This window comes from Sciurus carolinensis, chromosome 13, assembly GCF_902686445.1.
Source record: "Sciurus carolinensis chromosome 13, mSciCar1.2, whole genome shotgun sequence".
Taxonomy (NCBI): domain Eukaryota; kingdom Metazoa; phylum Chordata; class Mammalia; order Rodentia; family Sciuridae; genus Sciurus; species Sciurus carolinensis.
Genome location: NC_062225.1, coordinates 46,407,286 through 46,551,464, shown reverse-complemented (window position 1 = coordinate 46,551,464; position 144,179 = coordinate 46,407,286). Strand labels below are relative to the sequence as shown.

Genomic DNA, 144,179 nt, shown 5'->3' with positions numbered 1-144,179 from the left:
ACCATTTGCACTATGATGCTCTCATGCTCTCTGGTTCACTACACGCTCATGGCAATGGAGTCAGTCAATCATGATCTGAAAACTCTGAGACTCTAAGCCAAATAAAATTTTCGTCTTCCAAGCTGATTTTCCCAGGTATTTTGCCACAGTGACAGAAATTTGACTAATATAATACCAAATAGTAAATATTATTTACATTGTTTCAACTTGTATTCATTCTTGGGCTCTGAGAATCATAGTTTCAGTTCCATAGCAAACTTGTTTTCTGAAACAGCCAGTTCCAAAATCCCTCTGGGTATGCATATCTATATTCAATTACATGTTTATCCAGCTGATCATTACTTTGAAGGAAACTATAGTATTTTTGAGGCTCAACTGCTAAACTGGGACTACTTGAGAGTCTGAATCTTTAATACTAATGCAAGATTCCCAAATGCTACAAAAGTTGAAAAGCAGGGTTGCTTTTTAAGATACCTTTTGAGTTTATGGAAATGAATATACTATTCTGCAGTTGTGTTTAAACAGTAAAGGATGTTAGAATCGCTAATATTCTTTGGCATTACAAAAGATAAAAATGAGACTCAAAAAAGTGAAGGTGAAGGTCCAAAGTTATGTGGCTAGTTAAAAAAAATCATAACCATATCTCTTGTTTATTTTTCACCTTTGATGAATTTCCTTAAAAATATAATTATGTGAGGATTGCAATGTTGAGAGAGATTGCTAGCTCAATGTCAACTCATTGATCTGGTACAGATTCACAATGAATGTAATATACCATTACAAGAAGATCAGATTATGTTAGGTACTTTCATTTTAATTACTTGCAGAAAACATGCCTTATATTCCTTTTCATATATGAAGATGATTCAACAACTTTTTCTTTATATGTCTCTAAAAAGTTCTAAAAACAGATTTAATTTTCTCCCTGTCATCCTGCTTTATACAACTTGATTGTCAACGAACTAGAAGGTAAAGTGGTGTAATTCTTACCCCTTTGTGCCCCTGCCTGACCTCCTAAATAAAATCATATATGGTTTGAAATCAAGTTATAATCTACATAGATATCACCCTGTAATCTCCCTAGATGACTGAACACTTTGTCATTGCTTCATATGTTGGCTAACAACACAACAAAGCAGTCAGTGGTTGATTGAGTTATTTCAAGAGACAGGTAGTAAAATTTTAGCAAGCAAAAGAAAACTTAAAAGACAAATCACTCTGCAAAGAGAACTTAAACACAATGACAAAAACCTTCTTCACTCTGTAATTTTTAACATAAGCCTACTTGTAATTCTTTGGTTGGAATATTGACCTTCTACATTTTTGCAGAAAATTACTAGAATGTGAAAATAAAGAAATTAGCTTGAGATTGAACTGTAAAGAAAATAATGCAGCATGGAAACATGAATTAATGTAAAAGGTTTGCTTTAGAATTCATTTCTTAAATATTCATGTCCAAGTTTTTATTGTAAAACGTTCTATTTGCTATGCAAATTAGCACTTGCATTTGATAATTTCATTTTATAATTGTAATATGATTTTTCCTCTTTGAGTCTTAGTTTTCCCATCTATAAAATAGAGATGATAACAATACATACTTCACTGGAGTTTTGGGCAAAAAACAAACAGAAACAAAACCTATATATTGACAATATTTTTCAACTTTTACACTTGGTATATATTTATGATCATATTCCTATTAAGGATGGAATTTTATTATATGACATCTAGTTTCATTTTTAAGTCTCTAATTTCATTTTTAAGTCTCTAATTTATAATAATATCATCCAACACATACTTACCATTTCCTTAAAGGGCCAGTCCATGTTTTTCAGGCCAGTAAAATTCCTTTTCTCTCCCTCTTCCATCCCATCCCCTGTTGCTTGTTAATTATGATTCTGATCATTAGTCATCTTTACATCTCCCAGGAAGTGCCTGGCCCAATATGTGGCATTCAGTCAATGAATAATCTTACTGCATCCAAACCAGGAAAGCTAGACTTCTCCAGCTATGATTTTAAAGCACACTGTGAAGAGCCCATGTAAAATTCCACTCCAAAGAAAATTAGTGGGAAGATCAACTTAGTCACTTCTGCAATTGACAATTTTCATTAGTTTTCCAAAAATGAATAGAAGTAGACAACATCACTGAGTATGCATGGAATGGGTTAGTTCTTGCCAAATTTTCTCTCTGGACTCCTGAAAGTGTGACTTGGAACACAGATCTCAATTCTCCCTATGTATTAATCAAGTTTTTAAAAATAGAATAGGATTTTATTTTCTGTTCAGATAACCTTTTATTTCCTGCTAGTAATGTTTTAAGTTGAGGAAGGTTTTAAATTATCTAAATTGGATTTTTCAAGACAGGCTTAATTTTCATCTCTGGGCACCCACTCAAACCCCCTAAGTAAAAAGACGATAGTTACCATCTACTTTCTGCCTTATGGGGATCTCTGAGATAATCTTTGTGAAATATTTTGAGACTGTTAAAAGACACTCCAAATACAAACTGCTATGTTCTCTTCCTAAATCTCAGTGTACATCTGAAAAGTTAATATTTATTTTGTGTAGCCTTCTAGGAGATTGTATCATATCTGGCAAAAAAAATTTCAGTACCATGTTATCAACTCCACATGATCTTTTATTGAAGAAAAAGGAAAACATCTAAATTCATTGGAATATTGACTCTTTATCTGCAGTAGAGTGCAAATGTCTAAGATGCTCTCTCTGAAAGCATAATGGAGCATTAGGACCACACTCTTAGAATATAAAATCATTCCAAATAGATGTTCTCCTGGAAATGGTGTTCCTCTCTTAAAACTCCGAAGCCCCTCTGCTCATCATTGATATGGAGATCATACACTTTTCCCCTTTGGACCAGAAGGGAGAGCTTTCCAGGTACATTGTTATCCTAAAACAGATTAAAAAGGAAGTACAGGCAATGCCACCATCACCCATCCTGCTGCTCAATTTTGATATGAACATTTATGGTTTATGGTATCCATGCTTCTCAGTTTTCTAATAGCATACCTCAATATGCTTCCCTCTCTCAATTCTTTCCTCCAGAAACAAGTCTAACCTTTGAAACAACTTATGAGTATGCTTTCTTATGATTCAAAAACTCTGTCTGATACCTGTGCCTACATGTAACTTTCAAACATCTTACTCTGACATTCCACATTTTCCATGATATGACTGTAAGCTCTTTTCCCCAGTCATATCTCATGTCTCCCTATAATAACTAGTATTCCAGGTAAGCCATTTTATTCAATGCTATTTTAATTTGTTTAATTTTCCACTTCCCAGATTTTTGCTATTTCCCAGCCTCTGCTTTTCCTTTTGCCCATACACTCAAGACATATTCAAACTCAACCTTCTATAACCAGCTCTGGGTGGAAGCGACCTTCATATCTCTGGAAGTTCAGTCTTAGAATAACTACTACTGTTGATAATGATATTGTTTTTAAAGATGTCCTATATTTCTCATTATACTCAACACTCCAGAGGGCAGAGTTTGCAGATCAACCTTTCTTATCACCCTCATAGGACCACATGCTTCCATCTGCACTCAAATATTTATTTACTTAAAGATACCTAGTACCATTTATCATGCCACTATGGTTGCTTCTGCAGTCCCTGCAAGAGAAATTTCAAATGTTTGTTTCAGTCATCTTTTTTTGACTGTAAGAAATATCTGAAGTAAATGAGCATATAATGAGAAAAGGTATATTTTGCCTCACAGTTTTGGAGTTTTCAGTCATGATTTACAGGCCCTGATGCATTTGAAGCTGTGATAAGGCAGCATATCATGGTACAAAGAGCAAGGTAGAACAAAACAACTCACTTCATGACCAGGATTCAAGAGAGAGAGGAAGAAGAGGTCGTTGGGGTCTCTCTTTCTCCATCAAGAGCACACACACCCACAGGACTGGGTCCCACCTCTTAGTTTCCACAACCTTGTAATAGTGCCATGCTGGGGACCAATTCTTTAACACATGGGCCTTTTGGGGTACACTTATCCAGACCATAGCAATTCTTTTTTATTAACTTAATAAATTTTCAGAACTTCCTTCATTATTAATAATTACTTTCGCTATTATTTTTTTTAAGGAAGTAAACGAAGATCCAGGGGAAAATGAAGTGGGATAGACTTTTAATAGGTTTCTCTCACTTTAGGAACTTGTTCCACTAAGGTTTAGGCAAAGGTTTTGATAATAAAACATATGAAAACAAAGCTAAAATTGTTTGTGCCAAGCTAGTCTAGTTTATGAGACTAGAACCCTGATAACTCTTCAGATAATCAGAGTATGAAAAACGGCCAGAAATTAATCGTTTCATCAATAACATTTGGTCACACTTGATTGTATGCATATGCTGTATTTGCTGTCAAATTTGAATTTTGCTTCTGGTAATGAAAGAGATGGGTTCTTTGTTCATTACACTGCTCACAGTTCGTGTTTGTATGGTTAGCTGTAGGTCAATTGGAAGGGAGAATACGTTACAAATGTTTATCTGTCATTTGCTGAGGCATGTGCCTTTCCAAAATATCTGTTCCATTAGGAGCCCATATTCAGATTCAATTTCTGAGCCAATGCTGATCAAGGGGCTTAGAATAGAATTGCCTTTGATCTGTTCACTGGGCTGTGATTGCTAACTTGATAATATTTCCATGCCCCTTTTGTTGTCAGGATGTATCTCAGTCTACTTGGAACTTATTTCCATAGGGAGGAAGTTTAGATATGGATATGAGAAATGCAAACTAGAATATAGTACAAGATGTGCCAAGGGTATGAACAGGTGCTCTGTCCAGCAAGTTTAACAAAGGAATAGGATGCAAAGGAGTTCAGGGTGTGGAATCCAGAGTGAGTGCCAAGGGGTCTAGATCAAAGGTATAACCAAATGAAAAGAGCTGGGTTGGAGAGATCCAGAACTAGGGGAGTGGGAGAGGAGCCTCTGACGGTGAGACAGAAGAAATCTTGGGACTCAGGACATGTTCTTAGGTAAGCAAAGTGGCATGAAGCTTGGTAATTTTCAAATTTTCAAATTTAAATTTGCCAAGCTTGCTAATTTTAATATTCCTTTTAGTCTACTGCACAAGGTAGACATATATCAAATACAAGTAATTAATAATTTTGATACCTTTTATGAAGAAAGAAAACATGGAAGGCATCTCTGAGGAAGAATTACAGAAAAACAGGATTGAATTTGAGATATTATCCACCTACAGGAGAGAGTGCAAGCTTTGGGAAAAGAAATTACAGAAAGTCATAGGTGAATGGTGTGTTTGAGGAGTAGAGAGGTCCAGTGTCACTGGGGCAAAGAAGGAATAGAGGAGAGGGTGAGATAGGACTGGAGAGGTGAACAAGGGCCAGTAACACACACTGAAAATAAATTTTACATGAGAACAATCAGCACTTAACAGAATGGTTAATGTGTGTCAAGTACCACTCTAATGTATCCTGCAACATTATTTTGAAGTAGTACACACACACTCTCTTAATAAAACAAGTGTATAAGACAGGAGTTGTCACTGTTATCTTAGTTTCTAAGTATGAACATCTGAGACTCAGGTAACATAAATAACTTCCCCACTTGTACAGCTATAATGGAGTAGAACTAAAATTTATATCTGTACTGTATCACTATGCTCATAATCCTTAGGCAAGAATGCCTTTTTATCATTTTGTACAAGACACTAATGGTTTGAACTTAATTCTAAAAGCAATGGTAAAGCCACTGAGAGGTTTCAAGAGTAAAGTGGAACAAAGTTTGTGATAAAAAATATTTGCTGGTGGATGGAGAATGGGTCAGAGAATGATACAAATTAACAGGCAGTTGTTGGGAAGTAGAATACTCTGCTATCTAACACACCCTAAACTTTATTTATTGCCTAACTGGATAGGAGTTTTGAGATCAGCTGATCATTCTCCTAAACTATTTAATCCAGAAAGACACAGAATGCTAGTGCTTTTCCCCCAAGCTATAATTTTATGCTGCTGAACTTCTTAAAAAACTGTAGGCAGTTTAGAGAATTGACAAGTAATTCAATATTTTAATATTTCTTATTGCAGTCTGTGCTGTTGAGAGTAAAAATAAGGTCAATTTTATCAGGCATTCTCTTTTGAAATCAGGCATTTATGTGCCCACTTCAAACCTACTTTGACCTGAATTAACTCTTTGATATTGACCTAGGCTCAAGTGTTAAACAAACTTATATTCTTGAGTATAAATTCAGGAGGTCATAATGGTAACACTAAAAAAAAAACCACTTTCAATATGTTCTAGGTATGCAATTTTGAAAAACATCTAAACCATTTCTTCTTCTGTTTCTTCCATTTATTTAATCCACAAAGCTGTATCAATAAGCTGCTATGTATCCAGTGTTCTGTCCTAGGTACTGGGTATATAGTAATGAACATATTCTACCCTTATTCCCTAGAAGTTTGAAATATAATGGAGAAACAAATTGATGATGAGAATAGAAAATGGTGCAGTTACCATGAAAAACAGTTTGGTGATTTTTCAAAAAGTAAATTACAGATTTACCACATGACCCAAGAATTCTACTTTAAGATGTATATTCAAAAAAAATAAAAATTAAAATGTATACTATAGATTATTAAACTATAGCAATAAATACATACCAATAGCAGCACAATTTACAATAGCCAAGTTATGACACCATTCTAGGTGTCACATAGATGAAAAGGCAAAGAAAATGTGGTTTATATACACAAAGGAGTTTTACTTAGTCATAAATAGGATTGAAATTATATCATTTGTGGGTAATTGGATGGAAATGGAGAACATAATGCTAAGTGAAATAAACCTGACACAGAAAGTCAAAGTTTTTCTCTTATGCAGAAGTTACAGAGATAAAAGTGAATAAAAAGAGCATCACATGAAAATAGAAGGGAGAACAGTAGAATTGAGGAAAGAGGGAGAGGGAGGAAGAGAGAAAAGGGGAGGTACTAGAGAATAAAATTGACCAAATTATGCCATGTGCATTGTGCAAATATATGGAATTCACAATAAATTTAATTTTAATGTATAATTATAATGCACCAATAAAAATATTGAAAATAAAACATCTGTTTACACAAAAACATTGGTGTCAGAGAATGACAGGAATTAGCTGGTAACTGGTAGACTACTCTTTTATCTAAAACGCTATTAACCTTTTAACACCTAACTGGATAGGAGCTTTCCCATGTTCATTACAGCATTATTTCTAATATTGAAAGTGTGGAAACAACTCAATTGTTCATCAACTTATGAATATATGAATACATTATTATATAGACATACAGTAGTATATAATTCAGTCATAAAAATTTCAAGTACAAATACATATTATGACATTCATGAACCTTAAAATATCTTTAAAAAGCAAAACACAAGAGGTCATACATGATTGCATTTGTATGAAATGTTCAGGACAGGCAAATCTATAAAGACAAAATAAATTTATGGCTGCCATGGTCTATGGGGAATTGGAAAATAAAGAATTATTGCTTAACAAGTTTGAGGCTTGTTTGTGTGCATTATAAAATGTTCTAGTATTTTAATGGTGATGGCTCTACAGTGTGGATACACTTTATAAAACACTGAATGGTATACTTGAAAATGACTAAAATGATAAATTTTATGTGAGGTGAATTTTAACTCAAGAAAAAAATTTTTTAACTCTATCAAGGAAAGAAACAATAAACAAAAGAAGGAAATATATAATTATAATCAGTGTTAGGTACTATAATAAGATACAAACAGGACATGGCAAAAGAAAAAAAGAGAGAAAAAGATAATGGGCAAGTTTGTATCTTATTAATAAATAAATGACCCCACAAGGTCTCTCAGAAGAGAGATTATTTGAAGTTGCACCTGCAAGTATATGTCGGAACTATCTGGAAACAATTTATAAACTCCTTATTTTTCGTTTAACTGTGAAACCACAATGAGTTGGGAATAAAAATATGAGCTTTATTGCTGTTAAAATTTAAGTTGGAAGGTGACTTACCAAAGTCCAGAATTAACGATTTACCAAGATGCATGCAGCACTGGATACCTACAAACATCTCCTTGCAGGTAAAAAAATCTCCACCTCTGAGCTTAATGTGTGGTCCAGAGCTGAACACAACAGGTAGACAAATTCTAAAAAGAGAGAATAGAAAGACCTGAATCTTTATATGTGCTCCTGCTTCAAATTACCAGTTAGATTATACCCTTCCTCCCCTGAGGAAAGCCAGGAAATAGAAGGCCAGATTTACCCTATTATGGAGGTCCTACATCACTAAAATGAGAGAAGGAAAAAATGAGGTTGTCTAGTTAGAGATGAGAAATTCCTAAACATCAGGAAAGGCAAAGAATAAGATGAGAAAGTTTAACACACATCTATGTATTCAATCACCAGAAGTAGAAATCACTAGAGTGGAAGGACAGGTCAGAGAGATGGCAGATGAGAATGCTTTAGGTTGACGAAAGGCCCACAAATGATATATAGTATATAACAAAAAAATAAAAATAAAAATGAATCCACATCAAAACAGGACATGATGTCATACAATGTCAAATACAAAGAAAACATCTTAAAGTCACCTAGGATAAAGACAGATAATATTAACAGAAGAAAATGAGATTGAAATTAACTTGCCCAATAGCAAAAAAATGAAGTCAAAAGTCAAAGAAAATGCTTATCATTAAAAATATTGTTTTAAACTGCATATACTAGAAGAGAGAAGATAATAACCTCCATTTCCACTTTAAGAGTTAGAAAATGAAGAGCAAAATAAACACAAAGTGAGTAGAAAATAAGAGTGTAATAAAAATAAGATTTGAAATTAGAAAAGACAGTAGAAAAAAATTGACATATGTAGAATTATGTTCTTTGAAGATACCCATAAAATGGATAAAACTCTAGCAAGGCTAATCTAATGAAAAACAAATTTCCAATATCAGAAATTAAAAAAGGATACAGATCTTGCAGAGATCAGTAAGCTAAGAGACATTATGAATAGCTTTATACTAATAAGATAGAAGTAGACAAATTCCTTGGGGCACAAAAATTACCACAGGAGAAACAAGAGAAGTAGAAAATCTGGATTTCCCTATATCAATTAAATAATTGGACTTGTAATGGAATATAACTATATTTCCACAAAGGAAACACCAGGATTAGATAGTTTCACTGTGGATTCTATCAAACATTTACTAAAGATATTAATACTTTTATGCAAACATTTTTTCAGACAGAGTAGATGAAAGGAAAATATTCTACTATAATAGGAGTCCATTTAGCTGAAGAAATAAAATCCTTTTTATTTCCTTTATGATAAAACAAATTTCCTTTATGATAAAACAAAATTATAGGACAATATTCGCGATGAACATAGATGCAAAAATTCATAATAAAATTTCTGAATGTCTTTAAAAAGCTATAAAGGATTTTAAATATTTTAACCTTTAAGAAACTAGAAATGTTTAAGGAGATATATCTGTCTAACCTGATTTAAGCATCACAAAATGTAGGCATGTATTCAAACAATTTTTTTGTTTTATGATCAGTGAACAGTAAATTTGATACAGTGTATAAATGAAAATAAAGAAAAATCTTTAGGAAATTAAATCCATCAACATTAAAATGATAATAAATCATGACAAGAATGATTTATCCTAGGAGCACAAGTATATTTTAACATGCTGAGTCAGTCAATATAATTAATTAATATACTAATTGAAAATCATTTTCATAGATGCATACATTATTTGACAAAGTAAAATACTCATTTAAGGCAAAATTCCCAGTGGAAAGAACACATTTTCGAAATATACCCATGGCAAAAAAAAAAACCCTCTATTTTACACTGTATAAAAAAATGACTTCGAGATGAATCTGAGGCCTAAATGAAAGTGCCAAAATGAAAAAGTAACTATAAAAAATAAAATAGGGAATATCTATGCAACTTTTCAGTAGTTGTTTTCTTAGAGAAGAAATAAAACGAAATGTGATATTAAAGACTGAAAACACTGACTTCATCAAAGTAAAAAAAATTTGCTTATTAAAAGGCACCCTTCTTCCCAGATGCTGTGGAGCATGCCTATAATCCCAGTGACTCAAGAGGTTGAGACGGTAGGCCTGCAAGTTTGAGGCTAGCCTCAGCAATTTGGTGAGGTCCTGAGGAACTTAGCAAACCCTGTCTCAAAATAAAAAATGAAAAGTGCTGAGGATGTGCAGTTCAGTGGTTAGGTGCCATTGGGTTCAATCCCACTACAAAAAAACAAAAACAACAGGCACCATTTCTGAGAGCAAAACAGGGGGGTTACCAGAGGCTCATAAAGTAGGGGGATGGATGGGGTAGGTTGATTGATGGGTATTAAATTTCAGTTAGATAGAAGAAAAATGTTCTGGCATGCTATTACACAGAGGGGTGATATAGATACCAATTACGTATTGTATGTTCAAAAAGCAGAAAAAAAAATTTTGAATGTTTCCTCATAAAAACTGATTAATGGTTGAGGAGAGGTATATGCATACCCTTACACAATGTATATATGTATTGAAATATTACATGGTTCTCCATAAATATGTATAATTTTATTTGTCTATTAAAATATATAAAATGAAAGATGCACATTGTACAGAAATTAAACAGGTAAAACAAAGAAAAGGAGAATCTATTTATATAATATATATCTGGCAAAGGACTTCTATTCAAGAGACTTCAAAACCTTTACAACTTGATAAGCAGATATAATCCATTAAAATGAGAAAACTCTTAAATACTTCTCAAGATAAGTTACATGATTATCTAAAATGCACATGAAAAAGTACTAAACTTTATTTATTGTCATAGAAATACAAACCAAATTAAGATGTCACTGTAACTCAAAAATATGTCTGAAATAACAAGATTGCCAACAACCAAATGTTGTTAGGTCTTCAGAGCAACTAGAACTCTCCTGTACTTCTTTAGAAAATGCAAAATAGTATAACCATTTTGGAAAATAATTTGTCAGATTCTTTAGAGAAAAACACATTCTAATCATATGAACCAGTAATTCCACTTCTAGATATTAACCCCAAATGAGTGAAAGCCAACCCTGAAAAGCATTATACAAAGAGGTTTATAATAGTTCCATTCATAATAACTAAAAATAGGAGGCCATCTAATTCTATCAATAACAAGCAGCAGTGCATTTATACAATGGATGACTCCTCAGGATTAGAAAAGAATGAATGATTGATATGTGTATGCATCAAAAAATGTTGTGCTTAGTAGAAGAATCCAGACTAAAAAATGTTTTCATTGTCATGGAATTCTGAAATAGATAAATAACAAAACATACAGTAACAGCAATCAGGTTTGTAACTGATTGACAAGGGCCACAAGAAAATATTCTGATGATGAAAATAGACTGTTACCATATTATGCATTTGTCAAAACTAATTGAATAGCATACTTAAGACCTGAGCTTTTTACAATATGTAACTTACACTTCTGTTTAAAACTATAATATGTAAAAAAATAGCAAGATATTGGCATAAAACAGACACAAGGACCAATGGAATAGTAGACATAGAGACAAATCCACATAAAGATCACATTGGGGTCTGTGACAAAGGTACCAAACACATAAGTTGGAGAAAAGACAGACTTTTAAACGAGTGGTACTGGAACAAAAATGAAACTAGTTAACTGAAAGTGGATCAAAGACCTAGGTATTAGACCAGAATCTTTGCAACTGCTAGAATAAAACATAGGGATAACACCCCCAGGTTGAAGCACAGGAAATGATTTCCTCAATAAGACTCCTAAGGCTCAAGAAGTAAAACCAAGAATCAATAAGTGGAGTAACATCAAATTATTAAGCTTCTTTACAGCAAATGAAACAATTAAGAGCATGAAGTGAGGCTACAAAGAGAAAATCTTTGCCAGTTACTCTTCTGACAGAGGGTTAACATCCAGAATATAGAAAGAACTCAAGAAACATCTAAACAATCAATTCATCAATAAATGGGTCAATGAACTAAACAGGCATTTTTCAAAAGAAGAAATATAAATGACCAACAAATATTTGAAAAATGTTTAAGATCTTTATCAATCAGGGAAATGCAAGTTGAAACTTCACTGAGATTTCATTTTACTTCATTAGAATCAAGAATACAAATAACAGCAATAAGTGCTGGCAAGGATACAAGGGGAAAAGATGCATTCATACCTTGTTGGGATGGCAAATTAGTAAAACAACTACAGAAATCAGTATGGAGATTCCTCAAAAGACTAGGAATGGAACTGGCAGCACAATTCACAATAGTCAAGTCATAGAACCAGTCTAGATGCTGTAAACAGAAGACTGAATAGTGTTTTACTCAGCTGTAAAGAAGAATAATATAAGTAATTTGCTAATAAAGGAATGGAACTGGAAGGTAAAATGCTAAGTGAAATAAGCCAGACTCAAAAAAGTAAAGGGTCAAATGTTTCTTCTCATCTGTCGAAGTGAGAGAGAGAGAGAGAGAGAGAGAGAGAGAGAGAGAGAGAGAGAGAGAGAGAGAGAAGAGGAGAGGAGAGAGAGAGAAAAGGAATACATAAAAAGATGTCACAAAAATAAAAGCAGTAACTTAGAGGAAGGTGATCAGAAGGAGCAAGGAGGGGAAGGAAAGAGGAAATGCTGGAAAATTGACCAAATTATGCCATTTGCATGTATAAATATATCACAATGAATCCCACTTTATGTGTAATTATAATGTACTAATTAAGAAATAGAAGACTGGTAGAGAAAAGAGATCCAGGGAGGCAGGAGGGAAGAGAAAGGGGAAGTACTAAGGAATGAAATTAATTAAAGTAAATTATGTGTATGTACAAATATGTCACATTGAATTCCACTATTATGTGTAATTATAATGTACCAATAAAACATTAAAATGTAAAATACGTAATTTATGCTTACATTTGAAAGTAGATAGACACCGCTAATGTGGATGCCCCTGCAGCTGCCAGGAGGTCTTCTCTGGGGGGCAGGGTGCAGCTGCCCCTGAGGCCGCTGCCCCAGGTGCCCAGAGTTCTTTTCTCTGGGCACTGCTGTTGCTGTTGGCACTGTCTCAGTCCCCGTGCTCGGAGGTCTGCTGTCCTCAACGCTGCCTTGGACACCAGGCCGCCATCTACACTGAGTCACCACTGCTGCTACTGATGATACTGCTGCCATCAAAGTCACAGCTGCTCTCTGGAGGCCGCCTGGAGGTCTCCTCTCTGGGTGCTGCTGCAGCTGCAGCCACAGTCATTGCCACCGCCACCACTGCTACAGTCCCCCTACCTGCCACCAACAGCACCAACATCTGCAGCTGCTGACCCCCTGCCTGCTGCCACTCACTCTTGCTGCTACCACCTCCACCACTGCACAGAGTTCTGCTGCCAGGGAGACGCCAGGTTTGGTTGCACACCGGCACATCCATTTTGAGACACTAGCCAGAGCTTGCGGTTTGTTTGGGGTGTTTTTGGGTTGCTGCCACTGCCATCTTAGGGTGCAGTCACCACTGTCTTGGGACACTGGCCAGAACCTGGAGATTCAGTGTTAGGGTTTCTATGGGTTTGGCTGCAACTGGGGTCTTCCTCCTGGGAGTGTGGATTGCCACCATCTAGTTACTATCTCTTAGGATTGCTCATCCCTCATGGTCTCTCTCCAAATTACAGTGGCTTTAAGATCTTGGGATTGCAATGTGGCTGAACCCAGGACATCTGAGGCCCAGATTGGTGGGACAGTGACTGGGTCTGCCAGGTTTGGTCTGGGCCAGGCAGTCTTGTTGGAAGTCAGAGACAGGATTGAAATGATTTTAGATGCTGGCAGAGACAGTTTTCCACTGAGATTTATTTTATTTTTATTTTTTCCTTCTCTGACATCTTTATCCAACATATTTGGAATAGGGTGTTTTTTGTGCATCAGTTTGTTGAAGATGATGATATATGCATGGTGTTTTATAGTTCTGCTGTATATTCTGTATATTCTTATATTTTCAATATTTTTTTCTTCTCTTTATATATATATATATATATATATATATATATATATATATATATATTCTTCCCCTTGCTTGTCTGTCTTCCTAGATTCACTTTCTACCTTTTCTTCACCTAACAACCAATCTCTGTTGGTTGCTCTTCCACTCTGCCTGTGGATTTTTGCTTCTTGCTTCTCTCTTTCTCCTTCAGGAACACCATGTCCTGCATTGTTTTTGTTCTTTCTTTGTCCACTATTTGAAATTGTAAATTCATTTGGCAAATTTTCTGTTTTTATTGTGAACAGTAATTGAACTCATCATTGCTGTTCATAGTGAGAAGGCACTATATTGGGAGCTATTAGATTTGAGCTGTGTATGTTTGCACTACGTGCTGTTGATGTTAGTCTTCCTCATAAAAGTTGGATACTGGAAATCTTCAGTGACAATATAGATCTACAGGATAGAACTGGTTTTGCCTCAGATCCATACAACTAGAAGGGAAAACACATAAGCAATGTGAAAAAAACAAGGGAGCGAAATGCCACAAAAAATGAAGATGCTCCAATAAGAGAAGCCACTGACAACACAATAGAAAAAATGTCCAAGAAGGAGTTTAGAACGTACATAGTTAATCTGATCTGAGAGGTAAAGGATGGTATAAAGAATGAAGTCAAAGAGAAAATACAGGAAGTGAAAAATATCTTTAATAAAGAGTTTGAGATTGTGAAAATTAAAACAAGCAGAAATCCTTGAAATGAAGGAATCAATAAATCAAATTATAAATTCAATGGAAAACATCACCAACAGAATAGACCATTTGGAAGATAGAACCTCAGTGAAGACAAAATATTTAATATTGAAAATAAAGTTGCCCATGCAGAGAAGATGATAAGAATCCATAAACAGAACTTCCAAGAACGATGGGATAACATGAAAAGAACAAATTTAAGAGTTATCAGGATAGAAGGAGCAGAGATACAAACCAAAGGAATGCACAATCTTTTCAATGACATAATATCAGAAAATTTCCCAAACCTAAAGAATGAAATAGAAAATCAAATACAGGAGGTTTACAGGATCCCAAATGTACAAAACTATAGCAGACCCATACTAAGACACATAATAATGAAAATGACTAAAATACAGAATAAGGATGAAATCTTAAAGGCCATGAGAGAAAAAAGCAAATTATGTAAAGGAGAAAACCAATTCAGATCTCAACTTATTCCTCAACCCAGACCCCCAAAGCTGGGAGGTCATGGAACAACATATTTGAAGCTCTGAAAGAAAATGAATGCCAACCACAAATCTTTTATCCAGAAAAATTGTTTCAGATTTGAAGATGAAATAAAAACCTTCCATGATAAACAGAAGTTAATATAATTCAGTTAGAAAGCCTGCACTACAGAACATTATCGACAAAATATTCCATGAGGATTTCTTTTAGTTTCTCCCTTTGCTGGAGGAACTATACTAAGGGAATAGTCAAAAGAGAAACTAAATCAAATTAAAAGTTACAAACAAACCCAAATGACCATGAATACATGTCATATCTCAGTAATAATCTTGAATATTAATGGACTAACCTCATTAATCAAAAGACCTAGACTTGCAAATTGGATTAAAAAAGAAGGTCCAATATGCTACCTCCAAGAGACTCACTTCATAGGTAAAGACATCCACAGACTGAAGGTGAAAGGGTGGGAAAAAATCATATTGCTAGTACGGACTGCATAAACAAGCAGGGGTTTCCATCCTCATATCAGATAAGGTAGACTTCAAGCCAAGGTTAATGAGAAGGGACGAAGAAGGTCATTTCATTGTACTGAAGGAATTTATAAAGAAGGAAAACATAACGCTTGTAAATATTTATGCTCCAAACAATGGAGCATCTATGTATGTCAAACAAACCCTTCTCAATTTCAAGAATCAAATAGATCACAACACAATAATACTGGGAGACTTTAACACACCTTGCTCACTACTGGACAGATCTTCTAAACGAACAATAAAGAAAGAAATAGAACTAAATAATATAATCAATAATTCAGACTTAAAACACATATATAGATTATTTCATCCATCGATGAGAAAATACACTTTTTTCTTGGCAGCCCATGGATCCTTCTCTAAAATAGACCATATCTTATGCCACAAAACAACTCTGAATAAATACAAAAAACATGGAGATAATACCATGCATTCTATCACTTCATAATGGACTGAAATTAGAAATCAATTATAAAATAAAAAATAGAAGCTACTCTAACACATGGAGACTAAATAATATACTATTGAATGATGAATGGATAGTAGGAGAAATCAATGGTGAAATGAAAAAATAGAGGTAAATCAGAGTACCTTTAAAATATACCAAAATCTCTGGGACACTATAAAAGAAGTACTAAGAGAAAACTTCATTGCATTGAACACTATAAAGGAAGTACTAAGAGAAAACTTCATTGCATTGAGCACATTCATTAAAAGAATTAAAAGTCAACAAATAAATAACCTAATAGTACATCTCAAAACCCTAGAAAAAGAAGAACAAATCAACACCAAAACAGTAGAAGACAGGAAATGATTAAAATCACAGCTGAAATCAATGAAATTAAAACAAAACAATCAAAAAATTAACAAAGCAAAAAGTTGGTTCTTTGAAAAAAATCAACAAAATTGATAAACCCCTAGTCACACTAACAAAGAGAAAAAAAATGATAACTCAAATAACTAAAATACCTGATAAAAAAGAAAATATCACAATGGACACAACTGAAATACAGAAGATAAATGAAACTATTATGAAAATTTATACTCCAATAAAATAGAAAATATTGAAGACATTGACAAATTTCTAGAGACATATGAACTACATAAACTGAATCAGGAGGTCATATACAGGATTTAAACAGAACAATTTCAAGTAATGAAATAGAAAATGCCATTAAAAGCCTACCAATTAAGAAAAGCCCAGGACCAGATGGATTCTCAACTGAGTTCTACAAGACCTTCAAAGAAGAATTAACACCAATACTTCTCAAATTATTCCATAAAGTAGAAAATGAAGGAACCCTTCCAAACCTGTACTAGGAAGTCAGTATCACCCTGATACCAAAATCAGACAGACAAATCAAGGAAAGAAAACTTCAGACCAATATCCCTGATGAACATAGATGCAAAAATTCTCAATAAAATTCTGGCAACTTGCATACAAAAACATATTAAAAAGATAATGCCCCATGATCAAGTGTGATGTTCATCCCAGTGATGCAGGGTTGGTTCAACACACAGAAATTAATAAATGTAATTCATCATATCAATAGACTTAAAAATAAGAATCATATGATCATCTCAATAGATGCAGAAAATGTATTTGGCAAAATACAGCATCCCTTCATGTCCAAAACATTAGAAAAACTAGGGGTATTAGGAACACACCTCAACATCTTAAAAAGCATATATACTAAACCCAAGGCCAACATAATTGTAAACAGAGAAAAATTGAAAGCATTCCCTCCAAAACCTGCAACAAGACAAGAATACCCCCTTTCACCGCTTTTATTCAACACTGTCCTTTAAACGTTAGCCAGGACTATTAGAAGAAAGAAATTAAATGTATAAAACTAGTTGAAGAAGAACTCAAACTATCACTATATGCTGATCATATAATTTTATATTTGGAAGACCCAAAAAATTCCACCAAAAATCTTCTAGAATTAGTAAATGAATTCAGCAAAATATCAGGATATAAAATAAATGCCTATAAATCAAATGCATTCCTATGTATCAGTAATGAATCCACTGAAAGAGAAATAAAGAACATTACCCCATTCATAATCACCGCAAAAAAAAAAAAAAAAACTTGGGAATTAATCTAACAAAAGAGGTGAAAGACCTCTACAATGAAAACTACAGAACTATAAAAAAAAGAAACTGAAGAAGGCCTTAGAAGATGGAAAGATCTCCCATCCTCCTGGATAGGCAGAATTAATATTGTCAAAATGACTGTACTACAAAAGCATTATACAAATTTAATGCAATTCCTATTAAAATTCCAATGACTTTCTTCACAGGACTATAAAAAGCAATCATGAAATTCATTTGGAAAAATAAGAGATTCAGAATAGCCAAAACAATCCTTAGCAAGAAAGGTGAAGCAGGAGGCATCACAAACAAGACCTCAAACTATACTACAGAGCTATAGTAATTAAAAATGACATGGCATTGGCACCAAAATAGACATGTACACCAGTGGTACAGAATAGAAAACACAGAGATAAATCCACATAAACACAGGTATCTCATACTAGACAAAGGCGCCAAAAACATGCCCTGGAATAAAGAAAGCTTATTCAATAAATGGTGCTGGAAAAAATCAAAAGCCACATGTAACAAAATGAAATTCAACCCTACCTCTCACCCTGCACAAAACTCAACTCACTGTGGATCAAAGACTTAGGCACTAGAACACAAACCCTGCGACTACTAGAAGAAAAAGTAAGACCAAATCTTTACCATGTCGGCCTAGGACCCGACTTCCTTAACAAGACTCCTAACATGCAAGAAATAAAATCAAAAATCAATAAATGGGATGAACTCAAACTAAAAGACTTCTTCTCAGCAAAAGAAACAATAATGTGAAGAAAGATTCTTCAGAATGGGAGAAAATCTTTACCATATGCACCTCAGATAAAGTATTAGTCTCCAGGGTATATAAATAACTCAAAAAACTTAACACCATAAAAACAAATAACCCAATTAATAAATGGACTAAGGAACTGAACAGACACTTCACAGAAGATATACAACCGATCAAATACATGAAAAAATGTTCAACATCTCTAGCAATTAGAGAAATGCAAATCAAAACTACTCTAAGATTTCTTCTCACTCCAGTCAGAAGGGCAATAATCCAGAATACAAGCAAAATAAATATTGGCAAGGATGTTCATGCATTGCTGGTGGGAATGCAAATTGGTGCAACAATTATGGAAAGCAATATGGAGATTTCTCAGGAAACTTGGAATGGAACCACCATTTGACACAGTTATCCCACTCCTCAGTTCACATCCAAAGGACTTAAAATCAATATACTACACTGACACAATCACATCAATGTTTATAGTAGCCCAATTCACAATAGCTAAACTATGGAACCAATCTAGATGCCCTTCCCCAGATGAATGAATAAAGAAAATGTGGTATACATTATATATCATGGAATATTACTCAGTTTTAAAGAAGAATGAAATTTTGTCATTTTCTGGTAAATGGAAGGAGTTAAAGAATATCACGCTAAGTGAAATAAGTCAAACCCAAAAAACCAAAGGCCAATTGTGTTCTCTGATATGCAGAAACTAATTCACAATAAGGGAAGGGGGATAGGGAAGGTAGAGTTACATTTTATTAGGTAAAGGGGAGTTAAGGGAGGGGAAGGGGTATGGGAGAAGGAATAATAGTATAGTGAAACAGACATTATCACCTCATGTACACATATGACTGCATTACTGATAGGCTCTTGCAATATGTATAATCAGAAAAATGAGATATTATACTGTATGTATGATCTACCAAAATGTATAAATACATTCTACTGTCATGTACAACTAATTGGAACAAATATAATAAAATAAAAAATAAATTTAAATTAACATGTGAATTAACAATTTATATAAATTATAATATTTAACAAATATATATATAAGTGTGTATCAAAAATGCAAAATTCCCTTGTGTTCCATTAGTGGGAATGTGAAATGGTGCAGATGCTATGGAAAACAGTTTGTGGGGTGTTCTCAAACAATCATAAATAAAATCACCATGTGATCCAGCAATTTCACTTCAGGGTTTATACCCAAAAGAATTGAAAGCATGATCTCAATTTGTTGGAAAGATAGATTTGTATAAATGAGTTCATAACAGCATTTTTTACAACAACCAAAAGGTAGAAGTAATCCAAGTATCCATTGACAAATAAGTAGAGAATCAAAAATGTGGTGTTTACATACAGCATATTATTTTGCCATAGAAAGGAAATTCTGACATATGCTACAAGGATGAACTTTGAGGACATTATGCTAAGTGAAAAAAGCCTGGGACAAAGGACATATATTATATAATTCCCCTTGCATGAGCTATTTAAAATAGTAAATTTATAAACATATAAAAGTGGTAATTTTCAGGGCCTTTAGAGAATGGGGGGATAGGCAATTCTTTTTGAATAAGTAGAGAGTTTCAGGTTTGGAAGATGAAACATTTTTGGAGACTTGTTGCATAATAATGTGAATATACTTAACACTACCAATCTATACATTTAAAAATGGTGAAGATGGTAGATTTTATGTAATATATACTGCCACAATTTTTAATTTTTAATTATAAAAACTAGACAAATACACATACACGCACATATAATCAACAGTTACAAACAGCAGAATATTCCATGCCAGGTTTCAAGATGAGTTGGTGAAAGACAAAGGAGAAAAAATTTCTTCTTTTGATAAAAATATGAATAACACTGAACTATTATGGTTTGAAGTGAATGAAGCATAAAAGTTCTGAAGTTTGTTATTTTTCTGGTTAAAAATATTTTTGTCAGAAAATATTTGAATTTGATAAAGTTTTATTGTTCAAAAGAAAAATATTTTTTTCACTTTTTTATTGTAAACAAATGGGATACAACTTGTTTGTTTGTATATGAAGAAGAGGAATACCATTTGTGTAATCATACATTTACAAAGAGTAATGGTGTTTGATTCATTCTGTTATTTTTCTTCCTTCCCCCCACCCCTCCCACCTCTCTTTTCCCTCTATATAGTCCCTCCTTCCTCCATTCTTGCCTCCTTCCCACTCCCCATTACGTATCATCATCTGCTTAGCAGCGAGATCATTCGTCCATTGGTTTTTTGAGATTGGCTTATCTCACTTAGCAGGATATTCTCCAATTTTATCCATTTGCCTGCAAATGCCATAATTTTATTATTTTTGGGGGCTGAGTAATATTCCATTGTATATACATACCACAGTTTCCTTAACCATTCATCAATTGAAGGACATCTACGTTGGTTCCACAATCTGGCTATTGTGAATTGAGCAGCTATGAACATTGATGTGGCTATATCTCTGTAGTATGGTGATTTTAAGTCCTTTGGGTATAGGCCAAGGAGTGGGATAGCTGGGTCAAATGGTGGTTCCATTCCAAGTTTTCTAAGGAATCTCCGCAATGTATGAGTGTACCTTTATCCCCACATCCTCGCAAACACCTGTTGTTGCTAGTATTCTTGATAATTGCCATTCTAATTGGGGTGAGATGGAATCTTAGTGTACTTTTGATTTGCATTTCTCTTATTACTAGAGATGTTGAACATTTTTTCATATATCTTTTGATTGCTTGTAGATCTTCTTCTGTGAAGTGTCTGTTCATTTCCTTAGCCCATTTGTTGATTGGGTTATTTGTATTCTTCATGTAGAGTTTTTTGTGTTCTTTATATATTCTGGAAATTAGTGCTCTATCTGAAGTATGTGTGGCAAAGATTTTCTCCCACTCTGTAGGTTCTCTCTTCGCATTGCTGATAGTTTCCTTTGCTGAGAGAAAGCTTTTTAGTTTGAATCTATCCCAATTATTGATTCTTGCTTTTATTCTTGTGCTATGGGAGTCGTGTTAAGGAAGTCTGATTCTAAGCTGACATGTTGAAGATTTGGACCTAATTTTTCTTCTATAACATGCAGGGTCTCTGGGTCTGATTCCAAGGTCCTTGATCCGTTTTGAGTTGAGTTTTGTGCAGGGTGAGAGATAGTGGTTTAGTTTCATTCTGCTGCATATGGATTTCCAGTTTTCCCAGCACCATTTGTTGAAGAGGCTATCTTTTCTCCATTGCATGTTTTTGGTATCTTTGTCTAGGATGAGAAAACTGTATTTATTAGGGTTTGTGTCCGTGTCCTCTATTCTGTACCATTGATCTACCTGTGTATTTTGGTGCCAATACCATGCTGTTTTTGTTACTATTGCTTTGTAGAATAGTTGAAGTTCTGGTATTGCAATACCCCCTGCTTCACTCTTCTTGCTAAGAATTGCTTTAGCTATTCTGGTTTTCTTATTCTTCCAGATGAATTTCATGATTGCTTGCTCTGTTTCTGTGAGGCACATAATTGGGATTTTAATTGGAATTGCATTGAATCTGTAGAGCACTTTTGGTAGTATGGCCATTTTGACAATATCAGTTTGACCTATCCAAAAACATGGGAGATGTTTCCATCTTCTAAGGTTTTCTTTAATTTCTTTCTTTAGTGTTCAAGAAAAATATTAATTAATAAAATTTGCACATTTAAAAAAAAGAGAAATCTGATTGAGCCTAAAATGATTAAGATGAGGGAAAAAAACTAACAGGTGAAAAGCAAGAAGATAAATAATTTAAAACTAAAGTGGGAAAGAAAAAAAATCAAATAAAAATGATTTAAAAAGGAAAAGTATACAAGTCAGTTAAAATGAAGTCTAAAATAAACAAATTATGATAATAGAAAGAAATTCTTGTATACCTAATTTTGCTTCAAGCTCACCTCTGAGGACTTTACTTACATTAACTCATTCTATGCCTTTTAAATGCCTAATGATTTGAGTATTATTCTATTTTAATGATGGTTAAACTGAGTCTAGTTTTTTGTAACTTACCAGAATCTCTTAAAAGAAATCATAGAGAAACAAGTAACCTATCCAAGCTCACTTGGGCACTGAGCAGTGGAAGTGGCATTTGAACTCTGGTGATCTGTCCCCTCACTTTTGGTCTTAAATTCTAACCTACACTAGGTTGATTTTCAACCTTTAAGAGGAAAAAAACAAAACAAAACAAAACAAAAAAACCCTTAACTTAATGTTTCTAGAAAAATCATTTACAAAGAAGAAATAGAATAGGAAGCCTGAACTGTCCTATATGAATTAAATTGAATCCATAGTATAAAATAAAAATTAGCCCACATGTTTAACACTTGTCCCAAATAAGCTTTCGATTCAAAGACCATTTAATTTCATAGAAATTCTTCCAGAGAATTAATATGGGTAATACTACCTGACTTTTTCCTCAAAACAGAATTAACAATAATATCCATGCCTAATAAAAATGAAAGAATAATCCAGTAACAAATTGATGGGTCAGTATCACTGAGAAACATTGAGGTAAAAATACTAAATCAAATAGTAAAACCCAATCCAGTGTAAAAACAAATATATCATCAAGACCAAATCAAGTTTTATCATAAAATGTAAGAACAGGATAATATTAGAAAATCTATAAATTTTATTTAATATATTTGCATTTAGGGAAGCAAAATGTATAGTTATCTTAACAGATATGTATAAAGTATTTTTAAAAATTCTTAAAACTGTAAATAAATGTCTTTAATCTGATAAAGAATAACTTTATAAAACATAGAAGACATCTTAAAGTATGAAATATCTAAAATAAAATCCATTATATTTCAAATAAGACACAAGACTACCAACTATTATTATTTCCATTCAACACTGGGTATTCTACTGATCTAGCCAGGGAAGCAAGGAAAAGTAAAGTAAGTAAGTAAACAAATAAAAACAAATTATATTTCAAGGATGTACATGGAAAGATTAGAATTTTTGTTTTTTACAAACTACATTATTTTACAGAGAAATAATATGTTAGCATTAAATAAATAAGAGAAAATTCCAGTTGGGTAGCCATAAATTAACATAAAAATTCAATTCATGTGTGGTGTGGTGGCACACACCTATAATTCCAGTGGTGTGGGAGGCTGAGTCAGGAGTATCTAGAGTTCAAAGTCTGCCTTAGCAAAAGTGAGGCGCTAAGCAACTCAGTGAGACCCTGTTTCTAAATAAAATCCAAAATAGGATTGGGGCTGTGGTTCATGGGTGGAGTGCTCCTGAGTTCAATCCCTGGTATTTCTGCCAAAAAAAACACATCATCAACATGGGGGAAAAAATAACAATGGAGTCAAAGAAAATAATCTAGAATCAGACTCACAAGTATATGTAAACTTGGTAAAAGGAAAGACATTATAGACCAAAGTCAGGGGAAGGAGGATGATTTATTCATTATATGGTAGTGGGACATTGTTATCCTTGGAAATAAATAAAGTTCACTTCATTCTGTGTTCCATATGCAAACATTCATTCTTTATAAAGAATTAAATGTGAAAGTAAAATTTTAAAACATTTAGAAAAAAAATGACCATAAAATAACTTTCTGTCTTCTCTATGGGAAATAATATCTAATCAAGATGATACACAAAAAATAAATGATTAACTATGCTCAAGGACTCAACGATAACATAAGCCACAGAGTTGACTACATTAAAACTAGGTGCTTCTGTTTATCAAAATACAACATAATGAAAATATTTCATGAACTCTGAGAACACGTACAACATGAAAACCATTCATGAATATGTATAAAGAACTCCTACAAATCAATAAGGTAACCCAATAGAAAAATAAAATCATAGAGCAATAACTTTGAGAGAGGTACAGTGAATGGATAGTAAGTATGTACTTATTTTCATAGTTATCAGAAAAATGCAAATTAAAAACTAAATGAGAGACCATTTTACACTGACTAGATTGATTGGTAAAAATTACAAGGTCTGCTAATTTTTAATGAGGATATGGAAAATGTGTGTTCTCTTGTTCGGAACAGACCAGTCTACATATTGGCATAACGATTTCGAAAACATATTGGCCTTAGCTTGTAAAACTAGGTATGGGCATATCTTATAACACAGCAATTCCACTTGTTAGCTTATAGTTTTTGTAAACATCTATAAATCTGACCCTCAATAAGCAATGCATTTTACCTTGTGAACCCACAACACTCATACATATAAATATATATGTATGCTGGTACATGAAAATTTATCATAAAATCTTCTATATATTCTAATTGATACCATCCCAATTTCTTCTATTATTCTATTGTATTCTTCATTAAAAATACTTGTTTTATTATTTGTAACTACATTGACTTCTTTAGGCTATTATCCACAGGACTCATCCCACAGAGACTCATAAATGTGCATCAGTAGTAATAAAAAAAAAATCAAGGACATTCACTGAAGCAAGTATGAATATTATAGAAACAAAACTTTATAAATAACCTATATGTTTATTGACAGGGAATGAATAAATTGCTTTATATAATGAAATAAATTCTTCTGTACAAATGAACGAACCACTCCTATATATAATAAACTGTGTGAGTCGTAGGTGTAATTATATGAAATAAGTTATTTCAGATCAATACATACAGTATTATTTTGTTAAGTGTAAAAATGGCAAAATGAATAATATATAGTGGGTGGATAAATGCACTAAAGGTAAAAATATCTCTTAAAAATGAATATTTTGTCTCTGGTGGAGGTGGGACCCGGGCAGGAGCTGTGTTGATGGATTTAATTTGGGAATACATGAGGAATTTCCATAGTAATTTTAATCTTTTAGCTGCTAAGTTAGGATATGGAAGGCTAATATCCATTCTATGCTATATTATACACACACAGACTCAAGTTTCTTTGTATGTGTGTATGTATTACATTATACAAATTTTACACAATGAAACAGAAATTTCAAGTTGCCCATGGACTAGCAGAAGGCAGATAAATCCTTAAGAAAAATGTAAAGTAGTGCATTTTCTTCCTTTCTTAATTATTGGCTTAATTTGATGGTCAGAGTGGGTCAGCTATTGAAAATAACAGGCTGCTGCTCTCCTGGGAATGCCCTAAATCTATAAAACAATGAAGGAATATTCAATCTTCAGAGTATCTTGATTTCTTCCTACTTTATAATATTTCCTATAGAATGCCAACTCCAGAAGAAAATCTTGTCTTTTTTCTCTAGTGCTCTGAAATTCACTATATTTTACAATTAAAACATTTATTGGTTTTCAGTAACTCTTTGGGGGGTACTATTAGGCAGCTGGCAGATATTCTGTTAAGACTGACCTTTGCTTTCTTCTTAGCTATAGCTGAGTTGAGAACCTCTGGGTTATTAATTATTAGTAAAGATTTTGCATTTTGTCAGGCTCATCCTGTTCTCAAAAGCCTTTACTTTGGGAAATCAATTGTTCTCTCCTTTGAACTGTAACATTGGTATGATTAGGTAGGTTTTGTGAACATCTGTGAGGTATTTCATCTTAATAACCAACTGTGGTATTTTGAGAGCTGATGCTGTTAAGTGTGACATTTGAGGCTAATTCTCTTCCACTTCAATAAGTGATTCTTTTTTTTTGGGTATGAATTAGCAATGTAGTTCTACCTAAATGGTACCAAGTAAAGACGAAAATTAGCAATCTTCTAACTAATTCAATCTTTGTAGACAATCTGTAAAATCAAATAAGACCTACTTTTCTTGTAGAAATTAAATTTGTCTAACCTTGGGAATTCCCAAAACAGCTGTTACTTGGAATCAATGTGGATAATATAAAAAGCAGACTCTATTTGGATTATTTAGACCTTGAAACATCAAAGTCATCATTTAAATGTATATGCCACTTATTTTCCAAAGCAATTTTTTTCTTTATCTCATATGTTTCTTGAAGGAAATGTACTGATGATGCTAAAAAATGTTAGGTTAGTTTTCAGTATTATCCTTACAGAGACTAACATGATGGGACTATATTGTGAGGAAGATTTACCCTTGCAAGTAGTGCACTGTAATTTAAGACTATGTGCAGAACAATACAAAATTAATCCACATGAAAAAGTAATTAGCTTTTATTTTATCATCTGGCCAGGAATATGACTGGCTAACCTAACAAGTGATTATTTTTCCTCCTGAATCACATTTTCAATTCTAGGGATGATAAAATCTGGCCACAATTTTCAGATACTGCATCACATTTTTTTTAAAGCATTGCTAAAGACAACTGATTCACAATTTGACCTAAACTGGTTGTAGAAAACCCTAAAAATGCTACTACTTTTTTTTTTTTTAAATCCTACTCCTTGAAGCTATTCTTCTATTAAACTTTTGGAGAAAACAAATTACTTTTGTATAATGGTCGTTTAAATACAGAGTGACTGTTTAGGATGTATAATGCAGGAAAGAGAATACACTCAACCTAAAAATAAGAAAAATCCAATCCAGATAACCAATAAAATCATAACTTTCTTGAACATATCAGCCAACCAATGCTGCAGGGAGACTGACTACATTAAAATTTAAGGAAAGAGAGGCTTCTTCTTTGAGATAAAGGATGCAACATGGAAAAACAGGGTATAGAGCTTGAGAAGATGGAAAAACCATACTGTCGGGTAAGGAAGAATCAAATAGCATTGTTAATAAGTACAAAAGGCTGAGTGTAAACTGGAATAAGATAGAGAACTTCTAGAAGTTGCAGACAGTAGGGGAGTGCACATCAGCTAACATGACCTTCTTCATAGACCTTCTACAAATGTTTGTGAAAAGGCTGGGGACAAGGATAGAGAGCAGAAGGAAGCTCCATCCATGTTGCAGACCTGGGAGATGGGAGAGACCACCATTGCAGGAATGGCAGGATACTCTTAACTAGGGTTTGTTTTTCCTATACTAAACAAAAGAAAACAATCACTAGAAAACTTTAAGACTCTAGGGGAAGGCAAATAAAGCCGGTCACCCTAAGGTATGGATAAAAATCAGTTGCGACTAGAGGAAGGGAAAATGATGGATCATTACAATGGATCATTTGTATTGTGGCTGGGTCATGAAAGGAAGAATGTCTTCTAGTGTCTTCAAAGGGCACATTAAGGAAGTGGAAAAAAAAAAAAAAACAATCCATGGAATAGGGGAAAATATTTATAAATCATATGTCTAATGAGGGTCTACTCTCAAAAATGGTTAACAGACTATTTGAAACATTTCAACAGTTAAAATAAAAATAACTTAATTAAAAAGGGAAAAGAATTTGAATAGATATGTCTCTGAGTGAGATATACAAATGAACATAAACACATGAAATAATCCCTAAACATTGCCGTAAGGAACATGTAAATCAAAACTAGTTACTTCACATCCAGTAGGATAACCAAATTAAAGAATTTGGATCTAACGAGTATTGAAAAGGTATAGAAAAATTAGCCCGCTTACATTGCTGACAGAGATACAAAATAATGCAAATGCTTTGAGAAATGTTGAGCAGTGACTGTAGAGGAAATGACTGATCCAGCAATTTTATTTTTACCTAAATACCTCAAAGAAGTGAAAGCATGTATTCACGCAAATATTTTTATGGGAATGACCATAGAAGCATCATTTATAATATTTCAAAATGGAAACACCCCAAATGTTAATTGATTAATGGATATTCATTAATGATATCCATTATGGTATATTCATACAGTGGAATAATACTAGACAATAAAAGTTAATGATAAATGCTACAATATGTATGTACTGGAAACTATTTCCCAAAGTGAATAAAGTCAAACATAAAATGCCACATATTCGATTATTCTATTATAGGTAGAAATGTCCAGAAAGAACAACAACAACAACAACAACAAAAACAACAACAATGAAAACAAAACAAAACACAACCTTCCAAAAAAACTAAAAAAATACAGACAATAAAAGTAGACTTTTGGTTACCAGGGGATTGGAATAGAGGAGAATGAGGAGTGACTGTTAATGCATAAAATGTCTTACTTGAAGGTAATGAAAATATCATGAAATTAGATATTGGTAGTGACTATGCAACACTGTAAATATACTAAGAAACACTGAATTGTACATATAAAGATAAATTTTATGGTATAGGAATTATATGAAATAATTGAAATAAAATAAAATTCTCAATATCTACAAATGCTGAGAGAATTTACCATTAGTAGATCTTTACCAGAAGTCTTAAAAGCAGCTCTTTAGAAAGAATGTGATGCCATGGAGATGTAGAGTTAAAGAAAAAAAAAATAGAAAACAGTGACTCAGGAGTCTAAGGCAAAAGGATTGCAAGTTCAAAACCAGCCTCAGCAACTTAGCAAGGCCCTAGCAACTTAGCAAGACCCTGTCTCAAAACAAAAAATAAAAAGGGCTGGGATGTAGCTCAATGGTTATGTGTCCCAGGTTCAATCCCAAGTGCCAAAAAGGAAAAAAAAGAAAAAACACAAATAACCATTACTATGTTACTATATAACAGTTAATTCTAGTGTATTAGAACTTTCTTTTAAAATTGTTTCTATTCAAAAGATAGTTGAAAGGTGATTTCTGCTCCTTGCTAAAATAGAGTAACAGGGATTAGATTTACCTTCCTGCCTGAAAAAATACAAAATCAGTCAAACAATAGAAGAATTTTATAAAATGGTAGTTGAGAGACATTGTTTCAGGTAACTTGTCCCTAAAACAGGAAATGCTGATAGGAGGCCTTTCGTTGTCCCATCTACTCCTTGAAAGAATTTCCTGGCCGAAGGAGAGAAGAGGCATTCATGTGTACCTCAGCAGACTTCGAAGTTAAGAGTTTGAGGTGGTCCAAAGGACAGATTCCTTAAATCGGAGTACCAGAGAAGAAGGATCATCACAGAGAGACCTCAAGATTCACAGAATTCCCTTTGATTGTTTAGATAAGTACATGTATGTGAATATTCTTTCCAAGAATATGCAGAGGAATCACCTGGCCCTCATGCAAAACAGAAATAATGTCTGTTCTCCTAGCCAGACTCAAAAAATCCTCACCATTCAATAAGCATTTGGTAGAATTAACAGAAAGTTCTCAGTATTGCCTCATTAGTGATGACTAATTTTCCCTAGACTGAGCATGGGTACAGACTGCTTAACAAAACTAAAAAGCAAGACCCCAAATGATCAACCTCTTTTCAAGTATTAACTAAATCTCAAGAACAAAAGCACATTTATATGAAAAGAAAAATGTCCCAAAATAAGGAATGTAAAACCCAACATGTATGCCATGCAACAAAATCAGCATGAAAAGAAGCAAAAAATACAACCAATAATGATGAGGAAATGAATTGATTAAAACCAATCCAAGACTCATACCAAAATTAGAACTAGGAGACAAGGGCATTAAAGCACTTTTGTAAGCATAGTTAAAAACTAAAGTAGGGAAACACAAAATATTAAAAAGACCCAAAACTGAATTCTAGAGATAAGAAATAGAGTGTATGAAATAAACAATTCATTAAAAAGGATTAGTGATTGTTTGGACAGCACACGCACACAAAGATCGGTGAACTTGAGGATGTAGAAACAGAAAAAAAATGAAACACCAAAGTAAACTAGATTTAAAAAAAAATTGCACTAATGGTCTATTGGATAATTTAATGTGACTTGATTTTTGTATATTGGATTATCAAAAGGAAGGTGAGAATAATATCTTATAATTTTTCAAGTTTGATGTCAACTCTAAACCCATAGACCTAAGAAGCTCAAGAAGTCCCAGCCACAAGAAACACCAAGGAATCTACACCAAGGCAAATGTAGTGGTGAAGACAGTCTCAGATGCAACCAGAGATAAAGAGCATGGTGTGTAGAAAAGAGGAAAAAGGATGACTACAGAAAAATCATCAGAAACAGTGTCAGTGAGAATGACTACCGGCATTCTAAATTACTGAAAGATAAAACTGTCCACCTAGAATTTTATTCCTGTAAATGTCTTTCATTAAGAAAGGTGAAATAACTTTTGGACATACAAAGGAGGGAAAAAACTCATCACCATCAGATCTACACTAAGAAAATGGTTAAAGAAAGCTTCTCATTCATAAGGACAATGCTAAGAGACTAGAAAACAAACCACATGTTAGAAGAAATGATTTATATATTCATGTGTAATAAAAGTCTGTGGGTAGAATATATAAAGGACTCTCAACACTTGATTTTTAAAAATACAATTTAAAAAACGTGTAAAAGGCTTGAACTGAGACTTTACTTGAAAAGTATAAGGTTGGTAAATAAGCGAATTAAATGATACCTTCTCAACATCTTTAGCCATTAGGTAAATATGAATTAAAATCATAATGAGACACACTCACTAGAATGGCTTTAGAAAACAGACAAATGTGTTGAAGAGAATGCAGAGCAACTGGAACCCTCCTAATTTTTGTTGAAAATGAAAAATGATTCAGTTACTTGAAAAACCTGTTGTCAATATCTTTTCTAGTTAAGACATACATTTGCCATTGAACCTAATGGTCCCACTCCTTGGTGTTTGCCCAAGTGAAATGATAACATACATTTACAAGTAAATCTGTACATTATTGTAAGGTTTTATTTATAACATCCCCAAACTGGAAACAAGCCAATATTCTTGAATATATGAATGAATAAACAAAATGTAGTATATCCATGTGAGTGAATATTATTCAGGAATAAAAAGGAATGAATCATTCATATTTGTAAGAACTTCACTGAATCTCAAGTATGTGTTTCCTCAATGGAGAAAACACACACACTTTGTATACCATTTTTAAGACATCTTATGAAAGGTGAAACTAAAGGTACAGTAAGTACCAGGGATAAGGAATGGAGAAACATTGACTATAGTGAGGTTCTGGGGCTCTCAGATAGCTACATATTTTGTTGTTGTTGTTGTTGTTCTTGGTGTTTTTGTGATTGTATACATTTGAAGAAACCTCATAGAATTGTACACCAAATAGGGTGAAATTTACTCTGTGGAAGTTACACTGTAAGGAAATTACAATAACAATAAAGAATGGGAAAATTTAGGAAAACAAATGGGAAGCTGAATTGGAGAGCATTCTTCAAATGCTCACATACCCAGGAAACTGATCATTTATTAGGCACTTATGATTTGGAGGGATGATAAAATGTAAGCCAATATAAATTAAAGATACGTGTTAACTATTGAGAGAACCCCAAATGAATGTATTTCCACCTTTAAATAGCTCATAGTCTAATGAGGAAAACAATCATTTTCCCTGACAACTGTGGAATCATAATATGTGCTATGAAAAAGCTAACATAAAGTATTCTTGAATCCTGCAGTGCAATAAATTGTCAGACATAGAGGAAGGGGCAAAAGACTGCCTGGAAGAGACATCAGCAAGGTGGTCAGAGAAAGAAGAAAGAAACTTGAGAAGAAGGAAAGGGGTGTCTGTAAAACAAAATAAGTTTTCATTAATCTAAAATTTATGAAAAAATTAACACATTTATATTAGAACTCATACCATTGATGCCAATTTTTTCAAAAAAGAACTATGTAGATTTTCAGAGACTCTCCATTATCAGTTACTTGTATGTAATTATAGAAATATTCTTTGCTTCCACAAAAATGTTTATATGACTTTTTAAAAACAGTTATGTTAGCAAATTGTACACACTGTTTAAATCTGAATATTTAACCAAAATGTTATTTTCTAACTAACTATAATAGAATTTCATTATAGTTTCATTTGCATTTTCTCTATTTTCTTACTAACCATCTTAGGGTTTGTGATTATTATTGTTTCTCTTTATACCTTTGTAAAACATATTAAGACTTCTACTTCTTATGATGGTATGAGTTACCAATAATAAGAATGATATAGATATTTGTTTTTTCTCACCTACATTCCTTATCTTCCAGTCCAACATTTTTGTGGTGGGGGGGAGGTATGGGGGATTGAACTCAGGGGCACTGGACCACTGAGCCACATCCCCAGTCCTATTTTGTGTTTTATTTAGAGACAGGGTCTCACTGAGTTGCTTAGTGCCTCTCTTTTGCTGAGACTGGCTTTGAATTCTCCATCCTCCCATCTTAGCCCCCTGAGCTGCTGGGATTACAGGTGCAGGTCACTGTACCCCGCCAAATCCAACTTTAATAACATTTATACTTAGATATTCTTATTTGCCTCCCACACCTTCTATTTATTCAATGTCCTGGCTACAGGCTAGATAAAGGCTCTGTTACACTTCGTTTCTTTGGAGAAGACTCTCCTCTTTTCCCAAGTGGAAGGGGTGGGGATAAGCTGATACCTGAATGATAACCATCTTGGGTCAGAGTTACAGGAAGGAGCTAGGGATCTCCATACCCAGTGGGCTAGATATTTGCTTACCATCCCTCCCCATTTTTTTTAGCAAAGCACTTCTCCCTCTCCACTTTTTCTCCCTCACTGTGGAGCCTCTAGGCCAAATCCCAAACCTAATTCTCTGCCCATCCCTAGATTCTGAGAGTAATTAATATAATTAAATACTTTTAATTTGTACTTAGGCTATTGAGAATGACCTCTGTTGTTTATAACTAAGATCATGCTGCTATTGAAGAGAAAACACTTAAGTTGAAAAATAGCAATTAGTTTAAAACAAAAATGGAAGAGAAAGAGAAAGTACATAAAAAGAAAAAAAAAAAGCAGTTGCCTTGGGGGATGTTGGAAATGAATGAAGATAGCTTAGGCATTGATAATATCTCCAAAGATCAGGTCAATATTCTAGTCCTTCATTCCTTCTGTTCTTCCCCTCCCCCTCATTCCCCATACATAGTGACTAAAATGAAACTGTTGCTAGAATTTTCAGAAACACATAGGAACCATTTCAGAAAAGTAAACAATGGTTGCAAAGGTTCATGAATGGGCAGAGTTTGCTCAAAATATATCACTAAGGAAGAGATATCACCAATGAAGAGCAGAAAGAAGTTTAGAAAGCACTTTGCCTCATGGAATACAGGTTCTTTTCAACACCTTCCTTAACCCTTCCTAGTTTCATAAGTAGTGTTCATATCATGATGAGCATGCTTCTCTCTCAGTTTCAAAAAATAAGCAATATTCTTGAATAGTATTCCAAACATAACTGGTTACCCAAATCATCAATTCTGGTTCTAAATATATACATAGGATCAGAATCTCTAATCAGTAGAGTCTGGGAAGGTTTCCTTCCTTCCCTTCCTTCCCTTCCTTCCTTCCCTCCCTCCTCTCTCCCTCCCTCCCTCCCTCCCTTCCTTCCTTCTTTCCTTCCTTCCTTCTTTCCTTCCTTCCTTCCTTCCTTCCTTCCTTCCTTCCTTCCTTCCTTCCTTCCTTCCTTCCTTCCTTCCTTCCCTCTTTCTTTCTCTTTCTTTTTTTGTTGCTATTGTTTGAGTGATTGATTGCTGTTTTTCTTTTGAAGTCATAGATGGTTTGGTGATCAAAAAGATTTGAGAACTACTCATATAAACTTCAGTTCATAGAAATTATATATATGTTTCATAAACTAGAGTTTGGAAGAGGCTCCTCTTAGAAAAATAAGCAATTTATTTGTCCTATTTTTCAGGTAAAGAAGAGCTTAACAAGCTAGTTTGACTCAAATGATCACTAGAGATTAGTATTGTCATAGTTTTATTGATTTCTTTCTAAATTTTTATTACATAATTTTTCCAAATTAAAAATTAAAAAAAAAAGAAATACTGGAAGTGAAGTCAGTGAAGTGGATATAGGTATTATGTCAGGTATTTTCAAACTTTGGGAAAATAAATTACATCTTAAACATCGGCTTTCCTACTCTGTTAAATAAGAATACGGCCAGACATAATGGAACCATGAGAGCTTATGTGTGTATGTTGTGTGCACATGTGTGTGGCCAGTTTTAGTTGCACGGAAATCATGTACTGTTTCTTAGGTGATCATTTATTAAGTGGTAGGGTGACTAGTATCATGAAATACTTCTGCTTCTCAGCAACTTCACTGTAGGACAGATTGCCAGTGTGACACTGTTCATTATTTAATTAGTGTGGTGGAACAACTTTCAATTTCTTACAGTAAACTCATAAAATAACCTTGTTAATGTATCTGTCTTTATCAACTTATACGCACAATGGTAGTAACTTGATTTCTTCTAAGAAACATACCTTTGTTTCTAATGATCTTCATTCATTTGGTAAATATTTTATACTTACTGCAGCTCAAGCACTATTCTTGTATCTGAGGATGCAGTACTAAATAAAGAGGACCACGTCCCTGTTTTTGGAGGGTTCCACTCCTGTAGTTGAAAAGCTATATGATGAAAAACAATTCATCATGCTTCATGGCATCTGAGCTCGAATCTATTACAAGTATCTTAAATTTGGCCATTCACTTGCCTTCTTACTAATCTAACATTTCTGACATCAGAAAATGATTACACAATATTTTACTTTGGTTTTCTGTTTAGTACAGTATTGGATAAATAAAAAATATAGTTGGCATCTTTTCATTATTTTTAATGAATATTATTGGGATTCTAATGACAAACAGACTTCAAAGTAATGTTAAATGTCAGGGCAAATTCTGTGGAATTACTATGGGGAGAATACCAGGAGATTTGTTGCATATAAAATTTAGGTAGAATTCTTGTAGATGCTTACAACAATCAAAAATAAAACACAACTGACAGATTAAGTAGGAAAAAAAAGTCTTTGGTATCAGTCTTTCTTGACACTAAAGATGTATCATTTGTAGGGGGGAAAAAGTGAGAAAAAGAAACAAAGCTTGTTAGGAGCACTGCTTGAAATCATGGTAACAGGTGGAAAGATTTTCCAATCTCCAACTTTAAGTCCCTAGATCCAAAGTGAAAGGGAGAAAGGAGAGGTTCTGCAAAGGTCAGTATAGTCATGAAGGATCTTGCTGGAACAGGTTCATTGGAGCAGATCAATGCTGGTGGCACAAAGGAAAATCAGTCATAAAATGAGGCATGATTTAAAGTGCTTTGATTTTCAAATATAAGTAAATCAAGATTTAAAAAATGAAGATGGGGTTAGAAGAAATGGAAAGTCTAGAAGGAAAGCATAGAATTAGTCTTGATAGTCATGACTGTGGTATAGGAAGGAGGCTCTCAAAATAAATTTGACAGATATTGCTTCTGCTTTGTCTTTTTGAGCCCTTAACGCCTGGCTGGGGTGGAACTGTAATGGTAATTTCTAGCTTGGTAAGGTAGGGGCAAAAATGCTACTGAAGTCTGTTCAGTAATTAAGAGATGTTTATATACATGTGATTTAATATGACTTCTATCCTTAAAATGGAAGGAAAAAAAAGATCCAGAAAGTTTGTGGCTAGTAGATGATGTCACACCAAGTTAGTAGTAGAATCTGAGAAGATCTGACTCCCAGCCTAGTATAGTTACATACTCTCCTCTGAAAATCACTTGGCTCCTTATGAAGGATTCCACTTTCCATTATTTTCCAACTAAGGTCATAAACCATTGCAGTTCTGTTTTATTTTGACAAGACATGCTTAGAAAACAATATATGACTCATCCATACCCAGTGTGTGGCTGTACTTATTACAAAAGTAATTGTTCCATCTATATTAAAGTACTTATTAGCAAACTGCTAGAATCAAAGCAAATCTTATCCAATATGATTTGCATGTGGGATTTCTTATAATAGACATTTCCTAAACATAATTTTCAAGGCTGAAAAGCTAAACTCAAATAACCAACATGTTGAAATTATGAATCACCATCTTGATATCTCACCCTTGAGTCAGCAAAGAATTTTATGGCGATATTCACCAGGACCTGAAAATTAATACCAGTTTTGATTTCATTCTAAATTCAGGAGGAAACCAGTGGAATATTTTAATAAGGAGGTGAGGGGATGGTGTCATAAAGATAGGTTTTCATTTTTTAAAGATAACTCTGTCTATACGTTAAAAACTTACTAGAAGAGGGTAAAAGCAGACACAGAGAAACCAATTAAAAGTACTGGAGAATGAATTGGAGTAAATTATGTGCATATATGAATACATCATAAAGAACCCCACTATTATGTACAATCATCCTACACTAATGAAAACATAATAAAGAAGAACATTTGGCATATTTTACATTAACATGAGCTCTGAGAAGGAAAAACAAAGGCTGTTGCAGTATATGAGGAAGGAACGGCTATGGTTTTCATAAGGGTGGTAATTGTGAAAAAGGAAAGAAAAAAAAATATGGATTAAATTCTGGAGGAGGAGTTACCTGGACAGACAATTTGATTGGACACAAGGGAGAAAACCAAGTCCAGAGTGTTTCATGAATTTCCAACTCCATGGAAGGTGGTGGTCCCTGTTTTAGTCAGTTTTTTCACTGCTATGATTAAAGGACTCCACCCAGGAAAATTTTATTTAAGGACTCACAGTTTCAGAGGTTTCAATCCATAGACAGCAGGCTCCATTCCACAGGGCTTGAGGTGAGGCTTAAGCATCATGGCAGAAGAGTGTGGTGGAGGGAAGTGGCTCACATGATGATCAGGAAGCAGAAAGACAGGTTTCCACTTTCCAGAAACAAAACATAAACCCCAAAGCCACACTCCCAATTCCCACCTCCCCCAGCCACACCCTACCAGCATTCCGTTACCACTCAGTTAATCCCTATCAAGGAATTAATTTGCTGATTGGATTAGTGGCCAGGTCTTCAGGGGAGAGAAGGAGAGGTTCCATGGAGAAAAAACTTTGAACATTAAAAGAAGAGGGCTAAATCTGAGCTCTGATTTAGACTTAGATCAGGATACAAGTCTATGAAAACGATGGAGTGCATAGCGTTATCTAAGCCAAATAGAATATTTTAAAAGGGGAGTGTTTAGTAGTATTGAATACTGCTGAGGAAGTTAAGAAAAATAGACTGAAATGGTAGCTAGCTTTCTGTTCATGTTGCCTTGAGAGTTCAATAGACATTCAGAATGATCTGCTGTTCATGTCAAGGAGTTAAGGTGCTTTATTTTGCTGTGGCTTACATGACAGAGAGAAGATGCACCTTATTGTTCAGGATGATCTAAAATGTTATGAATTTTCTAGGGCAAATGTGGTAATACAACTAGTGACCCTGGCAAACAATTCCAAGGAAAAGACACTAAAATCTGGACTTGGAACTTCTGACTGGCATTGACACTAAATTAGATTTCTCCTGCTGTTTCTTTCTCAGCATGATTTGTCATGGCAACCAAGTTTAAATAGTTCTGCTAGGTGAACAGGTCAATACAATTATAGCCATTTGTCTTACTGCTCTTATTGGTCATATTAAGAAGACTATTTTTGTGTGGAAGTCTAATAAAGTTTGGCCAAACTATCATAGTTTCCATTCAAAACTTTTAAGTTATTCTGCAATTAAGAAATAAAATGAAATTTAAAACTGAATCAAAATGAGGGATAATAATTACTATAAACTAGGAATCAAATTTTAAACAAGAAACTATAAAGAATTTTAAATATAAGAATCTTATTATGTCCTGATAGAGAACAAAATGTTCTAGATTAAAAAACTTAAAAAATTAAATAGTGATTGCAAGTAAAATATGACTTTGTGAAGCTCAATAAATATTCATGTGCTTATGTTTGTTACTGAAGACTACAAATATATGATAATCATTAAGCTCAAAACAATTTTTTATGAAATATAGTATAGTAGTTTGTTGATGTTAATCTTGATGCTTAGAACCCAATTGAAGAAAAAATTCTGATGTAATAATATTTTGATTGACAGTATGACAGTGAGTGGTATTGCTATTTCTTTAAACAATGGAAGTACAAATCTACAAAATGACATATAAAAGCCGGTACAAAGTCATTTAATCCCATATGTACTGTTATGTGCCCAGTGAAGTCACCAATACTTTGCTATACAAGTATTAAATTGTTATTCTTTTTTTTTTTTTTTTTTTTTTTTTTTTTGTGGTGCTAGGGATTTGAATCCAGGGCATTGTGCTTGTGAGGCAAGCACTCTACCAACTGAGCTATATTCTCAGATCCTTTATCACTTCTTATAAGTCAAATGTTCTTTTGAAGTGAACAAGAAAATGTCAACATCAATGGCTTAATTTTAGGACTCATGAAAAATACAGGCTGAAATTTCAACCTTTAGAAATCACATTTTATGAGATCATTACAAAACTGAAAAAGAATTAAAGCCTAATTATTCATTAAATATTTACTACATGTAGTTCAGAGTTTGGTTTATGTTGATTTCCTAGAAAGATAAGACAAGTTCAGATTTATCTGAGGTCTGAGTTCCTGTTGATTGTGGATCATTTGTTCTGAGCATCATATGACCTTGAAGATTGTTTAACTGCTCCTCCAGCATTTATAACAAAATAAAATGGGACCACTCACTAGAGGAAGTAAGAAATTTGGCACTGTACTCTATTTTGGGCTAGTTAATCCCACTTGAGACAACAATGCTCTAAATTTGCTAAAGAACCAAACACTCGAGTCATAAAAGATGTTATTATTTTGAGAAATCTTATTATTCTGTTTTTGGAAGACTGGGAAGATAGCCAATTAGTCTCAATGATTCTTCTTCCATTTCACTGTATCCGATGATTTCAAATGGTACGATCAACACAAATAAAAACTTACATGGCAACAATGTAAGTTTTTCATTGTTTTCATTGTAAAGTCTGTCTCTCTCACACATGCACACTGTGACTTAAATTCATTGAACTAATTTATTCTACCACCGCTTTGGACTTATTGTCTCATTTTGACCATTTTGTTTCACGTGAAGAATAAATAAATATTAGAATCCTTGTAATTAATAATGTAATTATTGACAGAAGGGGGGAAACCTGGTACGTCTTCTATGTGTTCTTTAAATATTTCTGCATGGTATACAACTAGGCAATGCAGAATGAGGAACATAGACACCACAAATAATTGAACTGTGGCTTAATAAAATGAGGATACGCTAACTCACAAGGCAAGTTTGTACTATTAATTTTAATAATTGTATTTACATTATGAAACATGAATGTGAGGCTCTTGATAAGGGGAGATATGAAGGTAACTCTCTTTTTCCTTAATTACCTTTCAGTTTACATATTTCATACACCAGTTTTATATCACAGAGATGTTCTGAAATGGCTGGGGAACCATTATCTTTACATCTGGCTTGTATTTTTCCTTTCTGGAGTTCAGCACTTCACAGGGCTTTATGCTTTTGAATACTTTAAGAATCACATTAACATATGTTTTAATTTCAAACACAGGGACATTGGTAAAAAAGTTTGAAACTAAGAAAATAAAAAGTTCTCAGTTGCATGCCTGGAAGATGGGCAATCTTTATGACTACTCTGCTGGTGATGGACTCACAGAGTAAGTAATAGCATACTATCAGTTAGCAGTTGAGACTATGCCTCTGCTGTGTGATCCAGGAAATATACTATCAACAATAGATTTTAAACGTAGAACTAAACCAATAATTTGCCACATTATCATTATAATATAATTTCTTCTTACATTCAGATATCAATTTTTGAGTGGAAACTTTAATATTGAGATTAAATAAAAAATGTAAGAAATAGTTTGTAAACCTGTCTATCCATAAGAACATGTGGTACATATGTTAGTGTCATATGTATGTGTTCTGGTGGGAAAAAATTGCAATCACTCATGTGGAGTATGGATCAACAATTATACAATTTTGTACAAATCACTAGATTGTAATATCTCAGTCTATTCAGGCTGCTATAACAAAATGCCATAGACTGAGGTGCTCATAAACAACAAAAGTGTATTTCTAGGTTCACAGATGGTGCGTGCCTTCTTGCTGTGTCTTCACATGTTTGGAGAGACAAGGCAGCTCTCTGGGACCTCTTTTATAAAGCCACTAATTTCATCCATGAGGATTCTGCCCTTATGACCTGATCATCTCCCAAAAGATTCAATTTATTAATACCATCACCTTGAGGGTCAGGAGTTCAACATGTTAATTTGGAGGAATGCACAAAAACATTCAGACCATAGCCCTATAAATATAATTATAGGTAAACTATATGCATGTGTGTACATACTAAGACACCTACATATGTATCACAGGTAAAACAGATGGAAAAATAACCTTCCTCTTGATCATAGAATTTACATTATTGACCAAACTTTCTTTAAATCTTCTGTTAATGATCTTTCCACTAGATCAGTAAATAGCTTAAAAATAAGGGCTATGTATTCAGTTTTCAGTGATTTATAGAATGACATATTGTAAGCTTGTTTGAATAAATGAACAATGATATGCAAGTATTTATTTTCTCAGTATCATAAATGGATAATGAAAATTCCAATTTCATTGACTGTAATATGATATCACTATTCTATTTGTTCTCCCAAATCTAGTCTCCAACTCTCTCCCCTCTGTTTTATGTTCCAGGATGCTGAACTTCATGAACTATATCAGCAGGTTTGTTTTTATGCTAGCTTCAGGTCCAAACTGTTTTGTGGGGAACTCTTGTAGATTGTGAAAAGGAGGGGAGTGAGGTCAGGATACTTCTTACCTAACTTGCTTTAGTAGCTCTCTCCTTGGCTGTCTGAATTCCTAAGCGAAGATCATAGCTCTGCAGGGGACCATCACACAAAGCCAACTTTATCTGTCTACAGGATCCAGTAACAAGTTTCTATTCCTACCTCATCAGGTTTGAAAATGGCCATGGTGCCCAGCTCCCTGGACTCAGGACCTTGTGGACTCTTGATGTCTTGCTTAATCAGGTCTGCACTTTCTTAAACTGTTCCTTCACCCAGTGCACTTTAAGTTATTTGATCTGACTGTGCCTTGTCTTTCCACCCAGTTCTTTACCTGGTACGCTAATTTTAGGGAATACATTCTGAATACAAAAATGTTCTTGACACTGCCAAATCATGTTCATTTAATTTTTAAACTATTTAATGTTTTTCATGGAATTGTAATTTTTGTTTCAACTAGAGAGTGATATGTTTATAAAAACCAATTCCCTAATGGCATCTAAAAATCAAAGCTCTTTGACAATTTTCATATTAACTTAAAAAAGCAAATAATACTTAGTATTCAGTAGAACCACTACACTATGAAATGATGCTATTAAGCTTTTAATATGATTTTTCATTCTTGGATATACCTAATAAAAGTGTTTGAAATTAACAAGGTATGGTTTCCCCTGTTTTTCCTAGCTTGTGACAACTGTATTAGTTAGCTTTCCACTGCTACAACAAATACCTGTGATAAATTGACTTACAGAGGAAAAAGTTTATTTTGGTTCACAGTTTTAGATGTCTCAGTCCATAAGCAGTTGGCCTATTTGTTTGCGGGCCTTTGGTGAAGCAGCACATGGAGCAACAGATACATGAAGGAGTGTAGCTGTTCAACCTATGGCCAGGTAGAGAGAGAATGAGGAAGAGACCAGAGTCCCTCAGACCCCTTCAAGGGCATGCCTCCAATGACCCTAATCCTCCCGCTAGGTCTCTTTTTTTTGTGGGGGGGTACTTAGGATTGAACTCAGGGACACTCAACCATTGAGATGCATCTCCAGCTCTATTTGTATTTTATTTAGAGACAGAGTCTCATTGAATTGCATATTACCTTGCTTTTGCTGAGACTGGCTTTGGATTCTCAATCCTCCTGCCTCAGCCTCCCAAGCTGCTGGGATTAGAGGTGTGCACCACTTTGCCTGGTTGGTTTCAACTCCTAAAGGTTTTACTTCGTACAAGTAGCACCAAGCTGGGGACCAAGCCTTTAACAGGGGACCTTTAGGGAAATTCCAGATAAAAACTACAACAACATCCATGACCTTACTTCTTTCCTTCCTTCACAGTAGTTTCTGTGGTGTTTAGAACATGATAAACTTATTTTATGCTCAGGGACTCTGTACTTGAACAACCACCCTCCTCCAAGATCATCCTGTTCTTTACTCCTTCACATTACTCAGATCTCAACTCAAATGTCACCCTTACAGAGTAGTCCTTTTGTCTACCTAAAACATCCATCTAACACCTGCCACTCACTCTGTCATTAAACTGATTCATTCGCTCTAATCATTTTCACTGTCTAAAATATGTTACCTATGTATTTATTTATTACAAGTATGCATCCTGTTCTCACACAGGCTCTATGGGAACAAGGACTGAATTTATCTTCAAGAACTAGGCAGGACTATATGCCCACACAATACAAAATGCACACTGTCTTATGTGTACAATTTAGTGCCCGGAGTCTTACATTCAATTCCATAATCAATTTTAGAATATTTTATTACTCCAAAAAGAAACTCTGTACCCTAAGCCATTCCCTTACCCTCTACATTTCACCAAGTTCTGGGCAAACACTAATCTTCATGTACTTATAGATTTTCTTTTTCGGGACATTTCATATATATATATATATATATATATATATATATATATATATTTTATATGTGTATATATATATACACATATAATCATTCAATAGGCAGTCTTAGTTTTTCTGTGACTGGTTTCTTAATTTAACATGGTGTTTTCAAGATTTATACATGTTTTAGCATGCATCAGTACTTCATTCCTTTTATGACTAAATAATATTCCACTATATGGAGAGAACACATTTTTTATCATTTGTCAGTAGGACATTTTCCTCTTATTATAGAAAAGGCTGCATTGAACATTTGTGTACAAGGTTTAATGTGAACATATATTTCCATTTCTCTTGGAAATATCTATCTACATCTACTCTGTGTATGAGTATGCATTTGGGTATGCATATATATATATAATATGTGTGTGCATATATACATATATACATATATATATATATATATATGAATGAAATCATTGGATCATATGGTGGCTACATATTTAATTGTTTGAGGATCTGCCTACCCACTGTTTTTCAACATTACTACACCATTTTTTATTCCTAATATCTGGATATGAGGGGTCATAAATTTAGTATTTTAGGATGGCATGATTTCAAATGCTAGTAATACATTATAGTCAATTAAAAAATTGTCTTAAACTAAAATATTTTCCATTAATATGCACAGGTAATATATATTCTCACTGCCTCCTTTTTCTGATAATTATCATAAACTGCTTACATTAGAGATAACTTCTTTGAGTATTACAACAACCATGGCAACCTGAAAAAAATACTTTGCCCAAAATTTCAATGTTGATTGATTAAAATATGATAATAATTCATTAAAATGACCATAGAAAAACTTTATATATTATTTATTTTACACTCACCTTACTCTTATTCTAATCTATAGTATTTGGATAGAACTTGAGGCATATCAGAATTTTTATGCAATTGACTACTGCAGATTGCTCTATGATCTTATATTGAAGACAATTTCTCTAACCTAGTTGTCCCCTTTCTTCCCTCTATCCCAGACATCCTTATCTCTATTGAGATTTTTCTAGTTGTAGAAAAGACAATTAAAATATATAACAAATATATATGAACACGTTGGACCATGATCAGATTGGTGGGAAGGGAACATGCACTTGATCAGAGAGTGCTAGCAGTAATTGGAGAAGGAATAGTTCAGGCAGATGTTAGCATCTGCAGGATGCAGGAATAAGCTTGAAACACATAAGAGCAACAAGGTGGCAGGTATGGCTAGAAAGAGTGATAGGAGATGAAGTTATGGAGGTAATGAAGACTTTGGGAGCATTCTAAGCCAATTAATAATGCACCTAAGATTAGGAGAAACTCTTTACCACATGCATCTCAGATAAAGTATTAATCTCGAGGATACATAAAGAATACAAAAAACTTAACGAAACAATAAATAACCCAATCAGTAAATGGGCAAAGGAACTGAACAGACACTCACAGAAGAAGAAATACAATTGATTAACAAATATATAAAAAAATGTTCGAAATCTCTAGGAATTAGAGAAATGCAAATCAAACTACTCTAAGCTTTCATCTCACTCCAGTCAGAATGACAATCATCAAGAATACAGGCAACGATGAATGCTGGCAAGGATGTGGGGAAAAAGGCACACTCACACATTGCTGGTGAGATTGCAAATTGGTGCAACCACTCTGGAAAGCAATATGAAAATTCCTCAGAAAACTTGGAATGGAACCACCATTTGACACAGCTATCCCACTCCTCAGTTTATATACAAAGGACTTAAAATCAGCATACTATACTGACACAGCCACGTCAATGTTTATAGCAGCTCAATTCATGATTTAGACAAACTATGGAACCAACCTAGGTGCCCTTCAATAGATGAACAGGTAAAGAAAATGTGGTGTATACATTAGATGGAATATTTCTCAGCTTTAAAGAAGAATGAAATTATGGCATTTGCCGGTAAATGAATGGAACTGGAGAATATCATGCTAAGCAAAATAAGCCAATCCCAAAAAACCAAAAGTCAAATGCTTTCTCTGATATGTGGATGCTAATTCACAATAGGGGGGTGAGCACTAGGGAAGAATAGAGTTCCTTCAGATTAGTTCAAAGGCAATTAAGAAAGGGGAGGGGATATAGGGATAGTAAGAAGAGTAGAATGAAACAGACATTATTACATTTTGTATATGTATGACTGCATGACTGATGTGATTCTATACAATTGGTACAATCAGAAAAGTGAAAAATTATACCACATGTATGTATATCAAAGTGCATAAATGCATTCTACTGTCATGTATAACTAGTAAGAACAAAAAAAAAAATTTAAAAACTTTATGCATCTAGCCTGAATCTTGAGCAGCTTAGTTGCTATGTGGCACATGAACTCTAGTGAGAGCAAATGTGGAGGCAAGAGGCTGGTGAGACAATTGAAATTATGTGATTGAGAAAAGATGGCATTTTGAACTTGAGTATAGGCAATAGGTTAGTGAGAAGAATATATAGCCTAAGATGAGAGTGGACATTCAAAGATGGCCTACAGGTGGGTGGAATGCTATTGGTTTTCAGGGCCATGGCAAAATATAATAAAGAAAGACCAAAAGGAATCCAGATGCTTGAACTACTTTTTGAACAAAGAAAAAAGAATCATGGACAATTTTCCAGTTGTAAAAGTTATTCATAAATCTTAACTCTGTGGACACTTAATAAATGATGTCAGCTAATATCTAATGATTGTTTGTTTGGATCAAATCATTTTATTTTCAGATTTCCCTATATATTTTAATATTTTTCTGGAAGAATAATAGAACAGGCCTTCAGATTTAGCATTCTTTGTTAAGCAGGAACTCAGTAGAAATGCCATTTGTTCTCTTGTTATTGGTATTTCCGCAGTAGAAATTCAAACACCCTCTGTCAAGGTCAAAAATGTTCTAACACAGTGAGTTCAAGATGATGCAAAACTGTTTCATCATGTCTCAAAACTTAAATTAGTGTTCTGGAAATAGAATCGAATAGAAACAAAATAAAATGACTAGTGGTTTTAAAAAGTAGAAAACGTGTGCTGTTTGTATGACCATGTCTGTTTTTTCAATTCACATGACTTTTAACTCATCATTAAATTGTTAAATATTGAAACTCAAGACTAACACAAATTCCATTCATCATGAAGTATTTTATTGGAGAACTTTGCTTTTAATGAACTTAAGATGTAGAAAATCACGTGAAATCCAGAGCACTCTCCTTAAGCAATGTTGCTAAATATAACAGAAATAGTCTTTCTTGCTTCTGGACATTTCCAGAACTTGCTGCTGACTGCTGCATTATTTTGAAAGTTAAAAACTAGACCAAAGGTAGAAATAAACAAATATAAACTCTAAGAGTCAAGTTGTCCTGCCTTGAAGAGTTCAGATAAGAGAGGTCTGAGTTAACTGCCTTTTATTTAAAAGGAGGCCCAGGATTTCACATGGTTCCCCTCCTGAAGTACTTCCGATGTCCTTTTTCACATAATATCCCATATTCCATATGTGTTGCTTGCTGTATTGTGTTGCTTGTTGGGGGGATGGGGGTTGAAAAAATATATTCCAATGAACATTTGTTTTTTTTTTAATTGGAACACAGATATTGACATTCATTTAAAATTATGAGACCTCTAATTTTAAAAGGACTTACTGTCTAGCCCTTTACAGAACAAATTTGCTAACTTGTGATCTCTGCTAGACTCCAGGCTTCTCTGCTATGACTCTGGCAGTCAACAGCTTCTCCAGAGTATGGCGGTTGTGTCTGGACTTCACCCCAATGGAAGGTAAGAGTCCCTTACTAAGACCCTCAAGGATGTCTATGACTAAATACTGATATTTAACATAAATGTAAGAAGTAAGGAAGGACAGAAACTGGAAGATAATGTTTTCTGATTTGGATGTTGGCTGCATAGATGTATTCAATGGGTGAGAATTCACTGAACTGCGTAATTATAATTTATCACAATTATACCTATCATAAGTCAATAAATAGTAAAAATGAGGTATTAAGAACTTGTGCATTAGGTGAAGGATTATAGAACTAAAAGAAAAACAAGTTTAAAATAGGATTCTATTTTAACTTAATCATGGGCCATACCACTCTGAACTAGATGCCCCTATTATTTCTTTATTTAGAGGAAACTTTAAAAATTTGATATATTCAATAGATAAATGCTATTAATTATCACTTGGTCCTTAAAACTCTCCTTAGCCACACACAGGTCATGCATCCCTGACCAAAGGATCTCTCCTTATTTGGAGCCATGCTCCTCATTCCCTGCTTTTACCAAAGTATGGAAACAATGCTTTCACCCCAACCCCTACTCAAGCTCATAATAATCCCTACAACAATACAAGGATAGTCACAATCAAGTTCTCACTATTCTACAGAAAAAATTATCTCTTGGTTGTTCTAAATGTCCATTTCGGGGGGTTTTCAAGATGGCGGACTAGAGGGCGGCTGCATTTCACATTGCTCCAGGACGCAAGATTCAAAAGAGGAGATAGTGAGAGGCTTGGGACCAACTCAAAGCCGCCGGGTGAGTCTCTCCCATTGGGGAGGCGTCCCGGATGGGGTGGTAGCCCCGGGAATGAAGGGAACTTTGTGAAGTAGAGTTGCTCGGCGAGACGCCCCTCCCCCCACAGGAGCGGTAAACATGGACAACTGGGATCATCGTAGAGGAGGTGGCTCAGCACAGAGCTTGGACTCGGAGCAACCACTGGGGATCCGGGCGGCTGCCTGAGGAGGAGCTGCGTGGCGAGCTGTTTGGACTCAGAACGATCACTTCTGAACACCGGGGGGCTGCCTGGAGGAAGAGGAGAAGCGCAGCGGGTGGCTTGGTCTAGGAGTGACTGCATCAGAGCCACCGGCAGTTGCCAGAGGAGGAGGCGAGTGGTGAGTTGATTGGACTAAAAGCGACCGCTCATGAACACCAGTGGCCTGCCTGGAGGAGGAGCGCAGTGGGTCGCTTGGTCTAGGAGTGACTGCATCAGAGCCACAGGCGGTTGCCAGAGGAGGAGGCGAGTGGTGAGTTGATTGGACTAAAAGCGACCGCTCCTGAACACCAGTGGCCTGCCTGGAGGAGGAGCGCAGTGGGTCACTTGGTCTCAGAGCCACCGCTCCTGAACACCCGGGGGGCTACCCCGAGGAGGAGGAGGAACAGGGCGGGTCACTTGGACTCGGAGTGACTGCCTAGGGCTACGGGCGGTTGGCGGGAGGAGGAGACGCGAAGTGAGTTGCTTGGACTCCTAGTGACTGCGTCGGAAACCGGGCCACTGTTCAGAGGAGGAGGTGTGTGGCGGGTCTCTGGGTATCGGAGCTATTGTACGGGGCTCCAGGTGGCGGCTCAGAGGAGGGGCCGCATAGCCAGGCGATTAGGTGCAGAGCAGGGTCCCAGGAGCTAGGTGGCTTCTTGCTAGAAGAGCCACACAGAGACACGCCTAGGGGCAGAGCGAAGTTTCCAGGACTGCGGGCAGATTCTCTGGGAGAGGCAGCCTAAGGAGACTCGCCTGCGAAGGGTGAGGCTCCCAGGCCCAGGAGGTAGGTCCGGGCCCCTGGGAACGTTGCAGAGGAAGACAGCCCAGCCCAGGCGGTAGTTGTAGATTGAGGGGAACCTCTAGGAGGGCAACTGACCAGCCAGACGTCCCCACCGAGTGAGTCTTCCCTGCCAGGGGAAGTTTTCCCACAGGGACGGTAAACCAGAGACACAGGCACAAACAGGCCTTGCCTCAGCCTGCAGCCTAGTTCCCCATTGGATGACCATTGGTCAACAAGTGGAGGCACCTCTGCCCACTAGCAGGGAATATACGCCACCTGAGGGTCACCACCCCTAGAGAGGCAGCTTCTTCGTGCAGCTCCGCATTATCAACTTCCTCCAAGACTTCAGGCTACTGAAGGATAAGAGGGGATATACTTGCTTGTCTTCAGGGACATTATAAGTCGATAGAGGAAATCTGTAATATCTTAATGACCCACTGATTCCTGAACAATATGAGAAAACAAGGGAAGAAAATGTTCCAAACAAATCTAGGTGTTACATCAATAAAATGTAACATGACAGCATGGCAGAAGAAATGACAGAAAGGGAGTTCAGAATGTACATAATTAAAATGATCAGGGAAGCAAACGATGAGATGAAAGAGCAAATGCAGGCATTGAATGATCGCACCAATAGACAGTTAACAGAGCAAATTCAGGAAGCAAAAGATCATTTCAATAAAGAGTTAGAGATATTGAAAAACAACCAAACAGAAATCCTTGAAATGAAGGAAACAATAAACCAAATTAAGAACTCCATAGAAAGCATAACCAATAGGATAGAACACCTGGAAGACAGAACTTCAAATATTGAAGACAAAATATTTAATCTTGAAAACAAAGTTGAACAAACAGAGAAGATGGTAAGAACTCATGAACAGAATCTCCAAGAACTGTGGGATATCATGAAAAGACCAAATTTGAGAATTATTGGGATTGAGGAAGGCTTAGAGAAAGAAACCAAAGGAATGAACAATCTATTCAATGAAATAATATCAGAAAATTTCCCAAATCTGAAGAATGAAATGGAAAATCAAGTCCAAGAGGCTTATAGGACTCCAAATACACAAAATTACAACAGACCCACACTAAGGCACATTATAATGAAAATACCTAACATACAAAATAAACACAGAATTTTAAGGGTTGTGAGAGAAAAGAACCAAATTACATTCAGGGGGAAACCAATACGGATATCAGCAGATTTTTCAATCCAGACCCTAAAAGCTAGAAGGGCCTGGAACAACATTTTTCAAGCTCTGAAAGAAAATGGATGCCAACCAAGAATCTTATACCCAGCAAAACTTACCTTCAAATTTGACGATTTAATAAAATCATTCCATGATAAACAAAAGCTAAAAGAATTTACAAAAAGAAAGCCAGCATTACATAACATTCTCAGCAAAATATTTCATGAGGAAGAGATAAAAAACAAAGAAGCAAATCAGCAAAGGGAGGAATTATCCTAAAGGAACTGTCAAATAAAGGAGGAACCAAGATGTGTCAAAAATTTTAAATATGAACCAAATGACCGGGAATACAAATCATATCTCAATAATAACCCTGAATGTTAATGGCCTGAATTCATCAATCAAAAGACATAGACTGGCAGATTGGATTAAAAAGAAAGATCCAACAATATGTTGCCTGCAAGAGACTCACCTCATAGAAAGAGATACCCATAGACTAAAGGTGAAAGGATGGGGAAAAACATACCATGCATGTGGACTCAGCAAAAAAGCTGGAGTATCCATCCTCATTTCAGATAATGTGGACTTCAAGCCAATGTTAGTCAGAAGAGATAAAGAAGGACATTTCATACTGCTTAAGGGAAGCATAAATCAGCAAGATAGAACAATCATAAACATCTATGTCCCAAACAGTGGCTCATCCATGTATGTTGAACAAATCCTTCTCAATTTTAGAAACCAAATAGACCATAACACAATAACACTAGGTGATTTTAACATGCCTCTCTCACCACTGGACAGATCTTCCAAACAAAAATTGAACAAAGAAACTGTAGATCTCAATAACACAATCAATAATTTAGGCTTAACAGACATTTATAGAATATACCATCCAACCAAGAGCGAATACACTTTCTTCTCAGCAGCACATGGATCCTTCTCTAAAATAGACCGTATATTATGCCACAAAGCTAATGTCAGCAAATACAAGAAGATAGAGACACTACCTTGTATTCTATCAGATCATAATGAATTGAAGTTAGAAATAAATGAAAGAGTAAAAAACAGAAACTACTCCAACACCTGGAGATTAAACAATATGCTATTATATGATGAATGGATAACAGAAGATATTAGGAAGGAAATTAAAAAATTCTTAGAGGTAAATGAGAACAAAGAAACATCATATCAAAATCTCTGGGACACTATGAAAGCAGTACTTAGAGGAAGATTTATTTCATGGAGCGCATTTAATAAAAGAAGTAAAACTCAAAAAATGAATGACCTAACACTACAGCTCAAAGCCCCAGAAAAAGAAGACCAGACCAAGACCAAAAGTAGTAGAAGACAGGAAATAGTTAACTCAGAGCTGAAATCAACGAAATTGAAACAAAAGAAACAATACAAAAAATTGACAAAATAAATAGTTGGTTCTTCGAAAAAAATGAACAAAATTGATAAACCTTTAGCCACACTAACAAAGAGAAGACGAGAGAAAACCCAAATCACTAAAATTCGGAATGAACAAGGAAATATCACAACAGACACGACTGAAATACAAAACATAATTAGAAGTTATTTTGAAAATCTCTACTCCAACAAAATAGAAAATTTCGAAGACATCAACAGGTTTCTAGAGACATATGAATTGCCTAAACTGAACGAGGAGGACATACACAATTTAAATAGGCCAATTTCAAGTAATGAAATAGAAGAAGTCATCAAAAGCCTACCAACAAAGAAAAGTCCAGGACCAAATGGGGTCTCAGCCAAGTTCTACAAAACCTTTAAAGAAGAGCTCATTCCAATACTTCTCAATGTATTCCATAAAATAGAAGAGGAGGGAACCCTCCAAAACTCATTCTATGAAGCCAATATTACCCTGATACCTAAACCAGACAGAGACACATCGAGGAAAGAAAATTTCAGACCAATATCCTTAATGAACATCGACGCAAAAATTCTCAACAAAATTTTAGCAAATCACATACAAAAACATATTAAAAAGATAGTGCACCATGATCAAGTGGGTTTCATCCCAGGGATGCAAGGTTGGTTCAACATCCGGAAATCAATAAATGTAATTCACCATATCAATAGACTTAAAGTCAAGAATCACATGATTATTTCAATAGATGCAGAAAAAGCATTTGATAAAATACAGCACCCCTTCATGCTCAAAACACTAGAAAAAATAGGGATAGTGGGAACATTCCTTAACATTGTAAAGGCCATCTACGCTAAGCCCATGGCTAATATCATTCTAAATGGTGAAAAACTGAAAGCATTCCCTCTAAAAACTGGAACAAGGCAGGGATGCCCTCTTTCACCACTTCTATTCAATATTGTCCTTGAAACTCTAGCCAGAGCAATTAGACAGACCAAAGAAATTAAAGGGATACGAATAGGAAAAGAAGAACTAAAACTATCCCTATTTGCTGATGATATGATTATATACTTAGAGGAACCAGGAAATTCCACCAGAAAACTTTTAGACCTCACAAGTGAATTCAGTAAAGTAGCGGGATATAAGATCAATGCACATAAATCTAAGGCATTTTTATACATAAGCGATGAATCTTCAGAAAGAGAAATTAGGAAAACTACCCCATTCACAATAGCATCGAAAAAATAAAATACTTGGGAATCAATCTCACAAAAGAGGTGAAAGACCTCTACAATGAGAACTACAGAACACTAAAGAAAGAAATTCAAGAAAACCTTAGAAGATGGAAAGATCTCCCATGTTCTTGGATAGAAAGAATTAATATTGTCAAAAAGGCCATACTACCAAAAGTGCTATACAGATTCAATGCAATTCCAATTAAAATCCCAATGATGTACCTTACAGAAATAGAGCAAGAAATTATGAAATTCATCTGGAAGAATAAAAAACCCAGTATAGCTAAAGCAATCCTTGGCAGAAAGAGTGAAGCAGGGGGTATCACAATACCAGATCTTCAACTCTACTACAAAGCAATAGTAACAAAAACGGCATGGTATTGGTACCAAAATAGAAAGGTGGATCAATGGTACAGAATAGAGGACACGGACACAAACCCAAATAAATACAATTTTCTCATACTAGTCAAAGGGGCCAAAAATATACAATGGAGAATAGATAGCCTCTTCAACAAATGGTGCTGGGAGAATTGGAAATCCATATACAACAGAATGAAACTAAACTCATATCTCTCACCATGCCCGAAACTAAACTCAAAATGGATTAAGGATCTCGGAATCAGACCAGAGACCTTGCATCTTATAGAAGAAAAAGTAGGTTCAGAGCTTCAACATGTTGGCTTAGGACCAGACTTCCTCAACAGGACTCCCATAGCACAAGAAATAAAAGCAAGAATTAATAACTGGGATAGATTCAAACTAAACAGTTTTCTCTCAGCAAAGGAAACTATCAGCAATGTGAAGAAACAGCCTACAGAGTGCGAGAAAAATCTTTGCCAATCATACTTCAGATAGACCACTAATCCTCAGAATCTATAAAGAACTCAAAAAATTCTACACCAAGAATGTAAATAATCCAATCGACAAATGGGCTAAGGACATGAATAGACACTTCACAGAAGAAGATGTACAAGCAATCAACAAACATATGGAAAAATGTTCAACATCTCTAGTAATAAGAGAAATGCAAATCAAAACCACCCTAAGATTCCATCTCACCCCAATTAGAAAGGCGATTATCAAGAATACAAGAACAACAGGTGTTGGAGAGGATGTGGGGATAAAGGTACACTCATACATTGCTGGTGGGGCTGCAAATTAGTGCAGCCACTCTGGAAAGCAGTATGGCACTCCTTAGAAAACTTGGAATGGAACCACCATTTGACCCAGCTATCCCACTCCTTGGCCTATACCCAAAGGACTTAAAATCAGCATATTACAGAGATACAGCCACAACAATGTTCATAGCTGCTCAGTTCACAATAGCCAGATTGTGGAACCAACCTAGATGTCCTTCAATTGATGAATGGATAAAGAAACTGTGGTATATATATACAATGGAATATTACTCAGCCCTAAAGAATGATAAAATTATGGCATTTGCAGGCAAATGGATGAAACTGGAGAATATCATGCTAAGTGAGATAAGCCAATCTCAAAAAACCAAAGGAAGAATGATATCGCTAATAAGTGGATGATGACACATAATGGGGGGTGGGAGGGGTTAGTGTTGGGGTTGGAGTTGGGTTTAGGGAGGGGGGCAGGAATGGAGGAAGGAAGGACTGTATAGAGGGAGGGGAGGGGTGGGGGAGAAGGGGAAAAAATGGCAGAATGAATCAAACAGCATTACCCTATGTAAATTTATGATTACACAAATGGTATGCCTTTACGCCATGTACAGGCAGAGAAACAACATGTATCCCATTTGTTTACAATAAAAAAATAAATAAATAAAATAAATGTCCATTTTGAATATAAAATTGTCCTTTACCATGAAATACCCAAAAATATCTGTATAAGTGTCTCTCTTCCATCACAAATGAAAACTAAAAGGGTAATTTCATCTTCAAGATGCCTTCTCCTCCATGGCCTGAGCCGCTAAGGGCTAATAGATGCTAATAACTTCAACAGTTTCATTACCCAAAGTTCCCAGGTCTGAGATACCTCATCAAGTGAGTGCTAAGGCAAATTTAACAATCAACAACCTCATCTTTTTTAATGCAGTGCTTTCTTTATGTGAGGACCTATGCCTGAGTAGCTTTATCGAGAAGTTATTCTAGGCGGATACTTAGTCTAGGTACACTGCCCCAAACAGTCATCCACACATCTCCATGTGTGGGTGTAAATTTGTTACTTTAAAGCATACACACTGATGAAAACAACATTTGGCAACAATTCAAACTGAGACAGTTTTTAAGCTGCTAAGACTGTAAAACACAAACTGAAATTACTCTGACAAAGAAAGAAACAAAAATACTTTGGCAAACTCAAAATGATAATGGTTCATTGTGAGGTGGTTTCTTTAAGCACTCTTAGTTCACTCAAGCTTAATTCCATGGATCATGATCTTTCATTGCAATCGTTTCAGGCATCTCCCTCTCCCAGGCCCACCCCCGCATGTGCACGTGAGTTTTGAATCACCTGTTCTCTCATCAGTGTGCTTTACTTTCTATTCATCCTGGCTCTGTACTGGGAGTCCTGGCTTCATCTGGGGGGTTGAGGGTGCAGTCCTCCCTGGAATGCTATTTCCAGTATCTCTATTTCCTCTCACTTTAGTCCATACACCTGGGAATTACTCAGAGGCATGCGTGCCTCCTAGACCTAACGCTTGTCTCTACTCTCTGGGCTCAAATAATGTCTGTGTTTGTTTGGTTGATTTAAGGAAGTAAGGAAAGTGGGCATTTCTTCTTTAGTCTTCCTCAAAATCACCTCTAACAAATCTCTGAACTCTTGCTTTGGTAAATGAGTATTTTTCAAGGCAAGTTGTTAAGTAGAAATAATTCTGTTCAACCAATTTTACATTGATGGGTATGAGCCCCACAATCTGAAGAGCCTTTTTCAATTTGGAGGGATTTAGATTTTAAATATGGTGTGAAAGTTATATATAATCCCATAATTTAATAAGATTGCATTACTTGAATTCTTCCTCATTATTAGAACTTGTATTAGAGGTGGAATGAGGCTGTAATTCAAAGCATGCACACAACAATCTCCTCTCACAGTCTCATTGTGAGATGATAACTAGCCAGAATTTGAGTAGAAATTAAAGTGACCCACCATCCTGATTTTCTAGGACACAGTACTTTCAATAGTTAAACCAGGAGAGTCCTGACTGATCACTCTCCTGGAGGGACTGGTTTACTTTCTTGTAAACTTTTTTTAAAAAAGAGTTTCTAACATTTTTGTAAAAATATAATATCAAGGATGTTTTTAGCATAGATTCAAACTAATTTTTAATCTATAATAACACCAGAGTTCCACTAACTTTTTCTATAAAAAGCTTTGTGGACCAATTTTTTTTTTATTGCAACTTGTAAACTCTGATATTATAGCATGAAGGAGGACACACATAATAGGTGAATAATGAATATGGCTCTGTTTCAATATTATTTATGAAAACAGGTCATGGGCTGGATTTGGCCCAAGGGTTACAGTTTGCCAACTGTGGAACTAAACATCTCTTATTCTAAAATTGTCTCCTGCATTCTTCATTTATTTTCATATATATTTAGGCATAAACAACCCTGCATTACCATTTGTTTTAGAAGGTTTATCAATATTGCTACCATGATATCTATTCATAGAAGAGGGGCCATAGGATTTGAAATATTACAAAGAAAACAGGAAAATAGAGAATGGGGTTACTACAATAAAATATTGTAGCAGTCTTATCCCTACAATCATTTGTAGTTTTTTAGGTCTTGTCATCTTCTAAAGCATTTATTGATGGGAAATCAATGGAGAACTGTGAATTGGAGGAGGTTATATTTACTACATACTTCTATATAACCCATAGGATTTGAGTGTTTTCTGCAAATTTGAGCTCTTCCATCAAAATACCCATATCATCTTGAGAATTATTCCCCCAATCCAAAATGCAGGCAGTGGCATCTTTGTGTATAACACTATTTGCACACATCTCCCTCCCTCTATTCATCAGCTCCATTCCACCCCTCCTACCTACCATGCTCCCTTCTGCCATTTCCTTTGTCCCCACTGGTCCTTTTACTTGGAACATTTTCTTTCCTTTTGTCAAACTCAAACTGACCCTCCTTCAGATGCAACTCAAGTGTTTCTTCTTAAGGATAACCTTCCCTGACTGCCTGAATAGGCTAACTCCCTATTCTAGAGTCTGTATTACAGGTATTCCTGGTTTTTATTTTCTCTTAGGAATCTGTCACAGCTGCACTGTGTGATTTAAGTTTAATATTGTGATTTTTAGCCATGTGTTTCCCTCTATGCTGTAAAATCTTACAAGAGAGAGAATGGTTTAAGTTTTGCTCATTGCTTTGTTCCCATATACAGCAAAGTATCCGTCACAATAAACATTTAGTGAATAATTTCAATTTAGGAATAATGAATGCAGAAATGAATGAAGTTTTAATCTGGCAGAAATAAAAGACCAAATATTGAGGAGCTAGGTAAATTTCCTTCAGTATCATCAGTACTAGGGTGAATTTTGAAAGAGGGAATTTTAATTTGCCATTTCTCTGTAAACATTTTAAAAATTGGGATGTTGATATCACTAGACAAGAATCTCTTTGTTTTTTATCATGTATTTAATACAGAAACAGGTATTAGTATATAAAATGTTTCAGATCTACCATGGGTTTTCATTGTGATAATGTTCACCAGTGTGGAAAATAAACTCTATTCCCAAAGTCCTGCATTGTTTGCAGATCACCATATTGACAACCAGTATCATAATTATAGCTTAATCTTGTTTTTCTTTGCTGGCACTGCTATTAGTATTTTTTTCCTTTGTCAATATGGATGTTATATAAAATGTTGCTTTTCTATAATGATGGGATGATTGAAGCTGTTTCTTTATTCAGAAAGAAGTGGAAGAAGGGATTTATTTTGGATTATCAATCACTCTGCATGTGTGTCAATTAAAGGCAGTTTGTATTCAGAATGTTATGTTTTTTATTCCCAGAGAACATAGTAAAATAGGGCATTTTACTATGTAAAATGTGCACAATGTGCATCCACTTGAATAAAAAGATACAGGGCATCTGTGGACCTCTTTCTGAAAGTCACCACAATGGTGCCTGAGGAATCCCATTGGGAAATGACCGAAACAGAGCTGAGGGCTTCATTTTATTTTCCTGGACTGATGTTTTAGTGATCATGGCATCTGTTCGAGTACTTGGGCACTGATCTGCAGTTAAAAAGAGGTGGGGGTAAATTGTGCTCTTTAAGTTGTTAAAACTCAGTCTAGGCTTGTGGTTCTCAGTCTTGCCTGCATGATGGAACCTTCAATGACAGCCCTTCACTCTCAGTTGCTACCTCAAAATTGTTACTTAATGGTCAATTGGGCTGGTACATACCTGTAATCCCAGTGACCCAGGAGGCTGAGGCAGGAGGATGACAAGTTTAAGGGCAGCCTAGGCAATCTAGTGAGACCATATCTCAAAATAAGATTAATAAAAAAAAGGTCAGATGAATCTAGCTCAGATGTAGAACACTACTGGGTTCAATGCACAGTAACACACACACACACACACACATACACACACACACAATGATTATTCCTTAATGGGTTTGGGATATGACCTATGTAGTAGTTTTGAAAGCTCCCCAAGTGATTCTAATATGTAGCCAAGATTAACACTCACTAGTATAGGCAAATTCAGATTCAGAGTAACTTCAGAGAACTCTAAACGATAACAATAACAACAAAAAAAAGTTCCTTTATTTTGCAGGGGGATGTACCAGGGATTGAACTCAGGGGCACTTAACCACTGAGCTGCTTCCCCAGTCCTATTTTGTATTTTTTTAGAGACAGGGTCTCACTTAGTTGCTTAGCACCTCGCTTTTGGTGAGGCTGCCTTTGAATTCACAATCTTCCTGCCTCAGCCTCCTGAGCCACTGGGATTACAGGCATGCACCACTGCACCTGGCTCCAAAACCTTCTTTCTAGATGATGTTGAGGCAATGGTAATGTGACTGTGTTGCCTTTTAAAATTCTTTCTTTGTTATTGATATTCAAGGAGTGTCCCCCATACTAGCAGCATCAGTATTAATTGGGAGCTTGTTAGAAATGCTAAATCTCAATCCCACTCAGACCTACTAAATGAGAATCTGCCTCTTAATATGATCCTCAACTATTTCAAATACACTCTAAAGTTTGAGAGGTCTGCCAGGTGTGGTGGGACACACCTATAATCTCAGCAACTCAGTAGCATCACATGGATCACAAGTTTAAGAACAGCTTCAGCAGTGTAGCAAGACTTTGCCTCAAAATACAAAATAAAAAGGACTGGAGTGTATCTCAGTAGTAAAGCAATCCTGGGTTCAATCCCCAGCACCAAAAAATGAAATGAAATGAAATGAAATAAATAAAACTTGAGCAATATGTGTATTTATTTCTTTGTTGCTTTGTTTCTTGTGGGTTTGCTTTGTTTTCTTTCTTTCTTCTTCCTTCCTTTTCTTTCTTTCTCTTTCTTTCTTCCAACCTGCTTGTATCAGTTTATCCAAAGGACACCAAATATCACTGGAATGAATATAACTGATTATTAAATTTCCCTACATTAGAAGATTCTGAGTCAGAAATTGCCTGTCTACAGTGCACACTCTGAGTTTCTTTAAGTATGGAATATATTTCCAATTATGAATATAGTAGATGTATATGAACAAGTCCTTTCATACACAATTTCCAAAACATAAGTCCTGGTTTTTGTTGGTTGTAGCGCCCATGGGGTGAGTATTGGATTATACTTTAAAGCATTTTAAAGTATATTTCCAATTCTGGTGCATATTCCTAAGGAAAGATATTTCAGGAATTCAATGACTTTGTTCTGAACACTGAAGCTTCAAAGGTCAAATACTTTTAAATATTTCTCATGTTTTATCTTGTTTTGAACCTTCAACAAAAAACCTTCATCCTCTGATGGCTCAGCGTTAGCTGTGAAGGATATTTGGAGCCTTCAGTTACTCTTCTGTTACAGCAATAGGAGAATTTGCATCTGAGTGATTTTGTTATTTAAATTAATCCAATAGTAGAACCATTCTGATTCAGCTTAATCCAGCATTACAAATAATAGTTGATTCTGTACAGCAGGAAGAGCTAAGGAGGCTTCTTATAAAATGCATGTGAAATAGGAGTCCACTTAAAAAAGCATGCATCACAATATTTCAGTTATCTGTTACATTTTCCAAACCTTGATAACTACCTGTAGTGATTTCTGGTGACGTCAACCCTTCCAATACACCATTGCCCATGAGAGATGATCCCTGGACATAGTGTCAGATAGCTTGAGAGGCTGCTACCCACATTTTCTTCCTTTATGTGTTCCTGGGATGTCATTCATCCAGATCTGATCTTCAAGCTACCCAGATTAAATATTGACAAGACTGTCCTGGTGGTGGTTGGCACCCATGGATATGGCACATTTTTCTGCTGAGCTAACACTCAAACTCTTTCTGTTTATCACAAAGATTTTCTTTACCCCAAGTTTTCCAGGCATTAGATATGAGTTTTGCTCCCCCACGCAGATTTATTATCCTGGTTTGACCCATTATTAGTAATCAAGACCAGAAGTATACAAACTGCTGTTCGTGTTGGAAAAACCTTGCATAACAGCATGAACTTCCTATAGTTAACTTTAATTGCTGTGTACGTGCATCTAGAAAATTCATTTTCACATCAATTGGAACTTTCATTCATGATGTTGCTGACTTGATAACTCATCAACTTGTTAGTACATGAAGAAATTTTACCTGTGAAGAAGTTACTTCCAGTATGAAAGGAGCAGAGAGTGGGCTAATAGGAAAATGGCAAGATGGGATGCTGGGCAGCTGAGTAGAGACTCTCTGTGGTTTTAATTTAGGCAGAAATTCTGCCTATTCACATAGAAATTTGCAGGCTCATTGGCCTACCTTTCTAAGCATGCCATCATTAACACTTGGCACATTTTGTTATAACTTTCCTTTCTTGTATATATGAAAGTGATGGTTAATTAGTGCTGTACCAGCCTGATCTTGGCTGTAACCTCACATTCTTCAACACAATCCAAGCATGTTCTAGAAATTTATAGACTTGTAAGAGGATAACTTCTTTTGAGTTCTTGGCATTTCAGGTTGATGACACAGATTTGTCTATTTGCCTAGCTCTTTATTTCAGGTTCCCTATCTCTGGACCAACTCCTCTGTCTTATACGCTGCAGTTCAATCCTGTTTGCCTTCCAAGCTCCTGCTAAAGTCTTTATCTGGGACCTCAATGGCCATGCTTCTCCTGTCTCCCAATTACTTGGAGTTGTCATGAGAGATCTAGAGACCACAATATCTATCCCAGAATAGATTTTATAGTTTTATTAGTCAGGCTTCTCTAGAGGAAAATAATCAACAGGCAGTATGATTGTAAAAAGGGGATTTATTAGGTTGGCTTACATGACCAGAAACTGGATAGTCCACAATGGCTGTTTGCAGATTAGAGAGCTGGAAGAACCTGCAGCTGCGCTGTCCAAGACATGGAAGCCCCAGAACAAGAAAGATCAACAGTGCTACCCTAATCCAAGACCAAGTCTTCTGGAAACTCCCTGGAGAATCACTGGCAGAGTCCACTTTGGAAGAGTGAAAAAGTGAGAGTCCGATATCCTTGGACAATCGAAGCAGCAATAAAAATCTCTTTCAAGAAGAGCAGAGCCTGCATCTGCATCTTCTTCTTTGTTCTTCCAACATTTATTCCATCCTATTGGGTGGTGCTGCCCACACCTGGAGAGGGTCTCCACTTCAGTTCACTATCCCACCTTCCAATCATCCCTAGACATACCCTCAATGACACAACCAGAAGCCTCTTAATCACTGGCATCACTTAATCCAATCAAGTTGACAATTCAAATTAACCATTGCAATAGTAAAAAAAAATAATAATAATAATTGGCATCTCCTTATAATCTGAATAAAACTACTAGTAAAATGAAAGAGAAATGTGGTATTTCATAAATTTAGAATGAGAACAAATACAAGTGAACATTAAAGCTAATCCAGAGACAAAAAGATCAAGTACATGAGAAACTTCTGATGGCTATTTCTAATACATCTTCTCTTCCTTTTAGTCTCTAAGAGTAATTTTTATATAGTTTTAATTAATCTCTTACCCAAAATAGTCTTCCATTATACATTTAAACTTTTCCTTAAGTAGATCTAGTTCTTTTCTATCTGACTGGAAGAAATGGATAGTAGAGTGGGTATAAAGGGGGAAGGCTATAAAAAGATTTCAATTTCCTTTAGAAAGTCACTCTATTTTTACTGAACTTCCCTCACATGAATAGACCCAGATAGTCTATCCAAATCTTTTCACTATGTAAGTGGCCCTAAGATGTTCATTTTGCTTAAATTTTGCTTTCAGTGTTTCTTATTTTTACAGATAGAAAGGAAATAAAAGGAAGTCTTCCTCTGAATCCCTCAAAATATTTTATTAGAATTGAAAAACATACTATTTTATGGTAGTTCATATTTTGACTAGAATGAAAGGTCAAATGAAAAAAAAAGTTTTTTATCATCTGCCAGAAGTACATATTTTTCCATACTCCTGCTGGCAGATTCTTTAATTCAATGAGGATAATATGGAGAGGTTACACTTCACTTGTGTACTGGAAGATATTTCTCAAAAATAGGCTAAGAATAAATCAAATAGTCTTGATCTTAGATTTCAGGTATGAAAATCTGCCAGGAACAATCACTGTAAAAATGCATGATACATATACATATATATGTACACACATATACTTTTATATATATACACACACATAAATATATGTATACACATGTATGTGTGTATGTTTAGATAAAATATATATATTTTTTATTTATTGATATCACTCAGTATCTAGCCAGGAGATTTACAGAAAGCAATTGCATATTAGATTGGTAATCTGATAGAACTAGCATATTAATAAGACTCAATCTGGGAACAATGTTCTTTGCCAATTTGAAGAAATTTATGGCATTAGGAGATTGGTGAGATTGAGAACAGGTAGGGATAGAGGAGAGAATAGGTGGTAAGTGTTATCAGAGGTTTAGTAAGTCTCAGTCATTCCTTCCTATATGGACAAATAGGAAAGGGTTGATTGGCAGGACTACTGGAGGGACTCTTGAGAAGGGGAGTGACTTCTTTCATACAGGACCAAGTTTGCACCTTCACTGATCATGAACACAGCTCTATTTGAGAAACCCTGGGTTTAAAAGTCAGCAGTGCCAAATGAGAAGAACATCTGAGTATCTGAAAGACCAAATACTTGTTCACTGTGCATATTTGCAGGGGAATCCTAGGTTCACTTGCTAAGGGTAAATGCTTGCATTCTGTCCAGCAGCAATCAGGGCAATAGTGGGTGAGTGGAGAAATTTATGCTGCTGAGTTCCAGTCCATTTTAGGATCAAGTATGCATTTGGAAAAACTGATGATTTTAGAAAAGCCCCACAGTTGTCTTTGCAGCTTTCATGAAGGTCACTGTAATCCATTAAAGAGTCGGTGCTTCAGCATCCCTCTGATCTCACCGGGCAACTCAGAGATGGTTTAATAAAGGATGATAGTGACTCCCTGAAGCTCTGAACTGGGTGTTACCAGGTCTCATTAAGGAATGTGCTGGCCCCATCTGCCTGATGAGCTCTTTTACCTTTTTCTGGAAGGAGTCCTGTTTCTGTATCTGCTGCATTATCCTTTGTGACTGAAGCTGGCATCTCTGCCTGGGAGTTCTCTCCTTGTGGGTTTGGGTGTGACTGAAAAACAAAAAGGAACATTCCACCTGGCTGCCACCTTGTTGCCTCTCTGCTTCCAGTGGCAGCAGAACACCTGCGGTGCAGTCATGGCAGACCAGACAAGAATGGAAGGAGGGGTCTGTCTCAATACCTCCCCGCCCAGATTTTCAGGCTGCTCTGCACCGTCTGTTTCAATTATCTCACAAGATAACCACACTCATGCATTGGTTTCAAAGACTCAGCTTTCCTTTATATGAGGTCATGTGTGTTATGATTACTTGTTGGGTTGTTTCTACTTCCTTTTATATGTTTATCTAAGCTAACTCTGCCATCTTCAATGGTAAGCCTACAACCACAGCGCTCACCTTTGACTGGTCCTTTCTATCATAACTCAAATGGCACGTTGAGGGCCAGAGGAGAGGAGGTGTATTCACTCCTGGGTCCTCATGATAATGTTGCTGCTTGGGTACTGCATATGGTTGTTGCTCAATGAAAATTTGGGGGTAGGCAATTAAATAATGCCAGACTTACGTGTGTGCCAGGAAAGTACAAAATAGAGGTCATGCATCATTAGCATATTCATTAAAGACCCAGATGGAAATTCTGACTGGTCACTTGGGTGCAAATCTTACTGACTTGAGCTCAGAGGAGTTCCTGCTTTGCATGGACTCTCTTAATCTTTCGCAAGATCCACTTTTCAGTTGGTAGCAAGTGTAGTCTTGGGATCTACAAGTTCTTTCATGAAAGAAGGAACCTGTCCAGCCCAAACCAGGTTTTTAAAGTAGCTTTTGTCTTTGGGAGACTCAGAAGGCTCCCAGGAGTTGATATGAAGCCTTGAAGTCGTCCTGGACAATCTTTGCTGGCTCAATAATTCCCTCTTCAGCTGTGTATTTCACACTAATAAATCTGCCTTTCTCCCTAACTAAAAAAAAAAAATGCATGCTAATTCCAAATGTAATGGCCATTATTTACATAAGCAGACATATTGTTTATCATGTAGAAATTTAAAATATTTTTATTTATTTTAAAATTAATATGAATATGATATGATTTGGAATACAGGGACTCAAGTCCTTTCTATTTCACTCTAACATTTTACTTATAAGGTATAAGCAGACTAAATTGACTTTGATCAATCTCAGAATACTAAAAGTGTTAGAAGAGGGCTACTCCTTAATCACTTGATTAAATTATTAAAGGAGCATTCAGGTGTCTCTTTAATCACAAAAGAGACCCATCATACTCATTAAGAAGCAAGGGAAGGCAGAAATAAGATTGAGAAGTAAGAAGTTTTCTTTTGGTAATAATGTTTTGGAGACTAATTGCATTACATAAGTTTCTAACTTTTATTTTGACACCAATGTTATATTGTATCTGTGTGTGTGTGTGTGTGTGTGTGTGTGTGTGTGTATGTGTGTAATCATGTTACCACTAAGTACATATTAAGCTCTAACTAAGCCTACTCACACAAAGTTTTGTTCTTTCTTTTTTATTACTTATTTTTTAAATGCAAAGGAATGTTGTTGCCAAAGAAGTAAAAAGTAATATGATGGCTTTAGTAACCTAATTTTATCTATTTCTTTCTGTTCTCTTTGGTAGAAATATAGCAAGGTTTAAAATGTAACCAATTAAGCAACCAAGATGCCTTTCATAGGAGAAAGAATAACTAATCTGTAATACATCCAGATAATGAAATATTATTCAGTGCTAAATAGAAATAAGTTATCAAGTCAAGAAAGGATATGGGGAAATTTAAATACACATTACTAAGAAGACAATCTGAAAAAGCTATGTACTATATGGTTCTAACTATCTGACATTCTACAAAAAGAAAAACTGTGAAGATAATAAAAAGACCAATGGTTACCAGAGGTTAGGTAAGAAGGGTTGAAGAAGAGGAACCCAGAGGAATTTTAGAGAGTGCACTATTTCTGTATGATACTGTAATGGTGGATAAATGCCATTATAATTTTGTCAAAACTCATAGGATGGAAAATACCACCAGTGAACTCTGAGGTAAACTATGAACTTTGGAGGATAATAATGTGCCAATGTAGGGTCCATTGTTTATAATAAATAGTTTTCCTGGGAGGTCTTAACAGTAGAAAGGACTGTATATTTATGGGATTAGGTGATGAATAGACATTCTATTTTCTGCTCAATTTTGCCGAGACTGTAAATATTGCTCTAAAAATAAAATCTAATCAAAAGAAAAAGAATGTGAGCAGTTTGTATTGTTCATCCTAGGAAGAGTAGGCACATTCCAGATTTTTACACAAAATAATCTGAACCAATGACTCATCAGAGGATTGTTTCTCATTTGTGAATTCATTTATGGGCAAAGAGCAAATATTAAATTACATTAATCCTTACATAATACCATTTATATAGAAATAAATAGTATTTCATAAAAGCATTATATAAAGATCAGTGAATACAATATTTGCATTATTTTATAATTCTTATGCTATTATCTAAAGAATTTGACTTGCTGAGAATTTTTTTGTGCTTAATTTCTTGAAACTTACTTGCATTTTCATTAAATTAACTTATGATATCAATGACCATTGCTTTTTATGATTCATTAAAGATGTTTTAGCAAGTTAAACCTAAGTTTTAAATTTTCACATTTGTACTCTGCAGTAAAAGCAAAAAATGTACATTTTTTCTTGATTAGGAATAACAGAATTTTAGTGAATATGATAGTTAAGTATTTCCTATAATTTCAATCTATAGATGCATTCTTTGAGTACAAAGTTATTAAGTTTTCATTAAACCATTACAAATATGTGACAGTGTAGAAAGTCCATTGTGGAAAAGATACACTGTCTTACTTATTTCACTAAGAGAGTCTCCTTGGGCTGGCTATGTGGTCAAGTGTCTAAGCACTTGCTTTGCATGTGTGAGGCCCTGGGTTCAATCCTAAGGACTAAAAAAAAAAATTCTCCTCCTCCATACTCCCATTCTCCAAATTTATTCAAGATGATTAATAATTAACAATCAGGTTTTGCACTCTAAAACCTTAATGTGAATTAATGTGTTCCCAGGGCCTTAGATGTTACAAGATATTATAAGGGAACATTTTTTTCATCAAATGTATCTAGGAAATGCTGAGTTAAGGATTTTTACCTTTTAAGATTTTTCAGACCATTTAATCTGCGAACGTGTAAAAGTAATCTCCAAGTCAGAAAGTGGAGTGTATTTTGCCATAGTTCCTTTTAAGAGAGCATCACACAGGACTATCCGATAGGATGCACTTTGGAAAATATTCACCTAAAATATTCAGAGGATGAATGTTGATGCCTCCTAGCTATTAGATCATTTATAAGTTATAATGGCTTATCTTTGACAATTTTCTTTCACAATTCTGAGTTGTGAAATCCCGAAATAATTTCTTTTTCTAAATTTTGATACAAATGTAAAGGTTCCTAAGTCACTATTACAGATTTTTTTCTAAACCTTTGTGTTGTAAATCATGAATCAAAGATAACATACATTATATGTTAATGTTTTTCAAATTTCATAACTGGATGTGGTACAACTCAGGAGGCTAAGGCAGGCAGATCACAAGTCTGAGGCCAGCCTTAGCAACTTAGTGAGACTGTCTCAAAATAAAAAATAAAAATGGTTGGGGATGTAACTTAGTGGTAACATATCCCTGAGTTCAATTTCCAGAACCAAAAAAAAAAAAAAAAAAAAAATTATAAACATTGGCATTTGTCAACTGACAAACTCATTGAGAGTTTACAATAATACAATAATAATAATGTCTAATAATGTATAGTGACCAATTAAAACTTATGGTACATATAATGATATATAATATATAATAATTGAATCATGAAGGTAATAATAATACATAATAAAACATTATTATTATTCTACATGATTATTTTCTCAAGAAGCTATCAGTTCCTGAAATGCCAAATTCAACAGAAATAATTTGCCGTGTCCTACAAAAGGTGGATTTAATGACTTCGTCAATACTCTAAAAGCTTGAAAATGTGCATTTATAATTTTTAACTGGAGGGATAATGGATGCATTATTAATATTATTAATAGGTACTAATCTTTCCCATGATAAACTTAGGAAAATGATTCTGACGTTAGCCTCTTATAACTTTACCTAGAAATGATGTGATCAGCTATATGAGAGGGAAATAAAATTTAAATGATGACTGAAATGTCTATAAATTGTCAGTATCTTTTATTATCACCAGTATCCAGCAGCAGTGACTTAGTTATCCAATAGCATTATACTCTTTGGTGAAAAACTATGTTGAGAATAAGATTTTAAACTGAAGAATGGCCCAAAGTGAACTACTTATCAGAGTGTTCTGGGGAAATTAAAAGAAAAAAATCAAGGTCTCCACATTTGGAGATTCTGATAGGTAGGTCCAGGATGTAGTGTGAATTTTTGTTGTTGTTTATAACCAGATCCTTAATGAATCCTTACATAGCGTTCAGATGTTTTTCTGTGAACCTCTGTTTAGGAACCACTGAGGTACAGCTATGAAAGCCTGAAGAATCAGGAGTAAACCTTATTTATTCATCAGTAACTAGAGAAGAGACAGTGAGTTAGGTGGACGTGGATGCAGTCACAGGAAATTTATGTTTCTGTGCTTCAGGAATAATCAATCAAGTTGCCAGACAGCACTCACCTTTCTTTGTTTTTTATTCAAGCCTTTGTTTTGTTAACTCAATATACTAAATAAGTTATCAAGAAAGTTTTGTCCCTATTATCACTTGAGTACTATGGTTAAGTCAGTCATATTATTTATTACAAAATAATAAACTCAATTAACCTGATTCACAGACCCTTGGCCTGTCAACAACAAAACTGCACAAAATCTAAGAGCTTAACACCAGATGATATTAAACTGAACAAGAAAAGGGCAGTTCAGTGGCTACTCTGGAGGTAGACATTGAATTTTCTTGTGTGGGAGGAGAAATTTCAGATCCCTGACCCCATCCCAATCCCAGAGGATTAGGGTCTGTTGTCCTCTTATTGGTGTCCTATCACAGACTGAGTTCCCTAAAAAGATACTGCTATAAAGATATTTGAAGAAATACTAACAACGGTTGAAAATTATTTCTATTGTATTGACATTTCCATCATCATTATTATTGTTATAGATTTTTCTAGTGATTCCTTAGGCAAAGCTTGCCTCATTTACTTATTTATTTGCTATTTGTTGTCATATGTAAGCATTATAAAATGCAGTAAAAAGTGGCATATTTTATACTTTTTTGACATTTCCTCTTTGTGTTGGCTACAGGGTCAGATTTTCTTTTCTTTTTTTTTAAGTCTTGAGTAACAAACCAAAGCAAATTAGTTTTCTTTGGAATATTTAACAGCCTTCCTGGCAGCCTCTCAAATTTCACATGGACATATCACACAGCAATGATGGACCTCTAAAACTCTGTTGCAATTTGGGGCTCGTTTTTGTTCACCTTATTTCCTTTCTCCACATCTACTGCTAAGTCTCATTTCCCCAGCCTACTGCCATAGAATGTTGGTCTGTAATGAAGCTCTGCCTTAGAAATGTCAAATGTAATGAAAAAAAGGGAGAAGAAACATGGCAAAGTTGGCCGCTGCAATTCCCGAGGGTCACACATTCATAAAGCACACAGGTTTTGCAAATTCATCAACAACATTTTGAAATGAATGCCAAGGCTTTTGGTTCTTGTCTCTAGACAACTTTAAGTCTTGGTCTTTCATTCATTTACTACACTGAGACTATATTACTGCAAAATGCAATAATGAACATCTAGAGATTTCAGCACATGTCTATAGGGTAAATAATCCAAGCCGAGTTTTAACCTTTAAAATTTCAGTTGGAAAATATGAAATGAATCACTATTTTAAGAGAATATGTTTTAAGTAAGCATTTTAAGTTTTTGTTGATATGTTATGAAATTTCAGAAAACAAGTATTTTCATCCTAAAAAGGGCTAAGTGTCCTGAGTACCCTGAAAAATATTTAGACATTTAACCAGGTAATTAATCTATCATTTCCTTGCATACCAATTCTATCATCTCATCAGAAGACAAAATGAATAATATTCTGAGTTCTAGATTTTCCTGAGGAACAAATAAATGAAGATAGAATGAATGAAGATAGAATGAATGAAAGCAAATAAAATAAAAATTATCTGAAGCAGAGCTTGATATCATACATTTATATCTATGCATAAAAATGGTCTCTTTCTACCTTCAGTTTCTTAGAAACATTACAAACAAACAAAAACGCTCTGGGTGTTTTTTTTTAGTTTTTCATGAGTTGAGAATACAGTGTCTTCTACTTAAAATCAATTTAACACACTTTAAGCACAAGCTTTTGTACTGGGCTTTGAACCGTATGCATGTTAACCTATTTAATCTTATGCTAGGTGAGTGGTAATAATCCTTCTTTCAAAAATAAGAGTATTCAATAAATCCCTTTTCTTACCCAGTTATCTATGGAGTTATGGTAAAATTAGTCCTTGTGGCCAGAAAGTTCTGCTTCCAAAAGCCATGCTGTTTCTGAGTACCATGCTACTTTCCAATTAGATGTAATGGAGTTGGTGTGAAATTTTTTCATCAAGCATTCATTAAGTATTCTGCAAAAGTCTACCTCTGTGCTGAGAAATTCTGGGGAATTTCAAATGAAGACTATACTGATTTATCTCCAAGCTACTTCCAAATTAAGAGAAATTCCAACTGCCTTTCGTACCTTCCTGATGACTTTTTTCTCAGAATATTTTTAGAAAAACAATCACTTCTCTCTACCTGTCCCCAATTTTTGCAGTTTTGACAGCAGTAATGAAGTATAGTGCTTGGCTTGTTAGGGATCTTGTGTTGTAGCAAACAGCTCCAAATTCTTCTGGTTTAACACAAGTGCATTTTTTTTTTTACTCAAGGTAGAGTGGAACCCAAGTTGGGGCCCATTAGAAGAGAGGAAATGGGAAGGTATCTTTGCATTTGTAATACATTCTTTCATATAAGACAAGCGAGAGCGTCCCTGAATGAGAAGAAAGGAAGTTGCAGGAAAGATTTTTGAGGACTTGTTTCCACCCACATACCTTTGGTTGGAATGCAATTGCATGGCCCTGACCAAAATACCTTAGAGTTAGAAAATGTAGATTAGCTGCATTCCCACTAGGATGATGATCCTATAAAAACAAACATTGTCTCTGGCACAAGAGCTTTTGCCCCAGTGTTCTCCATGAGGTTTGATTAACAAACAATCATACCCACAATGTAGATCAAAAATTGGTTTCCTAGAGTGTATGTGGGCATGAAGGAATCTTGGGACTTCTTACCTGTAAAAATTAATTGGCCCCATTTCTATATCCTTTTCTATTCCTAAGTTCACCAATATTGCATTTCTTGCTTTGTCTGAGCAAGTGCAAGGAGAATATGTATTTAGGTTCAGCCTCCCACAACTGAAATGTACTTCAAGACTGGGTTTTGAAGTATCCAGGGATCCCTTTTGATATCCATATAACTAGTGATATTATCTTTGCTTCATTTACTCACTCATTGTTTTAAAAAAATGAGTGTTTGATACCTACTTTGCTCTGAATATTGTATTAAGGATTGAATACACACAGATACACACACAGTGGTTGAAGCATATGACTTTTTGTTTTGGAATTTACAGCTTAATGGAAGATGGGGAATGGATATGAAAAAATGCTATGAAATGAATGTACTTCTAAAAACTGAAAGATGCTACGAAGGAAAGTATTAAGGGTCATGAAGTAGATTACAAGGAAGTCTTGTCCCAATTCTGGGTGTTGTTTGAGGGCTGCAGAATAAATGGGAATTAACTATGAAAGTAGGAAGATATCTACAACAGAATGAAACAACTTCCAGTCCCACTGCCAATAAAATTAACTCTGTTGCCTCCTATTAGCACCTTCTGTGAAGCCACAGAACCTTGGAAGCAATCGTTTCTAGATTTTTCACCAGGATAGAGAAAATTGTGTGAACCTCCTCTGAGGTCTCTAGGAAGAGAGGAAATCATTTTCTCCTGATGCATAGGAATCTTTCTATTCCTGTGAGTCTAATACTTACAATCTGGATCAGAAAGTTAAATCTCATTTAACTTTAGGTTGAGCTTTATGCTGAGCATCTCCATTGTTTTTCTGAACAACCACATGTCCTAGTATTTCTCTCTTTATCATTCCTAAATTTCTCTAGTGTCATATTTTACAGGACATGGCATGAATAATACTGAAGTAATTCTATTTGATATTCAACTGTGAAATAAGTCTAGAAACAAATGAATATAACTAAGTGTTCACTTATGTGCTGTATGGCTTGGATGTGAGGTGTCCCCCAAAAGCTCACATGTGAGACAATGCAGAAAAGTTCACAGGAGAAATGATTAGGCTGTGAGAGTCTTAACCTAATCAGTAAATTAGTCCCTGATGGGATTAACTGAGTGGTAACTGAAGGCTGGTGGCTTGTGGCTAGAGGAAGTGTTAATTGGCTGTGGCTTTGGTATATTTTTGTATCTGGTGAATGAGGTCTCTCCCCATGAGAGCTGGTTCCCCCTGCCACCCTCTTCTGTCATGATGTTCAGCTTTACTGGAGTCCGAGGAATGGAGCTGGCCTTCTAGGGAATGAGACCTCTGAAACTGTGAGCCCTCAAATAAACCTTTCCTCCTCTATAATTGTTCTGGTCAGATCCTTTAGTCACAACAGTGAAAAAGTTGACTAAAACATGTGCCATAAAGCACTCCAAACAATGAAAAAGCAAACGAGCTGCAGAATAAATTCATCAGACTATAGTGGTCAAGGCCAAAACTTTAGAGATACTTAAAATTAAAACTAAGTGTCAAGACACCTATACATAATTGATGTGGAGTTGGCTAATTGTTGATACCAACTGGATCTTAAGAATAGATTAGCAACTTGAAGAATTACTTTTTATTTTTGTTTTATTTGTAGAAAATTTAAAATTTAGATTACTCAAGCAATGATTAATCTGATTATAGGTATTAATAGACAAAACAGTACATTAATTTTTATTTTCCCCTCTGAAATGTAAGAATGTAATTTTCTAGCAGGCTTGCTTATGAAATTCAAGCACAGTTGAAATTATAATGGACACTAATGACATGTAATCAAGGCTGAGTCTGTTAGCTAAATAAACAATTTTAATTCACGTTTGAAGTGTAAACAGAGTGTAATTCATGAATTTAATTTGGATACCAGATGACATTTTGTCTATCCTAGCTATTAGTATGGCAAAAATATTTCCAACTTTTTTTTGTTGTTGCTGGTTGATTGGTTTTTTGTTTTGATTTGTCGATGGGATCTTTCTTTAAAATAATTCGTAACTTTTTGAAATATTTTATTTGACAGGATGACTGACCCAAATACCAAGTGATGCTTTAGAGTCTTCAAAACAAACTATCAAATATGTTCCAATTAGCAAGCATAACTTCAAACAAAAATGATTAGAAAATATGCTTCACCCACTGTGTTTGGGCAAAAGATGAGTAACCCATCAGACAAGAGCTAGATAAGTGATATAATATAACATTCATAAATATTATAAATATAATTTCATAAAATTGCAAATACATGTGAACACTTAAGAAGTTATTCAGTTTGCTTCTTACTTGAAGGTGCTTCATTGTGTATCTACCCAAACTTTTTGGTATTTATCTACTTTTCCCAACTATCTGAACATGCTCTTCTTAGTCTTTGCCTGCTTTTGGAAAGTCATTATGTGCTTTTGGAAAATCATTATGCTAGATGCTGGAGATAAGGAGATAAATGAAAATATTTCTTACCTTATGGTGTTTATCATCCTTGAGAGAGCAAGTCTTTTATTTCTATTCTATTTCTCAAAAGAAACAATGATTCTTAACTTGAGGAAAAATGGAGGTATTTGAGCATAATTTGAGATCTTTACTAAAGTACACGTAGCAAACTTATTCCTTCTTAGTTCATTTAATCAGACACGTATCCCTTTTGGGGTATTTGTCTATGGCGCAGAATACTTGTACTCCATAGTTAATTATCTAAAGGTAATTGTGGGCAGAATATTTCCCATTTTTATATGAGTTGTTCATATGTTTTAAACATTCCAGGTGATTGTTAGGTACTTCCCCAGTTGGGAATCACTGAACTTAACCATCAATGTGGTCACATTCAACGCTAAATAGGACATTACTTTAGCTCATTTAGATACCCAGTGCAAACAAAAGGATATACAAAATTTATGTCTGAGTTCCTGTTGGATGATAAATAATCCTGTGAAAATACTAGTTAGAATTACTCCCCGAAGAAAAGTCTGGCATGACTCTTTATGTTCTGAAATCATGCTACTGATTATTAGCAGCAAATGTGACTTCAAATTCAGTGAGCAAAGGGAATATAAATATCTCCCCATATATAAAACACAATGCCAAATAACTTCCCAAGTCAGGAGAGTCAATGGGAAGATAAGTCAGCTTCACCATTTCTGTAATGAAGGTAAAGCTGCTGGTTGATGTATTGGTTCATTGTTCAAAGCACAGTTTTGACAAGAGGTGAGGTCAGCTTCAGAATTTCACTTTTTCAGAAATAACCTGAAAGAGAGAGAGGTAGAATGAGGGAAGGAGAAAGGGAGAGAGGGAGATAGAGAAGAAGAGAAAAGTGGAGAGATGCCTGGGCCCACAGCATCTTGGACCTCAAATCCTAGGCACACATTGCTAACAGGACAGTGGTGATGTGAAAGATGTCTGTGACCCTAACAACTTTGCATAGGCATCAGTAACTCCAGAACACTCACCAGGTTAAGTTTTATAGAAGAGGGAAATGCATTTCTATTTGCTGAGTTAGTGATATCCATTTTGTTTCTTATACACAGACATACCATGTGTCCTCAATGAATGATATAACTTACATGAAAGGACCACAATACATAATTTTTCGGTTGTAAAGCTAATGAATATTCTCACAGGAATTTGTTATAAAATGGAGACCTCTCTATCTTATAATTAAATTGTGAAAGCAAAAGACACACGTGCACACACATTCAGCAATGATTAAAAGAAGAATAAAAATACTTGAAAGTGGAGATGAGGCTAATATAAATGTCAAGAAATAGAAAGTTCTATAAAATTTAGTTACTTGGTAATGAAAATAGGAATGGTAATTCTGACATTAAAATTTATAAGCAGAATTTATAGTTGGGTATTAAAACCTTTAAATATCCATATAACTAAGATGCACCAACACAGAATGCAACAATATGTCGATACTGTTTGATTCGTGAATGATTTTAGTGTTGGGGTTGGGAAGAGATAATTCCAACTAATGCTATTTGCTGCCCCTAGGTAACTATTAATGGGTCACCTTTCTAGAAGAATGACTCTGGTAGTCCTCCAGGTGATTTAATATATTGTGATTAATTCACTAGGACAGAGAAAATATAGACTGAAACAGAAACTCCCCAGCGAGATGTATAAGATTTTGCAAAGATGTGAGGTTGTTAGACATGGAGGTGTGTGATTTTTGATGTAGAGCTCTTCTCCCTGAGCATTTTAAAGATGGAAAGGCACAAAGCAGGTGGCCTAGAGTCCTTGACAAGAGACTGTTTGATTAATGGGACATGATATATACTTGATTGATTTTAGAGCCAATTTGGTGATTTTTCAGAAATGATCCATCTTAATTTCAGATATAACATCAATATATTAAGCAAATGTCATGGGCATTGCCCACCACAATGCCGAATTGTTTTCTATGAAAAGTCTAATTTTGTTCGTAATCCACCATAGTTCAGACTATTCATAACCTGTTCATAGTTTGTGGTGGAGTGGAAGGGTACTGGGGATTGAATTCAGAGCCTCACACGTGCTATCACTGATCGACATCCCCAGCCCTTTTTATTTTATTTTGAGACAGGGTCTTGCTGTGTTGTCAAGGCTGGCCTTGAACTTGCAATCCTCCTGTCTCAGTCTCCAAAGTACCTGGAATAATAGGCATTCTCCTATATAAGAGCTCAGCTCCACTTTTTTTGGTCTTCTCTTGTTTTATTAATTTTTATGGGTGCATTACAATTATACATAATAGTGGGATTCATTTTGCCATGTAAGTATTATGTCCACTTTTAAGTAGCTTCCCATGATAATTGGTCTTGATGAAATTACACAGGAAAAGTTCTTTTACTAGTATGCTATACTTTTTAATATTAAATCTGAATACTGATATATAATAAGTATACATCATTGAATCCATAACATAGAATGTTAGATTAGTTACAATTTATGTTTTCTGTTTTTGTGTGGACTTGCTCTGGACTCTACATTTGTTCTTTTGGTCAACTCTTATGTCAGTTCTGTAGTACATTAATATAGCATTGTGATAACTTGATGTTCAGTGAAACAAGAGCCTCAATTACTTTTCTTCTAGAATTCTTTGACTTGTTAAGAAACTCATATAAAACATAAAACTCATTAAGTTCTCCTTAAAAAGCAATTTATTAAAGTGAGAATTATCACTCATTTATGGATCAGTTTTCAAAGGAGTGATATCTTTGTGATTCTGCATCTTCTAATCTACAAATAGTACATATGAATATGTTGATTTATGTATTTCTTCATGGTTTTCAAAGAAATTTAACCATTTGTTTTATAAAGTTCTTATGTACTTTTGTCAATTTTTAATTATATTTATACTTAGTTAATATTTAGATTGCTAAAATTACATTTTTTTTCTATTGCTAGTATAGAAAATATAATTATTTGTAATTTTTGTATTCAAAATTTATCTATTACTATTTCTAATAACATAACTGTAAAATTTGGGGGTCAAACCAGGTAAAGCAAGAGTTTAAAACTGCAGCCTGGCTGGGCTTGGTGACTTAGGCCTATAATCCAAGCAATTTGGGAGGCTGAGGAAGGAGGATTGCAAGTTCAATACCAACCTCAACAACTTAGCAATGCTCTAAGCAATTTAGTGAGACTCTGTCTCAAAATGAAAATAAAAAGGGCTGAATTATAACTCAGTGATAAAGTACCCCTGGGTTGAATCCCCAGCAAAACAAAACAAACAGTGCAGCATATGGACAAAATTAACCCTGCTCTTTGCTTTTATAAATAAAGTTCTATTGAAGCACAGCATTTTTAAAAGGAATTGTACATGGCTGCATTTATTCTCCAGAGTTTGTTTCAACAGAGTCTACATGGCTTCAAAATTTAATTTACTGTATTTCCCTTTACATAAAGTGGTTGTTGAACTCTGATACAATTATTTTTCAAAAAAAAATTAAAAACCTCTACAAATCCTATTTCTTTCCAATTCTTACACCTTTTAATTATTACTTCTAATATATTGATTGAGACAGCAAATATAACATTGAATCAACTGCTCATATTGGATAGTCTTACCTTGTTCCTGCACTCTACAGAATTATTTTCACACTTTTACTATTAAGGATGACTTAACAAAATTATTTAAATTTTGACAAATTCTTTTTTATTCCTAGTTTTCTAAGAATTTTATTGTAAGTGGATATTGAATTTTAAACAATGTTATATTTAAATGGTCTATGTTAAAATGGTCACATATGATTTATCTCATTTAATGTATTAATGCAATGATTTATAGTAACTGATTTTCTAATGTAAATCAAAATAGCATTTCTACTATGAAGTCAAGGTCTTCATATTATATCATGTATTTTAGAAAAGCATAATAGCTTAATGATTTGTTTCTCTAATTTTTCTGCATGTATGTTTTAGGAATAAGATGATTCTCCATTTTCCTGTCCCATGCTGTCCTTCACTGTTTCTTTCTGTTGTAACAGTTTCTTCAAATGCTTAAGATTAAAATTATATCCTCCCTATATATTTATATTTATGAAAATGAACCATTAAATTGGACTGTTAGGGTTCTATCAGATAAAATGTTTTTCATACATTCATTAAATAATTTTGATGAATGTAGAATTTTCAGACTTTCTATGACTTCTTACTGCACCCTTAGTAAATTGTACTTTCTGGGAGTATGTACTTTTGTGACTTTATTTAAATTCAATCTTTAAAAGTACTTTGAGAATTAAAGAACTGTGTTTTGATGGTTTCTTCCAACTCACTCCACTATCTACTGCTTTTTCATTATTGCAGTTAAGAAGGCTCATGTCAGTCTTTTACCTTTCTTATTTTTCTCTCTTTCTTGAATTTTTAAAAAGTTTTCTATGATGCTTTTAGGTATGTATTTCTTTTTAATTAATCTCATGTGTTTTTTGAATCTTTGAATCTGCAAATTGATATTCATTTTTTTCTAGAAATTCTTCAGGCATTATTGCCTGACTGCTTCATTCTTCTTGTCTCCGATTTAAAACATGTTAGATATTTAACTTTGTCTACTTTGTCATCTATTGCTGGTTCTCTCTTTTCTAATCTTCTATTCTTCGAATGTAAGTACTGGGGATAGAACTCAAGTGTTCTACCTCTGGGTTATGTCCCTGGTCCTTTTTTTCAAATTTTCAGAGTCTAAATAAGCCATGTTGCCTAGGCTGGCCTCAGACTGTGATTCTCCTGCCTCAACCTCCCAAGATGCTGGGATTACAGATGTGTGTCATCATGTTTAGTTTAATTTTCAACTGTTAATCTCTCTAAACTTCATTGTGGATAATTTCTTCCGATTTATTACTCAGTTCATAACTTTTCAATTTTAAATATAACTTCCAATTTTAAATATTAACTTCTATTAAATTCTGGCTTTTGTTTATTAGTCTGTTATTTCTGTGCTTTTCAGGTTAAATAAACTTCACAAGAATCTATATTTAAATTTGCTGATTCTGTCCTCTCTCATCTTCCATCTGTTACTGAACCAAGCAAGTGAGATTTTAATTTGGGTATTATATCTTTTGGTTCTATAGTTTCTGTTTGGTTATTTTTTAAAAGTAAATTATACTTTAAGGTATACTTAAATTTGCAGAAAAAGAGCAAAAGTGGCAAAGAGAGATTTCTAGGACACATTCATTTTTTTGTACTATTAATATCATACATGTATACAGTACACTTAAAAATTAATGAAGTTAATTAAATATTGATACATTATTAAGCTTTATAGTTTTTCAGATTTCCTTAGTTCTTATTTCCTTTTTTGTTTCAGAATCACATCTTGAGTACTACTTAGTTTGTTTTGTTTCTCAAGGTTTTCTAATTTTGTACCTTCAGAGCTCTGTTAGCTGTCTCCTGTGTCCTACAGACATAGTCTCATTATGAAAGATTAAGCATTTTGTTATTTCAAAGAACATTAGTTCTATACTTGGACCAGCTAGACATCACCCAACAGGTACTGGCTGTTTGGCCCTAATGAAACCATGTATGATACATAAGTGTATGTGTGATGTAGCACTGGAATAGGAGTAGTTTCACGAGACAAATAAATAAAAATAAACAAAAAGAAATCCCCTTTTATTAGATATTCTTTTTCCAACTTTGGACTATGATAGACAGGTTTTGCATGGAACTCTATTGGTCTGTGCCTGTTGGCCATTATAGGTTATAGATCTCTGCAGTGCCCTGTCTTGAATATACGGGACAAATAAGGAAATCTAGAGAACAATCCCCAGCCCTTGTTCCTCAAATTGCCAAATCCCTGGCATCCCAAGTTTTTTCTTCTTTGAGGAGACTACCTATGTTTGTTTTGTTTTCACAAGAATTTTTAGCTTTAAATGGGAAAGCCTATAAGAAATGGGGCTATACTTTATTGAAAATACTCCTGGTTTGTAGTACTTTCAATGGTGATTATTATAATTTTGATTCTGTAAATTCTACTATGCTTTTGAAAAACAGTCATTTTTTCATAGCTTCCAGTTTTTAGACAAAACTTTTAAGGAGGGTCCTTCCATATGTTGTTTCAAAAATTTTGATTATGTCTTTTTTAGGAACTTCAGTACAATTTGAATTGAATTTTTTTGTATAGGGAATTGAGGCCTCAAGTTTCTACAAGAGAAGAATCATAATTCAAAAATGCAATTCTTAGACTTATCTACAAATTCTATTTTTTTTTCTATTTTTATGCTTTGTGTGTCAATCATAATTCCCAGCTAACCTCAGGAATGGTTGCTTTGTAATATATAGAACATTTGGATTTAAACACTTAATTCAGTTGGTTTTATTCTCATTTATCATTAAGTCTTTAATAGTACTAAATTGCCTTGTAGTATGGCTTAAGTAAAATCCACTAAATTAAAAATTAGTAAAAGTTTGTCAAAGCCATTAATATTGTAAAACTTCTGCCTCCTTTAGAAAAGTGTAAACATCATAATAATATGCAATATCACTTCAAAATCAATTACATATTGTGACTAAACATAAAATAATACATTAACTATAAACAGTTATTTTTATGTTTCGAGTTATTTTATTTAAATGTCTAACACATAATAGCAAAAGATTTTCCACTTATTTGCATGTTAAATGAGGTGAATTCCTGCATTAAACTTATAGATTTGCTTTGCTTTAAAATGCAAAATCCATGAAAAGCAACATTGCTATTTCAGGTTAACATAAAAAAGGAGTGTAAGGAGAAATAATGTCTAAGAAATAAAAATAAAAACAAAAAAGAGAAACCATGTTCATTTATTGGGGATAAATAACAACATATTTTATGAAATAAAGTAATATGTTTGGCAATGGAGTCATACCTAAGTTATAGAATGCCTCTTGAGGATCTTTTGGCAAAAAAACACAAAATATTCTACTAACATTTCAAGAATATTTTTCAAATATGAGATCAAGTATATAAAGCTTATTTTTGTGTCCTACAAAAGAACATGGGACTTGATTGTCCTTTCAAATCAATGGAATAGAAAATGATTTTTCTTAAGAATTTAATCAAGTAAAAATTATACACTTTATTTTTAGTATTATAACAAAATTTTTATCAAATTCTGGAGAACATAAGAAATCATGTTAGAATATGTCCTTTAAAACTTCTGCTTATTTTACCCACATGTTAAAGTTTAATATGCTAGAATTCTGAATTAAGTTTCTTCACATTTTACAGCACTTTTTATTTCTATTTCTGGAAAGAACACTATCATTCAGCATATAAATTTGACTAAGCATTTTTTTCTTAGTAAAACCATAAAATTTTAACAAAACTGAGTCCAGTGTCTCCTTTCAAAATAAAATTTTCTGTGTAGCTAATTACTGCTTGTACAATGGGTTTAAGGACTTTTCATGCATAATTGAATTGAATTGAATTGAAAGGTCTGATACTTGACAAAGAAAAATGTTTAAAATTATGACCAAAGGCTTATACTAATTCAAAAATTTGTTTCATTGTTTTCTATTTCAATTTATTCCTTTGAGAAATTTTTACATTGGTTTCATGAAATCATCTGCTGGAGAGTAATTTCTGAATACATTCACAAGGAGATAAGCACAAATGTATTTTAACTATAATTTTTTAAGATAAAAATGCAGATAATATAGTGCTAATCCAGTCGAGAAAATAAAAAAATCTAGATAAAATTTGATATGTAGAAATAGTACAGAAAATAATAAAACACATTGTAATGGAAAACCATTATCCGTAGATAGATTTAGTCATATATCAAAGCTACAATATATTATTAATTATAGTCATTTAAAATTAAAGAAACAAAATTTTAGGACATTTTTATTTTTTTATTAGAACATCATATTTATACATATTATCTAAGTTCATTTTGACATAATTATACATTCAAGGAATTTGATTTCAGTCCCCATTCTGTCTCCCCTTTCTTCTCTCCTCCTTCCTTTTCTCTCTCCTTCACTCTACTGATTTTCCGTCACTCCTTTATTTATTTTTGAATGGTGCTTTCTACATATACATAAAGGAGATATTCCCTTTGGTACATTCATATATGTATTTAACATGATTCTGTTAGATTCATTCCATATTTCATTTCTTTGCTTTTCCTTTCCTCCCTCGCTCCCTCGCATTCTTTTTTTTTTTTTTTTTTACATTTACATAGGGTAATAATGTTTATTTTATTTTTCCCCTCCCCCCACCCCTCCCACCCCTCTTTTCCCTCTACACAGTCCTTCTTTCCTTCATTCTTGCCGCTCTCCTTAGCCTAACTCTAAACCTAACCCTAAACCTAATGCTAGCCCCTCCCACCCCCCATTATATGTCCTCATCCGCTTATCAGCGAGATCATTCGTCCTTTAGTTTTTTGAGATTGGCTTATCTCACTTAGCATGATATTCTCCAATTTCATCCATTTGCCTACAAATGCCATAATTTTATCATTCTTCATTGCGGAGTAATATTCCATTGTATAAATATGCCACAGTTTCTTTATCCATTCATCAACTGAAGGGCATCTAGGTTGGTTCCACAATCTGGCTATTGTGAATTGAGCAGCAATGAACATTGATGTGGCTGTATCTCTATAGTATGCTGATTTTAAGTCCTTTGGGTATAGGCCAAGGAGTGGGATAGCTGGGTCAAATGATGTTTCCATTCCAAGCTTTCTGAGGAATCTCCACACTGCTTTCCAGAGTGGCTGCACTAATTTGCAACCCCACCAGCAATGTATGAGTGTTCCTTTTTCACCACATCCTCGCCAACACCTATTGTTGCTTGTATTCTTGATAATCGCCATTCTAATTGGGGTGAGATGAAATCTTAGGGTAGTTTTGATTTGCATTTCCCTTATTACTAGGGATGTTGAACATTTTTTCATATATCTGTTGATTACTTGTACATCTTCTTCTGTGAAGTGTCTGTTCATTTCCTTAGCCCATTTGTTGATTGGATTATTTGTATTCTTCGTGTAGAGTTTTTTGAGTTCTTTATAGATTCTGGAAATTAGCGCTCTATCTGAGGTATGGTTGGCAAAGATATTCTCCCACTCTGTAGGCTCTCTCTTCACATTTCTGATAGTTTCCTTTGCTGAGAGAAAGCTTTTAAGTTTGAATCTATCCCAGTTGTTGATTCTTGCTTTTATTTCTTGTGCTATGGGAGTCCTGTTAAGGAAATCTGATCCTGAGCCAACAAGTTGAAGATTTGGACCTACTTTTTCTTCTATAAGATGCAGGGTCTCTGGTCTGATTCCGAGGTCCTTGATCCATTTTGAGTTGAGTTTTGTGTAGGGTGAGAGATAGGGGTTTAATTTCATTCTATTGCATATGGTTTTCCAGTTTTCCCAGCACCATTTGTTGAAGAGGCTATCTTTTCTCCATTGCATATTGTTGGAACCTTTGTCTAGTATGAGAAAATTGTATTTATTTGGGTTTGTGTCCATGTCCTCTATTCTGTACCATTGATCTACCTGTCTATTTTGGTACCAATACCATGCCGTTTTTGTTACTATTGCTTTGTAGTAGAGTTGAAGATCTGGTATTGCAATACCCCCTGCTTCGCTCTTGCTACTGAGGATTGCTTTAGCTATTCTAGGTTTTTTATTCTTCCAGATGAATTTCATAATTGCTTGCTCTATTTCTGCAAGGTACATCATTGGGATTTTAATTGGAATTGCATTGAATCTGTATAGCACTTTAGGTAGTATAGCCATTTTGACGATATTAATTCTGCCTATCCAGGAACATGGGAGATCTTTCCATCTTCTAAGGTTTTCTTGAATTTCTTTCTTTAGTGTTCTGTAGTTCTCATTGTAGAGGTCTTTCACCTCTTTTGTGAGATTGATTCCCAAGTATTTTATTTTTTTCGATGCTATTGTGAATGGGGTAGTTTTCCTAATTTCTCTTTCTGAAGATTCATCACTTATGTATAAAAATGCATTGGATTTATGAGCATTGATCTTGTAACCTGCTACTTTACTGAATTCACTTATGAGTTCTAAAAGTTTCTGGTGGAATTTCCAGGTTCCTCTAAATATATAATCATGTCATCAGCGAACAGGGATAGTTTGAGTTCTTCTTTTCCTATTCGTATCCCTTTAATTTCTTTGGTTTGTCTGATTGCTCTGGCTAGAGTCTCAAGGACGATGTTGAATAGAAGCGGTGAAAGAGGGCATCCCTGCCTTGTTCCAGTTTTTAGGGGGAATGCTTTCAGTTTTTCACCATTTAGAATGATATTAGCCATGGGCTTAGAGTAGATTGCCTTTATAATGTTTAGGAATGTTCCCACTACCCCAATTTTTTCTAGTGTTTTGAGCATGAAGGGATGCTGTATTTTATCAAATGCTTTTTCTGCATCTATTGAAATAATCATGTGATTCTTAACTTTAAGTCTGTTGATATGGTGAATGACATTTTTTGATTTCCGAATGTTGAACCAACCTTGCATCCCTGGGATAAAACCCACTTGATCGTGGTGCACTATCTTTTTAATATATATTTGTATGCGATTTGCTAAAATTTTGTTGAGAAATTTTGCATCGATATACATTAAGGATATTGGTCTGAAATGAAGCCAATATCACTCTGATACCTAAACCAGACAGAGACACATCGAGGAAAGAAAATTTCCCTCGCATTCTTCTATTTCTATTCCACTGATCTTCTCTGTATCTTCATATCCAATCTGCTCTCCCACTGCCTTCTTTCCCTTATTTTGCTTTAACTTCCATGTATGAAAGAAAAATTCAGCCCCTGATTTTCTGAATCTGACTTATTTCAGTTAGCATGATTTTTTCTGTTTCCATTCATTTACTGGCAATGCCATTATTTCACTCTTTCTAGCTGAGTAAAATTCCATTGTGTACAGATACATATTCTCTTGATCCATTCATCTATTGACAGATATCTGGGTTGATCCCATAATTTGACTATTGTGAATTGTGCTAATATAAACGTTGTAGTGGTTTTATCATTATAGTATGCCAATTTTGATAAATACTGAGGAGTGGGATAGTTGGGTCATATGGTGGATCCATTCCTAGTATTTTGAGGAATCTCCACACCACTCTCCAGATTGGTTTTACAAATTTTTCAGTCCTGACAATAATGAATGAATTTACCTTTGTCCCACATCCTTGCCAGCATTTATTATTATTCATATTCTTGAAAATTGCCATTCTGAGTGGAGTGAGATAAAATCTTTTTTTTTCTTTTTTAAATTATTTTCATTGTAAACAAATGGGATACATCTTTGTTTCTCTGTTTGTACATGAAGTAGGGGCATACCATTTGTGTAATCATACATTTAGATAGGGTAATAGTTTTTGATTCATTCTGTTATTTTTTCTCTTCCCCCCAACCCTCCCACTGCTCTTTTCCCTCTATACAGTAGTCCCTCCTTCCTCCATTCTTGCCCCCCTCTCAACCCCATTATGTGTCATCATCTGCTTATCATGGAGATCATTTGTCCTTTAGTATGCTGATTTTATTTCTTTTTTCATTTATTTATTTTTATTGTAAACAAATGGGATACATGTTGTTTCTCTGTACATGGAGTAAGGAGTACCATTTGTGTAATCATAGATTTACATAGGGTAATGTTGTTTGATTCATTCTGTTATTTTTTCCCTTTCCCCCACCCCTCCCACCCCTCCCACCCCTCCCACCCCTCTTTTCCCTCTATACAGTCCTTCCTTCCTCCATTCTTGCCCCCCTCCTTAACCCTAACTCTAACCCTAACACTAACTCCTCCAACCCCCTATATGTGTCATCATCCGCCTATCAACCAGATCATTCATCCTTTGGTTTTTAGAGATTGGCTTATCTCATTTAGCATGATATTCTCCAATTTCATCCATTTGCCTACAAATGCCATAATTTTATCATTCTTCATGGGTATTATTCCATTGTATATATATATACCACAGTTTCTTTATCCATTCATCAATTGAAGGGCATCTAGGTTGGTTCCACAATCTGGCTATTGTGAATTGAGCAGCTATGAACATTGATGTGGCTGTATCTCTGTAGTATGCTGATTTTAAGTCCTTTGGATATAGGCCAAGGAGTGGGATAGCTGGGTCAAATGGTGGTTCCATTCCAAGTTTTCTAAGGAATCTCCACACTGCTTTCCAGAGTGGCTGCACTAATTTGCAGCCCCACCAGCAAAGTATGAGTGTACCTTTTTCCCCACATCCTCGCCAACACCTGTTGTTGCTTGTATTCTTGATAATCGCCTTTCTAATTGGGGTGAGATGGAATCTTAGGGTGGTTTTGATATGCATTTCTCTTATTACTAGAGATATTGAACATTTTTTCATATGTTTGTTGATTGCTTGTATATCTTCTTCTGTGAAGTGTCTGTTCATTTCCTTAGCCCATGTGTAGATTGGGTTATTTGCATTCTTGGTGTAGAGTTTTTTGAGTACTTTATAGATTCTGGAGATTAGTGCTCTATCTGAAGTATGATTGGCAAAGATTTTCTCCCACTCTGTAGGCTCTTTCTTTGCATTGCTGATAATTTCCTTTGCTGAGAGGAAGATTTTTAGTTTGAATCTATCCCAGTTATTGATTCTTGCTTTTATTTCTTGTGCTATGGGAGTCCTGTTGAGGAAGTCTGGTCCTAAGCCGACATGTTGAAGATCTGGACCTACTTTTTCTTCTATAATCTGCAGGGTCTGTGGGTCTGATTCTGAGGTTCTTAATCCATTTTGAGTTTAGTTTTGTGCATTGTGAGAGATATGGGTTTAGTTTCATTCTGTTGCATATGGATTTCCAATTCCCCCAGCACCATTTGTTGAAGAGGCTATCTTTTCTCCATTGCATATTTTTGGCCCCTTTGACTAGTATGAGAAAATTGTATTTATTTGGGTTTGTGTCCGTGTCCTCTATTCTGTACCACTGATCTACCTTTTTATTTTGGTACCAATACCATGCCGTTTTTGTTACTATTGCTTTGTAGTAGAGTTGAAGATCTGGTATTGTGATACCCACTATTTCATTCTTCCTGCTAAGGATTGCTTTAGCTATTCTGGGTTTCTTATTCTTCCAGATGAATTTCATGATGGCTTGCTCTATTTCTGTAAGGTACATCATTGGGATTTTAATTGGAATTGCATTGAATCTGTAGAGCACTTTTGGTAGTATGGCCATTTTAACAATATTAATTCTTCCTATCCAAGAACATGGGAGATCTTTCCATCTTCTAAGGTTTTCTTGAATTTCTTTCTTTAGTGTTCTGTAGTTCTCATTGTAGAGGTCTTTCACCTCTTTTGTGAGATTGATTCCCAAGTATTTTATTTTTTTCCAGGCTATTGTGAATGGGATAGTTTTCCTAATTATTCTTTCCAAAGATTCATCACTTATGTATAAAAATGCATTAGATTTATGTGCATTGATCTTATATCCTGCTACTTTACTGAATTCACTTATGAGTTCTAAAAGTTTTCCGGTGGAATTTCCTGGTTCCTCTAAGTATATAATCATAATCATCAGCAAATAGTGATAGTTTGAGTTCTTCTTTTCCTATTCATATCCCTTTAATTTCTTTGGTCTGTCTAATTGCTCTGGCTAGAGTATCAAGGACAATATTGAATAGAAGTGGTGAAAGAAGGCATCCTTGCCTTGTTCCAGTTTTTAGGGGAATACTTTCAGTTTTTCACCATTTAGAATGATATTGGCAATGGGCTTAGCATAGATGGCCTTTACAATGTTAAAGAATGTTCCCACTATCCCTATTTTATCTAGTGTTTTGAGCATGAAACGGTGCTGTATTTTATCAAATGCTTTTTCTGCATCTATCGAAATAATCTTGTGATTCTTCACTTTAAGTCTATTGATATAGAGAATTACATTTATTGATTTCCTGATGTTGAAACAACCTTGCATTCCTGGGATGAATCCCACTTGATCATGGTGCACTATCTTTTTAATATGTTCTTGTATGTGATTTGCTAAAATTTTGTTGAGAATTTTTGCGTCGATGTTCATTAAGGATATTGGTCTGAAATTTTCTTTCCTCGATGTGTTTCTGTCTGGTTTAGGTATCAGGGTAATATTGACTTCATAGAATGAGTTTGGGAGGATTCCCTCCTCTTCTATTTCATGGAATACTTTGAGAAGTATTGGAATGAGCTCTTTTTTAAAGGTTTTGTAGAACTTGGCTGAGAACACATCTGGTCCTGGACTTTTCTTTGTTGGTAGGCTTTTGATGACTTCTTCTATTTCATTACTTGAAATTGGTCTATTTAAATTGTGTATGTCCTCCTCGTTCAGTTTAGGCAATTCATATGTCTCTAGAAACCTGTTGATGTCTTCGAAATTTTCTATTTTGTTGGAGTATAGATTTTCAAAATAGTTTCTAATTATGTTTTGTATTTCAATCGTGTCTGTTGTGATATTTACTTGTTCATTCTGAATTTTAGTGATTTGGGTTTTTCTCTTGTCTTCTCTTTGTTAGTGTGGCTAAAGGTTTATCAATTTTGTTTATTTTTTTCGAAGAACCAACTATTTATTTTGTCAATTTTTTGTATTGTTTCTTTTGTTTCAATTTCGTTGATTTAAACTCTGAGTTTAACTATTTCCTGTCTTCTACTACTTTTGGTCTTGGTCTGTTCTTCTTTTACTGGGCTTTGAGCTGTATTGTAGGTCGTTTGTTTGTTGAGTTTTACTTCTTTTATTGAATGTGTTCCATGAAATAAATTTTCCTCTAAGTACTGCTTTCATAGTGTCCCAGAGATTTTGATATGATGTTTCTTTGTTCTCATTTACCTCTAAGAATTTTTTAATTTCCTTCCTGATATGTTCTGTTATCCATTCATCATATAATAGCATATTGTTTAATCTCCAGGTGTTGGAGTAGTTTCTGTTTTTTACTCTTTCATTTATTTGTAATTTAAATCCATTATGATCTGATAGAATATAAGGTAGTTTCTCTATCTTCTTGTATTTGCTAACATTAGCTTTGTTGTATAATATATGGTCTATTTTAGAGAAGGATCCATGTGCTGCTGAGAAGAAAGTGTATTCGCTCTTGGTTGGATGGTATATTCTATAAATGTCTGTTAAGTCTAAATTATTGATTGTGTTATTGAGATCTATGGTTTCTTTGTTCAATTTTTGTTTGGAAGATCTGTCCAGTGGTGAGAGAGGTGTGTTAAAATCACCTAGTATTATTGTGTTATGGTCTATTTGGTTTCTGAAATTGAGAAGGATTTGTTTGCATACATGGATGAGCCACTGTTTGGGGCATAGATGTTTATGATTGTTATGTCTTGCTGATTTATGCTTCCCTTAAGCAGTATGAAATGTCCTTTATCCCTTCTGACTAACTTTGGCTTGAAGTCCACATTATCTGAAATGAGGATGGATACTCCAGCTTTTTTGCTGAGTCCATGTGCATGGTATATTTTTCCCCATCCTTTCACCTTTAGTCTATGGGTATCTCTTTCTATGAGGTGAGTCTCTTGCAGGCAGCATATTGTTGGATCTTTTTTTTAATCCAATATGCCAGTCTATGTCTTTTGATTGATGAGTTCAGGCCATTAACCTTCAGGGTTATTATTGAGATATGATTTGTATTCCTGGTCATTTGGCTCATTTGTTTTTAATTTATTTATTTAATTTTTTTGACACGACTTGATTCCTCCTTTATTTGACAATTCCTTTAGGATAATTCCTCCCTTTGCTGATTTGCTTCTTTGTTTTTCATCTCTTCCTCATGGAATATTTTGCTGAGAATGTTCTGTAATACTGGCTTTCATTTTGTAAATTCTTTTAGCTTTTGTATATCATGGAAGGATTTTATTTCATCATCAAATTTGAAGGTAAGTTTTGCTGGGAATAAGATTCTTGGTTGGCATCCATTTTCTTTCAGAGCTTGAAAAATGTTGTACCTAGCTTTTAGGGTCTGGATTGAAAAATCTGCTGATATCCGTATTGGTTTCCCCCTGAATGTAATTTGGTTCTTTTCTCTCACAGCCTTTAAAATTCTGTCTTTTTTTTGTATGTTAGGTATTTTCATTATAATGTGCTTGGTGTGGGTGTGTTGTAATTTTGTGTATTTGGAGTCCTATTAGCCTCTTGAACTTGATTTTCCATTTCATTCTTCAGATTTGGGAAATTGTCTGATATTATTTCATTGAATAGATTGTTCATTCCTTTGGTTTGTTTCTCTAAGCCTTCCTCAATCCCAATAATTTTTAAATTTGGCCTTTTCATGATATCCCATAGTTCTTGTAGATTCTCTTCATGAGTTCTTACCATCTTCTCTGTTTGTTCAACTAAATATTTTGTCTTCAATATCTGAGGTTCTGTCTTCCAGGTGTTCTATCCTATTGTTTATGCTTTCTATGGAGTTCTTAATTTGGTTTATTGTTTCCTTCATTTCAAGGATTTCTGTTTGGTTTTTTTTCAATATCTCTAACACTTTATTGAAATGATCTTTTGCTTCCTGTATTTGCTCTTTTAACTGTCGATTGGTGCAATCATTCAATGCCTGCATTTGCTCTTTCATCTCATCATTTGCTTCTCTGATCATTTGAATTATGTACATTCTGAACTCCCTTTCTGTCATTTCTTCTGCCATGCTGTCATGTTACATTTTATTGATGTAACACCTAGATTTGTTTGGGGCATTTTCTTCCCTTGTTTTCTCATATTGTTTAGGAATCAGTGGGTCATTAAGATATTGCAGATTTCCTCTATCGACTTATAATATCCCTGAAGATTTCTAGTATATCCCCTCTTATCCTTCAGTAGCCTGAAGTGTTGGAGGAAGTTGATAATGCGGAGTTCCACGAAGAAGCTGCCTCTCTAGGGTAGTGACCCTCAGGTGGCGTATATTCCCTGCTAGTGGGCAGAGGTGCCTGCACTTGTTGACCAATGGTCATCCAAAGGGGAACTAGGCTGCGGGCTGAGGTAAGGCCTGTTTGGGCCTATGTCTCTGGTTTTACAGTCCTTGTGGGAAAACCTCACCCGGCAGGGAAGACTCACCCAGTGGGGAGGTCTCGCTGGTTAGTTCCCCTCCTAGAGGTTCCCCTCAATCCACAACTACTGCCTGGGCTGGGCTGTCTTCCTCTGCAATGTTCCCAGGGGCCTGGACCTACCTCCTGGGCCTGGGAGCCTCACCCTTCGCAGACAAGTCTCCTTAGGCTGCCCCTCCTCAGAGAAGCTGCCCGCAGTCCTGGAACCTTCGCTCTGCCCCTCAGCTTGTCTCTGCGTGGCTCTTCCATCAAGAAGCTGCCTAGGTCCTGGGACCCTGCTCTGCACCTAATCACCTGGCTATGTGGCCCCTCCTCTGAGCCACCACCTGGAGCCCCATATAGTCACTCCGAGTCCCAGTGACCCACCGCATGCCTCTTCCTCCGGGTAGCCACATGGTGTTCCGGTGCGGTCACTACGAGTCCAAGCAACTCACTGCGCAACTCCTCCTCCCGACAACTGCCCGTAGCCCTGGTGCATCATTCTGAGTCCAAGTGACCCATCACACTCCTCCTCCTCCTCCAGGCAGCCCCCGCCCCCCCGGTGTTCAGGAGAGCTCTGTCTGAGTCCAAGCAACCCGCCTCATGTCTCCTCCTCCGGGCAGTCGCCTGGAGCTCTGGTGCAGCCACTCTGAGTCCAAGCGACCCACCGCATGCCTCCTCATCTGGGCATCCCCCCACCCCTGGTGTTCAGGAGCGGTTGCTCTGAGTCCCAGCAGCTCGCTTCACAGCTCCTCCTCTGGGCAGCCGCCTGGAGCCCCGGTGGGTTGCTCCGAGTCCAAGCATCATGCTGAGTGATCCTCCTCTACAATGCTCCCAGTTGTCCGAGTTCACCGGTGGCTTTGAGTTGGTCCCCAGTCTCTCAATATCTCCTCTTCTTGAATCCTGAGTCCTGGAGCAACATGAAATGCAGCCACCCTCTAGTCTGCCATCTTGAAAAACCAAGATAAAATCTTAATAGTTTTTATTTGCTTCCCCCTAATTACTAGAGATGTGAGCATTTTTTTATGTATTTGTTGACTATTTTTGTTTCTTCTTTTGAGAAATGTCCATTTAGTTCTTTTGCCTATTTATTAATTAGGTTATTTGAGTTTTTTGTTTGTATGTTTTGGCATTGAGTTTCTTTTGTTTTTGTTTTCAGTTATTTAAAATTCTGGATATTAACCCCCTGTTAGAAGAGCAGCTGGCAAAGACTTTTCTCCCATTCTGTAGGGTCTCTCTTCATTCTCTTGTTTGCTGTGCAGAAGATTTTAATTTAATGTCATCCCACTTATTGACACTTGGTTGTATTTTTTGAGCTTTATAGGTTTTGTTGAGGAAGTCAGTGTCTGCACCTTTATGATGGAGTGTTGATCCTGTGTTTTATTCTAGCAGTTGCAAAATAATTCCTAAGACTTTGATGTATTTTGATTTGACGTTTGTGCAGAGTGAAAGAAAGGGATGTAATTTCATTTTTTGACATAAAGATATCCAATTTTCCCAGCACCATTGGTTTTAAAAGGCTTTATTTTCTCCAAAATGTATTGTTTGGCACTTTTGTCAAGTAACAGATGGCTTTAAGTATGTGACTTAGTCTCTGGGTCTTTTTTTTTTTTTTTTTTTGTGGTGCTGGGCATCGAACCCAGGGCCTAGTGCTTGCTCTAGATACCAACTGAGCTATCTCCCCAGCCCAGTCTCTGGGTCTTCTATTACATTGGTCTTCATGTCTATTTTGATGCCAGTACCATGCTGGTTTTGTTACTATGGCTCTGTGGTATCAATTGAGATTGGGTATTGTGATGCTTCCTGTGTCACTTTTCTTATTCAGAATTACTTTGGTTGTTCTAGGTCTCCTATTCTTCCAAATGAATCTCAGGACTGTTTTTTTCTAGTTCTACGAAGAATGCCATTGGTATTTTGATGGGGATTGCATTGAATCTGTATATTGCTTTGGTAATATAACCACGTTGACAATATTAATTCTGCCTATCCATGAACATGGGGGGTCTTTCCATCTTCTAAGGTCATCATCAATTTCTTTCTTCTTTGTTCTATAGTTTTCATTGTAGAGATCTTTTACTTCACTGGTTAGATTAATTCCAAGTTTTTTATTTTATTTTATTTTATGGAGATATTGTGAAGGGGATGGTTTTCCTAATTTCTTTCTCAGCTAAATCACTGTTGGAGTATAGAAAAATTATCAACTTTTGAGTTGTATCCTACTCTGCTAAATTTATTTATTATTCATACCCCATTCATGTTGCTGTGATTATTATTACAGTGGATGATATATTAGACACCTAATGTTGAATGCCTGATCTAGTTCACATTTTGGCATCACTGATACTGATGTTAAACACTGACATCATTTCTGTATGGGTGACAATTACTATTATAGATATCAAAGTAGACACTGAAAATTTATCTCAAAACTGTACATCTGTGGCTGACATTAATGCTATTGCTCTCCCACCACCAACAGGGATGGAAATGACTGAGAGACACTTCAAGATTACAGAGTACAGATCCTGCTGCTAGAAGTACTCACGACTCAGCCAAGCAACAATGAATCTCACCCACCTATGATCTAGCCCCACCTGAGCCAAAATATTTCTTCAACTCATATAGTTGGGGAGACAAAAATATGAAATCCAAACCTGGGCACTAAGGAGGAACAATCAGGAGAGCACCTTAGATTCCACCTCTTGACATCTACTCATATACAAAAACAGAGAGAAATTATAGAGTAAAAAAACTACACTAAAAGATAAAGGTGAAATTCATCTCAAGTGATGAGAAAGTTCAGGATCTTTGAAAACATGAAGAAGCAGGCAGACAAATCTTCTTCCCCCCAAATTCACAATCCCCCTACATAGGATCCCACAGTTGTGGAGGACGATGAAATTCCAGAATAAAATTATAAAAACACTAGTCATTAAAATGTTCAAAGAACTAAAAGAATAAGGAATGAACTAAGATCAAATATGGGAGATGAAAGGTAATTTCAATAAATAAACAGAAACATTGAAAAGAAACCAATCAAAACTTTTAGAAATGAAAGACACAAAGAACCAAATTTTTTTAAAATTCACTTGAATAAACAACAGACTAGACTGTACAGAAAATAGGACTTCAGCACTTGAAACCAGAACCTTAGGCCTTGAAGACAGGATACATGAATTTGAGTACACTGAATGCAATAAAGGGGGAAAAAATAGAACATAATCAGAATATACAAGAACTCTGAGACAACATCAAGAGACCAAACCTGAGAATCACTTGGACAGAAGAGATATAAGCTAAAGGCATTAAGAACATTTTATTTTAATTCATTTTTATTGTAAACAAATGGGATACATCTTGTTTCTCTGTTTGTACATGAAGTAGATGCATACCATTTATGTAATCATACATTTACCTAGGGTAATAGTTTTTGATTCATTCTGTTATTTTTTCCTCCCCCCCACCCCTTCTTCCCCTCTTATCCCTCTATAGAGTCCCTCCTTCCTCCATTCTTGCCCCCTTCCCACCTCCTATATGTGTCATCATCTGCTTATCAGTGAGATCATTTGTCCTTTGTTTTTTTGAGATTGGCTTATCTCACTTAGCATGATATTCTCCAACTGCATCCATTTGCCTGCAAATGCAATAATTTTATTATTCTTTATGGCTGAGTAATATTCCATGGCATATATATTAAGAACATTTTCAATGAGATATTCACAGAAAAATTTCCCAATATCAGAAAGGAGATACACATCACATATAGGAGGCATACAAGACCCATGTAGACCTAAACAGAAGAAGTTCTCTGATACATGTCATAATCAAAATGCTTAACATAGAAAATAAGGAAAGGATATTAAAAGTTGCAAGAGAGAAACATTTGGTCACATGAGAGGCAAACCAATAAAGCTCATTTGCAACTTCTCCACTCAGATTCTACAATCAAGGAGGACCTTGAATGAAATTTTTCGAGTTCTGAAAGAAAACAACTGCCAATCAAGATTGCTATACCCAGCAAAGCTCTCCTTCATATTCAAAGGGGAAATAAAAACATTCCTTGATAAGAATAAGATAAAAGAATTCATGGCAACCAAGCTAGTACTACAATGAATTCTCAAAGATAAACTGCACACAGAGGAACCCAGAAACAAACTCCAAAACTCCCAAATAGATAAATATCAATAGAAGACTAAACATCTAAATGGGTATCAAGACAGAATTAAACATAACAAAAAATCAAAATGGCAGTAAACCACAAACACATATCCATAATAACATTGAATATAAATGGTCTCAACTCCCCAATTAAAAGATATAGATTAGCAGAATTGTTCAAAAAAAACAAGATCCAACTATACACTGTTTCCAAGAAATTCTTCTCATATGCAAAGACACTCACAGGCTGACGGTAAAATGATGAGAAAAAATATTCCAAACAAACAGAATTTGTAAAAATGCCAGAATACCTAATCTCCTATTTGGCAAAGTTTTTTTTTTTTTTGTATTTTTTGTTTTTTTTTTTAAAAAAACCCTAAAAACAGAAGTATGGAAATTAAAGGAATAATTATTTGATTTATATTTTGAGAGTATAAAGATATATATGTTATTCAGAAGCACACATTTTGATATGACTGTGTAATGAAAAAGTATAGGACAGCAAAAGAAAGGATCCCAAAATTAAGCCCTAAAAAGCTTAGTATTTACAGAGAATTATGACTCATTAACCACCAGACAGTGTTGAATGTTGTGATCACTTTCTAAAATGAGTTCATAGTCATAAGATCTTCACCAACATTCATATTTAAAATTTCTGCTGTGGCTCAGAGATAGAGCACTTTCCTATCATCTGCAAGGAGCTGGGGTTGATCCACACATACACAAACACAAACAAGAAAAAAGGAAAGAAAAATGATTCTTGCACAGATACATGTACATGTTACAATCACTGGGTTTAGTGTTTGTCAAGATTAGTGTGATGAACCAGGCACCTTGGTGTAAAAAGGCAGTGACTCAGGAGGCTGAGGTAGGAGGATCTTGAGTTCAAAGCCAGCCTGAGCAAAAGCAAGGCGCTAAGCAACTCAGTGAGACCCTGTCTCTAAATAAATCGCAAAATAGGACTGGGGATGTGGTTCAGTGGTTGAGTGCCGCTGAGTTTGATTCCTGGTACCACCCACCCCCCCAAAAAAAGAAAGATTAAAAAAATGATTAGTGCAATGAAAAATTAAAACACATTAGGAAATAAGAAATGGCAGAGCATGAAATTCAACTTGAATCTGAGAGAAAAGTGTGACCAAATCTCTTCACCAATTCATATTTACTGAACTTTTATTATGGATCAGTGTTGGGAAAATTCAGCAATTTTAAATGCTAAAGTTAACATGGAGAATAATATAATATGAAAAAAATGAAAATCTGTAAACCAGAAGCAAAGTTCCCAATAAATGAGAATTCACCTGAATTTGCACTGCCAGTAGAAAGGGGAGGAGTTAAAACAGCGAAGTAATTGGAACATCAAAACAGAAGGACATTTTCTGGAAGAGAGGTGAAGAAAATATCTGGAATAAGCAAGAGGGACCAAAGAGAACACCCTCCATATCCCTTGAAGGTGAAATAGTTTAGGATGGAAAAGAGAATAATCTTGCCATTGAGAGAGCTCTCAGGGATAAGAGAGGAAACCTTGTTTCACTTGAGACAAGAGAGTTTTCTAAAACAGATTGAATATGAAGATTCTTGAAGTTTATAAAATAAAAGTTCCAGAGTGAAAGATTTGAAAAAGGGAGGTAAGAAAACAGAGTTTTCCTGTGTTGTAAAAACACAGGAAATTAGAAGAAGGAGAATTCAAATAGTCGGGTTGGTGGGATAACCTGTGATTCTGCAGATTGAGGAGAATAAAGATGTTAGATTCAATGAAAAGTGTTCTGATAGTCTTTGAAAGGATAATGAGAATTTAGTGCAAGTATAGTTTCTAATGTATAACTTGGGATATGAAGGTTTTCAGTGGGCAGTACTGTTCTCTGTAATCTGCAGTACATGGTAATATAACTGATCACTTCCCTGTTTTTCTTGCTGTATACCACCTTAGTTTTAGGCATTCAGATGTGTTCCAGGCTCTAAAAGTAGTTATCTGGTAAGATTCAACTTTATTTCCCATTAAAAGAGGCATAATTAAGAAAATGTATGTTGAAAGCAGGAAGATTATGAGATGGATTTGGAAAAGCAGTGTCTTAGGCCATTTTTTAAAAGTTTAGTTTCTCAATAATGCTCAGTTAGAAGTAATGTCACTGATCCAGCGTGGTGGCACATGTCTTTAATCCCAGCAGCTCCGGAGGCTGAGACAGAAGGATTGAGAGTTCAAAGCCAGCCTCAGCAATTTAGCAAGGTGCTAAGCAACTCAATGAGACCCTGTTTCTAAATAAAATACAAAAAAGGGATGGGTATATGGCTCAAAGGTTAAGTGCCCCTGAGTTCAATTCCCAGTACAGGAAAAAAAAAAAAAAAAAAAAAAAAAAACCAGTAATGTCACTGACCCCAGAGGCTCAATATTTGCTTCCTACATGATCTTTATCAGAATAGAAAATACATTTTGTACACTTTTCCAACTTAGATCTTAACAAGGGTGGTGAACGATAAGTTTCAGACAATGATTTGAATAAGATCAGCCTTCTAATTTGGAGCTTCAATAATTTGGGGCTGTTATTTGTTTTCTATGATGTGGTGTCTGAACACCCATAACATATTTCAATTATCATTGAAATGGTCTCTGATCACATAGTTTTAGCCGCTAGAATTGGTAACCATTATATGGTCTTACCAGCTTTTTTCTTGCCTAATAACAGGAGGGAAAAGCTTAGGGTTTGCTTTTAATAAGGACTTGATTTTTAATTCTTTGTGTCTTTGAGCAACTTTGTTTAACATCGCTGTACTTTGATTAACTCATATTTAAGAAGAAATTAATAGTTTTCTTGAGGTTTTTAGGTAATAAATTTAAAGCATTTAGGAAAATACTGGCTTGCATTTAAGCATCTTCAATGTTAGTCTTTCTAACACACACACACTTCTGTACCATTTTCATAGTTTATAGTTTTAGCATTGCAAGAATTAAACCTGTATCATAACATATTTGATAAAGCAACAGGTCATTACATGGTACTATTTCACGTGAGCTATGCCTTCCCCCTATACAAACATTCTGATTTTCACCATTTGTTAATGGTATTTTAATGAAACTATAATTTTTAGAACACATACAAGGAAAAATGGAGTAATGACTATTGCTTTTCTGAAATCAGAGAAATCAATAAAGATATTTTAGTAATTTTTTATAATTAGTTTAATTAGAAACCTAAAGCATTGACAAAATTTAATAATATTATTTATTTCATTGTCACTATGAAAATTAGATACCATAGATTCTTATATTTCAGAGTAACAGTTTGCAACAGTGGTTAGTAATGAAATGTCATTCGGCTTAAGTGTCACTGTTACTTCTAGAGTAATTAAGCTCACAAGGACCAAAGCTCATTTTAATATGCATAATAAGCAGCAACATTAGAATGATAAATTTTAAAGGTCTTCTTATTCATTATAGTACATATTGTGGCTTAGAAATGTCAAAGGTAAAAATGTTATGGAATATTAGTTGTTAATAACCATCTTCATACTAGGGAGTAGGGATTTTAATTTCACACATGAATTCAGTGTTCTGAGTAATTTTATAGGCAAATATTTGATTACATGTCTATAAGACAAGTTTGTCTTATACAAGACAAGTTTGTTCTAGACCAAAATAACCAGTTTCTCATTTTATCATCATTTGTTCTTTTAATTAACAAGTATTTAATGTCCATCCTCAGCAAGTCACTATACTGGATCCTGTAACCCAGACCTGACCCTGCATGTCAGACTCATCCAACACCTATAGTTAACCTTGTGTTTTGTATGGCCAGTAGAAAAATAACAAATACAAAATCAGAAGATAATTAGAAATGCATGCAAAATCAAGTAAAGAACTAGGGTAAGGCTAAATTTTCCTAGAAATCTCAGAGAGATTGGAAGGAAGCCATAATCACAATGGGACATAGAAGAACTCAGAGTAGGGAAGGTAGAGGAATATTAGCATGGAAAATAAAATGTACATGGGCTAGAAAGGCATGAAAGGGCATGGCAAATTCTGGTTTTGTTATGATTTGAGTACAGGATTTATAGTGAATATAACAGAAGATGATTAAACAGGAGAGAGATGGTGAATATTCTTATAAATTATCCTGAAGTTTTAATCAGCAGACTGTTAGTAAAGCAGATTACCCCATAATATGAGTGGATCTTACAGTCAATCAAAAGTATTAAAAGACCTCTGTGGGTTGGGGATATAGTTCAGTTGGTAGAGTGCTTGCCTTGCATGCACAAGGCCCTGGGTTCAATCCCCAGAACCACAAAAACAAAACAAAACAAAAAAACCTCTTGGAGGAAGCAATTCCATCTCTAGATCTCCAGACAGCTTTCAGGCTCAAGACTGCAACAACCCCCGTTGGACTTTCTAGCCTCCCTACCAATACTGCAGATTTTAGATTTGTCAGTCTCCACAACTGCATGAAACAATTCCTTAAAACTCATTCCTCCTCCTCACCTATTGGTTCTGTATCTCTGAAGAACCCTGATATACATACATGTATCTATCTGTCTATCTATCCATCCATCTACACTTTATCATCAAAAGAAGAATATGACGAGACACAAAAGGACAGGAGAAAGAGAAATACCATGAGAGGGAAACATCAGAGAGAAGGAGAGATGATTACTCATGAGTTCCCTACTCAGTTCTCCGACAACTGTTTGGGGATATACTTTGATCATTTCTGAGTTGGTCTTGTTACAATGTTAACCTTAGATTCTTCAACTTAACTACAATCCTTTTATCAGATCCTTCAAACTTGGTGTTTGAAATTTGTCACTCTGGCATATGACCTTGTACCTACGTTGGTTCACCTCTCTGGATCACCTTGGGTTTACATCTTATCTGGTCTCAAAGTCCAGTTCGCTTAGTTGGAAGATCAAATTTTCAAATGAAGAAGAGACTTTGTAAGTTAAGTCATGAAAAGCAATTATTTGATGTGCAAAGTTTAGGAACAAGTGACAATAGTAATTAAGAAGTGCTGTTAACATTGGACTTGAAGTGATTTAAGTAATGAATTCAAGTGCAGAAATGGATATAGGGCATGTTGGCTGATTTCAAAATCTTACCTGTGAATAGAGAAAGAAAGTAATAGCTAATATATACAAACTGTGCATTACTTCATGATTATTTGTGGAGGGAGAGGAAACTCCTAAAGGAAGTTATTATGTGACTCTGAAAAATTAAGTGATAATTGCTAAACCCAGATTCAAAAGATGATAGCACTAGTCAAAATACTGAGTGCAGCAGGCAATGTCAACCTTTGAGTAGAAGAGAGGCACCTACTCTTCTGCAATGATGTGGAAAGGGCTGAGTGAGCCTCGCTAGTTTTATAAATGATTGTTCAAATGAGCAGAAAAAAAGCTAAAAACAAAGACAAAATCTTTCTTTTGGCTTCTGTATCTTTGCCAAGTAAATTAGCAGGGAGGTAGAAAGTTGGGATAACTTTTTGGATAGTTTTAGAATGTTTGGGATAACCTCTGAGAGAAATCACAGAAGTCTAGAGTATGTAGAAGCAAAAGCAGAAGAAGCGTAATAGAATTAGAAATGAGGGGAGAATTCAGAGCTATATAAAAGAATAAATTAAGGGGCTGGGGTTGTGGCTCACTAGAGCCACACCTAGCACCCATGAGACCCTGGGTTCGATCCTCAGCACCACATAAAAATAAAATAAAGGATGAACTTACTGGAACTGAGCCCTTGAGTGAGGATGCCATTGTCACAGATTTCAGGAATGTAACTATTTGACCTAACCCAGAAGATACGTGTGACTTTGCTAAAGCAGCTCATTTCGCATCCACTCCTTTTCATGAGATAATGTCTTTGAAGGACCTCCCTTCTGATCCTGAGAGACTATTGCAGGAAGAGGATCTAGATGCAAAGACTTCTGAGGAGCAGCAGACTGTGTGTGGTACCCTCTACAATCAAACCCTCAGCCTCAAGAAGCTGAGTCCAATTATTGAAGATAGTTGTGAAGTCACCCACTCCTCTTGCTTCTCTGGATCTTCTGCCTCAGTTACAAGCATCTCCTCTATCAAAAGTCTTCCAATTCCTAAGAGACTGGAGCTTACTAGTGAGACTACAGAAAATCCCGTTTAGTCACCCTGGTGTTCTCAGTATTGAAGACAACTGCTAAAATTCATACCAGAGTTAAGAACTTCTGCAGAGATATTTGTAGAAGATAAACCAATGCTTAAGTTGGAAATAGAGAAGGAAATTGAATTAGGTAATGAGGATTACTATTTTAAAGAAGAATATCTAATATGTGAAGATTATAAGTTATTCTGGGTGGTGCCAAGAAACTCTGCAGAGCTAACCATAATAAAGGTATCTTCTTAGTTTTTCCCATGGGACTTTTATATCAACCTCAAGTTAAAGAAATGTTTAAAAGAGGGTCTGATCAGCTTTGCAGCTGTTATCAATACTAAGATGGCTATATTGTTTGGTACAAATATATAAACCCTACAGGATCTTCTCCAGCACAGTGAATTTATTGCCCAGGAAATAACAGTGTTGATTACTTATAACCTTTTGACAATAATGGAAAAGCTACACAAAGCAGAAATAGTCCATGGAGACTTGAGTCCAAGGAGTTTGATTCTAAGAAACAGAATCCATGAGCCCTATGATTATAATAAGAACAGTCAAGCTTTGAAGATAGTGAATTTTTCCTACAGTGTTGACCTTAGGGTGCAGCTAGAGGTTTTTACCCTCAGTGACTTTCACTATACAGATCCTAGAAGGACAAAGGATCCTGGCTAACTGTTCTTCTCCCTACCAGGTAGACCTGTTTGGTACAGCAGATTTAGCACATTTACTGTTGTTCAAGGAGCACCTAGAGGTCTTCTGGGATGGGTCCCTCTGGAAACTTAGCCAAAATACTTCTGAGCTAAAGGATGGTGAACTGTGGAATAAGTTCTTTGTGCGGATTCTGAATGCCAGTGATGAGTCCACAGTGTCTATTCTGAGGGAATAGAAATGCAGAAATGCAGAAATGAATGGGGTTTCTGATACCACATTCCAAAGTCACCTGAACAAAGTCCTATTTTGGAAGGTAGGGAAGTTAATTAGTCCTGGGGCTCTTTCAGCAAGATAGGCAGTCAAGTCTCTCACAGATTCCTACCTAAAATCAATGGTTGTATTGTGGAACTCTGGATCTGTATATACTGTAATTTAACTTAGGACACATTTAGAGGCACTACCAATATTTCTCTACTTTTAAGTAGAGGTATATTTCTAAGTAACTGGCATTTTTAACACAGTAGGGGACTGACTCTCAGCCTTATCTAACTAACAAAGAACTGTTTTATTCTACATGGATTCCATGTGAATGGATACTTTGTTGTCATTTAACCCTTTACTTTGTCCTGTACTTTTCCCTTTTGCAATGTGTAACATGTGCTTTTATGGTCACCATGTATTTTATAAATGATAAAATGGTATTTGTAGAGTAGATATAAGGGAAATGAGAGAATGGAAGAGATGAAAGGATAGGAGAGTGTGGTAGAACACACAACACTTGTGCCTGAAACTGTAGGTGTGAAACAGTCTCAGATGGTGCTTTGTCACAGTGTGACTGTGTTTCCAAAAACAGAAGGTTGGTGATAGTCAGTGGGATCAAGCACCCCAGGTGTAGGATGAGTCGTGCTGAAATTTTCAGGTTACCATGACATGTGGTAGGTGGGGAGTCACTGGTGAGATGTGGGGCCTGTAGATGATACTGGCAAGAAGGCATTCAGAATCATCAAGACAGAGGTGTGGGCCTAAAAGGAGGAAGGAATATACATAATAATGTCATGCAATGGCATGAAAGTGACAAAGGAAATACACGAAAGTCTGAGTCTCTTTTATGAGCTTTATGCACAAAAGACATACAAAGGAAGCATGTTCCTAAGAAAGAAATATGAGAAACAAGGGGGTGTCGGAAATTTATGTAAAAGTTTGAGCGTGCAGAAAAGGTTAAGCTAGAGTAGGGACTGCAGCATACACAGTGACAAGCAGTACAGTATAGATCTACCACCAAGGGAAACCAATCAGCATGCTGCTGAAAGTACCAGCAAAGAAAAAGCTGGGGACAGAGCAAGGCCTTGCATAATGAACCTTGGTCAAGAAAAACCTTTCAGGTATCCAGCTAGCAGGATGGAAATTTAGGAAATAAATTTTCATCAGGTAATCTGATACAGTTCTCTAAAGCTGTCTTAGGGGGAGGAGACACTGTCAATAATTCTGTGTGAAATAGTACTCCAGGAGGTGCTGGGGGAGGTAAATTAATACTGCTTGATGCTGAAATATGGTCTGCTGAAATAAATTGGGTAACAAGTATAATTCATTATAGATAGTCTTGTCCTAAATGCATTGGTATACAAAACATTAAACTCTCAACAGAAAATTAAAATAGTCAGTGAAACTTTCTAAAAATGAATCAGTTCATCTTCCTTGATGTTGTATTAGTATTGTTTTCTCATTTAGATTGAATTGGTTAACTTGAAATTACTTTCATGAGGTTTAATGTCAGCCTTGGATACACAGGACTTCTACTGAGCAACAGAATAGTATTCTAAAATTGTTTTCACGTATGACATGGGGACATTTGCAAATCTGAAATTTAATGTTTTCATTTTTTAATATTAAAAATAAGGAAAAAAATGCCAAGGAATTTTGAGTTTATGCTGAGCCCTGAAAAAGTAAATTATTATTGCCATTAATTACAATGCCTTTATGAATGAAATTTTAAATGTTTAACTACTTACTACTCCACATCTAAATGACAAGATCTTTAGACAATACATTCTTTTCTTTTTTTTTTTTTTTTTTTTTTCTATTCCTGGTATCACAGATTGGATCCAGGGGCACTTAACCACTGAGCCACATCCCCAGCCCATTTTTATTATTTTGAGACAAGGTCTCGCTAAGTTGACAACAGCCTTGCTGAGTTGCTGAGGCTGATTATCCTGCCTTAGCCTCCTGAGCCCCTGAACCCCAGGGATTACAGGAGTGAGTCACCACCCCTGGATAACAATACATTCTTGGCATTATAATTTTATATATTCCAGGGAACATTTATTAAAGTCCTAGGAAATGTCTTCAAATTTTCTTCTGTCTTAAGCAAGAAATCAAGTTGCTGTACATAGAACTTCAAATAAATTGTGTTTTGTGATGTTATCATTTATGTAGTAGGAAATCTTATTGGAAGATATTGGATGATAAAATGTCTTATCATCAAAAGGAAGGGCTAATACATGTAAAATACAACCTGTAGGTCCTTTAGTTACTTCAAGTTCTTAGTTTATTGTCCTTAAAAGGAGAAATAATCTTTTATTATTTAGTAAACCCTGTAGCATGTAATTAAATGTTATAGTGAGACCTATAAAGTAAACATATACAGGTGCATAGGTGTGTTTGTGTGTGCATGTGTATATCTATATATTTTAGAATAGTGTGCCATGAAAATTATTTTAGTAGATAAAATATTGTGGTTTTATTTTTTTGTTTGTTTGTTTGTTTTGCCCCAAGCGGTAGGGAGAAAGGAGACTATAGAGAAATCAAAAGTGGGCATGAAATATGGGGCAGATAGAGGATGGAGACTGCATTGAAAAATATACTATTTCTAACACAAAATTATATTCCCCAAAATGCTAACTAACATTTCACAATATGACATTCAATTTTATACTCCTTTAACACCAGTGTTAAATACACTTTTTTTTTTTTTTTACTGATTAATTAATCCTCTGGTACATAATAAATAGTATAGCATTTACTAAAGCTTCATTACTCACTGCAAATTATCACCAGGTCATACAAGTCTGGATGCTTTTGAATGTGAAGAGAAACCTAATTTTATTCTCCCAACTATGAAAAAGAACCCGTTACGGATAATTGAGAACTCAGTTATACACATGATTTTCATGATACACCTAAACAAAGTATGTGTGATTGATTTTATTGATAAAATGTTGTATTTACTACACTATTTTCTTTTTCTTCCTTCTTTTCTGCCTTTAATTTCTTTGATCCATGTTTAAAAAATTTCCTTGTTCGACAATTATAGAATGATGTTAATAAGATATTTTCTGAATTTTTATTTTTATGGTATGCATCAACTTTAAAAAAATTGTGGCTTATTATAATTCCTTTAACATGTTCTAAGGAAATATTCAATAGCATAATTGATTTCATAATTTTGCTTACAAAACCTCAAATTAATTGTCTTTAATTTTCAAATAATCTGCTCTAACCTCAAAAATAGAGACCAAGTTTTGTTTTGTTTTTGGTATTAGAGATTGAACCACTGCTTAACCACTGAACTACATCCCCAGACCTTTTTATTTTTTACTTTTAAGACAGGCCCTTGCTAAGTTGCTGAGGCTGACCTTGAACTTGCAATCCTCCTGCCTTAGCCTCCGAAATTGCTGGGATTACAGGTGTGAAGGGACTGAGTTTGTAAACACTAGGATCCCCAGAAGTAGCAGTGATTGCATTATCAGTCTTGGCAGAAGATTTGCATTCATACTAAAGATGACCATTCTGTCCTTTTCCAGATCTCAAAGGGCTTATTACAGTTGGTCATTTTTTTTTTCTTTCTGTACCATTCATCTTTTATTCTTCTCCAAGTGTAGCAAAAGCATACAAAGGTTTTCAACTTTGGTAGAAAAGACAATGAGCAGAGCAAAATTAAAACTTCCCTCGTCCATGTTGTTCCACCTTTTTCTTTTCAAATATCTGGAATGATGATTTACATAAAGACACATTCCTTCATTCTCTGTGCTGTCCCTCCTACAAGATATCCTGGCCTTTCATTATTGAATCTTTCTCTCCAAGGTCTCCAGGGACTATCCAATTTCGAAGTCCTCTGATCTCTATTTTTATTTTTTTGGATGCATCCATTTTTGTTTTTCTGTGTTTTTTCTTATTGAGTCATTTTCCCATATGCACTGTTTCTGAGACTCCTTTCTCATGAGTTCCTTTCTTTCCTTCTTCCACTACTCTTATTCCCTCCCTTCTTACATGTGAGAATCCAGTAAAATCCTTCTTGCTCCACTCATCTCTTTATGCTGGAATGTAAACATTGTCATGTCTCATGACTTTAGATATACATTTTTGTTTTTGGTTTTACAGCCTTTTGGTGATTAACATTGGTTATCTTTTCTAGACAGCCATTCTGCCTTTCTTCTTAAACCTCCTATTATACAAGTTTGATAGAATCATGTATTTGAATAAATCAAGAGGCCACAAATTTTATTTAAGAATAGATACGTAACTGGTTGAAATTTGGTACAAAAAATAGTCTTTATTGTGGCAGGTATAATAATTTTTTAAAAACAATAATGCATATGTATTGTTTCTATTTGGATCCTTATGTGAAAAATGAAGAAAACACTGGAGTACTAAAAGTCTTACAGAAGTGTGGTGCTGACAACAGAATTTTACTCAGTCATAAAGAATGAAATTTTGTCATTTTCAGGAAAATGAATGGAATTGGAGAATATTATTTTAAGCAAAATAAGTCAGACTTGGAAAATCAAGGATCAGATCGTGTTCTCTCTCAATGAAGAACCTATAGAGAACAAAGGGGGAAAAAGTGGGGTCTCATGAAAATAGAAGGGAGACCAGTCGCATAGAGGAAAGAGAGCAGGAAAAGAAAAGGAGGGAGTGAAAGGGGAGGTACTGGGGAAAGAAATTGACCAAATTATGATATGTACAGGTACGCTACAATATCCCACTATTATGTATAATCATAATGCACCAATAAAAATTTTTAAGAAGTATGGTGCTGAGCAATGGAAATGTTGATGTAGAGAGAATCCTGACAGCTCTTTCTAGCAGGAAAACCCTGATAGCCCCTTTTCGCATAGAGTTGCTGTGCCCAGTGGAGGGAGAATGATGCTTAGTACAGTGGTTTGGAATCACTGGAGGATCAACTGGTCCTTGGAGACCAATGTACTTTTCTTTTTCCACCATTCCTGTTCTAAAAGTACTCAGAAGGAATCTTTAGAGATCAGTGTGGAAAAGAGTCTGAATTCTCTTGGTCAGCATCTTATCACAAAGCATTCAGGAGTTGTTGATTCAAATTTTAAAAATCAGTTCTATACTGAATAATATTTCAAAAATTAATTTTCAGGTAATTATTGAGATGAGAAATTTTCAACTGTTTTCTTCATTTGTCTTTTTGAATATATCTGTTATTTTAAGATAGCATATTCTATAATGTATAATATATTTTAATGCACAGGGCATCAAGTGGCAAGAGACAGGGAGCACACATGTGCATATATGTCTCTTTTAATTGCTCTCCCTTTTTTTTATAAAGCCATCAGTAATTCCATAATGGGGGCTCCACTTGGGTGACCTTATCTAATCCTAATAACGTCCCAAGGTCCCACCTCTAAGTTTCCACTCAATTGATACCTCAAAATGAGGATTAAATATCAAGGTGTGAAACCCTGAGGGACACACTCAAGCCCTAAGTCATAGCAAGGTATTTAGGTAATTAAAGAAAGATTTAATATTTATCCATGTAGTTATCATTTCTGGTGTTCTCTGTTCTGTTATGTAGGTCCAAATATACATACTTTATTATTTTCTTCTCTCTGAAGGACTTTGATTTAGTCAGTTTTTCATTACTCCAACCAAAAGACCTGATGAGAACAATTTTAAGGAGGAAAAGTTTATTTTGGAGCTCACAGTTTAGGAGCTCTCAGTCCATAGATAGTCGACTTAACTCCTTGGGGCCTGAGGGGAGGCAGAACATCATGGTGGAAGTGTGTGGCAGAGGAAAGCATTTGGGAACATGGCACCAGGAAGCAGAGAGAGAGAGAGTTCCACTCAACCAGGACAAAATACAGACCCCAAAGGCATGACCCTGGGGACCCACCACCTCCAGCCACACAGTTACCATCCAGCTAATCCCTATCAAGATTAATGCATTGATTAGGTTAAGGGTTCTCAATCATTTCATCTCTAAACTTTCTTACATTGTCTCACACATGAGCTTTTAGGAGACATCTCATATCTAAACCTTAACAGACTTGGATGATGTTTCTTAGAGTTTAGGTATGTTAATGATACACTCTTTCAGGTTATGTCCAAAAGTGCCTTATTCTAACCTTATTTCTGAAGTATATATTTCCTTCAAAAATTTGTGGGGTGTGTGTGTGTGTGTGTGTGTGTGTGTGCATGCCTGCACATGTACATCTGGTCATTATTTTTAAAATGTTTAATTATCTTCTCCCTTGCCTTGTTTCTCATGAAAAATCTGTCATTCTTAATTTCTTCCTCTTCACATGTGGTATTTGGTTTCTGTTTTTTTTTTTTTTTTTTTTTTTAATTTTCTCTTTTTTATTGTCATTAAGTAATTTGATTGATATCTTCACTTTGCTTTTATTGAACATCTTGAAACTATGATTTTTATAGTTTTAACTTTTGGAAAACCCCAGGCATTCTTAAAAGTATTTAAAAAATACTTTTTCTGCCCCTCCCATTTTGGGGACACATATAGGCTGCTTGAAGTGCTACTGTTCAATGATGATCTGCTAATCATTTTTATACACTTTGCTCTGTGTCCACTTTGGGTATACTGTTCTGTTGTTATCAAGTTCACTAATCTTTTGCAATGTCTAATCTACTATTATTTTAATTCAGTGAACTTTCAACTCAAATCTTTTAGCTTCCCTACAGATGTTTAATATATGCTTAACAAATTTTTTATGGACTTGATGTTTTTTTTAATTGATTCTTGAACACAAGGAATAAAGTTATAAGAAATTTCTTAATGTCCTTGTCTACTAATTCTTCATCTTTTATAGATAAATTTCAATTAACTGCTTTTTTCCTCCTGTTTATGGGTTGTTAATTCTTGCTTCTTTGCATTTCTAGTAAATTTTTATGAGATACTAGTCATTATTAATTCCACCTTTTTGTGTGCTGGGTATTTTTGTATATATATAAATATTATTGAGCTTCATCCCAGAAATTAGTTGTTTTAAAACACTCTGGTCTTGCTTTAAAGTTTTACATTTAAAGCTCCATTACAGAGTTAAAATATTTCTGAGTACTCAGTGCCAATGAGTTATGAAGTTTTTCATATTGTCTGGTGGGAAAATATGACTGACTCTGTGAGTTCTGAAGATTCCAGGTATTTCTTTCCTTCAGCTTTTGTACATGTGCATATCAGTACTCTTCTGGAAATTTAAGGTCTGTAGATCTCCATAGCTTTCTTTCAGTGCAGTCAAATGGTCTCAGGTATCTCTTTTGTACTTTGGCTAGCGTGGACTCAGATGACCAGCTCCAACCTCAACCCAGGGAGACCAACACTCTTTGCCAGGTTCCCACTTTCTCCCAACAGCAGTAGCCTCAGGCAATTGCAAAGCTGGGCTTTCTGATTTCTACTTCTCCATTTATTGTTTTTTTTTTTTTTTCCATTTTGTACTTGGGATTCAACTCCCGGGCACTCAATCACTGAGCTATATTACCAGCCCTATTTTGTATTTTATTTAGAGACAGGGTCTTACTGAGTTGCTCAGTGCCTCACTTTTGCTGAGGCTGGCTTTGAACTCCCAGTCCTCCTGCCTCACAGCCTCCCAAGCTAATGGGATTACAGGTGTGTATTGCATGATCTCCAATGTCTTGAAAACTGTTTTATAATATATGTTATCTTTTTGTTGTTTCAGGAGCAAGAATAAATCTGGTCCCTCTTGTTCCATCTTGCCCTGAGGTTCAGGCAGTTGATTCTTTGTTTTTGATAAAGATTTGCAGCCATCCTATACATATCACATGAAAACTGAATGCTGAAAGTAAAGATCAGGGAAAAGATTTTAATGGTCACCAACAGAATCTTATCTCTTTAAATACTATTTACATGTGAAAATTTAAAGAATAATTTAATATGCCAACCATTGACTTCCAGAGAGGATGAGTCTTTTCACATAATTGATAATATATACAAAGAATCAAAGAAGATATTTGAAGAACAGTTTGAATGAAGGGTACTTAATGAAGAATTTCTAAAGATACATTTCTAATGTACATTTGATATTTCAGAAAAAATAATCCATAGTTATATTTTCTGTCATCTGCAGACTAATAAAAAATGATATTTTATACTATTTGTTTAACCTTTGTTTCTGTAGTGATATCATACACTTCCCAAGTCACAAAATTTTGAACTTCTCTATTAAAGTCTTATGAGATCTATTCTGCATAATAAAATGAATGCTCTGTCTCTATAATCAGATCTTTAAAAAACTTGATTTATCTACATGCAAAATAAGCATACAATAATTCAGATTTTTCTGTATATCAGCAATGATCAGTTATAATCTTAATACAAACTAAAGGATTCCAATAAATTTAACTAAAAATTGGAATAAACTAAAATTAAAGCAGTTAATTTATTAAAACTATTTTTGATGAGACATATTTTTGTTTATTTCAAGCAGTATTTTGGTCACTCTTATTGGACTTCACATAAATAGTCTCAGAAGGTTAGAATTAAGTAAAACATGTTCATGTGATAGAATCTTGGGTAAATATGTGGGGGAGGGATAAAACTTACTTTGTAATTTCAAATTTCTAGAACAATTTTGCAGTTTCTTTACCCAATATAATTTTTAAAAATAAAAGCAAGAGCAGTGCCTGGATGAACTAACACAAACCAAGTAAAGTTTGAATTAAGTTCAAAGTAGGAAGTAAATAAAAGGATTATAGAATATGGCAAAACATTGACTTCTGGAGAGATTGGTTTATAGTAAATTAATGGAAGTAACAAAAATAGCAAAAGGATGCTAGATATCTGTATATGTGGATATGAAACAGGGATTATCCAGTGACTCCTTAGCTTTGGGCTGTCTCTGAGTTCATTTATTAGTCAGAGTTAATTCATTAGCTAGCCCTCCATTTTCCCATAGTGAAGCCACTTACTAATCCAGAAAAATGACAGATGACATTAACTTACAGGTACTAACCCTCTCCCTGCCCCCTACCATGTCCATCCTCAGAGTAGTTTCTGGAAGAGAGAGAAAAACAGATATTTTCACCTTCATAAAAACTGTAGAGAAGAAATTTTTCAACCCTTTCTTTGCCTTTTTCTAATTTCATAGTACTTGGTTCAGGTGCTAGTTAAGGGAAGGTTTTAAATCTCTAACTAGGAAAACTAGAGGCCTACTTTTTCTATGATTCATTCATCTAATCTAAAAAGGAAGTTCTTCCAAATAGCTTAAGAATTCCAAGTGGAGGGAGATTAAAAAAAACTCTCTAAAATATTTTTTTACAAAATGAATTCAATATTTTTTTGAAATTAATAAGTATGCATTAAAAGTCTCCTAGGAAATACCAGCAAATGAGGACTCAGTCCATTGCTTAGTGAGTGAGGAGGAAATGGGAAGAGTTAGACAATGAGAGGCTGAGGGAACAGTTTTAGAGTGAAAAGGGTAGAAAATAACATTTTGACTAAACTTCATGCAGAAGGAGATAGTTGGTTGCCATGATATTTTTTTCTTTCCTAATTCGAGGCTAGAAATTTTTTTTCCCAGTAATAAGATAAATTCTAAAGATATAAACTTTTGGAAGTGGTATTAAAATATTGATTGGGTACTTAATTTGTTGGTTGGTCTTAATTTAATAGTAGAGAATAATCCTATGAGAATGTTCTTAATGTATTGACACTGTTATTAGGTGAAGAGAGACTAAAATAGAATGTTCGATGCTACATTTCAATGTTAGATCATGTAGTTTATATGTTTACCTTGAAACATTTCCATTTGGTGAACTGTCTTTAAACATTCACGATTTAGGAGACCAAGGTATAAATTATAACTAGAATATTGAGTCATAGGCTGTTAAAGTCATATTATTATAAAGGATGCATTTTCCATGGATAAGAATCTTCGCCATTTCACACACTTCTGCAATCCCAGCAACTCCAGAGGCTGAGGCAGGAGGATCGCAAGTACAAAGACAGCCTCAGCAAAGCAAGACACTAAGCAACTCAGTGAGATCCTGCATCTAAATAAAATAAAAAATAGCGCTTGGCATTTGTCTCAGTGGCTGAGTGTACCTGAGTTTAATTCCCGGTCATTTCCCAAAAAAAGAATTCTCGCCATTTCTTCTAAAATGATCTCCATCTTTGACTATAGAAGAAGTCAGACTTTTCCAATTTCTGTATTTAAAAACAAATCAATTATTTGAGCATAAAATAAAATATCTTGCTATAAAAATCAGATGGTAAAGTAGAAAATCATAAAATTAAAAAGAATAAAGTGTGATTTTAGTATTACCATAGATTTTCTTAAAGGAAATTCCTATAAATACAAGAATTATAAATGACTTTCATTCAGTCAACCTACTAGTTGTCCAGGGAGTGAGAAGTTAAATTTGTTTCTGAAAATACTTTTTAAAAACTGCTAAACTGGGTTCAAGAAAGTCCCAGAGTTCCTCTGTAGTGCCACAGGGACCATTGCAAGTCTAGACAGAAGACAAGGGAAGAAATTGAATAGCTTTGATTCAATAAGTATCTCTAGTGTTATTTATCTTAAAAACTGGGGTAATAGCTAAGATTTCAAAAGATCCATCTGTTGAGAAATATTTGACAGCCATCGATAGCATCATCCAATTTCCTATGACAGAGGCAGTATAACATGGGTGTTGAAGCTATGAACTCTGTAGTCAGATAGGTTTTGAGGATTCTAACTCTATTACTTCCTAGATGTATGACCTTCATTTTGTATGAACTTTGCAAGATGTATTTGTACAATATTCTCATCCATAAAATGAAAAATAGCAAATAGGTCTGTCATAAATATTAAGCAAGTTAACATAAATAATGTTCTTAGAACATTGCCTAACTCACCATAATAACCCAATAAAGGTTATTCTTGGTGGCTTTATTTTTAATATTGATGCTGAGAAAGCTGATTCCCAGAGAGGTTGAGGAACTCCCACCAGGTAACAAGTAGAATTTGTGGATGAAACTAGGCTAGGCTGTTCTTTACCTCCATGAAACCCGTAACAGATATACGAAGGAAGTGGATACATATCAACAACTATACTTTATTTTTTTCCATTGAAGAATATAAATTTCATTTTCTTAGAGTGTAAGACATCTGTTTAGTAGTGTATAGAAGGAAAGAGAAATATATAAAAGACTCCATTTGCCCAAATTTTCTGGTCAAAATTGTATTTTAAGATCAACAAAGTGTTTTTTTTATTAGCAGACTGAAAATCTCTGACCTAGAAATTCTTTCCCTGACTAACTAACTGGCATCTGGGGGTTTATTTTAGAGTGGATAAGTTTGCAGAGAGAATATTTGATGTTTCCTGAACAGTCATAATTTAGTATATCAAAAATATTCTGAAGCTCTTCACTTAAATAATTAGAAATACAAATTAAAAGAGATTGATTTTTTAACATAAGACTACTTCTCTTAGATCTGAACAGGAAGCTATGAACCAATAGTCCAGATTAAATGCAAAAAAAACCCCACATTTTACAAATTTGACCAAAATGTTTGTTTTCAGAAAGTTGCTATGAGGCTACTCCAAATAACTTACAGACTCAATATATACTCCATAAGTTATAATGTACTTGAATACTTTAAGTTCTCTATTTTGTAGGCGTTTTGAACAAAAGAAGTGGAAAAACCTTCCATCCTGGTCATATTCTCATCCCTGGTCTCTGTGCAGGATGTTTTTACAGATTGTCATTCCTTTCTTGGATTGTTGGGGTTAGAAATCAAGACTCACCTTGAGAAGGATCTGGGAACGGGCCTTGGACTGGTGTAGTGCACCCGGCCACATTCATCTCCATCCATACCCCAAAGACAGGAGTGGCTACTCAGGATGCTCCATCCCAGTGCCTCCGGTGAGAAATGGAACTTGTTTCCTTCTCTTTGTTGTCTTCATCTTTCCACATTTTTATGTTTCAAACATTTTCACTATTTGACATAATACACTGAATACATATAGATTCACTACTTAAATGTAAAAATTAATATATGACCATATTTGCATTTAGGTGTTTTTTAATCTTAAATTTTTATTACTTCTGAAACATTTAAAAGAATTGTGATAGCATCATAATCCTTCACAATTAAATATCATAATATGCTTTTCCTAAAAATAATAACACCTTTTACATAATCACAATGTCATTATCTGAGCCTAGGAAATTGATAGTGATTTCTCAATATAACTTAATACCCTATACTTACTTAAATTCTCCAAGTTTTCCAGAAAACTTCCATATCGTTTTTAAAAAGATCAAGATCTAATCAAAGTTTACATAATACATTTAGTTATATCCTTTTGAACTGTAATGGTTTCCTTACCCTTTTTGTCTGATAGTCCAGCTATATTGCATAATTACTGCATTCTGGGTTAATGATTGGTATAACTATTTACTTTGTTCTTCTTTTTTATTCCTAAAATAATATCATCTTTCTTCTATAAATGATTTCAAAACTTAAATTCAAAAACCTATTTTCAGAATTTTTGATGATGGTACTAAAGAAATATTTACTTATGGGAAAATAATATTTTACCAACTTGCTAACTGCCTGCTAGCTATTAAAATCAATTGATATTTTACCTAAATCAATTAAAACTCATACAATGTTTATCACAACCTTAGAAAATGTTATCAGACTCCATTTTCCTTACGTTTAAATTCTGTAGACTCCTCTTCAAACAAGGAGATTTCTGGTCTTCTTGTGTCTGTGAACAAAAAAGGTCACTAAGCCTACTTATCTTTTCACTTAAGGAGCTTCTAAACTAATGTGCCACCATGTTATGTCAGATTCCAACTCACAAAGAAAAAAGTGTGGATGCTGAAAATGATTTGTGATTCAGCACTGGTAGAAATAGAAAATCATATCACAGTGTGGGGAATATCTAGTTTGGAGACATCTCAGGGAAAAGGCAATAAAACGTGTTGCTTTGCTGTCTTCATATAAATAGAAAATAAGGTAAAGAATGTGTATACTTTGTTTAAAACCTGTGTATGTGGCAGAAAAAAATTAAAAATGCAAATGCAAGCTTAATTAGAAGCATATTTACAAGGTAAAGAGAGCTGCTTGAAATGTTTTGTCCTGACCTTCTTTTAGCTATCATAAAATGGAAGGTTACAGATTTCTGGCAATAAACTTTCTCATCATTTTACAGGACCCTTCTGATTTTATTTTAGTGCACAGATACAGACTAAAGACTGAGGAAACAAGGGAAACACAAAGACAAACCAAAACAAAAGAAAAACTCCTTGTATCTAAACATTTCAAAACCTTCCAAAGAGGCTACTAAAATTTTTGATTATATAAATTGTCATTCTCCTTTATAAATGTGTACCATCAATTATTTTTTCCACTAAAGAAGGGGCAGAACTTACAGCTATAACTCTGGCAATCTTTAATGAGTATCACAAAATATGTGTCATATATATAATGTTTGTGTGCCACCTTAAAATTTAATCCCTCGTAAAGTAGTTTGTGTTTTTCTTAAAATGTGTCTCATTATAGAATTATCAACAATATATATTCAATATAAAATCAAATAGGGCTGTTGATTCTAAAGTAAAATATTATTTTAACCTCTAGATATATAAAATTTATTAACACATTTATCATTGCCTCTATGCAATATCCTGTACTCTTCCATTAACTGGGACATCAAATTAAATACATTATATAAATAATTTTTGCAGAGAATTATTGTTGAACTGTGTGCTTTGTAATTGGCACAAAAATATTTAATGCAATTCAACGAATATACTGCATTAAACTACAATGATAGGCTATCTTACTCCATTAGACATCTCCTATACCCACATGGACAATAATCATAAATAAAGTAATATGCTGTGAATTCAGGCATATTTAAAAATTTGAAAACAATCCAAACCATTAATGTTACTCTACAATGCAAACAAATTTGCATTTTACTACTCTTTCCCAAATAATCTTGCACTCAGAATGTTTTATAGATTGTAGAAGATGAGCAATAACTCTTTCACTCAGAAAAAAGTCCCAGATAAATGTAGCAGCAATGAAAACCATAATTTAACAAAATATTTTAAATTACATAATTAATAAATTAATCACTTTCCTTTACATTTTTAGGAAGCTATTAATTGGAAAATATGTAATTTTATTTTTATTGTAATATTTTGTATTTTACAAATGGCAGTTAGTAAATTGCTTCATGTCTACCTAAGCAACAAGTCACTGAGAGTTAAGAAATTGTGTAGAAAATTTGTAATCATTGAAAATAGGGTAATTTATTTGAAAATGCTAAGAAACTGAATATCCAAATGAACAATAGTACATATATAAAAATAGATCTCTCGTTTATAATCTGTAGCAAACAATACAGGAAACCAACCCACTATGTTCACTAATAAGCCCAGGAAATCAGCCTTTTGTCTGTATGTTAGACTGATGAAAAGTCAGACCAGTAACTTCAGCAACCATTATCTTTAGCCAAAAAATGACCTGTGTAATATCCCAAAAGGTCAGAACTTGATTGATGGTTGAAAGTTCTCCAATTTTTGTCTATTCTATTAATAAAGGTCCAAATATGCACCCCTATTGAATCATCTAGGATGCTCAACAGCTTCCAATCAGAAGATACCTGAATTCTTTTTTTTTTTTTTAGTGTATAACCCTTTCTTACTCCTTTGCCTGTCTTGAGCCTCTGCTAATCCCAAGTGATTGTGGCTGACTCCCTTAACTATATAGTAAACTCTCAAGAAATAGTGTGCTTGTTCTCATTAGGATGTTTTTAAGTTACTTCCACCACTTAATCTATAACCTTGTTTTGACTTGTGAAAGAATTCATGGTTTTGCTATAACATTGCTTTAATGTGGATATATATATGAATTAGTTATTAAGTATACCATCAATAAAATTGACTGATTCAAGTATTTTAAACAATACTCTTGGGGCTAGGATTTCTTGAATGTTTGCTAGAAATGGAGCTCTGAGCTAACTTAAAGGATTGTCTTGTTAAAACAGACTCACAGGAATCTGAGACCTTGCTCAATCTCAAGTTTGATAATGATTTTAAGGACACAAGCAACCTTGAAACACCAACAAAGCAAGTTGCATGGAACCTCCTTTGTATTTCCTTCTCACACATTCTATGGACCAGAGTAATAATGAGGTCTCTGAGTTTCTTAACCAGTGGGAAATATTTTAGGTTATTAATTATTTTTGTTTTATGTCTCAGAGAGTTGCAAAGCATTCTCTAGAGGATCATACCTAAAATGCCATAAATTATAGGTTTATTTGCAATAAGGGATCCCAGACTAGGACAATTCTGCTAGAGATATTTTATAAAAAATTAACCTCTGCCTAATAAATAGTTCTAGTCTATTTGGTAGGAAGTTAGTTATCAACAAGCTTACAGGGAAATTAGTTTGAATCACTTTTTTTTTTTTTTCCCCCAAGAGCAACTACCAATAGTAAAAAGAAAAATGAATCACATGCCGACTTCTTTTTTGGGGGTGGGGAGTACTGGGGATTGAATCCAGGGGTACTGAACAACTAGGCCACATTTCCAGCCCTTTTATTTTTTATTTTGAGACAGGGTCTTGCTAAGTTGCTTAGGGCCTCACTAATGTACTGTAGCTGGCCTTGAACTTATAATTTTCCTGCCTCAGTCTCCCTAGTCACTGGGATTATAGGTGTGCCCCACTAGGCCTGGCACATGCCAATGTCTTTAATTCTTTTCTCTTGGGGTTTTATACAGTTAAGGCATATTAAAATAGTTTGACAGTTTTCATTAAAATATCTTGTTATAATTTTTTAATTAAAATTTAGTCATGTACATTTAGTATATTTAATGAGTTAGATGGTTTTATACTCCTCACATAAATTGCTTATTTTAGTTATTGTCACTCTTTCAAAATGCAGAAGCAAAAAATTGGTGTGCAAAAGATGTGACTTTTTTCTCTAAAATCAAGAACAAGACAGGTCGATCTACTCTTACCATTCCTAATCAATATAGTCCTTGAAACACTAACCAGAGCAATTAGGCAAAAGAGAGAGTAAAGGGATAAAAATAGAAAATGAAGTCAAATTCTGTTTGCATATGATAATGCTCCTATAACTATAAGATCCAAATAACTCCACCAGCAGACTTCTAGAGCTCATAATTAGAATTGGCAAAATAGCTACTCTTTTTTTTAACAGAGGATTAATGTCCAGAATACATAAAGAACTGAAAAAAATTAACACCAAAAATCAAATAACCCAATCAATACATGAGCAAATAAACAGATATTTCCCCCAAGAAGAAATATAAAAGGTAAATATTTATATATATGAAAATACAAAAGATATATATATATATATATATATATATATATATATATATATATATTTCACATCTTTAGCAATTAGGGACACACAAATGAAAACTCCACTGAGATTTCATCTCACTCTAGCTAGAATGGCAATCATTTGAGACTACAATTAACAGTAAATGCAGGCAAAGATGCAAGAAGAAACTCATATACATTGGTGGTGTAAGTTGGTACAACCACTATGTATGGAGGATCCTCAAAATACTGAGAACAGAACCACCACATGACCCAGATACATCACTCCTCAGTATTTGTGCAAAAGAATTATAGTCACTGTACTATAGTAATACATTCATGCCTATGTTTATAGCAGTGCAATTCACACAATAGCCAAGTTATGGAACCAGTGTAGGTATCCATCAACAGATGAATGGTCAAAGAAAATATGGTATTTGTACATGGTGGAATATTTACTCAGCAATAAAAAAGAGCAAAATTGTGTCATTTGCTGGGAAATGGGTAGTAGTAGAAAACATTGTGTTACATGAGATAGTCTAGACTCAGTAAGTCAAGATTTGTATGTTTTCATTCATATGTGAAAGCTCGAGAGTAAAAAAGGGGAAATAAAAGGGGGAGGAAGATCTCATGAACATAGAAGGGAGACCAGGAAAGTAGAAGAAGGGGACTCCTGGGAGATACAGGGGAATGAAACTGACCAAATTCTGTGCATGTATGAATATACCACAATGAATCCCACTATTATGTATAATTATAATGCACCAATAAAAATGTTTAAAAACCTTATTACCTTTAAATTTGAAATAAAATAACTTCTTAATATATAAATTAATGTCTAACCACTATTAGCCAGTAAAATTAGACTGCAACCATTTAACAACTCTCTCTGATCTTAACTCTCTTCTTTGTTTTTCAGGCAAAGAAAATTTTGAAAAAAATGAAAAAAGTGTGCAAGGTATATTTCTCAAACAAAAATTTTAACTATCAATATGTTCATTCCAACTTAACTAAATGTATAAGTATACACATTAACTTGAGATTGAGGAGGTAAAAATATCTTTGGAAACAAGTTTTAATTGAAATAGTTCCATTTATTCATGTTTTATATATAATGCAAGTACTCCATATACTAAGAACTCCTTTAAAATAGTCATGTAATTTTCAGACTTATTTTGTAACATTGTTGAAAAATATTGCAAGACACCACAAACTTATTAGTAAAATACAATTTGAATCTGCTATTTGTTTCTTTTATTCTCTTTATCACCTTTTGAGGCATCTTCATTTCTAAAACTCTTCCTGTGTGGTTATGGTGAGCTTATAATGGTGACAATTCTCTTATAACTAAAAATCATTCTTTATCAACTCTACAAGACAAGTCTCTTCACACTTTGTAATCGTGAATTCCTGGAAACCTCTTCTGTTTTCTTTGTTCTTTTTTATTAAAGACTTATGCAAATATGACTGACAAAGAAAATTATGTGTTCACAGTGTACAATATACCTCATATACATGTATAGTGAAATACTCTCTACAGCAAAATTAGTTAACACATTTCTAACATCCCCTCATTATCATTTCATGTTTGCTTTTTGGTGAGAACATTTATGATTTATGTTCCTAGCAAATTTCATATATATAGTACAATTTCATATACCACAGTCACCAGGTTGTACATTAGATTCCCATAACTTATTCATCTTTTGAAGGCTTAATTATTTAATGACACAAGAAAATAAGTGTAAGGACAAATGAATTATAAGTAGTGGGTAGAGGACTTTTTGACCCTCACCTCCTCACCTCCTCCTCCTCACCTCCAGGTTCCAGCAATCACTTTTGAACCCTTTGTTTCTATGAGTTGAACTAGTTTCAATGTCATGTATAAGTGAGATTATTCAGTGCTTACTACAAGATGATATCTCATTGTGGTTTTCATTTGCCTTTCCTTGATGATAAGCATTGTCAAGCATCTTTTCATGGACACATTGAACTTTTATATGACTGTTTAAGAAAAATATCTATTCCAGTCCTTGGCCTGTTTTTAATCAAGGTGTATTTTTTTATATTGAAGTGTATCATTTACACACACACACACACATACACAAAACACAAACACAGAGGATTTTAACCCTTAATGTATACATAGCTTGCAAATATTTTCTCCCATTCCTTGAATTTTCTTTTGTTATGTTGATTGTTTCATTGGCTATGCGAACAAAAAAAGTTTTTAAATTTGACATAATTCCACTTATGTAGTTTTGCTTTTGTTGCTTGTGCTTTGATGTCATATCCCAAAAAGCACTGCTAAAACCAATGCTATTGACTCTTTTGCCTGAGATTTATTATGACTTTAGGTCTTATGTTTATGTCTTCAATCAATTTTGAGTTAATTTCAGAGTGTACAAGGGTCCAATTTCCTTCTTTTTGCATATGGACATCCAGTTTTGCAACACAAGTTATTGAAGAGACTATCTCTTCCCAATTGTGTATTTTTTGCACCTTTATCAAATATTAGTTTACAAATATTTGTAGTTCTTTAATAATAAAAACTCTTAATGAAATAGGTGCATAAAAATGTACCTCAAGGGGTTGGAAATATATTTCAGTGGTAGAGCACTTGCCGACCACGTGTGAGGTCTTGGATTCAATCCCCAGTAACACACACACACACACACAATGTACATCAACAGGATAAAAGCCACATGCGACAAGCCCACAGCTAACATTATGTTTAACAGTAAAAAAACCGAAAATATTTCCTCTAAGATCAAGAACAAGACAAAACTGCTCATTTTCACCATCCTTCTTCAGCATAGTTCTGAAAGTTCTAGCCAGATAAATTAGGCAAGAAAAAGAAATAAAAGGTATCTTTAAGAAGTTATTTTGAATTAAGAAGTTAAATCGTCTCTGTTTTCAAATGACATAATCTTCTATATAGAAAACCTTAAAGACGCCAACAAAAACCATCAGAATCAATAAATGAATTCAGAAAAATTGCAAGATACAAAATCAATATACAATAATCAGTTTCATTTTATACTCTAACAATGAACTCTCTGAAAATGAAATTAAGGAAACAATCCAATTTAAAATAGCATGAAAAATAATAAAATACTGGTATAAATTTTTTCAAGGAAGTAAAAATTCTTATGCTGATAAAAACTGATGGAAAAACTGAAGAAGACACAAATAAATAGAAAGATACTCCATGTTCATCAATTGGAAGAATTGATTTTGCTAAATGTCCATATGATCCAAAATGACCTGCAAAATTCCAGTGGCTATTTTACATGGAGAAAATAATCCTCAAATTTGCATTGAATGGAATTGTAAAGGACCCTGAATAGCTAAAGCAATTTCAAGAAAGAACACAGATAGAAACTTCACATTTCCTGATTTCCTAGTATATTATATAGCTGTAGTAATCAAAACAGTGTGGTAAAAACACACATGCAGGCCAAAGAAACAGAATCTACTTGGCTTCCTTCAAGGAGGTCAAGAAGTTCTTTTTGACCAGGTATTATGCCTTTCTGAAAGGGGCATAATGTATTTTAAGTTACCTGAAAATGTTCAGAGTAGAAATCACTATGCAATTCCCTTTAAAATCCAACATTGTGATAATAGAGCTCCTGCAAGGTGTTTTAGGCATCCAGAAGGAATCTAGACCTAGGACAGCATTATCTGAAGCATCGTAGGAGTGACACAATTTTTTTTTTTCACCAACAAAGAATGTAATGAATGGGAAGACTAATAAAAACCTCTAATCTTAGGAGACAGGAAATGCAGAGAGGAATTCTCCAGAAAGATTTTATATATTGGACAACACAAAAATCCTCTAGAATCCTGCTATAAAACTACTGCTCTATATTGTCAAAGTATTTAGTAAACAGCTTGCCATCACTGAGACAGAACCTCTAATTGTCATCCTGGTCCAAATAGGTAGGGACATACTCAGGGAAACTAGATCTTCAAATGATCTTTACTTAACTGCTTTTGCATATCAAAGTTGGTGTCATAATATAACATTTTCCAGACCAGATTCCAGTATCAGAAATATAAAGTCAGGTCTTCATTACATATAAAAATAAAAATAAGAACTTGGAAAGAGTAAATACATTAAACAAGATATTTTGTTTCATTTATATTTTCTATACTGCATTTTAAAAAAGGTCAGTATCTCTCTCTCTCTCTCTCCCTTCCCTCTCTCTTATTTGGTACTAGGGATTGAAACCAAGTCCTTTCTAAGTAAACACTAAACACTCTACTGCTGAACTACATCCCCATCGCCCCCACCCCTCAGATGGTTTCTTTTCTTTGAGAGAGAGAGATAGAGAGAGGCAATTTTGAATGGCTACAGAATGGTTGTGCCATACTGTAGTTGTTAGTGAAATTTATTTTTCTTCCAATGGAGATATTCTATATTATTATCAATTTTATCACACAGATATAGGCCTATATCATAATTCAGACATTTTATGGAATGCAAACATATGGCACTATTTGAATTCTAAGATAAAAAAAGGTTATATGTGCCAGACAACAGTGATAACTCTGAAATAATTCATTTGTCACTTTGTATTTTTCTATTTCAACTTTACTTAAAGATAGAGTGCAAGACTGAATTTGGTTACAAAGATAACATTGATGAGTCAAAGGTTCATAAAATATTGAAAATATTAATAAATATATAGTAAAGGTACAATAAATAGAGTCCCTTTTAACCTACAAGCTTGAAGATAATGCTGTTTGTCTCATGAAAAATAGTTATTTGCTAATTTGGGAAGAATAAATTCTTTCTAAAACATACATAATTTTGTACCGTAAAGAGTGTAACAAATAACTAGTCAGTCTTTTAACTCCATATACAAATGGTACAGTCATTTTACATCTCAGAATTGGTCTAATACAATGAAATTTAAAAGGCAGTATAAAATTGCATGTAGAAGACATTCCAAGTCCAATAATTTAGTTTCCTTAAATCAGCTGAATAAACGTATTGTCCTAAATGAAAATGAAAAAAAATAAAAGATTGCATAATTTTATAAGTAGATCACTGGTGTCCCTATTTATTCTTGTGGTTTCATATTGGAAAGCATTTCACAGCTTTGAGAGGCAGTATATATGGATGTATACAGCACTATATGTCTTATTATTTCTTTTACTATGCATTACAGATCGATTTCCTCCATTATAACTAGTATACATGTTTTTATAAACTGTAAGAAAATTGTGTAAAAATAATTTCAAGAGTTTGAGCCTGGTTTCCATGGCTACTCAAAACTCTTTACTAGTAGATTTACTATAATCTAAAAAGCTCCCATTTCTTACTGTTTTCTAAATTATGTACAACATTTATTTGAGTTTAATTATCAAGAACTACACTCAAGTTTAGCAGGACATGGTTTAATAAGTACACATACTGTGTCCCTTTTGATATGTTTAAAATTTTTTTCCTTTTTTTCCTTGTCTTTTTTCTTTTTTTCTCTCTGTCTCTTTGGGAGGAGTGTTAAATTGTGTAATGTCAATGAAGTTCACACAATAAATTCTTGATTCCTACAACCAATGTCTTCAAAGTATGACAAATGTGTTTATATTATAGATATGATCTGATTATAATAGCACTATTTAGTAATTGTGTATGAAAAAGCTCTGTTCACCTTTAAAATCACCTCCAGTCTTCTTTTCTCTTTTGCCTGTATCTTCAGTGATTTATGTATATATGTTCAAAGAAAAATAAAAACACATAAATTAATGCAAAGTCAGTAGTGCTTTACTGCCATCAGTCTTCATGAGGTGAGTAAACTCTTTGCTATTTCAGGACAAGCTAAGGAAAGAACAGAAATAACAGCTCACTGCTGCAAATTATGCATTGGTTATGTTTAAAAATATATTTTTGGATATGCTATACTAGCAATTATAATTTGTTAAAAGAAAATTTTCTTACCTAGGACAAAGGGTATTGAGTAAGACAGGGGCCTGCTTTTGCTAAGATATTGGACACTACTCTACCATTAGCACCACCTGGGAAGCTTTAAAAATACTACCAATGTCCAAGTCTCACACAGGGTCAATTAAGTTACAATTTCTGGGGTGAGTCCTTGGAATTGGTCTTTTAAAAATCCTACTCAAATGATTGCAATATGCATATAATCTTTAAAATTACTAAAACATAACTAAGAGAACTTCATTCATCCAAATTATTTAATTCAAATCAAATCAATTCAACCTAACAGGTATTTATAATCTATTTAGAGGACAGAACAGGAAAGTGTTCAAAGCCCATCACATGCCAAACACATTACAAACTAGATTTTACAAGGAGCTGTACAAAAGTGAGGACAATGACTTATTTTTCTAGGTATATATTGTTCCGAGAGTTAGAAACAGTACCATTAAAATAAAATAGAAACCAGATAAAACCTTTTACTGACTTCTATAGACATTATTGTTTGCATTTTATTTCTGAAAAGAAATTGATCCATTATTGTGCATGCAATCTAAGGCTTCCTCAGTTGTGCCAATTAAGGACTAGCCTTCACAAAATGAACAGGCATTCAAGTTTGGCTTCCCACCTACCTTCTCCAACAATTAGGACTCTAAAGTTGAGAGGGTCAACTTTAGCAAGGTCACCTTAAAATTTAGTATAGACTAATAGTCATGAGGACCCCAGTTGATTTAAGCCTAGTTTTACCATTAATATTTTTAATTTGTCTTTAAAAAGGAAAAAAAAAATACCCTTTATAAAAGAACTTACACTTAGGTAAAAGTAGCAATTTAAAAAGAAATTCTATAAAGAGCGCTCTTTGAATTTAAATTTTATGGAGTTTTTTTTTTGTTTTTGTTTTTTTTTTTAGCCTAATAATTCCAAAAAATAGAAAGGTACACTTTTATCTAAGAACTACCTGGATGGAGTTTCTTATTTAAGGGTAAAATATCAGAATCTACAAATCCAAATATTACTGAATATAATCTATAATCAATATAAATCACAAATTTCAATCAATAATATTTTCCTTTTTACAATTTTTTTGAAAAGTTTGAAATGCTGATTATTGATTTTGTTAGGTAAAGCATTGCTTCTGTAAGAAACCTATAAATTACTTCTGTGAAGAAAAGTCAAGTATTCTCCCTGGCTTAAAATTATTTTCAAATAAGAACTATTCTTTTACGAACTGCTTTAGAAAATTCCATGTAATTTGCTAATGCACAGAAAAAGTAAAAACCAAATGTAGATGTTGTTTCCTAAGCAACATATCCCCAGATTCTTAAAAGTATCCATGAGTAGTTGATATATGATAAATAATTTATTTGCACTAAAGACCTCAAGAACATTATAAAGCACAAAAAAATTTTCAGGCTCAAAAAAAAAAAAAAACTTACCAATTGTGTTGTTCAGTTTTCTGTTACTGTAAAAAAGTCCCTAAGAAATTAACTTAGAGAAGGAAAGTTTTATTAGGCTCATAAATTAAGAGGTTTCAGTCTGTAATTAGCTGGCTCTATTGCTTTTAGGTCTTTGGTGAGGCAGAATATCAAGTTGGGGAGCATTCAACAGAGCACAGCTGATTACCAGGAAGGAGGAAGAAGAGGAGAAAGAAGAGGATGGAAGAGAAAGAGAAGGAGTCTGGGACAAAATATACTCTCACACCCCCGAAGGACTTCCTTCCTTCAACTAGTTCTACCCTCCTAAAGTTACTGTCATGTCACAGCAACCTATTAAACTATGAATTCATAAATAGATTAACCCACTAATGAGATCAGAGCACGCTTGATCCAGTCACCTCCCCAAGTCCTCACCTCTGAACACTGCTTTGGGGACCAAACCTTCAACGCATGAGTTTTTAGAGATATTGAGGTGAAAACTTTAACGTTAATTGCAATCATTTTGTCTCCACAAAATAATCTCATTCAAAATAGAGTATACATTGACTATGAGGCCTCTGTAGTAGGAGAAATAAAAGGTAAAATTAGAGAACCTGAAATTTAGCAGCAGTATCATTTTGTTCAATTGGTATTTAAAAATAAAATGTGAAGTAAATCTTTAGTATTACTGAAGGCTTAGATGGTATCTTTGATGATGTAAAGAAGGTTTTTTTTTTATTTTTCAGTCTTCATAGTGATTATAAATCTAGTGATCTTTAAAATGCATGTAGAGTTGAGCCAGTCAGTCAATTCTCTTCAGATAGATGGAAAATACCATTACCCTCTGATCAAAGGTATTTTCCACTCAGCAAGTCTTAACTGCATGTCACCTATTCAACAATTGATTTCATCACTTAATTTTCAGCTGAAGAAAAATGTGCCTTCTTTGTGCAGTAGTCATCCAGTTAGGAAAGTATTTTAATTTCATTTTAAAAGATTAATTCTGCTAGGTATGGGATACATGGATTGAAGGTATCTTGCCTTTCCATACTATAGAAATATTAATCTTCAATTATTTATAAATATTTTATTTCAAAATTATTTACACAATAATTTTTCCTAAGGACTTTAAAAATATTTCATTCTAAGTAAAATGAAATGCTTAGAAAATTATCCATGTGATAAAAAACATTTAGAGGATTCTGGATAATTTAGGTTAAAGTACCATTTTGACCTTATTATCTAGATAATGACCTTAATTCTTTTCCTTGAATACATTATTTATTAAATATTATTTATTATTAAATGTATTATTAACTTCTATTATCATTCAATATTATTTATTAAATATTATTAAAATTATTTATGCAGGTTGGCTATATTGAACTATACATAGCCAATGTGCATAATGGGGATAAGTTAGCTATTGCACAGGTGAACTTTCTTTGCTATATAGTATGTTTAACAAATAATAGCATAATCCTTATCTTCATATATGACAATCAAGCTTAGAAAAATCTGTATGGTTTCCCAAGGCAATAACTGAGTTAACTTTTTTTCCTATAACCATATGGCTAATACATATAAAGTAATGATGTTTTATGCATATATATGCATACATGCATAATATCAATATGAAGCAGCTTCATAAATAAAATGCCTATGCTCAGTGCTTTCTTTTGAAGAGAACACGCCCCCAACTCTCTTTCTTTAAATATGATTTATGTATCTCTGTTACCATTTCAATGCAAAGTTGAGTTAAGCCTTGTCCTATGTTTGATATCATGAAATTATAGCACAACCTAGTACCAAAAATCAGAGATCAATGTCTTAAAAATGTGTCTAATCATTTGAACAGATATTGTTTTCCAAATTTAAGGTGATGCTTTAACTACTAATTAATTAATTATTCCCAATGACTGAGATTTTGTTTGTCCTAAACCTATGAAAGTTATTTGGTTCTAGACTACTTCACTCAACTAAATTCTGTAACAGCAATAAGTAGTCTCTGTACTTGATAAAGTCTATGATTTAGGTGGAGCTTCTCACCCAAAGTATCATAATTGAGAGACATAAAATTGCACTGTAGTCTTAGTCAGCTTTTTTGCCACTGAGACTAAATGATCTGAACAGACCAATTGTAGAGGAGGAAAAGTTTATTTGAGGGCTTACAGTTTCAGAGGGCTTACTCTATAGAGGCCAGCTCCATTCCTAGAGGCTTGAAGTGAGACAGAACATCATGGTGTGTGTGGTGGAGGGAAGCAGCTCACATGATGATCAGACAGCAGAGAGAGACTCCACTAGCCAGATACAAAATATATACCCCCAAACCACACCCCAATTCCTACCTCCTCCAGCCTCAGCCTACCACTTCCATTACCACTCAGTTAATCCCTATCAGGGGGATTAATTCACTGATTGGGTTAAGACTCTTATAACCTAATTATTTCTCCTCTGAACCTTCTTGCATTGTCTTACAACATCCAAACCATAACAACTGTCAATCACAATTTATTTAACAATTATAATTATGGTATACCTATGTGATTTGCTAATAATAACTTATTTGATATTTAAAGTAATGCTGTGAGGAAGGTAATATTATATTTTGCAGATCGTTTTGAGTAAGTTCTTCAAGCATAAGGGACTGGTAAGTAGAGAACTGAGGTGATGTTAATTCCACAGTCTAACCTGTAGCCACTGTGCTCCGCTGCTTCACTGATATCTATCAATTGTAAATGAACCATGGGAACACATACAGAGCAACATATTTATTTGAATTGCCACACAAGAGGTTATGTCAGTCAGCTTTCTGTCACTACCACAAGTTCCTGAGAAAATCTGCTTATAAAGAGAAAAGTTTTATTTTGCCTTAAAGTTTTTGAGTTTCAATTCCATAATCAAGCAGATCCATTGCTTTTAGACCTCTGGTGGGGGAGTCAGATGGGAATGACAGGAGAGCAAGCATGACAAAGCAAAACTGCTCTCCTTGTATCTGGAAAATGAAAGAGAGAGGAAAAGAAAGGCTCATAATCCCCTTCAGGGAATGCTTTTGATGACCTAAAGACCTTCTGCTGGTCCCCACCTTTTAAGGGCCTACCAACTCTCAAAAGTTCCTCGTTGGAGACAAAGGCTTTATTGCATTAACATTTGGGGTACATTCACCCCAAACCATCACAGAGGTGAATATTTTCTTCTCAGAGGATGTTCATTTTCACCTCTTCATTGTAAACATTTGGAAGAATCTTTTAGGGCGTGGAACACAGTATAAATACAATGTTAGAAGTTTCCATTAACTATAATAAGACATTTATTTCCAATACTAAGGCTACTTACTTATGGGAAGTGCATCCTTGATCCTGGGGGCATATAGTTTTTGTCACTATATTGTGTCATAAACTAGTTGGTTGTATTAGTATTGAATGAGCTTGAATAAATGGTAAGAACTGTGATTTTCACTGGAAAAAGAAGTGAGCTGGAGAGTGTTGAAATGTAACATCCCAAAAGGTAAAGTATGGTCATCGACCAAAGATATATTTGCAAGTACCCATTAATTTGACAGACAATTCTAGAGTAGTTTAGTCACCAAATCTGGAGTGAGATTCATATATCCAGTGCTAATGTGCTTCAGGCCTTCCTACAAATCCTTCAACCTCTTTCCATCTGTAAAATGTAAATTATACTATATAACTATCTATTTTATATAGATTTCAAGAAAATTAAATGAGACCCTCCATTGCAAAGAGTATAGGGGAATCATATTTTAGAAAGACTACATCACTAGATACAAACTTAAATAGTTAAGGGAAGAAAAGAAACTAAAAATTATAACTGTATCTTAGTCTGCTTCTGGTGGAAGAACTGCATGCTTTTACATGGATAGTGTCTAAAAAAAGGCATGACTTATATTGTCATCAATATTAAAACATTTTTGAATGAAGTGCTTTTGACTAGAGATTCAGGCTTACAGGAAACACCGAAATTTTCATTTTTGGGAAGGAGAGCCACACATAGTGTCCCTGTTATTCTGATATTTATTTTTGTCTGTATGGTATGAAATATGATATATACGATACACAACCTTATTCATATGGAAATCAGGCAAGGTAATAGTTACTACTACTTCTACTACTACTACTACCCATACACACACACACACACACACACACACACACACAGGGTGGGTGAGAAAGAGAAAAAATTCTATCAGTTATGAAAGCTAAAACTAATTGAAAATCACATTCTAAAACTTGAGAAAATTTCTTTTAAATTTAGCATTTCCATTCAAGAAAACAAGTGAAGTCTTCTGATCCTCCCCAATATCTGCCCCATCATTTGGTAGTGTATTTAACCAATCCCAATGAGAAAACCAAAACCATTTCTATTAGCAAGGTACTGGTAAGGACCTGAGAGCACAAACCTTATAATCAAGGAGAGTTTAATTAAAAGGGATATTTGCAAAAGTGTATGGAAAGGGTTCAGGAAAATAAGGGAAGTACCATAGTGTAAGCAACACAAGGAGCCATTACCACCTTTGTTTGGAGGTACTGAGCTTTTCAAGTGGTGTAGGAAACCAGATAGCTAGAAGGTCTCATGGGAGGAGCTGTGGCTTTTATTACAGTGATTATTAACTCAAGGTCGCTCAGCAGTAAGTGACTTAGGAATAATACCTCAACCTCCTTTTCTGTCACCTTCTAATCTCACTGTAGTACTTTCCATTAGACAAACCAACAGTAAGGCAGAAAATAAAGAAGCTGAAGTGTTAGATTTTTTTTTTTTTTTAAATCCTGGGCCCTGATACATGCTAGGTAAATACTCTACCACTGAGTTAGATTCCCAGTCCTCTGGATTTTATTTTAAGATAGGGTCTCCCCTAAATTACCCACACTGGGTTCCAATTTGCATTCCACCTGCCTCAGCCTCCTGAGTATTTGGGATTAGAGGTGTAAACCACCCTGCTGGCTGAGATGTTTTCTATAGATGCATAATAAACTACCGTAAATTTAGTGACTTCAAGCAACATTAATTGATTACATCACAGTTCTGGAGGTCAGAAGTCTGAGAAGGCTGGACTGGGTACCATGTTTGCTCATGATCTCAAAAGGGTAAAATCAAGATGTCAGCAGAACAGGATGGAGGTTCAGGGAAAGAATCTGTCTCCAGCTTAATCCTATTGTTGGCAGACTTTGGTTTCTTTGGTTATAAGAAAATGGCCCCTGTCTTGATTTGTGAGCTCCACCTTCCTTAAGCTAACAATGGTGGGTCAATCACTGTTCATGCTTCATCTCTCCAACTCTTCATTCTGTTGTGTCTTCCCTGCAAGTTTTGAAATCAAGAGTTATCTCACCCAACTTTGCTCTTTTCCAGGATTGTATTGTTTATTCTAGGTCCCCTGAAATTCCATATGAATTTTAGGATTGAATTTTCTATTTCTGCAAAAAGAAGGCATGGTTGGATCTGTCTATGGATTGAATTGAATCCGTATATTGCTTTAGGTAGTAAGACAGGTGTATAGGATCTTCCCAGGTGTTTTCTGAGCAGATACCCTCTCCTGACCATGCACTGTGGGTTTCTAAATTATCCAGTAATAAAAAGCACTTTGAATACTCTCATTTCCCAAAGAAACTGTTCTCTGTTCTACCTGGGGGCAAAGGAATTTATTATACGTCTCATAGTTTTTTCCTCCAAGCAAATGCAGACTTTTTTATGCCTGGTAGTGGTTTTCAGCAATACTCAGAACTCCACTGAGTGGTTTCTGAGAAAAGTGAAGCACAGAGGAGCAACTTGCATCAGTTCTTCAGGTAATTCCCATGCAGATATCAACAGAGAACTCAACTGAGGTCTGTTTTGCTCCCTTCAAATTCAGTTCCAGACTCTCACACCATGAGCAAAACCTACTGTCTTCAGGAGGGCCCCCATCTTGGGACAAAATGAGGGAAGCACAGATAAAACTGTAACAAAGACATTCCACCCTTTTTAAATAGATATATCTTGATTCAGTGTCTGTTTGATGGTTGTACATTTCATTGTTTTTCAGAGTTTGGGGGACAGATAGTTTTAGAAAATAATTCATAAAAAGTTGGTTCAGGCAGTCTCTGGTTGTTGGTTTGAGGTTTCTATAAACCAAAAATGAGATTTTGGAGCTTCGTACTCTGCCATTTTGCTGATGTCTACTATAAATATTTCACAATAATGCAGTGAGATTCCTCTCCTGTAGCCTGTTCACTTCTCTCATTACCAGATTAATTTCCTTGTTGTATCATTTCAACCACTCTCCTCCAATATTCTACACTATCCTCCAATATCCTAAATTAGCTTTCTTTCTTCCCTTTCTATATTATTATTTTTATTTATTTATTTATTTATTTATTTTTTACTGCTTTGACAAATGTATAACTATGGATAAGGCCAGGTAATTAATTTCTGTTTTCAAATGTGGACTCTGGTTCTGGCCTGTAATAGTTGGGTTTCTATTAATTCCTGTTCACCAGTCTTGGCTGGGTTCCCAGCACTATTCTGTTATCTCTTCCTATGTCTCCTTAGTCAGTTTGTGTTCTTATTCTCACATTTTTATATTCTTGTTAACATATTCTTATCCCCACCTTGTTCTCATCAAATTGTTATTGTCCTCTTGCAGAGAAAAGAGATGCCATCATTCAGCAAGTTGTTAACTTTTGGACAGTAAGCCCAACTACATCTTCACCCATCATGTACTTCCTCTTGTTCATGAAATTCAAGAAGTTTTCCTTATTTAATCCAAGGTTAAATTTGTCTGCCTTCTTGCAGTTTCCTACTAACTCAGACTCAGTGATATTATCTATTGATGCATTGAATCCAATTCATACTGACTTCTAAAACTTGATCGATAAGTTTTAAGGAATTTTGAGAGCCGATTAATGTCAAACTAGCCAGTGAAAATTGGCTTGGATGGGAATAGTTAGCCCAGGTAAATGACTGAATGATAAAAATATGCATTTTAAAAAAAATCATAGAACTGGATATTCAACATTTGTCAATAAACCAATGCTTCTATTCTACCACTAAATGACATTTTGTTCCAATGAACATTTTTAAAATGATGCTTTTCACCTTAAAGATGGAAATATATACCAGCAATGTTTACACTCTTTCAACTATTGTATTTCTCTTCCCATTTGTAGTTAAGAGTTTAAAAAAAGATATATCAACTTATCACACAGTATATAACACAAGGATGATAGTAAATGTTTTTGAATCCACAGTGTTAGGGCCAGTGAATTACATGTTTTCATTTACTACTAGTTGGATTACAAATTTATTTGGTGATACAGATTAAACACTTAAAATGTCCCTACTCTGATTTATCAGTGGTACACATGTCACCAACATTCTACTCACATCATCTTTAAGAGTGAAGGACGGAGAACAGTGTAAATGTCTAACAACAGGGAGATTTTAAAACAACAGTTCACTCAAACAATGTGTGAATATGCAATCAAGGAAAATAAATTGGTCAGAACTTTCAGTAAAAGTTCTAAAAGGAAAACAAAACAAAACAAAATGCCTAGAAGGGAATTTGCTTTTCTGCTAGAAAGAAGAAAGAACCACCGCCCTAATTCGGTGTGAAAATGTCAAACTTAAATGGAGGCAAAAAAAATCACAGAATTCTCTAACACCACAAAGGCATGTTATTATATTCAATTAACATATTCTGATAGGATTCCATGAGGTAAAATTAGTGTATATTACAATGTTGCAAGAGCAGATAACTAAAATCTTTACCAAATTAATTTTTCACTTAAAAAATTAATAATTAATAATAAATTCCAATTTAATTGACACTTGTGACATGATAAAGAAACTAACTTCTTTTTGGTCCACGCATTTATCTTAGCACTGGTTTGTAATTACTTTTATGTAATTATGTTATTTGTTTAAATTAACTAAAATTGGACAGCAAATAGAACAATAGCTCTTTTACTAGGGAAGTCTATAAATACATGAAAGAAATACAAGAGTGAATTAGATGAAATATTGCAAAGCTTTGTGATCTTGAATAATCATAAAGCATTTGGTACTTTCAGATTACACGTTTTTCAGATGACATTCTAATTATTTTTCTATGTGGGAAAGGACAGCATATTGAAAGACTAATTCTGTGTTAGCAATTTTCTTTTAAATTTGAAATAGTATCATTACAATTGCTTAGGAACTTGTTACAAATGTTATTCATGATACCATTCATGTTTCTAACAGCTTAATGAAATGAAGAGATAGCTACTAATTTTCTTACCAAAACAGAATGACAAAATAAATTATTTCAACTGTACTGCACACATTTATGCTTCAGTAAATCAACATTAAAGAAAACTTTTACTTCTAATTTTAAACAAATCTGTGTCTACATAGATATATATAGACATCAATATATAGACATGGAAATGCATATGCATTTAAACATATATATAAAGAGAGCTATCTATATCTGTATGTATATCTATATCTGCATCTACATCTGTAGCTATCATAGATGGAAATAGCTTTCAAAGAAGATATACCCAGGCTGGGGCTGTAGCTCAGTGGTAGAGCACTTGCCTCTCATGTGCGAGGTACTGGGTTCAATCCTCAGCACCACATAAAAATAAGATATTATGTCCACTTACAATTAAAAAAAATTTAAAAAATGATATAATGGATGCATTCTGAAATGACTGTGTGTTTTAAGTTCCTTGGAATTTAGCATGAACATCATGGCAGAGATTACTAAACTGGTCAGCAATTCTTCCTCAGTAACAGGATGGAACTTTTAAAACAATGTAGTAACAGATCTAGTTAAAAATCCTCATTGCCCAGGCTCTCTGCCCATTAATTCCTCCCTATATCTTCCTTTGCATTGTCTATAGCACATTTTCCATTTTTAACATTTCAGCATGGATTTACTCACAGGATCTTTACTGGAGATAATGTGAGATGGAGTGTTTTAATTTCCCTTTAGTAAATGAAGAAAATGAGACCATAGGGAGTTGGGTGACCTGCAAAAAATTTACATATGTACCTTAAAACTTTATGCATTCCTCCATATCTCTATTTGTGAAACCCAAGAGAGTATATCTGACAGATTCCAACTACTGGGAACCTGACTAAGGATTCAGCAGCTGCCTCTGAAATGCACCATAGGAATGTTCAGGAAGACCTATTCCCTGGAAACATTAAATTCCTCAGAATATCTTTGATTTGAGGACTCCTCAGTGTCTGTGCTTAATCTTCCCTGGAATGCCAGCTGCCTTTGACCCATCCTTCCTTCCTTTCCTAACTCTGGGTGGCACTTGCTTTGTAGAATGATAACTTTCCCAACCTTCCTAGTCCTTGCTCTGTTTTCTTTAGTATAGATACTTCTGATTAAAAAAAAAAAAAGTCAGACAGAAAATAAACTACTGCTGGTCTTCAGAAAGACAGGAAATGCACACAAAGAAACTTGATGCTGGCAATTACAGCTTCCTGTGTCAGCAAAATATAGGAACTTACTGGGAAACCATTACAATTCTAATATATCATCTTTCTCTATATTCCCCTTCAATGCTGGAGGAGAACAATGGCTTCCTTTCCTCTTGCATTTTTCAAGTTTCTTAAGAGTACCTCTCTTGCGTAAGTAAAGGAGAAGCCTTCAGAGGATGGAGTCTGAGAAATGAAGTCCAGTTTCTGCTGGGTACAGAAAAGCATAGAAGACTTACAGCTGGTACTGAGGACATAAGCCATAGTATCTTCATAGATTGTCCCAAATCAATCAAGAAGCATTGCTTAAGACAAAATTTTCTTACCTAGTCATTTTATTGGATACAATTAGCTTCTTCCTTGCCATTTTTGGTTGTATTTTTCTTATTAGATTAGGCACTGAAAATTTTCAAAACAATCAAAGCTTCAGTATCACTTCTGTTACTCAGATATTGTGATATTATGAAATAATCAGAAAAATACATTTATTCTCTGACCTCAGTTCCTGAGACAGATCTTCTAAAATCTTTTTTAGATGGAGTATTTGGAGAATTTTTTGTTCTAATTTTTGGTTTTGAACCCTAGTTCTTGATACAGATATTCCTAAGGATTTTGTAATTTCCTGAGTGATAAGAGAACCTGACAGAGCTCCCAAATCCCTTGGAATTTCCTAGCTGAGAGGAGCATCTTTTGCTTCAAAGAGCATCTTTTGCTTCAGGATGGGAGCTGGTTGTCAGGGAAATCAATCATGTGAAAAAAGGGTTGGAACTCTCACGATGCGCCCCCGCCCCCAACCCCAGGGGAGGGCAAAAGGGCTAAAGGCTGAGTTTCTCACCAGTGGCTTAAAAGTTGACCAATCATACCTACATACTGGAGCCTCCATGGGAAAAATAAATAAATAAAAGTCAGGATTGGGAAACTTTTGGATAGCTGAACATGCAGAGGTTCTTGGAGGGTTTCACGTCCAGAGAGGACAACAAAGTTCAATGCCCCTTTACACATACCTTGCCTAGTAGATTTCTTCCATCTAGCTATTCATCTGTATTTTTTCTTACATTGAAGTAAATTGGGACATGAAATTAAAGTGCTTCCATTAGTTCTGTGAGTGATTCCAGCAAATTAATCAAACCCAAGTTGAAGTTATGGGAATCCTGATTTCTAGGCAGTTAGTCTGACAAGCAGGTCACAATCTGGGGCTTGTGATTGGCATCTAGAGTGGGGGCAATCTTGGGATACTGAGTCCTTAATCTGTACCATATGGTACTATCTCCAAGTAGATAGTATCAGAATTAAGTTGAATTGCAGGACACACATCTGGCATCAGAAGTGTTCTGAATGTTGTATTGACTATGAAAAAGGAGAAAAAGCATTTATTTTCCTGGTACCTTGATCTTTTAGTCATTCATATATACTCTTTTCTAGCTTCTGTATGTTCTGCAAGTTACTATTGTGCTATGATGTAGGAGTAGATGGGGTTGGAGAGCAAAAAGCATACTGCTTCTTTATCAGTTTCAAGACAGAAGGACTTTATTTATTTTTCTTACTTGTCTTTTTATTTTTCTAAGCTTTGTCTGAGAGTATGAAATGGTGGTAATGAATAATTGCATATTTAATATTCTATTAATAACAGCTTCTTCCAGGAAAAAAATGAGCAAGGCCATTTCCCCATATTTTAAATCTAAGGTATTTTACATTTTCTCTTTTTATAAAATCCTAGACTCTCCTATTAGATGATTAATTTAATTATTGAACATGTACCACCATTAAGTCATTTATTACAGTAGACTTTGGAAACATGGAAGCAAAAATGTTTCCTACTATCTAAAAAGATTTTTAAGACTCATTTCTAGAGACAAGAACCTTTGATAAATCAATTAAATGAAAAAAAAAAAAGAAAGACTATTTCAGAGAGTAGTAAAATCTGTACACAAAATAAAACAATTAAATATGAAAAGGAAAATAACTGGGTGTGGGGACAGCATTGTTAGGAATGCCTCACTGAAGCATTTATTTGAGAGCTGGAAAAAAATATATGTATTTTTTAACCAAAAGGCAGAATATTCTAGGCGAAAGAAGCAACAAATGCAAAACATCCTAATGCAAATATTCTGGCGTGAAGTCGTGACCCCATTCCAGGAATACTAATGCTCTTTGTGGTTATATCATGAAGGAGGAGAGTTAAGCGGTTACCACAGATAAATTTGGAAAAATAAGCCAGAACCTATAAGACTCTGAAGACATATTGAATATGTGTGTTTGCACTTCATTCAAAGAGCAAGTGCACATCACAGTAGTGATGAAAACACAGTTTATGCTCTCATTTGCACTTTGAATAAGAATGGGATTAAAATACCCAAGCTTTGGTATTATCAAGCTATTGTTCCAGATAATTGTAACATTTTTAAAGACATTGATTTGTCATTATTCTTAATGTAACAAAATGAGCATAAAATAAGTTTTGTTGCACTATTTTTGCTAATATATACAAGACTCCTATTCACAAGTATGTGAAAAATCTAACAGTTGATTTTTAAAAATAATTACCAAAACAATGTCTCCAAATTAGAAGATGGTAACATGAAAGAGAGTGTAGTTCTCCTGTAAGTGTAAGTGGTTAAATGTTCACTATTTATTGATGGCTTGTCCTGGAAGTCTTAATAGAGATACAGACTTATGAAAAATCTTGGTAAAGAAAAACTGTGAAGTAATAATAGGTAGAGGGGAGAATGTAATCATGGCAAAGGAAGGGAGTTAGCATTAAGTGAAGAAATCCATCAGATAACTTGAGAGTTCAGCACCGGAAATTACTTGTATTAGCCTGCAGGAGCATTCCCTTAAGAGAAAGGAATGCAAACTTTACTTTCAACTCCACAGCTTCCTAGTGAAAGGTTCTGTCCTCCCCGACACAATGAGCCCCAGACCAGAGCAGAAACAAGCCTGTGTCCTGGGATTAGGGCAAAAGGCTTAAGGGTCATGGATGTTGGTCTCTGCCCCACGTGTCTCCCTGTTGACCTAAACAGAATCTTCCCTCTCACTGTACTTAGGTCCACTCAGAATATGGTTTTCGTAATGAAAGTACTTCTTTCTAGCACATTGTAAAAGAACAAATACTCAACAAGTAAAAAGTCTTGAGCTCCTCTAAGGGAAAATAAATAACACATATTAAAACCAGAATTTCATTCTTCCAGACTCAGGTTTAAGAAACAAAGCTGGCAGACAGACATCTGTGATGCTATGACTACAGAAGGACTTCCTGCCTGAGCTGAATGAAACTTCCCTTTAATGACTTGATTTTAACACTTCCTTTTCCCTGTGCTTCTCTGGAAAAATGTCTTAAGGCATTCAATCAGTCAGAATCGTTGAATGTCTGTTTTGTACAAGGCATTTTGTTTTCAAGATTGAGTTGTGTAAAACGTAAGTTAAAGTTAAGTGTTATGTGTTTGTGGGAGAGTGCCAGTGTATCTATTATCAGAGCAATTTATTTGCTAACTTATTATTTTCTTTTCCACAACAGCTTATTTTCTTCTATAACAACACCTTAAAAAACAAATGAAAGGATGCATAATAGAAAACTTTAGTGAAAAATACTATATAGTCTATACAAATTGCATTTTAATTTGGAGCAAGAATAAAGTTCTGCTTAGTTTCATTTTCTTTAAAAATGATCATTATTTGGACTATATGAACTAATTTTATTATTTATCACTTTATTAAATAAAGGAAAACATTTAATTTTTTTTCAAATGTATTTCAGCCCCATTTCAACTCATTGGATACCTATAAGATAGTTACCACCACTAGCAGAGATAGAGATAGAGATAATATACAACGAGATAGAAATCTAAAATCATTAAAGCATTTCTCACTGAAAACATCACTTAGAATCCTAACCCTGCTTTTAGACTCTAAACATCTATATGATGATCTTGTTCTCTTTTATTATCATGGTTTTGTTACTGAATACTTAACCAGAATTCTCTTTTGCTTTTGAGATATAATTGCTAAGACCCAGTATTTTATTTCCCATGTCAATTTTGTTTCTTCCTATAAAATACAAATAAAAATGCTTGCTATCAGTCTGTACTAAACAATGTAGAGAGGATCATAGGAAGGGATTAAGAGTATGCAGCATTTGGGGATTTCAGGCATTCCTAAACTTTTTGCTCTGTGTCATACTCCATTCTGGGTTCTGATTCCATGTTTCTACCAAAATCATGCTTGCTTAGAACATTCATGCCCTCTGTCATGGAAATGGTTAACCATTATGTAGGAGCTACCTAGTCCAGTCGACAAAAGGGGAGAGCTAGAAAAAATCCTTTCAGCAGCAGACATAGGGGATCAATACCACTCCATATCCTCTGACTAGAATCACTCTCCTCAGGAAGAAGGGCCTGTGTCCTCTGGAATATTGAACCCCTAAATGATGGGATCATCACTGACCCAGTTCCAGGGGTTTATGATTTAGGGCTCTTATATGTCATGACCTTCAAGGGTCTGTTTCCTTCTACAGTCAAAACACTCACTTTGGGCTTCTTATATGGACAATATTGGTTATCATCTTAGAACAAAATTAGCAGGTAAACTCCAATGACACACTCTATCATTCAATTGTTCTTTCAGATAAACTCAAGTAACTGTATTTCAAGGATCCACCCTTACTTAATTAACATAAGAAAGGAGTTGGAATTTGCTTAAAATGTAAATCTTCAAAAAACAGCACCAAGACAGAATCATATGTTCCTTTCTTTATAATTCTCTAGGATTAGACACCCTGATAGTTTTTTGTGATTTGCACTTCCAAATTCATTGAAAGGGACCTCCGGGTGAGTCCTGGGTGTATTCTCTAGTGGCTCTCTTTCCCTAGAAGACAAATAAGAATTTAAAAAATATTCCTGATGTCCACATAGCTAATAAATCAGAATCCACAAAAAAAGCTTGAGTGCCCATGGGGGTGTGTTCTATTTTCAAAGAAAACTGGAGCTCACAAAGCCAAGTTAGAATCACTCACACTGAAAAGTTTTGCTTTTTCCATTTTCCCTGCAAAAGTCTCACAACAACATGAGGAGTCTGCTACTGTACATTAGAGGGAAAGGGAAACAGTGAAAGCTAAAGAACTCTAAGCAAAGCTGAGGGTGAAACAGTTGCTTGCATAGAATCCTCAAATATTTATTTGAACTCTCTCAGCCTGTTAGGATCACCCTGTTCTAAAACATTTAAATTAAAATTAATTTCTATCTACAGATACTCTATTCATGCAGATACATCAGAAGGTAGGAAGACTAGAGTTGCCATGACAGTGGGGACTTGAAAGTCTCATATCACCCTGCTGGGTGGAACTTTCTGGGATCCCCAATAAAACTGGAGTGCAGGAGAGGCATTTGTCCCTCTCATCTCTGAGAAGACCCATTCTCTTCCTTAAGAGTGACCCCTTTCCTTATCCCTTCAATAAACTCATTTCTGTTACTCACTACATGTCTGAAGTCTTTCCAATTTGGTCACAAGAATTGGGATTTGAAAAGGGGGTTTTCACATTGCCTCAATTTCTCAGAAGGCTCTGAATCAGTAGGAAAAACAGTTTCACCTTACCTACATCGTCCTTTTCACAATGTTAAAAACTTTGTGTTTCTAGCATTGGTGTTTTGAACTTTATCTCAAAAGATGAATTAGACTGAGTTTATAAGAGTTCGTGGAGCAGTGGATTAAAAGGCACACAGCTCAGAGAAGAACTGACAACTTCTTAATGATGGCTTTAAATGAAAGTGTGAGAAATTATTTCCTACCAAAATTTAGGATTCTTATTTACACATATAAAGCAGAATTTTTAGAATCTATTGTGTGTGAAACAAAAATATTTTTAATATTTTTAATTGTGGGAAATATACTTGTCAAACTTTAAATAACAACATTATGCTGGTAGCATTAAAAGAACTGCAGAAGTAGATGGGAGAAATAAAGCTCTTCATTGTTCCTGCATTTGTTTGATTTTAAATTCCATGTGTCACTAAATGGATTTATGAAGAATAAAGGTGGATAGCTGGGCATGGTGGTGCACACCTGTAATCCCTTCAACTTGGGAGACTGAGGTAGGAGGATCACAAATTCAAAGCCAGACTCAGCAACTTAGCAAGGCCCTAAGCAACTTATTGAGACCCTGTCTCAAAATAAAAAACAAAAAGTGTTGGTGATGTGACTTAACGATCAAGTGCCCTTGTGTTCAATCCCCAGTACCAAAAAAAAAAAAAAAAAAAAATGTTGGGATGTTAGTGGAAGTTTATTTGGGATTTGTGATGGCACACTAAGTCCATCTCTATAGCACTCATACAAATTCTCAGCAATCTTGGATAGAAATTAAGGAAACATCAAAAGGACACAATTGAATTTAAAACCAGAATAAGCATATCCACAGACCAGAAATGGGAGACAGAAATCACTGGGCAATACTGAAGTCACACAAGACTAGTGATGGAAACTGAAAAGGTTTCAGGTCAAGGCTGATACAGGCTTGAACTCTATGCTGAATCCTGGGCTAAGGTTGATTTCACAGATGTTATCAAAGAATAAAAATAATAAAGTTGCTTTTCGTCAAGAGAAGTGAAGAATAAAGACAGTTCTGATGATCAGGAACAAAATCAAACCCCTATCTATCTTAGTAAATTGATCTATGATTTCTTCAATGAAACAACAGAGGAGGGGATTTGAAATAACATTGTAACAACTGGTTATAGATCGGGGGCAATGTGGGGACCTATGAAGTTGTTAGTAAAGGTAGGTGAGCATGGAGGAAGTAAAACAGAGAAAGAGATTGTTTTATCTAGAACATAAAACCTTACTACTTGAAATTAACTTGCACATAAAGTTTCTGAAAAATTATCCTTACAAGAGCTAAGACATCCAAGTGAAAGATTATAGCACCTGGCAGAGAACATGGAGAGAGATATTCTATGTGTGGCAAGGAGAGTGAAGTGAGTCCCCAACTTCACCAAAGACCCTCTCATAGGTCAAACTCAATGAACTCTGGTGCCAGGTCATTCTCTGTGTCCACAGCTGTAGCTGGGTCACTGTAGACCAAAGTGCTGGGTCTACTAAGTCACTAACTCAGGCAACAGGCCAGCCTGACGGGGGGCTATAGCAGTAAGCCTACTTGAGGATCTCACCAGCTGGTCCACCCTGCCATCAGAACAAGGACACAGTAATCACAAATAATCAAGACATAATATCATCATAGGAATAAAATAAAGCACAAGTAACCAAATCTAAGGAGGAGAAGATCTATGAATTGTCTGACAAGGAATTCAGAAATCTTAAGGAAACTCATTGAGCTACAAGAAAATACAGACAGACAATTAAATGATATCAAGAAAACAATGAATTAGGAGGAAGAGGAGGCTGAGGAGTTGTTACTGTTCAGCAAACAGAAATAATAAAAAAAGAAGCCAAACCAAAATTCTAGGGCTGAGGCACACAAAAACTGAAATGAAAAATTCCACAAAGAGGTTCAACAAATAAACAAACAGATCTTCTTCAAGACATCCTGATTGAAAATCAAATTTTCAAAATTCAAAGGCAGAGAAGAAAGGATTTTGAAAGTAGAAGGAGAAAAGTGCCTTGTTGCATACATGGGAAAAATCACCAGACTATGATCCGATTTCTCAGCAGAAACTTAGCTGGCCAGGAGAAAGTAGAACTATGTATTTTGAAAATATATATCAAAGAGGAATAAATATTAATTTTAAATATTCAGATGTAAATACTTAAAAGAATGACATGTTGCTAAGTAAAAACTCATGATAAGTCATTTTCTTTGTGAAATATCACCCTCAGAACCCAGCTACGAAGAGTTAGGACTAGTACAAAAGTTTTTGTTGTTGTTAGGTAGGAGGAAATTTCAGACTCATGGACTAATAATAATAAGGAAGGTGAGATAGTACTAGAATAGAAAAAAAGTGATTGAGAGAATTTATAAGTAGTTAAGAAAGGAATATCATAAAGCAGTAACATTTTTGGAGATTCAAAAAAAATGAGACAAGAGGTAAAGAGTGGAGAATTATTGCAATGGGTATGGGAATATATGCCCTTGACTTGACAGATTTACAAGTATTTCAAATTATTTCCTTAGTGTCCTTGTAATATCACTCCCCTTCCTTGGTCACCAATGTTTTATTCTGCGTTAGTCATTGGTGTTTGGGGTAGGGGAGATTCAAGAAAATGTAATGTATTCTACAATTAAGTTCACTGAGGGTGGGTGCCTAAAAACACTTCAAATAATAGATAGGTAAAAGGTAGACAGGTCAACATAGATAGAGATAAATACATACCCAAATAACACTGGCCAGTTAATTAGCCCTAAATTCTCCACATATTTTCGTTCTGAAGTCTTCTTACCTTCTGATGTATCTGCATGAGTAGAGTATCTGTAGATAGCAATTAATTTTAATTTAAATGTTTTGAAACAGGGTGATCCAAACAGGCTGAGAGAATTCAAATAAATATTTGAGGATTCTATGCAAGCAACTGTTTCACCCTCAGCTTTACTTAGAGTTCTTTAGCTTTCACTGTTTCCCTTTCCCTCTAATGTACAGTAGCAGACTCCTCACGTTGTTGAGACTTTTGCAGGGAAAATGGAAAAAAGCAAAACTTTTCAGTGTGAGTGATCCTAACTTGGTTTTGTGAGCTCCAGTTTTCTTTGAAAATAGAACACACCCCCATGGGCACTCAAGCTTCTTTTGTGGATTCTGATTTATTAGCTATGTGGACATCAGGAATATTTTTTAAATTCTTATTTGTCTTCTAGGGAAAAAGAGCCACTAGAGAATACACCCAGGACTCACCCGGAGGTCCCTTTCAATGAATTTGGAAGTGCAAATCACAAAAGACTATCAGGGTGTCTAATCCTAGAGAATTATAAAGAAAGGAACATATGATTCTGTCTTGGTGCTGTTTAAGTAGAAATCTGATGAAAATCTCCTAAATTTGGGTTGACTATTCCCTTAGTGGAAATAGTGAGCAAATCATGTATGAAGGAAAAGAAAGACCTGTTTGCACATGTTTTAGTGAAGCTCAATGAGATATCTTAAGTATCTGAAAGGAAAATTAGAACTATTAAAATACACGTAAGACTCTTTACCTCCAGAAGAAAAGCCTGCATTTGTATTATAATTGGAAAAAATCCTAGGATATATATATAAGGTAAATACATAAAATAATTTGTATATAAGGTGCAGGTATTCTTCACAGTTTAAAAAGGAATACTCTCAGCCCAGGTAGAAAGTCTCTCAGAGTTCTTTAAATTTCCCACTCTTTGTTCCCCATATTCATTTCCAAGTCTCTAAAAGGTTTCTGTGCATTATTTTTTTTATCTCTTGACTGCTTTAACACAATGACTGTAGAGCTGTAATTTGAAAAGCTCTAGGAATTCCATTAGGTTTCTCAATGGTGAGTACATGTTACTAAAAGTTGGTGAGCACCATACCATTTCACCAGAACAGGTGTACTTATGTTAGTTGTATTTGTTTAGTTTTCTAGGCATGATTCTTTTAGTACAAGAAATAAAGTATGATAACAAATGTGTTGGCAAATCCCTAGGTGTTTGGTTGTAACTCTAGAAAAATGGTATCAACATGTTTTACTATAAAAATGATATCTATTTACACTATATCTTGCTGAAACTCATACAGGAAAATAAAAATCCACATTTTAAAATGTGAGGAGAAAAATGATTTCATGAGCCTGTGGATGAAAGCAAATATTAAGTTTGATGCTTAATGCTGAATTTGTATTTCTTAGAGCTTCGCAGTTTTGATTCAACTAGTGGAAAACTAGGGAAATACTGTATTAGATTCTATGTGGCATTAATAATGCCAACTAATATCCATACTTAAATAGGAGTTATTTTATTATTACTAATATTATAATAATAGTAATGCTATTTTAGGCGTAGCTAAAAATCGGTGCTGCTTCTTACTATATTTCTGCATATGAATGGGAGTACTTCTTCAGAACAAATCA

At 34.6% G+C, this 144,179-nt stretch overlaps 1 pseudogene; it reads left to right on the top strand.

The window, feature by feature from the left end:
- The first annotated feature begins 27,231 nt into the window (after positions 1–27,231).
- Positions 27,232–101,162, top strand: LOC124962880 (mitotic checkpoint serine/threonine-protein kinase BUB1 beta-like; annotated as a pseudogene).
- Positions 101,163–144,179: the final 43,017 nt, after the last annotated feature.